Below are 138313 nucleotides of genomic sequence, written 5' to 3'. Positions count from 1 at the left end.
TTCCTACTTGGGTATACCTTCAACAACCTTCAGTGATCAAGACGTTGACTTCACTAGGCAATTCATAAGAGCCTTAACAAAAACCTTGCAAACTTCTTGGAATTATCACTGTCCCTATCACCCTCAGTCATCAGGCAAGGTTGACAGATCTAATGGAAAAACTGGACTCAAGCAGAACAAGGATTAATTACATAGGATTGAATGAACTGATGAACATAATTACAATTTTTATGACTTTTTGCCTCAAGTATTACTGTTTTTTAAATCTTTTGTTTTCTAGATACAAGGAATTTTTTTAAGACTTACAGCAACTTAGTAAATTATACATTTGTAAGCAGAATTGAAACATTTATCTTTTTCTCCATACCTGATCACTTCAGAATTCAGAAACTCTCAGTAAGTATTATTTTCTTGGCAATACAGTTATTGCATAAGTTCAGTAAGAATCTGTTCTCCTTATAAAGGGGGACAATTGGAAACATTTAGTTATATTACCAAGGCTTTGACTGGAATGTCATATATGAAACTCAGACATGTAGACTCAGGTATGACCAGACAGTTTGAAGGAACTAAGGTTGACTTTATGGAGCCAATAAAGCCCCTTGGAAAATCAGCCTGGTACCTTACTTACAGGATTCCTGGCAGCCTTACCAGGTGAGTAAGAAAGGTCACTTCCTGGCAGGTGCAGGAAACTCAGGATATTTTGGGGACCTCAAGAAGAGAGAAATTCACCCAAATCCATAGGTATTATAGGTGAGTCTGATGATAAGTCTTTGGTGTGGTTTCCAGGCCTTGAGAAGCATTTAAAGTTCAATCTGGAGATTCATTATGAAAAGTTCCAGCAGAGCAGATTTAAAAGAGCCTATATGGGGACTTTGCTGGTGGTGCAGTGGTTAAGAATCCGCCTGCCAATGCAGGGGACACGGGTTCGATCCCTGGTCCAGGAGGATCCCACATGCCACGGAGCAACTAAGCCCATGTGCCACAACTACTGAGCCTGCGCTCTAGAGCTGCGAGCCACAACTACTGAGCCCATGGGCCGTAACTACTGAAGCCTTCGCGCCTAGAGCCCATGCTCTGCAACAAGAGAAGCCACCGCAATGAGAAGCCTGCGCACTGCAATGAAGAGTAGCCCCTGCCGCCGCAGCTAGAGAAAGCCCATGCGCAGCAACGAAGACCCAATGCAGCCAAAAATTTTAAAAAAATTAAAAATAAAAAAGGAGCCTATATGGCCAACCGCTATTCTTGCTGGACGTATATACATAATCAGACCAAGTTTATCAAATCTAAACTTATTTTGCAAACAAATCAGTCTTAATTTGGCTATCTTTGATAGAAATGAGGGTGATTTTAGAGAGAAAAATTATGTTTCAATAGAAACTATAATACACACTTGCGGATATTAGATTCTAGTGCTATTAATATTCCTTGAGGTTTTGTTATTTCCTGAAAACTGGACTGGATCCTGAATTTTTCTAGTTTCCTCCAAAATCTGGCTGTAACTCTCTAACATTTCCAGTTTTCTCCCATCCTTTTGATTTGGAATCATCGAGAACTAAAACTGCCTTTTTTCTGAAATCCTGCAAACTGAAGCTAGATGGCTTGATATAAGCTTCAGAGAAATTACCACAAACAGCTTACATTTAAACAATCCTTGTGCCTGTTTCTGTATGAGCCTCTCAGAAAGTTCACCTGAACACCCAATGACATCATCAGAGACATTTCAAACTGCAAAAGATGCATGACACTGACATCTAGAAATCTTTTTGACTGACTGCCCTCTGGGCTCAGAAACTGGCTTATAATCTGCTCCAATCACTAACCATTGTTTTTTCTTTTGTTTCCATATAAATGCCTCTTATTAAAGGCCTGATTGTTTGTGCCATAGGACTAGCTTTGGGAGCCCATCTGCATCACTGCCTCCTGAAATGAGATATAACTGTTTAACTGAACTGACCTCAGAACTAAGAAAATTATTCAGTGCAATGGAGGACTTTACTAACACTTTCTCTCTCTCTGCAGTCAGCAGCTCAGCTTTAATATGTGAGTCTTCCAGGGACGTTTCAGAGGAGGGAACTGCTGTGGCCCAGGGTAGGCTCTCCCAAAATGTGCTTCAGTGGCATACTGACTTTTTGAATTAAAGTTACTTAATAAATCTCTCATGTGAAAGGTGCACTCCCTGTATCTGGACATAGAAGAACACCATTAATAAGCCAGATATAAATTATGGGGCCGAGAAGCTTGTATAAAAAACCTTGTTACTTCTTTAACTCACTACCCCAATCCCAAACTCTATTTAGATGCTTCACTCATTGGGCACCCAAAACCTAAGTTTTTTTGTCCTATCAATTCCTTACAAATTTGTTTCTTGTTTTTTGTTTTGTCTAAAGAGTATAAAAGCTGTCTGCTCTGGCCACTTCTTAGTTCCCATTTTTATGAGGCCTCCATGCTCATGAATTAAAATTTTTCTTTTTCTCCTGTTAATCTGTCTTGTGTCAATGTTATTATTAGGTCAGCCACAAGAACTCAAGAGGGGTAGAAGGGAAACTTCCCCCTCCCTGACAATAAAGACCTGAGATCCCTACAATTAAGGAGAAACGAGGAGGACATAATTATCTGCATAAGTTATATTTACAACTGTTTTCTTTTACATATAAATCTCTGAGTCATAAATGTGAAAGTCATGCTGGACCTCAAGTTTCTTCACATTTATTATTCAAAAACACTAACTTTGACTAGAAATGACAGGCCAGAGCAATTTTTGATCATTTTGAGGTGAAAACAAACAAACAAACAAATAAACCCCCTCCAAACATCCAGGATCTTTTTCTTTTCTCCCAGCACCAAACAGAAATTTATGGTAACTTAATTCACCATCTACAACTTGTTTGATAAGGTTTAAAATGCCAGGTTAAGACTGGCATTTTCCTGACTTCATCCAGGAAAAAAAGGACCAAGGTTACGGATCTCTCTTCTTAACAGTAAACTCATATTTTAAGTACAATCATGTCTCATGTTTCTAAAATAGTCTCCAGACACATGTTCCCTGAAAGTCTCTGAGTTGAGTAGGAGAGATTCTCTTCCACAATTGGCTGTGAACAAAATATGAAATGATTGAGTTACTTTGTCAACTAAAGGGAAAAGATTAAACTGATAAGGGTCATCAAAATGCTGAGACATTTTAAAGAATCCTGAGAATGCAGAGGTTGCCTTTCAATCTCTCCAACTTCTAATATTTTGCAATAAGGAAGTGTCTCCCATCTTACTCAATTTCCTACCTACCCTTAACTACAGGAAAGTATTTGAAGGCAGTGGGAATATCATCTTCCTGACCCAAATCGGCTGCATAGTGTAAAACAACAAAAATTCAACTGAGTAAATTCAAGAATCAAATTGGTTTTATTAAATGATTCATGAATCGGGCAGCACCCCATGTAGCAAATAGAAGGGAGATCCTCTAAGCTGTAAAAAAGGAAAGGTTTTTAAAGGTGGAAGGGCTGTGAGAAAAGGAAGTTATTAGCAAAGAATGCATTGTTTCGGGCAAGGTCACCCTTGTAAAGGGAACCAGAGGGCCTGTAGGGATTACCTCCCTCAGTACCGACCAGCTAATTCTAGGTTGACTGGTTAAAGGTTTCACTTCTGGGAAGGTGAGACTGCAATTAGGTTAGGTAATAAACTGGTTTGGTGACGGTGACGTGGGCTTAACACAAGTGACTCCATTTAGGGTATGTTGTTTCTTCTTAACAATAGAAATACCTTATCTTTTTTTTTTTTTTAACATCTTTACTGGAGTATAATTGCTTTACAATGGTGTGTTAGTTTCTGCTTTATAACAAACTGATGAGGATGAGTATAATTTTTGTGACTTTCTGTCTGAATTAAAAAAAAAAAATCCCACAAAGACTCAGAGAAAAAGAATATACAAATCAATTTTCATGTTTGGTAATTGCAATCATTGTTGCTTTTGTTGTGGTCATCCATGTACAATGCTTGGTGTCAGTCTATTTATCTCTTGTAAAAATAAAATACAGTGTGTGTGTGTGAAAAAAAACAAAACAAAACAAAACAAAACAAACTGAATACTTCATCTCTTAATAGTAGGCATTGTTATCCAAAGAGGCTTTATGCAAAAGTGTTTTTTTTTTTTTTCTCCCATACCATTACTAAACTGAAATTAAAATCTCTTTATTGGCTGGAAAAAAAAAACTTTAATTTTCTCATGAATTAAAACTTCAGCCTTATCTATTGTTGAGATAATATGTATTTAATTTGGGGTTTCGGCCTTAGTCCCTTTTCTTTTTTTTCTAGCTTTATTCAGATATAATTGACATATTTATTTAAGGTGAACAACATGATGATTTGCTATACATACATATTGACCAATGATTACCACAATATAGGATTTCTTTTCCATAAAGTTCCGTGAATGAACTTACTGATAAAGAGACTGATGACAATTGGAAAAATTACCAGGACATCATGAATGAAAATGTGAAGAATTCATAATTTCAGAGCAGACTTTGATAATTGGTACTGTCTCTTACTGAATGATTTATTTAAAAAAGTCATCTCAGGAGATTGGAATTAACAGATACACACTATATATAAAATAGATAACTAACAAAGACCTACTGTATAGCACAGGAAACTCTACTCAATATTCTGTAATAACCTATATGGGAAAAGAATCTGAAAAAGAATATATATATAACTGATTCACTTTGCTGTACACCTGAAACTAACACAACACTGCAAATCAGCTATATTCCAATAAAAATAAATAAATAAATAAATAAATAAATAAATAAATAAATAAATAATTCTGTTCACTCCCCCCACCTCTCCACCAAAGAGCCATCTAATTTCTTTTAGAATTGGTCAATTCTTCTCAAAGGGAAATATCACCTATCCCATTAGATTACGAAGTTTGGGGATATTTGAAAGGCTTATGTAAAGGGTAACAAGGTAGAGCAGATATAATTATGTTCAATATCAATCCCAAAAGGAAGGCAAAGTTTCACTTATGAGAAGGGAAAAATAGCCCCTGTCTTAGTATAATTTATATTAGGGTTAAACTTACTATCAAGTTAGATTCATTATGAAATTTAAAGCGAACATACATGCCCTGATTTCAGCTGGCAAAGTCCTGAGTTAGCTAAAAGTGTTGGTTCCCCCAACGGGAGAGAACTGTTCAACCGCATCTGTCAAAGCAGTGGGGGTGACTCAGAGACATAAGGTGAGCACACACTGTCCTCTGCTGGCACTTGCTCAAGCTTGCTCAGCTCCAAGTGGAGCTCAGCACTCAGCAAAGCAGGCACTCGATGGGGTGCACTCCTGATTGTCTACCACATTCCCATATCTTCAGTGAGCTTGCAGAATGGCTCTTGGAGGGACTTTTAAAAATTAATCATAGGGACTTCCCTGGTGGCGCAGTGGTTAATAATCCGCCTGCCAATGCAGGGGACACTGGTTAGAGCCCTGGTCCGGGGAGGTCCCACATGCCGCGGAGCAACTAAGCCCGTGCACCACAACTGCTGAGCCTGCGCTCTAGAGCCCACGAGCCACAGCTACCGAGCCCACGTGCCACAACTACTGAAGCCCGTGTGCCTAGAGTCCATGCTCTGCAACAAAAGAAGCCACCGCAATAAGAAAGCCCACGGGCAGCACTGAAGACCCAACGCAGCCAAACATAATAAATTAAAAAAAAAAATCATAAGTTTAAGAATTAAAAAAAAAAGCTTAATTTTACCTAAGTTTTCAAAGATGACTTTTTGTCACATTCTAGAAATAATGATTAGAAGTTTTTTAATTGGAAAATTCTCTTTAGAATACAAGAAAAGGGACTTCCCTGTTGGCACAGTGGTTAGGAATCCGCCTGCCAATGCAGGGGACGAGGGTTCGATCCTTGGTCCGGGAAGATCCTACATGTCGCAGAGCAACTAAGCCTGAGCGCCACAACTTCTGAGCCTGTGCTCTAGAGCCCGCAAGCTACTACTACTGAAGCCCGCATGCCTAGAGCCCGTGCTCTGCAACGAGAGAAGCCACCGTAATGGGAAGCCCGTGCACCACAAGGAAGAGTAGCCCCCGCTCGCCGCAACTAGGAAAAGCCTGTGCACAGCAACAAAGACCCAAAGCAGCCAAAAATAAATAAATACATACATAAATTAAAAAAAAAATACAAGAAGAATTACCATGTTCCCCAGAAGTCAAATACTTTAAATAAATGTTGATATCATTTTGATGTGAATTCTAATTTCTTGAATTCCCCAACCTCGCCACTATAGGGTCAATTTTATATCTTGGTCCAAATGACTGGAGAGCCCCGTGTTGTCACAAAATGGCAATGGCAGCACTTACATCAGGGATGTCCCCCAAGAGGCACCCAGCTCTTGTCTTACACCGTGGAGACACAGGAAGAAGAGTGCTGAGCTGCGTATCAGGATACTTACATCTAAAAATCTGTGTAACACTTAGGCTCTAATTTTTTTTAGAAGTGTGTAAAATGATGTGTGTGAGAGACAGAGAGAGAAAAGAGAAAGAGAGAAAACAGATTATAGATTAAAAGATTTGGGATATGCTAGAAGCCTATAAAATAATCAAGCTCATTATATAAATATAATTAGGATAAACACAGGTTTACTGATTAAACTGAGTAATAATTCTGAAAGGATACATTTTGCTAAATAAAAAAAAAAATGGACTACTTCACCAGCAGATAGTGAACCTTTAAAACCTGAAGTAGTAAATCACAAAATATAATTTAATTACTATTGAAATAATACAAGGGCTCTGTAACACGTTTTAATGGTAGGGCTGGGGGACATTTTATTGAACTTTAACCTACAGACAGAATACTGCACAAATCGTAATTGTGCAGCTCAAGGATTTTCTACAAACTGACCTTATACGTATAAACAGCAGCTGATCAGGACACAGAACATTGTCAATGCCCAGAAGCCTTTCTCATGCCCTTTTCTAAGCACTGCACCCCCTACACAAGGAAAACCACCATCCTGACTTCCAACAGCATGATTAGGTTTGTTCATTTGCATATTTTATGTAAATGAAGTCATCTAATATGTACTCTACTGCATCTGACTCAACACTATTTTTGAGATTTATCTTCCTAGTTGCTCTAGCTGTAGTTCATTCTTCTCACTGCTGTATACTCCACTGTGCAAACGTACCAGAATTTATCTATTTTCTGTTGATGAGCACTTGGGAAGTCTCAAGTTTGGTCTATCATAAACTGTGTTTCTTTGAACATTCTTGTGTATGTCTTCTGTTGAACATATGAACACGTTTCTCTTAGGTGTATACTCAAAATGGAACTGTTGGTATGTTTAAGCTCATTAGGCAATGCCAAATAGTTTCCCAAAGCAGTTGTGCCAGTTCGCACCCCTATAAGCAGTGTACGAGAGTTCCAGCCACTCCATATCCATGCCAGTACTTGGTATTTTCTTTTTTTGTTTTATTAGCCATTCTGGTGGGTGTAGCTGATTTGTATTTATTCTAGTTTGCTTTTCAAGGCCTTATCCTATATCTAATCTTATAATTTATCCCAGCACAAATTATGTTGCCCACATTCCTCAGATGTACCACACTCACTCTCACCTCCATCCCTCTACTTGTTATAGAAAACTGTTTAGGCCTGTCCAAGCCCCACTATTTTCCAAATCCTAATTTTTAGTGCACCTCTTCAATAAAGAACTCCTACAAGTTCAATGTAAGCTAGAAAGCTTACCTGTTTCGTACGTATATCAGATTGCGAGTTGTAGGTCCTGGGAGATAGAATAACATATTTATTTAGCTGTGATGTCATATTTCAGTTCAGTTGTGAATGTTTCTTAGCCACTGTGCTACTCTTTTGTCAGTCCTGACAAAACGAAATTTAGTCATTAATTTATTGAGCATATGCTATATGTGAGGCTAGAATATTCAAGGGTGAACAAGACTCATGGAAATTTCTTCTTGTAGGGGAAATCTCAAAACCCCCATAATAATTCTCAGAAGGTTTCATGAAATAAAGGTAATACACTAGAACCAAAAAATTAAAAATATTCAATACGTTAAGGTGCCATATTTTGGGGTAGTATGTCCTGAACCCCATCACAATGTTCTAGGCGCTGAGCTCCATTCTTCATGCTGTTTTCAGGTTAGAAATGTTTATCTAGCAGGGGAACTATTTTAATTAAATAATGACTAATGTAGAATTGTAACTATTTAAATGCTGCAAATAAATTTCACAGAGTCCAACGAGAGAGTATAATAAGGAAATCTGGTCTATAGGACCAGGAAAGGCCCATTTAATAATGAAAAAGATGTAGAATACAGAATAATTTTTTAAAAAGTTAAAGTAAATACATGCTATACTGAATGAGGCTATGAGTTTTCTAAGCAGGGTTTGAATTTGTAATTAGTATATAAAATGAATTAGTGATTTTCTTAAGCATCTTTCTTTTTATAAACAGCACAGAACTTAGGTTTTGCTCGTTTATAGTGGTTAAAATTTTCAAATGACTGGTTATAATATTCCAACAATTGGCAGTGACTTGGAAGTTTTCAATTTTTACCGAAATAGATGACATGGTCTTTGACAACTGCATGATAAATATTGGTGAGAGAAAATGTTTTACCTGTTTGTTGGGTTTTCATCAGGAACTGAAACATAGAACCATGTAGAACAGCCCATCTCAACCTGCTTCACTTAAGTAACCCAAATATCACTTACCCACTTTCCTTCTCTCTCAGTTGTTAAAGCTCATCATTACTTTCCTTCTTAAAAGACTTTGTGTACAAGAGAATATCTCTTGTATTACTTCCCAGACAACTATCATTAGGAGTAACCATTTACTGGAAGATGAATCAATACTAGCACAAGAGGTATACTAATTGTTAAAAGAAAGGGTAGAAAATTCAGCTAATTAAACCATTTGGTAAGCAAAGTCAGAAATGCTAAGAACTTATTTTTGTAATTTCTAAGCATAAATAACTCTGTGCACTACATTTACAAATAATTTTTTGTTCATTTTTTCCCTTTAACTGCATATTTTACTCTAGATAGAATGAGATTTAATGTAATATTCCAAAGAAATATATATATGTCGCTAAAAATTACTAAAGAAAGATAATTACACAATCCACAGGTCCTACTTTCAACTAAACAAAGATTCAGATATCTTTTAACTTTTAAACATCACATAATTAAATAGGACTAATCCAGCTCAAGATTCAACTTGGGAATTTAAGTTTGAATTTCCTGACTCTATTGATTACCTTTGAACTATTTGGTTATTGCCTTCAGGATTTTTAATTTCCCATTTGTAATCAAATTGTTCTGTAATCACCTCTGGCTCTTGACTGACTTTTCCCTTTTTTGAAGGTTCTTCTGAGAAGAGCAGTCATCTCTCTCCCTCTCCCCACCATATAATAATTTTTTTTATTGTTGAGAATTTTAAATTGAGATATAATTGACATATAACTTTATATTCGTTTCAGATGTACAACATAATGATTAGATATTTGTATATATTGTGAAATGACCACCACAACAAGACTAGGTAACATTCGTCACTATAGTTAACAAAATTTTTTTTCTTGTGATGAGAACTTTTAAGATCTATTCTCTTAGCAACTTTCAGGTATGTAGTACAGTATTCCTAACTATAGTTGCCATGCTATACATTATATGCCCATGACTTTGTTATTTTATAACCAGAAGTTTGTACCTTTTGACCGCTTTCACCCATTTTACTCACCCACACCCTCTTCTTACCATGGGAATTATCACAACCCAAAGAGGAGATGTGGAGTGAAATGAACTACCAAGGGTAAAACATCTATTCCAGGTATCTTTACTGGTATAGCCTGACTTTATTTAATGATAATGAAGATTGTATTATATATAGTACCATGGGATAATTTTCCTGTATCTATGGTATGAAAGTTTAGAGAAAAGTGTTAAACCCACAATTGTAACAAGCCTTGAAATATATATAGTTGGAACACCAAAAATCTTTTTGGTTCAACAACTTAGGATCAGAATACACAGGCTTTAATGATTTAAATAAATAGTTGAGATATTTACCTGACATAATTGTGACTACTTAAGCTGTTTTAGAATGTTTTTGGCTGAAGGTATTTTTTTTCCTATAGTAACAATGGGAATATTAAAAGATTATTAGAAAATGAAATTGCTTCACACAAATAACATTTCTAGTATAAAATCTGAGAATTACAGTATTGATGGAACTTAGTCAAAATCACTGAGAGTTCTTGCAAAAGCAAAGATATTGAACCAAATAATCTGGTTGCTTTGTCACTGGAACAATTATTTTCAAAGTTTAGTCCAAGGAGTTTTAGATTTTGTAGGTATTGAACTCAAAGCTGTGCAGTTTTTTATCTGCGAATACTGCTATGAGGCCATGCAATGCTTATAGTTCCTATGGTAAGAATAAGGTACTTTCAAGGAATAAAATAAAATAGGAGAGAGGAAAAAAGGGAAAGAAAGAAAGAGGAAAAGGGAGTAAGGGAAACAAAAAAAAAAGGATGGTGAGATAAAAGGAGAGTAGGGTTTTAAAAAAACTGTTCAGCCATTCCTAAATAGGACAACTTTTTTATTTCTAAAATATATATATATGACCATTTCAACAGGATTACGAAAGACAGAAAAGAGTCAAATACAAAAATAAAGCTGGAAGGAAAAAAAAAGAAGAGGGAAAAACTTGTTATCCAAGTTTTAAAACAGTAGGTTATACAAAATATACATATTTAAAAATATTTATTTATTTGGCTGTGTCAGATCTTAGTCGTGGCATGTGGGATCTTTGTTGCTGCATGCAGGATCTTTAGTTGCGGCATGTGGGATCTAGTTCCCTGACCAGGAACCGAACCCGGGCCCCCTGCATTGGGAGTGCAGAGTCTTAGCCACTGGACCACCAGGGAAGTCCCCATACAAAATATTCTTGAACTACCTGACTGGATAGGAAAGGAATTATGACAACCATCTGGTAAATGCATTTTCGAGTTAAATTTCAATAAAATGTAGCACCTAAGAACAATTTTTGTAATTTCAAAGATGATGTTAAATTGGGGAGCATTCTCTAATACAGCGGTCTCCAACCTTTTTGGCACCAGGGACCGGTTTTGTGGAAGACAATTTTTCCACGGACGGGGTTGTGGGGGGTGGTTTTGGGATGATTCAAGCACATTACATTTATTGTGCACTTTATTTCTATTACTATTACATTGTAATATATAATGAAATTATTATACAACTCACCATAGTGCAGAATCAGTGGGAGCCCTGAGCTTGTTCTGTTCTTGTTCACTTGCCACTTACTGATAGGGTTTTGATATGAGTCTGCAAGCAATTGATTTATTATGGTCTCTGTGCAGTCAAACCTCTCTGCTAATGATAATCTGTATTTGCAGCCGCTCCCCAGCGCTAGCATCACCGCCTCAGCTCCACCTCAGATCATCAGGCGTTAGATCCGCATAAGGAGCACGCAACCTAGATCCCTTGCATGTGCAGCTTACAGTAGGGTTTGTGCTCCTATGAGAATCTAATGCCGCAGCTGATCTGACAGGAGGCGGAGCTCAGGCAGTAATGCGAGTGATGGGGAGCGGCTATAAATACAGATGAATCTTCACTTGCTCACCTGCTGCTCACCTCCTGCTGTGCGGCCTGGTTCCTAACAGGCCATGGACTGGTACCGGTCCATGGCCTGCAGGTTGGGGACCCCTGCTCTAACACACAGCATGTGGCCTTTCCACCATCTTGCTTACTTCTGTAAAGAGAGTAGCTTGACTAATTGTCTTGAGTTTGATGCTGTGGCTCTCACAGGCCTGTCAGATGGTTTGATGAATTTGGAAGGTGTTTGACTCCCAGTGTTCAGTGTAAAGCTTGCTCCATTCCCAAGGACCTATGAAGCAAATCTTGCTGCAAATCTCATCAGAAAAATACTGCTGTGCAGGCTGTTTTACTTATTTTACAGTCTTATCTTCCTAGAGCAGAATTCCTGGCATACACTGCTATTATCTTTGCTTGGTCTCAGTGTTGTTTAAATTGGGGACAGGAAATTTGTTTCAGTTTTCAATTCTGTGTTGGGTTCATGGTTATTCATTTAATTAATCTTCTTTAAAGGTGCACATTATATATTTTTTATATGGACAACATATTTCAAAATAATTTTTCTCTAGGAAAGCACTTGTACTTGAACATTCCTTAAGACGTTTCTAGACTGAAAACTGATAAGCCATATCTTTAACAAGCCCAACAAACCATTACCCCTTTAATTATAAATGGTTTGCTCTTCCTTAGGTTGGGCATAAGGTAAAGTAGCCTCTGTGTTGAGAGCAGTTTTCCAACCAATGTGGGGCACCATGGTAAAAAGGTTCCAAGAGTGATGAGATAGTTTTCTTTAGCCCTACAGGCCAAACATCTCTGACTAGTTGTCAGCAGCCAGAAGCATCCTCCTTTCGTTTACCAAAATGCTGTTTAAATAGCTTTTTCTACATATTCCACAATATATAAATGATTGGGTATCACTGGTTTAGGGAACTGTGTTTTGTGGAAAATGGCATCTCTTAAACACTAGAATCACATGACATCTTTTAATCACTAGAATCCATTGACCCAATGGAACAATCACATCATGAGAAACACACAGAAATGACGATCCCCTTCATTCAAAGTAACATATTTGTTTACTTTCGAGTAAGCAGAGCTGAATTCCAGTAAGTTAAGTGAAGCTCTAATAGAAAGCTACTCTAGGTCTTAGAGTTAGTGCTTTGAAGTTGCTTTAAATAAAAAAGCTTATGTTTTCTAAAGACATTCAGAAACAAGGGAATTCTAAGTCTATTAAACAATTGCATTCTAGGTAATTATTCCAAACCATTTCATTTATTTTTCTGCTGAAATACATTTTTTCCCCTTTAACCAGTGATGAGAACCACCCAAACCGAAAACAACAAATATTTGCACAAAATTCCATCTTGCCTTATTAGTAGAGACTTCAATAATAGCTATTTTGCTTCTTTAAACTTTAATGTAAGTGTAAAATTATGAATTAAAAAATGTAAATATAAAATTATAAATTATAAAATTTGTTCTTATTTTAACCAAGCCATAAAATTTACAACCAATTTGAAAGATGTAAACCTTGAATTCTTTTTTCCTCAAGGTAAGGCTTTGGGAAGTCAAGAAGACAAAGAATTTGGAGAGACCACTGATCAAAATAAGTGAATAGGTTATTGTACATCTGTTCACAACATCTAGGAGACAATGAATTCACATTAAGAAAATTATATCTAAGAAATTATAGAATATTTTTTTGTAATTAGATGCTAGCCTCGGTTCCTGATGACCACAGAACCAGCATATCAGCCCTGGATTGCACACTTCTGGACTTCTGTCTCATAGAGACCACTGTCATGGGCTCTGTTATGTGCAGTCAAACTTAATCCTAATGTACTATGGGTTGCCTTCATGAATTCTTACTGCCCTGCAAGGTAGGTATTACCATCATTCTTGTTTTTACAGTTGAAAAAACAAAGACTCAGAGTGGCAAGTAATCAACTTTGGAAAGAGCAAAAAGTTATTGTAACAAAACTGGAATGAGATTGGGGCCAAATTATAGAGTATCTCAAACGTCCTCTGATCAGTGGTGGGATATAAGCAGTGTTCAAGAAAGGTTTTCCTCAGTTCTGAGGGATGGTGTAAGTTGTGATCAATTAAGCAATCGTTATGTTTGTTTAAGGACAAGAGAAGAATGCAAATATGAAGTGGGGAATAGACGAGAGCCCAGGCAGGTAAAAGTGAAGCCTGTGATTCATTGAGTGTGATGCGGGAGTCAAGATGAATCATCTTTGGAGCATTTCCTTATGTTATAAGAAAAGATGTCTAGCGCTCAGTTTTGTGCTTTCAAAATATATCAGTTACAATAAATATATTAACATTGAGTGTTTGCCTAATTAAGTGCCATATTTGTTAGTAAACTTCTATAGATATAACTTGCTTCCTTTGACCAAAATTCTCATGGACCAATACGTTCCCTACTGCCTTTGAATTTTCTCTGTCTCACTTTGATAAGACACTTATATTTGCAAATTTATCCAAGTTGTGTAACCTAACTCATGCATTTTGAGTCTGAATATTGAGCCAGTAATATACCAGTTATCCTATCAAGGCAGATTGCTGCAGATACATTTTGACCAGGGAGTCAAATGTATTATCTGACCAGGATAATAAGGGAGTATATCTAGACCCAAGCAGAACAGCATCTAAGGATTTCCATAATCATGTGGGCAACTAATAATAGCCACAGCTCGACCTGTGGATGGATGGTGGCAAGAAGCATGAAGGTGAGCACAGAAGACTTCAGTCTTGAGGATCTTTGAAAAAGGATTTGTGGTAGGAAGATCAGGGGTTGAGTTTCGGTCCAGTAATTTATCAGTTGTGTGACTTAGGGCAAGATGCTTTAGTAATGTTCTCATACATAAAATGGGTATAATACTTCCAATATAAAATTGCTCATTATATGGTAGAGGCTCATAAATGTTTGTTAAATCTGAGTTTTTTATTCTAACTGGCAAAACAAACATTAGGAAGAATTTCAGCAAACTAAAAAAATAAAAATTGAATGAATGCAGACACTCTATGTTCTTAGAAGATTAAATACTGTAAATGTCAATTCCTATCAAATTACCTTACAGTGTAAGTATAAGTTTAGTAAAAATGGTAAGAGAATACTCTGTGGACATGGAAAAGTACTTGAGAAGAACAAATAGGTAGGTATATAAAACAAGATTCTAAAAAAGGAGTAGGGGATTAGTGAGAGAAAGACGGTGAGGAAAAGCTCTAACAAATATTAAAACAAAAATTATAATAGTTAAATGAGTGAACAGGCACAGATAACTTCAATGGTATATCCCAGAAGTACACCCTATTATTACATAAAACTTCAATAATTTAAAAAAGGAATCACTACAAATCAAATTCAATTCATGAGTTTGGATATAACAATTTTGAAAAAAAAGCTAAGTAATGTCTCAACTCATACTGTATGCTGCTGTAAATAGATAAATATAAAACCAGACTATAACACAGAAACAAAAGTTTATTAAATTATTGGATCGATTAAAATTTCAATTAAATTTTGAAGAGATAGAAGAGTTCACAAAGATAAACACTAAAAAATTTGATTAAAGGAAAATGAAAAGATTTTGTAAGTTAAACAAAAAACCTCCAACCAATACCAGATATATTAAGAAATATAGGGCTTCCCTGGTGGCGCAGTGGTTAAGAATCTGCCTGCCAATGCAGGTGACACGGGTTCGAGCCTTGGTCCGGGAAGATCCCACATGCCGCGGAGCAACTGGGCCCGTGAGCCACAACTACTGAGCCTGCGTGTCTGGAGCCTGTGCTCCACAATGGGAGAGGCCGCGACAGTGAGAGGCCCGCGCACCGCGATGAAGAGTGGCCCCCGCTCGCCACAGCTGGAGAGTGCCCTTGCACAGAAACGAAGACCCAACACAGCCAAAAATAAATAAATAAATAAATTTATTAAAAAAAAAAAAAAAAAGAAATATATATTAGGAAAAAATTGTGCCAAAATGACAAAGTATCAGTATTACCTAATAATTCAAATCTCATACAAATATAAAAAACCCCAAAACTGAGCAACTTACTTGAGTTTATTATTTTGGCACATTGAGGATCTATATAAATAAGTTCGGCAAGTTTGACAAATTCACTCATACTCATGAAAGAAAGGTAAACAAAAAATTCACAGTAGCGTGAAAGATTTCAAGAAATACCTGGGGAGTGTATAGCTGCTAACAGGTCAATTTGTACATCAAAAGTTAACTTTGCTCCTAATTTCAACATAGCTAATTAAATAAGTTACCGAACAGCCTAAAATTCTTCTTCCTCTCTTTGTCCCCACACATCCTGCAAAAAGATAAAGCACCCAAAATAAGCAAGCCCTGAATAAATGGTAGTAGTCAGCATCAACAAATTAGTTAACTGGTAAATAATGGAATAAATGCAAAATATAGTCCTTTAGAAAAGATTTTTATTTTCTTGGCACACAGACATAAAAATGACATTTGCCTACTAGAGAGAGCAGTTGAAGACATATCAGAAATGCATTGCAATTCACATAGGTTACAATGCTCATAGATAGGATGACAGGTCTCATGTTTTCTCAATTATCTTTGAAATGTATTAAATTACCACAGCATACTGGTTAAACTGGCAAACCTCTCAAGTTAAAAAGTAAGAATGATTTGAATTAATTAAGAACCAAGGCACAGAACCATTCTCAATATGTAATATAATGGCACCTCGTCCAACATCACTCAGGAATGAAGTATTCTATTTCAATGTTTTTTAGTCAACATTTATCCCTCTAAAGTCTAAAACTATTATTTTAACAACCTTTGATGAAGTAATGTGTAACATGCCTCTTAAACTTTAAAATAGGCCATGCAGATTATAACAATGTTCTTTCATTAATATTCCTAGTAAGGAATATGAATCACTTAATTTTCTACTGCAACACCATATCCTAAAAATTTATTGAGGTGGGTATTTGCCCTACCATAGATAACCCAATATGGTTATGTATTTAAAATTGTCAACTTGTTATTATTTATTTATTAGAATTAATATATTCATTTACTTACTTATTTAATCACATTTAATCATCAGCCAGCCATTGTTTCTTGCTTTTATATTTAACATATTTAATGTTGGTTTTCGGTTACTTTTCTTACCACTTTTAATACAGGAGTTAAATTAGAACAGTAGAACTATGTGAATCTTTGATGACTAATGGTTCTGCCTCTCAAGAAAGGTCATTCTTTTTAACTGCACAGGTTAGAGAAGGTTATACATTGAGCAATAAAGAAGGAAGGGAAACTTGGAAATCAATGTGTTTATAGACAGTGGTCAGATTACTATCACAACGGTCGTTAATTCTGTAGGATTTAATCTGCTTTAGGTTGGGAAACCAGGAACAAAGCTAGTTAAAGCTAAAGGAGGGTCGAGAATGGGTATTTGGTATCTGAAGCATTTTTACATTTTTACTACCCAGAAGTTTTAGCTTACTTGTTTTTCTTCTTTATTTTTACTCCTTCTTCAGAGTTAAGGTGGTTGGATATGTGACTTCTGGCTGAGAAAAGTGTTATTGCACCATTATTTTAACTATAAATACACAATTGAATAATGAAATGGAGTTTTGCAACTATTTTCTTTCAACTGAAAGTATAATGATCTAATTTAAGAGCCTTCTGGAGACAAAAACAGACAGTAAAAAAAAAAAAAATTCATCTAGAAAATAAGTACTATTAAAAAATGTCAAATCATATAAATGTTTTTTTTTCTTTCTTTTTTTTTTTTTTTTTAAACATTTATTCATTTATTTATTTATGGCTGTGTTGGGTCTTCGTTTCTGCGTGAGGGCTTCCTCTAGTTGCGGCAAGTGGGGGCCACTCTTCATCGCGGTGCGCAGGCCTCTCACTATCGTGGCCTCTCCCGTTGCGGAGCACAGGCTCCAGACGCGCAGGCTCAGCAATTGTGGCTCACGGGCTTAGTCGCTCCGCGGCATGTGGGATCTTTCCAGACCAGGGCTCGAACCCGTGTCCCCTTCATTGGCAGGCAGATTCTCAACCACTGCGCCACCAGGGAAGCCCCATATAAATGTTAAAAGTCTTTTTCCTTTATGACTTTTCCAGATTTAAGGTATCTTAAAATAACATGAAAAACTTTTCAAATGATTATATTGAATTCAAGATAACTACTGAATTCATATCTCTATTTATATTATGTTAAGATTGTTCTCAATGCTAAACTTGTCAACACATTTTGGTTAATAGGAAACCAGTATAATACACTTTTACACCCAAACTAAAAATAGTTATTAGGTTTTAGAAAACTAATATAGTATTTTTTTTCTTTAAAGTTCTCATAAACATGGCCAACAATCTGCATTACGAAAAGGTAAACCATCTCATAGTAGGACACTGGCACTCAAGACTAATTTTATAAAACTGTTTTTAGAAAATAAATTCCTAATGCTTTGTGGTTTTTTCATATATCCTATGCATCATTAGCACAAGTAAATTATGTTAAATATACTGTTGAAATTCATTATATTAAAAACATGTTAGTATATCAGTGAAAAAAATAAAAGCACATTATAAACATCTGTGCTCCAGTTATGAACATATATTGCAGGTGGACACTTCTATGATTCAGCATTCATTTAGTATCTATTGAATGCAGTGTGGAAGGTGCTAGAAATACTATAGTAAAAGTATTAATTAACCACAGCCTATTTGGTATATATTGTTACTGAAGAAAATATATACCACCATTTAAAGATACTTTTCCATTTCTTTCATTATTACATTCTCATATTTCATTTTCACTTATGTACAAATAGAAGATTACATGATTTTTTCTTTTTCAAACTCTGGATTTCAAATTATTGATTTCTAGGCATTTGAAGAATACTTCCTGAATTCAAAAGACAAACATCCTGTTTAAAAAAAAAAAAAAAGAAAAAGAAAAAGAAAAAGAAAAACCAATGCTTTACAGTCTTACCTAATCAGGCATCAGTATTATATGAATGAGATTTTAAGAATGACTTCAGCATGTGCATATAAAGCATTTACATTACATTATGACCTTGCATTCAACAATACAATTGATTGCATACTTAATGCAATCATATGCATGAGTCAACTATAAGTCATAGAGTGTTTCAAGAATAGCGGCAATTGACCAGGCTTGTGTTTCACAGCTGAAAGGACAGTATTGGCCATTCTCGTTGGTCAGTTCTGGAAGTCCTTTCCAAGGGGATCTTAAAGAAAGAAAAGCCATTTTATGAGATATAATCAAACACATATCTTGTTGGATTAACAAAACAGGCAATACACCTGGTGATTTTGCCTTCTCTTTTAGAAAACAATCATATGTACTCATATACTACAAAATAAAACAGAATATCCTAAAGCTTATGTATAAAGAATTTAGATTGAAATTATTCTTTGATATTCAATCTTTTGGATTTAAGACTTTCAATTACAAAGGAATCCCTTTATGTATTAAAAACAGAGGAAACTACCATCCCAAGCAGTATATAAGTATAGATACGAACATCCTCTCAGGCCTAATTTTATTTTTTTTGGAGTAAGTTTATGAGACTCAAATTGTAATTATGTGACTGTATTATGTTTGATCTTGACAAAATTATAAAATGAATATGAAATGATGAAGAAACACTGGATTATGATTAGGAAAAGAATGCCAATGAAAAACAATCTAAATTTCTATACTAATTTCTCATTCTCCTGAATAAAAACACAGTATTTATTGTGTATTTATTATGTTCTAATACTAAGTGCTTTATATACATTATCTCATTTAATGCTCACAGCAACTCTATAAGGTAGGTATCATAACTATTCCTATTTATAGAGGAGGTAAGAGAAGTTTATGAAGGTTAATGACTCATTCCAGATCTCACTATCAAAACACAGCATTATTAGCATATCAAATTTATTCTTCATTTTGATGTAATCTCTTAAATATGAAATGAAAATTAAAGAAAATACAGAATTCTGTAATATTTCATTTTTTTGGTTCATTTTTTAATTTGTTTCATTATTATGCTTTGTAACTTATATATACTTTTCTGAAGATATGAAATATTTCAAAATAAAAATGAAAAAATGATTCCATTAGGTAAATATGGCAATATTTTGAATAATAATTAATAATAATATCAGCTAGGTACCATATTTCAAAAAACTGTCATAGAGAAATAGAAAACATAGAAAACATTCATTTTCAAGTGTTCAAACTACTTCAGAGTAAAATATCAGATTACTGAAGTTGGGTTCCTGAGTATCTATAATGGGCTAAATTGTGTCCCCCTCAAAATTCATATGTTGAGGTCTTAACCCTCAGTACCTCAGAATATGAACTTATTTGGATATAGGGTTGTTGCAGATGTAACTAGTTAAGGTGGATTAGGGTGGGCCCCTAATCCAATATGATTGGTGTCCTTACAAAATAAGGAAATTTGGACACAAATATGAACACAAGGAGAATGCCATGAGAAGACTGGAATTATGCTGTACAAGCCAAGGAAATACCAGAAGCTAGGAGAGAGGGCTGAAAGAGATCCTTCCCTAGTACCTTCAGAGAGAACATGGTCCTGCAAATGCCTTGATTTCAGATTTCTGGCTTCCAAAACCATAAGACAATACATTTCTGTTGTTTAAGCCACTCGGTTTGTGGTGCTTTATTACAGCAGTCCTAGCAAACTGATATAGCACCAAAATTAAGAAACAAAACAAACTTACAGAACCATTAAATGCTGCTCATAATTGGATATGAACACAAGAACGTGGAAGATACCCATACTGGTATAAAGAAGTCTCCTTTCCCTTGCTTTCTGAAAAATTCATTCCTCAAGTCATTAGGTGGGACCAAGAAGGTCAGTAACTACAGTTGAGGAGGGAAGGAGAGAAGTGTAGCAGGAGTAGCACTGAGTAGAATGTTAGAGTCTAGGGGGTATGAGGAAGGAGTTCAGAGCAAGGGTGGGGGTAGTCCAGAGCCCAAGTGGTGCAAGGAGAGTATCCATGCATAAGAGTGGCCTACATGGGGTTGTCAGGCCCAAGGAAGGTGAAGAGGGCATCTATGTCTTGTGGCACCCCAGCATGGGGTGTCAGAGCTAGAGCAGGGTGAGCTGGGTCCATGTGGTGGCGACAGCAGAGTATGGGGAGTAGGTTACTCACTGTTGGAAAAGGGAATTACAAATATGAAAAGGGAGAAAATTAAACATTAGAATTAAACAGGTGTGAACGCAGGTTTTCAGTATACTGTACAGAGATAACTACAGGGAAATATAAATATACGTGTATGTATATATATTGTATATATTTCCTAGCTCTGTCTACCTGGAAACAGAATAGCATGAACAGAATTTCCCTCCTGCCTGAAACAATCTAAGAACGGGAAAAAGTATATGAAGCAGTAGTTTTTAAGACACTGAATATTAAGCAACAAAGAAGAATGATTCCTAAGAAATAAGAAAAAAATTGAAGTGAGTCCTATGATTACTATGCATTCCTGTCTTGAGAGAGTTTCTAGGATTTGACAAAGGGAGGGGAACCCAGGTGGAGCCTGGCAGACTCTTTGAGCTGAAGAGATGGAATTGAGAGTCCAGAAAGACCAAGACAGCTAGAATTTTCAGGTCAGAGTACTAGAGACGAAATAATTGCACAAACAGAGAACTCTGGAGACATGTAAAGGGTCCCACTCAAGTATTCACAGCATAACCATCAGCAAATACACAAGAGAAAACTAACCAAGGATGCGGAAAGAACCACCCAAAAGTATTAGATGAAGTAGTACCTGCCATTCATAGAGGGTCAGGAACAGTGCTTATTCCCACCAGGTAGATTTGAAAACTTTGTAATTTTAGGGAAATGGGATAGAGAACTCAGATGAGTCTTGACTCATTAGTGTAGACTAATTAGTCCTGAACTAAATGCTGTTCTGGTTAGGTCCAAAAAAAGTTAAAATCAAGTCCTGAAAAGATCAGGCTGTTTCCAAATAATTTAACCGCATTCCAAACTAAAGTTCAAGAATATTTATGGAAATACAGAAAAAAATCCAACATCCAAGAAAGTAAAATTTACATCTAGCATCCAATAAAACACTAACAGGCAAAGAGTAGGATAATATTAACCATAATAAGAGAATATCACGAGTGAAACCAACCCAGAAATCAATTAGCAAACAAAGACATTAAAATAGTTACTGTAACTGTATTCCATATGTTCAAAATATTAGGCAGAGACATGGAAGATATACAAAAGACCCAAATCAAACTTCAAGAGATGAAAGCTGTAATGTATGAAATGAAAAATACACTGAATGAAATTAATGGCAAATTAGACATAAGGATGACAGCAGATTTCTTGTCAAAATAATGCAACAACTTTAAAGTACTAGAAGAAAAACTTGTCAACACTGAATCCTATACACAACAAAAACACCTTTCAAAAAATGAAGGCAAAGACTTTTTTGACATACAAGAGCTTAAAGAATTCATCATGAGCAGACCTGATATAATAGAGGAAGTCCTTAGGCAGAAAAAAATGATACCAGATGGAAATATGGATATTCACAAAGAGATGAAGAACACTGGCAACTATGTATTTATACAAGACTTTTTTCTGTATTATTTAAATATCCTCAAAAGATAACTGATTGAAACAAAAATAATAACAATGTAGTATGGGCATTATAATATATGTAAAAACAAAATAGATGACAATAATAGCATAAAGGTCTGAAGGGAAGAAATGGAACTATACTATTTTAAGGTTCTTACAGTACACTTGAAACTCTATATCTTCACTTGAAAGTAAACTATGATAAGTTAAAGATGTATACTATACACCTAAAGCAAACATTCAAAAAACTGAAATAAGAATAGCTAATCAGCCAACAAAAGAGATAAAATGGAAATAAAATAATCAGTCTAAAAGAAGCAGGAAAAAAGAAAAAGCTAACAAAGAACAGACAGGATAAACAGAAAGCAAATAGATTTATACTTAACCATATAAATAATCACATTAAATGTAAATGGTCTAATCATCCCAATTAAAAGGCAGAGATTATCAGGCTGCATGGACAAATAAGACCAATTATATGCTCTATGTACAAGAAACCTACTTTGAATATAAAGACACAAAAAGGTTAAAAGTAAAAAGATGGAAATATATATATCATTCTCACAACTAATCAAAAGAAATCTGGAGTTATAATAACTATAAATGGAGTATAACCTTTAAAAATTGTGAATCACTATATTGTACACCTGTAACTTATATAATATTGTACATCAACTATACTTCAATTAAAAAAAACTGATTCACACACACAAAAAGAAATCTGGAGTGCTTATATTAATATCAAACAAAGAAGATTTTGGAGCACAGACATATTGCCAGTGATAAAGAAAGTCATTTCATAATGATAAAAGGGTCAATTCATCAAGAGAACATAATAATTCCAAACACTTATGCATCTAATAATAAGGCTTCAAAATACCTGAAGCAGAAACCCATACAACTTCAAGGAGAAATAGACAAATCCATAATTGTAGCAGAAAATGCCAATACCCCTCTCTAGGTAACTCACAGAACAAGTAGACAGAAAATCTGTGAGTATTTTGTATAACACTATCAACCAACTTGACCCAGTCGACATTTTAAGAACACTCCACCCAACGACAGCAGGAGGCACATTTTTTCACTTGCAAAGGGTTTAGTGACCTAGTTAGAACATATTCTGCGTCATATAATAAGTATCAATAAGTTTAGAAAGATAAGTCATATTAGATATATTCTTTGACCACAACAGAGTTAATTTTGAAATCAGTGACAGAAACATCTCTGGACAATTCCCAAATATTTGAAAACTAAATAACGCCTTTCTAAATAACACACGAGTCAAAGAAGAAACCAAAGGGGAAAACAGAAAGTGTTTCAACTGAATTAAAAAAAAAAACACAACACATCAGAATTTTGGGGTATTGCTAATTTAGTACATAGTGGGAAATTTATAGCACTAAGTACCTATACTAGAAAAGCAGAAAGGTCTTTAAATCAATGACCTCAACTTACACCTTGAAAAAACAGAAAAAGACAAATTAACCTGAAGTAAGTAGAAGAGAATAATAAAAAGTAGAGTAGAAATCAATGAAATAAAAACTGAAAAACAATACAAAAAAACCCCTGATGAAATCAAAAGCTGGTTCTTTAAGAAGACCAATAAAATTGATAAGCCTCTAGCCAGGCAGATCAGGAAAAAAAAAGAGAAAATACAACTTATCAATATCAAGAATGAGAATATTGACATTACTACAGATTCTATAGACAATTTAAAAAGTAATACTGCACTTTAGATGAAACCATTTCTTGAATTGTGACAAGTATTTTTGATCTATCTTTTCATTTAGTCTTGACAGCAAGTAATGAGATATTATTCTCATTTTATAGATGAAGAAATTTATTTTAGAGCGGTTAAGTAACTTGCTCAAAGTCACATGCAAAAATAAGCAGCAAGGACAGAATTTGAAATCCAATCTGAATCCAAAGCTCATAGTTAAAGCATATTATGCTATCAAAAGTAGCTACAGGAAACAGTAAGAAATAAAAATGGAAAGGTAGTTTGAGAAAAAATTGTGGAAACTAAAGAATTTGGATTTCGTTCTGTAGCCAGTGGGGAGTTACTGAAGATTTTTAAACATAAGATTAAAATTGTGAGTTATATTTCCTCAAGATTGATATTGTTTGGGGTAATATGACAAAATGGAGAAAAGAGAGTGCAAGTATGGAGGCTATTGCCTAGTCCATAGAAAAGGTTATGAGTTACAAATCAGGCATTGGCAACAGAAAGGAACAGAGTGGGCTGTTAGAAGGAACAGAACTAGAATCAAGTCTCGACAACTATCTGGATGTTCTGGAGAGGTAATGAAGTAAAATTAAAAAGTACCTGGGGTGTTTGAGCTTGCAGAGCATGAATAATGGTAATACGGTAACAAAGATGGGAACTATAGGAAGAAAAAACGTGTGAGAGAAAATGAGTGATGGCAGAAGGCCATCCGAGGTAACAAGTTTATCAGGTAGCTAAAAAGTAGAAGTGGAGTTTATGAAAGTTCAAAATTACCTGTAGAGTGAAGATGTGAGATTAGGTGAAATGTAACAGAAGACAAGGTAGATAGAAAAGAAAGGAAGATCAAGGATAGATTTTTGGAGAATGAACATATTTAGGTGCCAGGAAGCAAAGCCAGAAAAACAGTAAATAGAGCCAATAGTGTAGTGGTTAAGAGCACAGCCTGTGAAACCAGCTTGCCTGGAGTTTAGTGAGAGCTCTACCAAATTACTTGCCATTTGACTTTGTATAAATTACTTAACTTTCTAAGCTTAATTTATAAAATGGAGATAGTAGCTCATATCTTGAGTTAGTATCTTGTCCGTGTTACATGTAGTAATATATTAATCCTCAAAACAATACCAGCACATCCATTTAAGACGAGGAAACTGAGGCTCAGAGAAGTTAAGTAACTTTCCCACAGCCACATAGCTAGTAAGTGGAGATGTGAATAACAATAATAGGATGATAACAATAGTAATAGCTATTTTATATAGTTTTTTGGATGAAATGAGTAATGTTATATGAATGCATTTAGAACAATATCTGAAGACAGTAAGTACTCAATAAATATTATTTGCTATTATTATAGTTGTCACTATTACTAGGTTAACAAGGGAAACCTAATGCTGTGGCTAGCATAACATTTTTCATGAAAAGAGGAAAGCAACAATGTCAAATACTATAGCCAGGTCCAAGAAGAGAACTGAAAGGAAGTCATGGGATCTGGGAACCAGAAAGGATCTTCTTGAGTGGCTTCACCAGACTGGTGAGGGCAAAACAAAAGCCAGATTGTACGTGGTGATGACTGACTGGGTGTCAGAAAAGAAAAAAAAAATGCGGTTAACTGTATAGAAAATGTACTGAAGAGAGAACAGAATGATAAAACAAGGCTTGAGGCAGGAACAGCATGAAGGGACTTTATTTTAGGATAGGCTGACAGATACCTTTGTAGCTTAGGAAGGAGGGATCAAGTGGAATACCAAGAAAGGATAACTATTTGACAAGGTCATGGAACAGGTAGGAGGGATGTGATTATAGGTAAAGTAGAAGAATCATCTCTGCAGTGCAAGATATTCTTACTCCTCGTGGAAAAAAAGGAAGAAAGAGAAAAGTAATGCAAATATTGAGAAATACTTTGGGCAGTAAAGGATAGAATATAAGAATGTTCACATCACACAGACTTCAGACTTAATCTCTAGATGAGGTAGAAGTGTGACAGGATTAGGGTTTCTGTGACTATACTTAAGCTAATGAAAATAAACTTTAAAAAAAAGAAAAATTTTGACAACATTCATGTTGCTAGATGGAAGTCCCTCATGTTCTTACAATAGAGGAGATAAAACTATGTTGTTTATGCATATTTATGCATAATTATTCTGAGCAATAAGATGTACATATATCTAGGTTTAATCTAGAACTTGTGAAATTAAGATACCTTTTGACTGAGTTATATCATCTTATAAAGACACATAACTCTGATACTATTTATCTGCTAATAATTAGGACAAAGGAGGTGACAAATGGGTTTGAAATAGTCAAAACACCAACACTGATATTTTAATTATAATGAAATCATTCCGGAAGATTATTTATTGATATATCTTTAAATCAGTTAACTCAAAAGGCCCAGCCTGACACTTTTAGTTTTTGTATTTATCTTGTGCTAACCTTATCCAAAAATATCAGCTAAATTTTAAAAACCAGACTATTCCACCACATGTATAAATCATGAAATATCAAGTCTTTAAATTAAATAACAACCTAAAATAATTAAAAGAAGGTAAAAATTACATAGAACTTGTGTTAAAGAGTAAAGCTTTCAAATTGCACATAGAATATACTGAAATGAATTCTAAGGAAATGCCATTTACTAGCTAATAAATTGACTAAACATTAATTTTGAAAATTACATGCCCTGACGACTTACCTCTCAAGATGAACATAATGTCGAGAAAGAACATTTTTAACCAAAAATATAGTCTTTGAAGTAATCTCGGGACCCATCAATTTGGAAAAATATAATTTCGCACGAAGAAAATACCCAACAGGCCACAGCCACTCCTGAAAAAGATAATTTAAAGTGAAGGAAAAAAAAGAGCTGTGAATATCAAAAATTCTTTGAAAAATAACTTTAATTGAAAACTCAAAGAAGAAAAATTAAATTCTTACAGGTCCTTGGTGATAATTGAAACCTTTAGCAAGATTGTAGTTGTCATTGTCTAAGGCATTGTCATAAGTTCCACAGTAAACCATATCACTGCAAAATAATTGAAATTTAGGTTAAAAAAAGATCAGGCATTACACAGAAAGCAATAGAAAAATTTCCTAATAGCAAAGGTAAGAACTAATCAAATTATTTTGTTTTCTAATCTCTAGACTAAAGCTCATCATCCATTTAACCTTAAATTAGTACATACTGAGTTCAGAATGTGTTAGGGAATGATTAAGAAACACTTACTGCCTCATACAAAAAATATAAAATATTCAGATACCTTGCCTTCAAGGAGGCACTAAATATTGGTTGAATTTAATTATTTCACTAGGCTTCTAATATACTTATAACAATTAGAATATACACAGAATAATTTGAATTAGTAAACATTAAAGATAAGGTTTTATTAATTATAATATATTGGAAAGGTTGTTTTTTAAACTTCTCCATAAAGTTATTTTAAAATTAAGTATAATTGGTACGTTATTAGATTATAAATAGCAACTAAATGCACACAATTTATACATACTTACAAATTAAACAAAGTTACAAACACTGCAACATTTAATACAAGACAGTTATCTACACTCTGTTTAGTTAAATTATTACTTTTTTTTTCTTTTAGTGAGATAGATAGAACTTGCAACATGAGTAAGCTTTTACTGTGGGTTTTAATTTTGACCAGTGGTTCTTAACACCTCTGAAAATATTGAGAATACTTTAGAATGCAGGTAAGTACACACATATAAAATTTTGCATCTCAAGACTGAAATGAGTACACAATAAGTCAGGAAAAATCTACAAAGGTAAGGGTACTACAAAAATGAGGATCTCTCATACATGAAAGAGAAAGCAAATTGATGATGGGTATCAAGCTTTAAAGCAAAAAAGTAGAAGAAAAACAGAAAGGTCATTAGAAACTCAAAAAAAATTGAAAAAGAGAAGAAATACAAAATGAGATAAACACATAATCATAAAAACAAAATTATTTATTGGTTTCAATAAAAATAGTGGTGTAATTACTTAGAGAGGATGGAAAGGGTTTGTGGCAAGGTAGGACAGAGTAAAATCCTCATCTGTCATCGCAAGCAGTAAGCAAATAATGTCTAATATTTAAAAGAATCAAGAAACAGCTGCAAACACATACCATTTAGAAATATGGAAGGAACTACTACGAGTAACAATTTAGAAAATCAAGGTTGTCTCTGAGGACACGATACATCTATATTTCCAATGTTCATAATAATCATGTATGACTTTTACAGTCAGAAAAAATAGGCATTAGAAAATATTCATGACATATTAGTTTATAAAATTAAAATTCTTTTATTGATTATTGAATATAGGATAAGCCAAAGGCATTTTGAACACTGATGTTTAATGAAGACACAAAACGTATTTTTAAAAATTCAGTTTGCAATTTTAGAGATTTTATTGATAAGCAAAAAAATTATGGCTTGATGCAATAAAATATCCACAACATTCTTAATACTTATACTCCAACTTACTCTGGATCCAAAGTTTTCATGTCAATATGAATATAATTGCATATTAAATATAATATGAACAACATTCTTAATACTTATAACTTACTCTGGATCCAAAGTTTTCATGCCAAGAGGACCAAGCAATTTTTTTTCTGCAATCTCCAAAGCTTTCCATGCTTTTTCTGTAGTAAAGAGCTCAGGGGCCTAATGAGTGTTAAAAACAAATATACAAACTTTTTAAGATCATAGAAGAATTAGTGTCCACCCACTTTGGAAAACAGACTATAAACTTGGAAAATAATGAAAACTTTAAAAATACAGTGCTGGTCAGAAATCAAATGCAGATGCCTAATCAGACCTAATCGTATCAGGCCGACTTGGAAGCGCTGATCTTGGCCTTAGAGTTTAGGAAAGCTGTTTGAGGTGATTGTTTCCTTGTGTCACTTAAGAAAGTATACTAGCTCCAGAATGAAGCTGTCACAGCTACAGTGAAGGCAGAACACATTTAAACCCATATAATTCATTCTTTAGAAGATTTACAATAGCTTCTTTTAAGTTCATCTGGAACCCATGTTTTGCTTTTAGGGTCATAATATAATACAGAAGGATTTGTACTCCAATAGCATGAGTAAATTTACTTGTGATGTAGAGAAGGAGAGAAAGCATTGGTGACTAAGAATCTGCATTAATTTTAAATGTTAAATGAAATCAAATGCACACTGAATCAAAGCTACCATTATGTACCTTAGTATTTTTTATTCTACTATAATTAATAATACTACATTTAATACTCTTTTTGACAAAGTGGCAACATCTAGGCGGGCATAGAAGAACACATACCTTCTCTATTTTACTGTATTTTTAGACTAGGTATAGAGAAAATAAGGAGAGTCTAGAATTCTTGGCTAGACAGAACTAATTAGTGCAATACAACAAAGAAAATGGAATGTGAATTGAAGCTACCCATATTAGTTCATTAGTCCAGATGTTTCCAACCAGTGTGCTGAGGCACTGGTCATGGCACAGGTGTGCTGAAATACAGATGCCCTCTGCTTCAAGACAGCTGGGTAGGGCCTGGGGCTAACTGAAGCAGCTGGATCTGGCAGCAACCTAATCCATTTAGGCCAGCGTGCTGTACAAATATCATCATTTTCTATGTGTGTTGAGAAGAACTTCATTAGTCATCATCCATTATTTTCTATTTTTCGACACCAAATGTTATAGATTAAGGGTGATATGCATAATGCTTTATTCATTAGAAAAGACCATATAAAACTAGCTGGTAAACAATGCACTTTTTAGCAATTCGATGAATTTGAAAACAAATGGGAATAAAGAACTAAATAAACCCTATCATAACATTTTTGAAATTTGAAAAGAACAGAACAAATCACTTACCACAACCATTGCTATGGTAAAATTAGGCCTGAGCTGGTAGTCACACCAAGGGCTTGAAGCTCCATAGCTATCTTTGTATATGCCACGTTTATGCACCAGATTAGAATGCTTTTCATTGACATCGGAAGGGTCTTCTGACACATAAAATAACTTTTCAAAGTTATCTTGTATTTTTCTGTTCCACTCATCATATGAGACTTTCACAACTTTTCCTGAAACATTACAAAAGACTTGGTAGTTTTAGGCATTCAAAGAAACTCATACATTTAGTTACAGCTAAAGAGTAATATTTAGTCAATAAATTATCCACTTTTTAAAACTGTCAGGGCCTTTTGAAGAACACTACCCAGAAATTAAAAATTATCTTTCACTGTATTACCAAAAAAGGATTAGACTCTAACAAATGATCCCAGATCATTTGTCTTTGTTTGGATCACTCTTACATTTGATAAAATTATCTTTATTGAGCACTTGAAAGGAGGCTAGTCCGAATTGAGAGGTGCCAGAAGTATATACTGTATTTTTATATATATATATATATATATATATATATATACATATATATATTTATATATATACTGCATTCCAAAGACATAGTACCCCCCAAAAGAATGTAAAATAGTTCATGAATAATTTCATATTGATTACATGTTGAAATAATATTTGGTATATATTGAGTTAATAAAAAATATAATCATAATTAATTTCACCTGTCTCTTTTAACTTTTTTAAAATGTAGGTACTAGAAAATTTTAAATATGTATGTGACTTAAATTATATTTCTATTGGACAGCACTGTTCTAGAAAAAGAGATGTAAAGATTTCATAATTGTTCACCAAAACTCGACTTGCTCACAGTCATACTGAGGAAAAAAAATAAGTATGATGCTCTTCATATCTCAGTTCAAAGTTGCTATAAAAATATGGTTAGTAATCAGGTTTGTTGCAGTTTTCATACTAGTAAATTAATGGTTTGTCTTTCCCCTTAATCTTAAGGGTTTTCTAATACTAGTTCATTGAGTCACATGATGATTACGTAGGTTAAGAATATAGACAGTACATTTGGAGTTTCTTTGTAAACAAAAGAAACAGCTTACCATGTCTTTTTACTGTAACTTCATGATAAGGAAAAATATTTTTTTGGGATAATTCCAGCAACCAACGAACAGCAGATTTACTCAGGCCCACAATTTCCACAGCAGACCCATCTCTAAAATTAAAAATAAATTTTACTCTGTGACAATGAGTAAATTAAGCACTATCTAAAGGGCATTTAGGGACTTCCCTGGTGGTGCGGTGGAAAGACTCCACGCCCAATGCAGGGGGCCGGGGTTCAATCCCTGGTCAGGGAACTAGATCCCACATGCATGCTGCAATGAATCAGAGTTTGCATACCACAGCTAAGGAGCCCGCGTTCTGCAACTAAGGAGCTGGCGAGCTGCAATTAAGACCTGGTGCAACCAAATAAATAAATAAATAAATAAATATTTTTTTTAAAAAAAGGCATTCAAAAAACAGCTTTGAAGAATTATATAACTAACACATTATAAAAATGACTATCTATAAAAAAATCCTCACTTTATAGGAATGTGTACTGCATATATAAGAAATTGTGATTCACTTTGCTATACAGCAGAAACTGACACAGCAGTATAAAGCAACTATACTCCAATAAAAAAAAAAGAAATCATTCCTCTTATTACTTTGCTATTGCTTACCATCTTAATGTATTTTTAAAAAATTCTATGAAGTAGAATAGAGATTATGGAGTAAAGGGAGATAGCTGCTGGAAAAAGGCAGAAGTAGGAGTCAGAGAATACTGAGATAGAGTTGCAGCGAAAAGATAGAAAATACAGGATATTGGATTGAAGAAAGCCAGGGAAGGTGAACATCATAATTTGAAAGCTCATTTTTAAGGAAAATGAAAGGGAAGTAGAAGATCTAATAATTCACCAAAATAAACAGGGTTTTAAAAGAATTTGTAGAACATGTAATGACAACTACTATTTAAGAATTTTTTTTTTGACAATTCTGATTGAAGATAAAATTTGGAATAAGAAAATAGTTTCTCAGACTTGATACTGTAGTAAGAACTTGAAATCATAAAAAGAAATGATGGGATAAAAGATTTAAAAATTAAGGGGAAAATGTTCAGAAAGCGAAAGGATTTCATAAAAGACAGGAAAACTGGTTGTTTTCTATATTTACAAAAGATAATAATAATGAAATACTTACAAAGAAAACACTTCATGTTATAAAGAAATGTCTTAACCATGGGGATAATAAGTCATACAACTTTCCTTTGAGGTGCCTGCAGGTAATCAACCCATGAGAACATCCAGAAGAGAACAGATAGCTTTACTTGATGACTTATATCAAGAGGATTGTGTATGTGTATATTAGGGGAGAGAAAGGAGTGCGTGGAAGGGGAAGTAGGGGGAAGGAAGGAAGATTTTGACTGATTTAACATGATTTCATGGTTAATAGAATAAAAGATTCCACAAGTATGTGGTTTTACAAATGATATAACTATATAAGCAGTAAAAATAAACACTACCTTGGAGTGGCTGGGATTCCTTTGTTTCTAGCTCTGTCACTTTCTCCCATTTTATCCATCCACGTACCACAATTTAAGCGATTTCCTCCATAAACAAATCCTGTTTCTTCATCAACCCCTGCAGTTATATTAAAACCTAAAAAAGAAAAATAAAACATTTATAAAAATATAATAAATTAGGACAACTACCCTAGAGAGCAATCTGGTAATACCTTAAAAGTTGAAGATGTGCATATTCTACCACATAATAATTTCATTTCTAGACATACACTCTAGAGAAATGCTTACCTATGTGAACATGGAGACACATACAAGAATATACATTGCAACGCTGCTTGTATTAGTAAGAAAATAAATAACTGCTGAGAAGAGGAACAGATAAACCCTAGTCTAGTCATATAATGGAAAACTCTTTATACCATTTAAGATTAATGAACTAGGATTTACATAAAGCAAAATGGATAAATCAGAATGACTGAGTAAATAAGTTGCAAAAGATATGCAAAATAAGATGCCTTTTCTGTAAAAGTTTACAATATAGATAATACTAATACATATAACCATGTATGTCTATATGGCTATATCTAATATGATAATATTTGTATAAAATTAGAAAACATGAAATACATAATATATATACATTATACAGTAAATACTATGATATACCGAATATATGCTACATAATATATATCATATGTAACTTACACATATTCAAACACATATAAACACACAAAATACAAAAACATACATGGAAATAGTAAATCCTGATTATAGGTTGGTTGTTAATTCTAGAGAGTGAGGGAAGAGAAAGAGATAGAGATGAAACTTTAGCTGTATCTGTGGTGTTTTATTTCTTTTCAAAACAAAAGAGAACGATCTGAAGAAAATCTGGCCAATTGTTAATATCTGTCTAATTTCAGTTCTAGGTTCAAAGTATAACTTACATCGTTATCTGTATGTTGAGATATTTCATAATTAAAATTAAAAATTTAAATAACTCAGAGATGATGAACACAGATGCAAAAATCCTCAACAAAGTATTAACAAACCAAATTCAACTTGAAAAAGCATACACCATGATCAAGTGGGATTCATCCCAGGGATGCAAGGATGGTTCAATATTCATAGATTAATCAATGTGGTATCTATACATCGCATTAACAAATTAAAGAATAAAAATCACATGATCGTCTCCACAGATGCAGAAAAAGCTTTTGACAGAATTCAACATCCATTTATGATTAAAAACTCTCAGCAAAGTGGGTATAGAGGGAATGTACCTCAACATGATAAAGGCCATATATGAAAAGCCCACAGCTAACATCATACTCAATGGTGAAAAGTTAGAAGCTTTCCTGCTAAATTCAGGAACAAGACAAGGATGCCCACTCTCACTGCTTTTATTCAGCATAGTATTGGAAGTATTGGAAGCCACAGCAATCAGACAAGAAAAAGAAATAAAAGGAATCTAAATTGGAAGGGAAGAAGTAAAACTGTCACTGTTTGCAGATGACATGATACTATATACAGAAAGTCCTAAAGACACCACCAAAAGATGACTAGAGTTCATCAGTGAATTTGGTAAAGTTGCAGGATACAAAATTCACATACAGAAATCTGTTGTGTTTCTATATACTAATAATGAACTATCTGAAACAGAAATTAAGAAAACAATCTCATTTACAATTGCATCAAAAAGACTAAAACACCTAGGAATACATCTAACCAAGGAGGTAAAAGACCTGTACGTGGAAAACTATAAGACATTGATAAAAGGAATCTAAGATGATACAAACTAATGGAAAATATACAGTGCTCATGGACTGGAAGAATTAAATTGTTAAAATGACCATACTATCAAGGCAAATTACAGATTCAATGCAATCCCTATCAAAATACCAATGACATTTTTCACAGAACTAGTTCTAAAATTTGCACGGAAACATAAAAGACCCCAAAGAGCCAAAACAACTTTGAGAAAGAAGAAAAAGATTCCCTTCAATGGGGGATCAAGATGCCAGAGTAAAAGGATGTAGAAATCACCCCTCTTCCCAAAACACATCAAAAATATATATACATTTGGAAAAATTCTCATGGAAAACTAACTGGAACCTGGAAGAACTCCTTCACAACCAAGGCTGCAAAAATGATTCCCATGTAATCAGGTAGGATGAAAAGAAAGTCATTGGGTTGGAACCTGTGCCCCTGGGAGGGGAATAAGGGAAAAGGGAGATCACATGGGCAGACACTCACCCTGGGAAGTGAGTGGGTAGAGCCACAGACTGGGTGTCCAAGTTCTAGGGTCCTATATGGAGAAGACAAGCTCCCTTGGCTGTTTGGAGAACTCCTGGGACAGATAGAAAGGCTTGAGAAGCCCAGATTCCACTTGTGAGGAGTATGTGGGCGCTGGCTTTCCATAAGACAGGGTGAAGAGAGAGGTCTATCCTAGTGGCTATTGCCTCCTTGTGCTCCCCAATCTGAGCTGAGTAAACAGCATGGCCCCACTCACTCCATGCCACAGCTTGGCACTGGATTTATGGCAGCCATGTCCTGGGAAAAGACTCTATGCAGGGACACAGAAGGCAGTCTGGGGCCCTGGATTGTGGTCCAGGTAGGGTGGCAGTGGCCATTGTTGGCACTTACTCAAACAGTGCCAGAGAAGCAGCCCAGATTTCTGACAGGAGTGAAGCTGCTTCAATTCCCACAACCACAATGCCATGAATCCCAGTGCCAGCTGAGTGAATGCTTCAGTCCTGCCTACTCCATGCCATAACCTTGCACTAGATCTGGGATGACTACAACAGGGGAAAAAATGTGACCTTGGATTGTGTCTGAGTGGATGCCTACACAGGCAGCACACTGGACCTCTGTAAGTGCATGAGCCCCACTTATTATAGCACCCCCCCAACCTCTGGGGCAAAGGCCCCAGTGTGGGGAGAAGGAAAAATACACACTTAAAGGGAACAGAGCCAACTCAAGCCTGACCTTCAGGACACCTGCTCCAGAAACTTGGGAGCAGACCCTGACCCTGAAAGGGCAGTGACTGCCACTGAGCAGAGAAGAAATCCCACCTCACACCGTGTGTAGGCTCTAGCTCCTACAAGACCAGCCACACCCCATATCAAGGTGATAGTGGCCAGTACACCCTGAGGAAAGATGTGGCTTGTGTCCACATAAAATCCAGCCCTCACACCAAAGATATTTGGCACATGTAGTCCACACAGGGATGCCCTCACATAAAAACACACTTTCAAGACCATGATAATAACTGTTTCACCTAAATTCACAGAGACAGAGAAAGTTAAGCAAAACGAAATGGTAAAGACCTCCCAACTGAAAGGGCAAGAGAAAGCCCCTGAAAAAATAAATAATGAAACAGAGATAATCAGTCTACCAGTGAGTTCAAAAAGTTAGTAATGAAAATGCTAACTGAATTAAGAAAGAGAATTGATCTAAGCATGGGATCATTTTAACAAGGAACTATAAGGAAGACCCAATAAAGAAGAGATAATTCAATTTCTGAGATAGAAAACACTTGAGAAGCAATGAATAACAGACTAAATGACACAGAAGAATGCATACATGATCTGGAAGATAGAATAATGGAAATCACCCAATTAGAACAGCAGACAAAAAGACAAATGAAAAAAAAAAGCAACTTATGAGACTATGGGCTAATATAAAATGTGTCAATATAGGGGTTCCAGAAGAAGAGAGAAGGGGATCAAAAATGTATTTGAAGAAATTATGGCTGAAAACTTGCAAACCCAAAGAAGGAAACAGATATCCAGGTACAGGAACACAGAGGGTCCCAAACAAGATGAACCCAAACAGGCTCACACTAAGACATATCATAATTAAAATGGCAAAAGTTAGAGATAAAGAGAATTCTAAGGCAGCAAGAGAAAAACAGAGAGTCATATACAAGGGAACTCCTATAAGATTATCAGCTGACTTCTCTGCAGAAACTTTGCAGGCCAGAAGGGAGTGGCATGATATATTTACAGTCCTGAAAGGGAAAAACCTACAACCTAGGTTACTTTGTCCAAAATTAATAAACCTTTAGTCAGGCTCATCAAGAAAAAATAGAGAGGATCCAAACAAACAAAATAAGAAACGAAAGAGGAGAAATAATAAATGATATCACAGAGATACAAAAATTCATAAGAGAATACTATGAATAGTTATATGCCAACAAATTGGATAGCCTAGAAGAAATGGACAAATTTCTAGAAATATACAGCCTGCCAAGACTGAGTCAAGAAGAAACAGACAATTTGAACAGGCTGATTGCTAGAAGTGAGATTGAATCTGTAATTTAAAAACTCCCAGCCAACAAAATTCCAAGAGTGGAAAGCTTTACAAGGGAATCCTACCAAACATATAAATAAGACCTTATACCTATCCTTCTGAATCTATTCCAAAAAATTGAAAGGAGGGAACACTCCCAAATTCATTCTACTAGGCCACCGTCACCCTGATACCAAAACCAGACAAAAACACTACAAAAAAGAAAATTACAGGCCACTATCTTTGATGAATATAGATGCAAAAATTCTCAACAAAATATTGGCCAACTGAATCCAATAATACATAAAAAGGATCATATACCATGATCAAGCTGGATTCATTCCAAGGTCACAAGGATAGTTCAACAGAGGCAAATCAATCAATGTGTTAAACCACGTTAACAAAAGGGAAGAAAAAAAATCACATGATCATCTAAATAGATGCAGAGGGCTTCCCCGGTGGCACAGTGGTTAGGAATCCGCCTGCCAATGCAGGGAACACGGGTTCGAGCCCTGATCCAGGAAGATCCCACATGCCGTGGAGCAACTAAGCCCGTGTGCCACAACTACTGAAGCCTCGTGCCTAGAGCCCATACTCCGCAACAAGAGAAGCCACCATGAGAAGCCTGCGCACTGCAATGAAGAGTAGCCCTGGCTCGCTGCAACTTGAGAGTGCCCTCGCGCAGCCACAAAGACCCAATTGAACCAAAAATAAAGAAATAAAAAGAAATAAATAGATGCAGAAAAAGCATTTGACCAAATTCAACATTCATTATGATAAAAACTCTCATCAAAATAGGTATAGAGGGAACATATCTCAACATAATAAAGGTCACTTACTACAAACTCACAGCCAACAAAATACTCAATGGTGAAAAGCTGAAAGCTTTCCCGCTAAATTCAGGAATAAAACAAGGATGCTCACTCTTGCCACTTCTATTTAACACTGTATTGGAAGCCCTAGCCACAGCAATCAGACAAGAAAAAGAAATAAAAGGTATCCAAATTGGGAGGGAAGAGGTAAAACTGTTTCTATTTGCAGATGCCATGATATTCTATATAGAGAACCCTAAAGTCTCCATCTCAAAACTATTAGAACTAATAAATGAATTCAGCAAGGTTGTAAGATACAAGATCAACAAATAGAAATCTGTTGCACTTCCATACACTAATAACGAAATATCAGAAAGAGAAAGTAAAAAAAACGAAACAAAACAAACAAAACAAAAACCTATGGATAAACTAAACCAAGGAAGTTAAAGACCTATACCCTGAAACCTATAAAACATTGATGATGGAAACTAAGGATGATTCCAAGAAATGGAAAGATATCCTGTGCTATTAGATTGCAAGAATTAATATTATTAAAATGGTCATACCACCCAAAGCAATCTACAGATTTAAATCCCTATCAAAATACCCATGACATTTTTTTCACAGAACTAGAACAAATAATCCTAAAATTTATACGGAACCACAAAAGACCCTGAATTGCCAAAATAATCCTGAGGAAAAAGAACAAAGCTGGAGGTATAACCCTCCCAGACCTCAGACTATACTACAAAGCTACAGTAATCATAACAGCATAGTATTGGCATAAAAACAGACACATAGATCAATGGAACAGAATAGAGAGCCCAGAAGTAAACCCATGTAGCTATGGTCAGTTAATCTATGACAAAGGAGGCAAGAATACACAAAGGAGGAAAGAAAGCCTCTTCAATAAGTCGTGCTGGGAAAACTGGACAGACACATGTAAAACCATGAGATAAGAACATTCCTTCATACCATGTACAAAAATGGACTCAAAATGATTTAAAGACCTAAATGTAAGACCTGAAGCCATAAAACTAAAAGAGAACATAGGCAGAACACTCTTTAACATAAATCACAGCAATATTTTCCTGGATCTGTTTCCTAAGGCAAAATAAATAAAAGCAAAAATAAACAAATGGGACCTAATTAAACTTAAAAGCTTTTTCACATCGAAGGAAACCATCAACAAAACAAAAAGACAACCTACAGAATGGGAGAAAATATTTGCAAATGATGCAAGCAATAAGGGGTTAATATCCAAAATATATGAACAGCTCATATAATTCAGTATATTAAAAAAACCCAAATAATACAATAAAAAATAGGCAGAAGACCTGAATAGACATTTTTCCAAAGAAAATATACAGATGGCTAATAGGCATATGAAAAGATGCTCAACACTGCTATTATTAGAGAAATGCAAATAAAACCACAATGGGGTATCACCTTATACCTGTCAGAATGGCTATCATCAAAAAGGCTACAAATAACAAATGTTGGAGAGGATGTGGATAAAAGGGTACCCTCGTACAATGTTGGTGGGAATGTAAGTTGGTGCAGTCACTGTGATATTTTTAATATCTAAGTTAGGTCACATCACTCCCGCTCAAAACTGTTCACTGGCTCACTTCAGTATGGAGTTTCCTTAAAAAACTAAAAATAGAACTACCATATGATCCAGTAATCCCACTCTTGGACATATATCCAGAAAAGATGAAAACTCTAATTCAAAAAGATACATGCACCACAATGTTCACAGCAGCACTATTTACAATAGCCAAGACATGGAAACAACCTAAATGTCCATCAACAGATGAATGAATAAAGAAGATGTGGTATATATATATATACAGTGACCTACTTTAACATGGATTTGTTTGAGTACTGGTGAGATTGAATGCTCCCCCTATGTTTATTAATGGATGGTTGATGTATGTCCTTGGGCAAGTTACTTTTACCTCCTGTTCCTATTTCCTCTATTATGAGCTAGGAATAGAGGTACTAGCTTCTGGAAAATGTTTGTCAAGTGATACACAAAGGAAAAGAGCTTTTCAGTTTATTTGATATTAAATACATGACACAAAGGCAAAGAGCTTTTTAATTTACTTGATATTAAATAATTGGATAGTCAATGTTTAGTAATTAAATCTCAGAGATTTAGCTACAAAGTCATAAGAACACACACAAAAAAGGTACACAAGTCAAAATGACTATGAATGAATAGGTTGTTTCAAATGCATAAAGTGGGTAGAAAATTTATTTTTGCACTTTCTGATGAGTTGGCAAAGTATTCCAGGCTATTGGCTCCCTCCCCACAATCAACCCTGGAGAAACTACAGAAGTATATGTGAGGTATTGATGTGAAGAAGTCACATAATGTTTGGGGGAAACTAATAAAAACACGTGAGGACTTCCCTGGTGGTGCTGTGGTTAAGAATCTGCCTTCTAGTGCAGGGGACACGGGTTTGAGCCCTGCTCCAGGAAGATCCCACATACCACAGAGCAATGAAGCCTGTGCACCACAACTACTGAGCCTGTGCTCTAGAGCCCGCGAGACACAAACTACTGAGCCCGCGTGCCACAACTACTGAAGCCCACGTGCCTAGAGCCTGTGCTCCGCAACAAGAAAAGCCACTGCAATGAGAAGCCCGTGCACCATGAAGAAGAGTAGCTCCCGTTCACCGCCACTAGAGAAAGCCCACGTGCAGCAATGAAGACCCAGCACAACCAAAAATAAATAAATAAAATAAATAAATTTATTAAAAAAAACAACCCCCCCCAAAAAACAAACAAAAAAAACAGAACAAACAAAAAACAGGTGAGACCTGACCAGCCACTTTGGACTTTTATTACACCTCGGTTCGTAAGGCTGCTGTGTTACAACTTAAGGAGATTGCTTCTTTTCAGTGCTTACAGAGTAGCTAATAATCAAGGGAATATGAGCTTATTGGGAAAAGATAAACATTAGATACCAGAGGAGTCTAACGACTATATAAAAGAGAGAAGCTGAGTAACATATTTCACATGAAGCAGAATTACTGGAACAGATGGACCAATAATATACAATAAGCAAAATAAATATCCTCAAAGACATAGGTAAGATATTATTAACATGAAGTGGGAACAAAAGACATTAAAAATGACTAAGTGGAGATGTTAGGTCTGAACTTTTTAATAGTTGAAATAAAGAAAACAATAAAGTGATAATAAGGGACTAAATAGTAGATAGACACAGCTAAGAATGAATTAGTGAGATGGAAAACAAGATTGAAAAATTCTCCAGAGGTAGCAGGAATGGTTAAAGGGAGAAAATAGAAAAAAAAAAGCTAGAAGCTATGGGGATAGAAATAAATCAAAAGATATCCTGACAAAAGTATCCCCAGAAAGTGGAAAGAGAAGGAAGAAAATATTTGAAGAAATAAAATGATAAATATCCTAGAATCAAGAAAGATCTCAGGTTAAAAGCACTCATAGAGTACCAAATGAAACAGATAAGGAAAGTTAGAGTAAAATCCTGAATTCAGACAAAGAGATGGTTCTAAAATCTTCAAGAAAGAAAGAGTAGGGCTTCCCTGGTGGCGCAGTGGTTGAGAATCTGCCTGCCAATGCAGGGGACATGGGTTCGAGCCCTGGTCTGGGAAGATCCCACATGCCCTGGAGCAACTAGGCCCGTGAGCCACAACTACTGAGCCTGCGCGTCTGGAGCCTGTGCTCCGCAACAAGAGAGGCCATGACAGTGAGAGGCCCGCGCACTGCGATGAAGAGTGGCCCCCACTTGCCGCAACTAGAGAAAGCCCTCGCACAGAAATGAAGACCCAACACAGCCAAAAATAAATAAATAAATAAAAATAAAATAAATTAAAAAAAAAAAGAAAGAGTAGATCACTTCTAATGGAACAAGGTATAGGTCCATATACCTTTCAATAGCAATATTGGAAACAAGAAGTCAACAGAATAATATTTTCTAAAGCATTGAAGAAAAAAAGCATTTATGTCTAATCTGTCATTTAAATATGAAAGCATAATAAAAATACTGTCAGCCATACAAGGCCTCAGAGGGCTTGACATGTAAGTCCCAACTTTAAAAACAGTCATATAGCAGCACTAAAGATACTCACATAGCAACAATAAAATGATTACAGCAAGGCACTGTAGTAGTAGGCACTGTTCTGAGAGGTTTTCAGACATTAACATAAATAAATAAGCTTATCTGATTAACTCAAATAAGGAAAGAAATAAATCTTAGAGGATACTAGTAAGAGAGATGGAATGAAAAGATGATCAAATTACACATAAAAGTTTATTGTTGCCTAAGAAAAAGCAATAACCAAAGAAAACAAAAAGAAGTACAGTCATAACAATTCAAACTGAAATTCCACCTAGATAATATCAAATAGGGATTCGGGGAGAGGGGCACACACTAAATTACTTACTCTGTTAGGGGTCAATATGGATTTTAATAAGTTAAAGAAATGAACATAGACATGGTAAATTAATACAGATATAGGTCTTGAAAACAAGAATCATAAGAACAAAAATAGAATGAATTAAAGTGGAACGAATTGTTTCTTTTAAAAAAAATTTGTAAAAGGCCAACTCACATAGTTAATAGAAGTTAATGTGAGAGATTATCTTTCAGACATGAAGGTGGGGTAGGATTTCTGAAATGAAATATGGTGAAGGACACCATAGATAAATTGGGAAAAGGTTTGTGCAATTCTAAAACTAACGATGGACAAATATCTAGAATAAACAAAAAACTCCTGATAATCAACATGAAAAATACAGGAATGCCAAAAGAAAGATGAGTAAAGGCATAGAACATGAACAAATAATTTATAGAAAAGGAAACTTTCCAAAGAGGCCAATAAACATATGAGCAAATACTCAAATTCAGTAACAGGAGAATTGCAAGTTAAAACAATTACATATGGCTTTACACCCATATTTGGCATTAGAGGATAATGCCAAATGTTGGTAGGCATATGGACACTTAAGAAGCTACTTTGATTGTTAATGGGAATAGAGACTGGTGCAGTAATTCTGGAAAGGAATGTGGTAGTGTTTAAACAAAGGGCATAAGAGTATAGTATATGTAGCTCTGATATACCAGTGTTACGTGAAATAAGCCAGACATAAAAGGACAAAAATTACATACTTCCATTTATATGAGGTACCTAGAATAGTCAAATTCATAGAGACAGAAAGTAGATTAGTAGCTACTAGGGGCTAGCAAGGGAGAGAATGAGGAATTATTGCTAACCGGGTATAGCTTCAGCTTGGGATGATGAAAAAGTTCTGGAGATGGATAGCGATGATAGTTGAAAAACAGTGCAAATGTACTTAAAGCCACTGCACTGTACACTTAAAAATGGCTAAAATGATATATTTTATGATAAAATGGTAAACGTGTATTTTACCACACACACTTAATGGTAGAAAACCAGCAATCCAATTAGAAAATGGATAAAAGACATGAACAGACATTTCATCAAAGAGGGGATATGGATGGTAAATAAGTACATGAACAGATGTTCAAAACCATTAATAGGGAAATGCAAATCAAAACCACAATGTGTAGTGGTCTACACAACTGTCAGAACAGCTGAAAATAGAAAGTGATAACAACAAATTCTGGCAAGGACGTGGAGAAACTGGATCTATCCAGCCTGCTGGTGGGAATGTGAAATGAAAATAGTTTGGCAATTTCTTATAAAACACAACATGTGCTGACCACATCACCCAATCACATTATTGGCATTTATCCCAGAGAAATGAAAACTTATGTTTACACAAAAACCTGTATATGAATGTTTATAGCAGCTCCATTTGTATTAGCCAAAAAAATTGGAAACAACCCCAACATCCTTCAAAAGATGAATGGTATATTCATAAAAGGGAATACTACTTAGCAATAAAAACTAATAAAATATTGATAAATGCAGCAACTTGGATAGTTCTCAAGGGGAATTATGTTTAGTGAAAGAACCAATCTCAAAAGGTTACATACTATATGATTCCATTTATCTACATTCTCAAAATGACAAAATACAGAGATGCAGAACAGATTGGCAGTTGCTAGAGAACAGGGATGGTTGGTGTGACTATAACGGGGTAGCACAAGGAAAACCTCTTTTGTGATGGAACAGCTCTGTATCTTGACTGTGGTAGTGGTTACATGAAGCTATACATGAGGTAAAACTGCACAGAACTACACACACACACATACACACACACACAGATGAGTTAATGTAAAACTGGTGAAAAAGGAATATGGTTTATAGCTTAGCTAACAGTATGACACTAATATCTATTTCCTGATCTTGATACTGTACTACAGTTATAGAAGATGTCCTCATTGGGGGAAGCTGGATGAAGGGTTCAGGGTACGCTTATGTATCATTTTTGTAACTTTCTATCAGTCCCCAATTCTTTCAAAATTAAAAAGTTAAAAAAAAGGTCTACATGCACTTAAAGCAATATATATTTTATAAGACAATACATGAATATACAACAAACCCATTGGAATGTCTCTAAGGGGAATGAGTAATAAAATGAAATAAATTATTGTTAGCCTTGCACTGGCTAATGATGATGACAGTGTGCCACAGAAATAGGAATGTGATGAATTTCAAAGAGGTTAAAAAACTATATTTTAACTCTGAATACAAATAAACCTCTTTATAAAAAGTATTTTATAAGAGCCTAGATTATGGGGCATACAAACTATGGATGAAATCCTAGCTCTGCCACTTAGCAGCTGTGTGACTCTGGGCAAACTACTCTGCTTCAGTCACCTTATCTATAAAAAAGGGAACAATGTAACTCATGCCCAATGTTCCCAGGAGTGTTAAATGGGAATAACGTAGGTAAAGTAGTTAGCACAATGCTTAGCACATAGTAAGCACTCAGTTATTAGCAATTATTGTTATGATTATAAATGCAAGCACCAAAATTACCTTTCAAACTGGCTGACAAAAGATATAACATTTTATCTTTCCTCTAGAAACTAAAACTAAACTGATGAGATCAGAAACTCTTAATCTTTTTCATTATTATATTCTGAAGTTTTATACACAAATAAAATACTTGTGAAATAAAGAACAATTACAAGGTTTAATTTGATCTCATCACTAAATCTTTACTATGTACCTAAAGTTATGTACCTTCATCCTTCATGTTCCGATCTATCTGTGGACCAGCATTCCTTTCTCGGAACTGTATGCCCTGCATGTGTCTTTGCATAGCTTCCTGTATTACTTCAAACAATGGTTGATCCTGTTTGAGACATAATGGATGCTACCTCTGTTAGAAATCACATTTTTCTTATCGTCTCCCAAATTCCACAACTGAAGTTTTGTGGAAACATATATTTTTCCCTTAAAAGGAGAAATGAGGATAAGGGGTGGGACTGGGGAAAGAAGCAGCTCCTATACATCATATAATAGATCAGACCTTTGGCATATGAACATTTAACATATTGTAGTTTTAACTATACATTCTGTGATATGAAATAATTTGTAATTTGCTGATACGTGAAAAATAATCTTGTGAGCTTGTGTAATCTGCATTAGAGTGAACAGTTCTGTTAATAAATGAATCTAGCTTATTATACAGAAATCTGAGTTTTAAATTGGCATTGCTGTTCTAAGTCATCCACATACATAGCAATGGAGATAAACTATATACTATAATGGTAATTTACTTTAGGTTAAAAAAATTTTTGGACAAATATTCTTTGAACACTTCATGATAGAAACATTGTAGTGACATAAATCTATGCTAGCCCTGAGGTAGCTTAGTAGTCCTCCATACCAAATAAACTATAACATAAATGCAGATCAGAAGTGGCAGAAGTACAATATCCCTGTAGATTCTTGACTGGGGGAAAAAAAAAACACACAAAAAATGTTTATTCATTCTGCACTGCTCATAAGATAAACTGAGCTCCCTGGATTGGTAGCCAAGGCTCTCGGCAACCTGGTCCACCCTATCCACAATCCCTTACTACCCTGCAGGTACGCTACACGAAAAGCCAAACTAGACTGAGCAGTATGTCCTAAACTGTGCGTCAATCCACCCCATGCTTTATTATTCATTTCATCTTTAATATCTTCTTACAACTTCCCTCATCTCTGATGAAATCCTACTCACCTTTCAAGGCTTAGTTTAGGTGAAATTTTAGTTACTTTCTGTAGTCCTCCCTGAGACCCACTTACTAGATCATCTCTCTTTTATGAGACTACATAGCACTTCCCTCTTTTTTCCAATGATTGTATTATATACACGTCACCTCTTCTACCATGTTGCAAGCTCTTTAGGCAAAGAGCAAGTCTTATCTCTGCAATCTCTCATAGTAGCAGCAGGTGCTAAATAAATACCAATATTTGAAGAATTTGTAAGATTCAGATTCTTAATTTTACATGTATTTTACATTAGAAGCTAACAGTCATTTTTCAGGAAAAACAATTATTTTAAGAAATGATCTTTACCAGTGTGCCAGCAGACAAAGGAGCAGAATCATCTGTAGGATACATTCTGGAAACTGGGCACCTGAGAATGTCTAGACCATTTGGGACCATTTTACAATAATCCTGAATACACTGCAGCCACCACCACACAGCATCCCGGCAGTTGTATCTGGCATAAGTTCCTTCACCCAGGAGATTAGGAATGAGACCATGTCTCAGGGTACCAGCAAATGCTAAAATAATATTCCTAAAACAACAGAATTAGGTGAATCATTTGACATGAAAACAATCACTTAAAAAATTGAAGACAAAAAAGTCAGTCTTGGTAATCATTATTTTTTATGTATTTTCTCTCTTGCCCTTCTTTCTTTGTATTTTCATGTAGAAAGAGGTCATAATATAAAATAAGCACTGAATAAAAAGTCAGGAACCTTGATCCTAGCCCTGTCTTTTTCTCTAACAATCTGTGTGACTAACCACCTCTGGGAGAATTTTTTTTCATCTGTGGAGTTTGGGATTGGACTGGGTGATTTTTAAGGTCCCTCATAGCTCTAGGTTTTACTTTTGAAATCCCTCGTATTTCAAAATCTGAGTAACTAAGAACATGAATCTTATTACTTTAAATAGCAGATACCAAGAATAAAACAACCATGTAAGAAAATAAATGGGTAAAAACTGACCTTGAAAAACATAATTTATTTTCAAAAACTTGTAGAGAATATTTTATCTTTCAAAGTGTTATTCTACTATCATACACCAAATGACAGCTTTGTAAGATGGCATGGCATTCTAAAAAGAGCATGAAACTGAGAAATAAGAAGACTGAGATTTAAATCCTAGTGTTGCCATCTGTATGACCTTGGAAAAGGCATTTAAAATCTCTAGGCCTCAACACTTTTTGGCTAAACCATTTAGAAATTTAATTAATTCTATATATCAGTTCAATGCCCATTTCTTTTTAAAAAAATTTTTAAAATTTTTGGCTGCGTTGTGTCTTCATTGCTGTGCACGGGCTTTCTCTAGTTGTGGCAAGTGGGGACTACTCTTTGTTGCGGTGTGCGGGCTTCCCACTGTGGTGGCTTCTCTTGTTGCAGGGCACGGGCTCTAGGCATGCGGCCTTCAGTAGTTGTGGCACGTGGGCTCAATAGTTGTGGTGCACAGGCTTAGTTGCTCCGTGGCACATGAGATCTTCCTGGACCAGGGATTGAACCCGTGTCCCCTGCATTGGCAGGCGGGTTCTTAACCACTGCGCTACCAGGGAAGTCCCATGCCCATCTCTTAAATTATAGTGTAAGAGGAACTTTTTATCTTCACAGTACAAAAGTGTTAGTATGGACCGTGACACTTCCAATTAATAAAAGGTCAGAGTATTAGCAATCTTAATTATCTAGAATATGTCATACATGAGAAAGTTGAATAAAAAGTCCTCTGTCCATGAACACCTCTGCAGAGGGTGGAAGTAGAACTATCTGTGGTAGAGACAGCCATGTGTCCAATAAAATGGCTTTCCTATACATCCCAGCCTACCTTACAGTTGGCTGTGGCCAGATGACTGCATTCTAAGGCAAAAGAATGTTAAGTGCATGGAACAAGTGTGTTTTCCTCAGGCTCTCTTTCCCTCTCTGCCAGCTGACTGGAGAGAACCTAGAGTCCCTGGAAGATGGTATATCCTGAAGATAAAGGAGCCTATATCCTTTCACCACTAAGTAGAAAGTTCCCTCCTGAACACTCATAAAGGATCAGAAGCAAATGAATTTTGTTTGTGAAAAGCCATTGAAATTTAAGAGTTTATAATTCATAGCAGCTAGCACTACCCTAACAAATGCATTATCTTCTGGGAACTCATCTAGATCAGGGGTAGGCAAACTTTTTTTCGGTAAAGTGTCAGACAGTAAATATTTTAGGCTTTGTTGGCCATATATGGTCTCATCATGTATTCTTTTTTTTTTTAATGATCCTTTAAAGAGGTAAAAACCATTCTTAGCTCATAGGTCATACAAAACAGGTGACAGGCCATAGTTAGCGGATGCTTGATCTAGATAGTCATATGTAAAACTAAGTAGCAGAAGTTTTTGACAGTACATAGAAGTGAACATTGGGAGCCCAGATAACAATGAAAGTAACAATAATTATTTTAAAAATGAACATTTATGGAGTGCTTAGCATGTGGCAGACATTGCTCTAGATACTTTAACTGTATTAGCTTATTTAATCCTCACAAAAACCCTATAAGGTAAGTACTATAACCATTCTACGGAGAGCACGAAGAGAACAAATAATTTGTCAGGTGGGCATTTGGAACCAGGATTAGAACCTGGTAGTCTGGCCCAAACCCAAGTTCTTAACCACTACACTGTGCTCCTGACGTTCCACTTCCTACTTCTTAATCACGGTCATTTAGGGGCATTTGGGGAAGAAGCACACAGCCGCCCAAATTTCTATAGCCCCATAATAGTATCTTAAGTCCATAATAAAAGGTCTTATTATATATTAGGTTAGTATAGGGAAGCATATAATACATTTTAGATGCTCACTTAGAAATTTCCAATTTTAAAAGGATCAAAAATAAAACTTGTCATTTGGAGAGGCAAACCTCCAGTTATTTCTCGGGTGACATCAAAACAAGGTATCATTTAAATGCTTTTTTTGCTACAAGTTTTAACTTGTAGAGCAGTGATATCAAACTTTAGTCTTAGGCCGCTGAAAATCACCTGGAGCCCCTGCAAAAACACAGATTGCCATCTGCCACCTCTGCCCTTTCCACCCCCAGGTTTGGATTCAGCAGATCCAGCATAGAGACCAAGAATTTGCATTTCTAACAAGCTGTCAGATGATGGTGACACTGCTGATTTGTGGAACACTATACAGCACTGATGTAGAGCCTTTCTTTTCTACCTCCGATAAATTCATACATAATATTGTGACATAAGAAAACACCATTTTAAGTCTAGAAAACATAAAACTGGAGGTTACGAGGTCTGACATTAAATAGAAAACCTGGTATTACAATTCTTTCTACCGAACTCCGTCAAAAAGCCAGCAATGCCTTCATTATGGAAGAACAAAAAATGGCAGACTTTCCAATTTTACCTAAAAGTTCATTTGAGTTCTTACACTTAACTTGGGCATAGAAATTTTACTCTTTAGTGAGTGATGTTAGTAATATGGTTATACATTTTTTAGTTTTACTTGAAATAAAGTAGCAAATGCTGAAGATAACCTGATCTGTAACATGAAGGGTTAGAATTTGGTAACTTTAAAGATTTTCACTTCTTTGAAATTCTATGATCCTATTAATTGAATACATAAAAAATAAAATAAAAAACACACTTAAGGAAAACATGCCTCCCAAATGTTGAGAATAGATGAATAAGAAGTCTGAAGAGCATGTGAAAAACATTCAAACATAAACCTGCATTGTAACTTTTTAGAGATTCCCTACCTGGCCTCCAAGTAGCGTCCAGTAATCAGCAGCAGACCTTTAAGGGCAATAAAAGTATCCCTTCCCCAGCAGCGGAAAATACCAGAAGAAAAGTGAGGTAAGCCTAACAGAAAACACAACAAAGTAATATATTAACCTTAATATACACAAACCTATGAACTCCATTACTACAGATGAGTTGCTCTAAACTTGGGGGTCAAGGATGAGCTAAAAAGAGTCTTCAAACCCTCTTAAGGTATCTGCAGAATGTATGGCTATACTTATGTCAACTTTTGTGTGATGAGGTTCCATAACCATATCTGATTCTTTTTTTTTTTTTTTTTTTTTTTTTTTAAAGTATTTATTTATTTATTTATGGCTGTGTTGGGTGGGTCTTCGTTTCTGTGCGAGGGCTTTCTCTAGTTGTGGCAAGTGGGGGCCACTCTTCATCGCAGTGCGCGGGCCTCTCACTATCGCGGCCTCTCCCGTTGTGGAGCACAGGCTCCAGACACGCAGGCTCAGTAATTGTGGCTCACGGGCCCAGTTGCTCCGCGGCATGTGGGATCTTCCCAGACCAGGGCTCGAACCCGTGTCCCCTGCATTGGCAGGCAGATTCTCAACCACTGCGCCACCAGGGAAGCCCCATATCTGATTCTTAAAGGAATCTGTCACCCAAAATAGATTAAGAATCAGTGCTAGAGAGTGATGCTTATCTGAACTGGTTCAAATGTGTGAGTCTTTAAACACAGATAAACTTTCTTTTAGTAAATTAAAGTTAAAGATTAAAATCAGAGGTCAAATATTTAACACATCAAGAAACTCTTAATATAATAGTAATGATATATTTTAAAAGGTTCTACGTGCAGTTCGAAGGCAACAAATTAATCTAAATATGAGATGATTACCTTGATACATAATTAAATGTTTATTAATCTATCAATATAGAGTTACTTTATTACCAAATTTCCCATTTACTTAAAATGACTTAGAAGTGTTATAGTTTGTTAGCCAGAAACAATTTTCACAGATGAAAACAAGGATTTCAGATGCCAAATAACTTGAACATTCTAGGTAACTGCAGCTTTTATGCATGAAGTAAAACAGAGTGACTGATGGATAAAATCTAAAATTTTACTTTTAAATTGAGTTTGGTTTCTTACAAAACATGAAAAGAATATAATTGTTATCTGCATTTGTACTAAAAACAATAATCAGTAGGAAAGTAAAGCAAAGGAAATTAGCATTTCACTCAAGAAAACTAACTATGCTAAAGTATAAATGTAACAAAAATTTTAGGAAGGGAAAACTGAGGTCAGAAATAAAATGTCAGAAAGCATTCATTCATAACTATTTTCTAAGCACTTAACACTATTTGACAATATCTTGTTTTCTGGTTTGTTCAATGAATGTCTCTCCCCAATAGAAAATAAGATCCATGATAACAGAAATCTCATTTGCATTGTTTACCAAAGTATATCACTGAAAATTGTAACTGGTACATATCACTATAAAAATTTACTGAATGAATGAAATAAAAGATTAATTATAAAAGGTAAATTGAGAGGTAAAAGAATTTGACTAAGATAAAAAAAATTGGCAATACTTCACAATTTAAGTTTCTGTTTACTGGGTATTCACCTTGTATGTTCTTCTGTTAAGAAAACATCAGAACTAAAGGTAACATCAGACGTTTCTTTCTATATTGTCTTTCAAATAGTGGTACAAAATTTCCCTGAACACTTTGTGTACTGTTTATACACGGTTCACATACACAGTTTATATACTGGGTTGGCCAAAAAGTTCGTTTGGTTTTTTCCGTAAGATGGCTCTAGTAGCGCTTAGTTGTCTTTAACTTCATTCAAAATAATTTTGCTATATTGTATTGTGACAGCTGTCATATCAGCGTGCATTAAAAAAAAAACTTATCAAAATTGGTGAATTTTTGTGTAGCCATTTTAATACTGAAGATAGAAGAAAAAAAGCAACATTTTCGGCATATTATGCTTTATTATTTCAAGAAAGGTAAAAATGCAACTGAAACGCACAAAAAGATTTGTGCAGTGTGTGGAAAGGTGCTGTGACTGATTGAACTTGTCAAAGGTGGTTTGCGAACTTTTGTTTTGGAGATTTCTCGCTGGACGATGCTCCATGATCAGGTAGACCAGTTGAAGTTGATAGTGATCAAATTGAGACATTAATTGAGAACAATCAACGTTATACCACATGGGAGATAGCCGACATACTCAAAATATCCAAATCAAGCATTGAAAATCATTTGCACCAGCTTGGTTATGTTAATCACTTTGATCTTGGGTTCCACATAAGTTAAGTGAGGAAAACCTTCTTGACCGTATTTCCGCGTGAGATTCTCTACTGCAACGTAACGAAAACATTCCATTTCTAAAACAAATTGTGACGGGCGATGAAAAGTGGATACTGTACAATAATGTGGAACAGAAGAGATCATGGGGCAAGCGAAATGAACCACCACCAACCACACCAAGACCAGTCTTCATCCAAAGAAGGTGATGTGTGTATATGGTGGGATTGGAAGGGAGTCCTCTATTATGAGCTCCTTCCGGAGAACTAAATGATTAATTCCAACAAGTACTGCTCCCAATTAGACCAACTGAAAGCAGCACTCGACGAAAAGCGTCTGGGATTAGTCGACAGAAAACTCATCATCTTCCATCAGGATAACGCAAGACCACATGTTTCTTTGATGACCAGTCAAAAACTGGTACAGCTGGGCTGGGAAGTTCTGATTCATCTGCTGTATTCACCAGACATTGAACCTTTGGATTTCCATTCATTTCGGTCTTTACAAAACTCTCTTAATGGAAAAAAAATTTCAATTCCCTGGAAGACTGTAAAAGGCACCTGGAACAGTTCTTTGCTCAAAAAGATAAAAAGTTTTGGGAAGGTAATGGAACAAAACGGTGCATATGATGTTCAATAAACTTCTTGGTGAAAATTTAAAACGTGTCTTTTATTTTTACTTTAAAAACCGAAGGAACCTCTTGGCCAACCCAATATATGGTTGATGATGTAATTCTGATGATGATGATGACAGCAGCTATCACATATATATATAGTACTCTGTGCGGCACAGACTTCCTGGTACTTTAATCCACTTAACACCTTGCATAAAATGTAAGTATAGATAGATCCAAGGATGAGTTTGAGTTGGTATGCCCCAAAATACAGGCAGTTAGTCTTTGTTAAAAAGTCAAAACTATAAAATCTCTAGCACTGATGTGTGGAAATGTTTGTATTAACTTTTTGACCTCTGAGAGTATATGACTTAAGATCACACATCTTCTGAATGATTTCTACCTTGTCAATTATTATAAAAGCTTATAATTATATATATATTTTGCACCACTGTCACCAAAGGAAGGTATTCCTGGCCTTTGTATTCATTTAAAAATGAAACCAAGAAATCTACCTGCAAATCTGAGTACAGTCCTATATATTGTTAGTATGGAGTATATAAAACTCTCCCTTAGGATGTTAGAAAGAAATCCCAGAACTTCTATTTATATTTATGAACTTATCTTTTTAGTTTCTCTTTTTGTTTTATACTGTACCTGATATGTAAACATACCAAGTATCATAACTTATATCAGTATATCATTTATGATATCAATATATCTGTATATTTATTTTGAGAGTGCTTAACAACAGCAGTGAATAATCAAAAATGTTGAGATCACTATTCTATGTAATAGGCTTCTAAACAATAGGCTTTAAAATCAAATTCTGCCTATCAACTTTTTTTCACAATGGCCCTGTTCAGTTTTATGACCATCTGCATGGATTCACAGGGGAAAGTACCAGAAGGAGATCAAATAGTTGAGTGAAAATCTAAAACACAATTACATAATTAAAACATTCAGAAGGTTCATATGATCATTCCAAATGAAAAGTTAACTTCTTTTTTAGTTGTTGGGTCCACTAGGTCTTTTTTCTTGGTCTGAGCAAATGCAAATTTAAGGGTAAACAGAGGAATTCACACAGACAATACTGTTACTTTCATCCTGCAATTAGTATATTTCAGTTTAGTTTGGAAAGTTCTAAACTTCAGTGGAATCAAATATTAAATACTTCTTAGAAATAGCTTGAAATGTATTGAAAAGAAACCAAAAGCCTATTTTGATTAGATTTCAACTTGTTACTTGATTCGGGTTTTAAATCTACTTTCAGGAAAAATACCAATAGAGCTGAAAGCATTTGATTGCAATTAGACACATAATAAAAATTATTTAACATTTGTTTCATGCTTTGTAACTTGTAGAGGACCTTTACAAGGTTGGGTTAATTTTAATATTGGGAAACAAGTATAGTGTAATGGAAAAAGGGTAGTAAAACAAATTTGATTAAAAAATGCAAAATGTCATAAGTTGGAAAAAATAAACATGAAGAAAAGGATTAACTGGCCACAACAAAAAAAATGCACATAAATAAATGTCTGGTGCACAGTGGTAATTAAATAGTTAGCACGGTTATTATTTTTACAAGTGAATACCTATGAAATTTTACTAAGCAGTAACATGAAATCTTGAATAACATCATGAGTTTTTTTAATAATAATTTCTTCATAATTTCCTCTCTAATCCTGACTTGCACATTGATTGAACCTTGTACATAATTTCTTACCTGCGGCTAGAGACACACAACACTGCTCCTTCTCTCTTGTGATTTCATTCAGCCTGCACGGTACATCCATAAGGGAAGGTGAAAGAAGTGGCAGAGAAGGGACTTGTCCTACTCCACACATTTGGACTGAACCCAGGGAAAGGTGTTTCACAAGGGTAGAACCGTTCTGAACAAAGCTGCAACAATGTTATAGAGTTCAAAATATTATGTGTAGAAATACAAAATTTTTTATTATTCATTTATTTATTCAAAAAATTTTATTAGGGTAAGAACACCTAAGTTGAGACCTACCTTCTTTAACAGATTTTTAAGAGTACAACACAATATTGTTATTTATAGCCACAATGTTGATCATCAGATCTCAAAGCTTACTCATCTTGCATACCTGAAATTTTATACCCATTGATTCAAAAATTTTTGGCAGTATTATTTTACTTGGTTTCTTCCCTTCAAAAAGTCTCTCTACACAAATGTGTAACAATGCTAATATCAGTTGAACAAAATTTTCAATTTGGATAAGGTTTCAGAACTGCATTCATTTCACCCAGTATTCTGTCTAGCTGGCTTTAAAAGGCCTGTTGTAAAACAAATGGTAGGGCTGAAGTTTTGTTCTTTCTGAAATCATGCCCAAATTGATTTGGCAGCTCTTCACTGGTACATTCCGACCTGTGGTTCCATTTTAGGGAAATTCACCAATAAAGGCAAATTTCATTTATAATAATAGCAGAATATTTTTTCTCTTAATTAATGAAAAATTAGAAAAAAGAATGGTGTGTGTAGATTTATGAAATTGTATCCATTAACTTAACAAGTCAAGGAATAAATAGAAACAGATAACATAAAACAATTAAAATTTCCCATCAACATGTTTTATAGTTTTTTTTGTTGTTGTTGTTAAAGATTTATTGATTGATTGATTACTATGTTTGGTCTTCATTTCTGTGCTAGGGCTTTCTCTAGTTGCGGCAAGCGGGGGCCACTCTTCATCGCGGTGTGCGGGCCTCTCACTATCGTGGCCTCTCTTGTTGCGGAGCACAGGCTCCAGACGCGCAGGCTCAGTAGTTGTGGCTCACGAGCCTAGTTGCTCCGCGGCATGTGGGATCTTCCCAGACCAGGGCTCGAACCCGTGTCCCCTGCATTAGCAGGCAGATTCTCAACCACTGCGCCACCAGGGAAGCCCATGTTTTATAGTTTTATAGAACAGATTTTAATAACTGTTTGTTTTTGTGTGTTCCAGATTAAAGGATGTTAATACATTTACTATCCACTTATCAACTTTTTCAGCTCTATGTGTGTATGACAATTCCTCATGTTTTGGTCTTTTAAGAGTGTTTAAACTGACTGTATGTGGCTTCTACACAAACATGCTTATTTACTCAAGCTTTGCTGGATATACCTTGACATCTGCTTCCATGCTATATCCAGGAGAGTGGTATATGCACCAATTAATATAGCATCAAAGTAACATGGGATAAGGTAACGTGGGATCTGCTTCAGGTAGAAGAACATAGCCTGCAACCATTTACCAACCTGTTATAAAAATAATTTTAAAAGTTAATTTGATGTGCTTATAGGCTAGGTGTATTTTAAAAGCTAAATCCAAACATGCAATTCTACTATCTAGCAATCTATTAACCAGATTTTCACTTATTAGAACTGAAAGACAATGAAGAAGGGAGGAAAATGTTTCAGTTTAGAAAATAATGTTTCTGGTTAGAAAATAATATAAATATTATATGTAGTATGTTAATATACTTCTTATTGTGCCCTTGTTTTTTTGGACTAGAATATAGCTTTACTTACTTCAGCAATGGTTCCTGACCGTGAAATAAGCCGGTTACTGACATAGTCAATCATCCAGTCTCCAGATCTCAAATTATCACAAAAGGGATGCCCCAAGTCATTCTTTGGTCTTATTTCTGCCAATATGGACATTAATCCTGAAAATTCAGAGAAATATCATGACAATTTAATCACTGGCAAAGGTAGTTTGTTCTCATAGCCTGGGCTGCTGCTAGTCTCTAGAGATTTGGGGTGAACACGTATACAGGTAGACAGAGGGCTGCACAGTCCTTAGTGGCACTTCCCATGGTTGGAGATAAGTGTGTCAACACTGACTTGAACCAAGATACAAAGGCATACTGAAGGAGACTGCTGTCACAGGAGCTATGCGGAGTTTTCCTAGATTCCTATTTTCTGGAGCTGGTCTTGCTCTTTTGAATTTTAATATTACAATAGTCAAACGCAATTGGCATAGCTTCCCTGCCCTAAGGATCTGGGGAAAGAAAACTGATAAGTCTACATCTTTTCACAGTTGAAAAGTGGTGGATTCCTTAATATTCAGGCAAGATTTAAGAAAATCATAGAACTGGTTTCAGAGACAGCAAGAGCACCTATGGTGGTAATAATAAAGTCTGTTTTGGAGAGGCTCTTTGAAATATAACAGGAGGTACTTGGAACTAAATGAAGTATCAAAATGAGGTATACAGGCACATCCTCAAGTACTACTCAGACAGAAATATCAGAATTCCTATGTATATATAGCACATTCTATTATTTCAATGACAGAGCAATAGTACAACTTTCATTATTTAATAAGGCAGTAATTTCCACCTTAAAAAATTATATTGGCTTCACTGACTTCATGTCAAATAAATTTATTTAGTTAGAATTTAATTAATTTTACTGTGTGTATAGCATGTTTTGAGAAATTAAAAAATAAATACATAAATTTAAGATATTCTTTCCTTCAGGAAGCTTATAATCTTCTTTAGGAAACAAAGCTTAAAACATAAAAAAATCTAAAAACAAGACAGTATAAAATAATGGCCTATATATACCCTAGCATTTTCAGGGAAGGTAAATATTGCTCACTAAGTGTTAGTTCCACTTACTGAATAATGGGATGACATGATGGAGCAGTGTTTTAGAAGAGAGGTCTGATGATAACCAGTGGGATGGTATGATTTGTGGAAGAGGTATCAAGAGGTTGGAAAACTGGTTAGTTGGTTTTGTAGACAGGACTTAGTCCTAGACAGGATGATAACCGTGGAAATAAAAAGGAAATGGTACACCAAAAGAGAATACAGAAGAAAATCCAGAAGTCATGATTATTGATTTGGGGTGAACACATGTACAATAATTTTGATTAATTATTGATCGAATGTTGAGGATAAAAGGGGCAGGTCCAAAAGTGGATTCCTGGATTCCAACATGACTGAATATGTATTGTTACAAGAAGTAGGGAAGGGGGATTTTGGTTAGAGGAGAGAAAGGTCAGTGAAATGGTTAAGTGTGATTTAATCTGAGGTTGCTATTAACAGCCTGCTGGAAATATCAGGTGGCTGCTGGAAATACTAAATTGCCAGAGGGTAAAGGGATTGGTATAGAGTAAAAAATAAATCAGGTAAGGGCAATTATATTTAGAAAGAATGAGAAAAATCATTTCATGAGAAGGTAAAGAGAATTAGTAAAAAACCAGACTTAACTTTAAGAAACATAAAGGCCAGAAAAGAAGTTCACACAAGTATGGTCTTTTCAGGCAAACAGAAGGAGTTTAACAGCTCAGAGTGAAAATGGTAGGTATCTGCTTAAGAGTGGTAAGATACACGTTTCTTTATTACTCACAGCACAAAACATTTTTTGTTGAAAATGAGAATATTTTAGAAAAAAACAAAATGTCATAAGCACAAAAAGTCTTACAAATTTTTGAGAGCTTCTTATGTGCTTGATTTTGTAGAAGGTATGAAAGCTAAAAACAAGAATCCCCCAAAAGGCAAACATTGTTCTTTCTCAAGGTACAGTCTACTTAGTGGAGTTTTAAAGCTAATTATCACTGAATACTTACTATGAACTAAGCATTGTCTAAGTACTTTACATGTATTAACTCATTTAATCCTAACAGTAACCCCTTGCAGTAGATTCTATTTTTATCTTCATTTTACAGATGAGAAAACTGAACCACAGAGAGTTTACCATACAGTTATACAGCTAGTCAGTGCAACCCACAAAGTGTTGTTCTAAAGCCTATTTCTTGACCACCATAATAAAGACTCATAAAAAAATATTACACTAATTATTAAAATAAGGCAGTAAATTCCAAGGGCTAATAAGAGACATAATAGATAAATGCAATGGGTGTCTGGAGGACAAAGAAATTACTGTGAAAGCAATATTTAAGGAAGGATTTGTGGAAGATGTAAGAATTGAATTGGCCCTTAAAGATGGGTTAGATGGACAGAGAAATAAGGAAGAGTTGAAAAGGAGGTTTGATAAGTGGGAAACTATATGACCCAGGAATACATGTGCGATAAACCAAATTTCCTAGATAAAAATCTAAGAAAATATTACCAACCAGATGAATTAAACTGATAGTTAAATATTTAGTTCCTGTATCCCACTTTACAACTACTCTACCTACATAATATTTAACTAAAAGTTCTCTTTGTAGGCTAAAACAAATATGCAACAAAAAAATATTTCCAATTAGACAAAAAAGGAAGATGAATATATTTACAACCTAGTCCCATTTGGAGCCCAAACGAATGATCTCATTTAATCCTCATAAAAGTCTATGAATTAGACAATATTATTCACATTTTATGGAGGCAGAAGTTGGGGCACAGAGAATTTAAGTTACTTGCCAGAGGTCAATGAGTAGGTGGCAGAGCCATAATTCGAACCCAAGCAGTTGAACTCTGAGCCCATACTCTTATTCCTATAAGGAAGACACCATATGACCCTTAAAAACAAAAACCAAAACAAAAAAACCCGAAAAGTTTCACTATCTTTATACTTGCTTACCTTGAAGACCTGCATATTTAAGAGATGACCAGTTTGGTATGTTATAACACCCCCCACCATCTTCTTGTTCTTCTGATTCACATCGGTAAAGTACCTGATTTAGCTCAGCCAAAGTTAATTTAGAGGCAATACTAAAAGTTGGAAAATAAAGAAAACTGGTTAAACATACTGAAATTTCACTTGCTCTCAATAAAAATAAAGAAAATCTGAATCATAACAAAAAATGTTTTAGCAATGTATGTTTTAGGAACTCAGCGTTATACTATACACTGTAAACAATATACATTTATAAATAATAATTAGAGGATAAACATGCTAAAAACTCAATTAGAAGTAACATTTCTCCCAAGCCAAGGAAATAATCAAGTGCTAAATTTTATTAATTAGAAATATACTGGAAAAATCTTTTGGTTGCTATATCCTTTACCTTATAAATTTGTTTTTAATCTTTTTAGTTCAGACTTAGTTTTTCCTCTCCTTTATATTCTCCTATGTGGGGGCAATAAGAACTTTTTATGCTAATTATCTTAAACTCAAAATAATTATCAAAGGACCAATAAAAGGATAATCAAAGGTCACAGTTAACCACCTAGGAAATCATGTGTTACTCTACTGCTACATTCCTCTCCTTTTCTCCTTTCCGCTCCTAAGGTTGCATTACCCTTCAGCTTGGTTGTTTAAGAAACCAGATTTTCTTAGATAAAGATGTTTCTTGCTAATGAGCAGAAGGAAGTGTTTAACTATCATCGCCTTGGCTTCCCTTTGTCCAGTTAGCAGTGAGATTGTGTAAATGACTACACCTGAATGCAACTGAAACCCTACTTTCTTTTCTTGCACTTCTAACTGCTCAGGTAATTTCATTTTATATAACTGAATACATATCCTCTTGAATGTACTCCCTTCTTTCTCTTTTAGTTCTGTCTCAGCTTAGAAAATTGTCAGCTGTGCTTTGTTCCCTCTGTCTTTGCTAGCCTCCCTCCTCCCAGCTGGGACTGACCCTTCCTCTGCAATTTGTGAGTCAAGAGTGAGTCAAATCTATCGGTAGCCTCAGTACCAACTCCATTCTAGTGCAATGTTTTTCAAGATGTAGCCAGTGAACTCCTTGCATAAGAATCACCTGGAAAGCATATTAAAGTGCAGATTTCTTGATCTTGTCCCAAAATAATCTGAGTAGCTCTGATGAGGAATGTGCATTTTATAAACATTCCGTAGAAACACAAAACTGCTTCATCACAGATTTTTTTTTAGAATGTAACTACTAAGTGTGGTTTGAATTAAGAGTTAATATCCTTATTAATAAAAGCTCTTAAAAAACAACAAAAACAATTGAACAGAACAGAAAAATGAGCTAATATGTAAAATGACATATCACCAAATAAATACAAATGGCTGATGAACAAAAAAATTAGCTTAATATTAAAATAAATTGAGATATCATTTTAAAGTATTTTATATTTACCAATTTGACTAATAATAGCTAACACTGACTGATCACTCACCCTGTGTCAAACACTATTCTGCGAGTCACTGTAATTATATCTCTTAGGTAACTTGCCCAAGGTCTTACTTCTTACAGCTAAGAGTCTGAAATTGGACTCAATTTCGCATCCTCTACGCTCTTAAACATTACATTAGAATAATATATACTCGGTATTAGTAAGGATGTGGGATATTAGACTCTTTTACATAGAGCTGAAAATATTAATTAATATAATCTTTCTGGAGTGGATTTGGCAGTATTAAAAGCCTCATATATACAGACAGTCTAACTCAGAAATTCCAACCCTGGAAATTATCCTAGTACTCATGATATCAAACATATATTGAGCATTCGTTATGTGCCATGAATTGTATTAAGTGCTTTATATGCATTATCCTATTTAATCCTTACAAAATCTAAGAGGTAGGAACTACTATAAGCCCCATTGTCCAGATGAGGAAACTGAGATGAAGAAAGTATAAATAATTTGTCCAAGATCATACTGACAGTGGTGAAGCTGGAGTTAAACCCAGCCTTAAATTTCAAAACCCATACTCTTTAGTACTATATGGCACCACCTAGCAAGGGCATGATTAGTAAAGGAATAACTAAGGATTTATGCAAAGATGAATGTACAAAGACATACATAATAGGGAATAATTGGGAGCAATTCAGCTGTCCAAAAAATGTAGACTGATGAAATAAATTATGGTATAGCTATATATTAGAATAATGCATTGACATTAAATAAATTAAGTGGTAAGAAGTATGATGTATGCAACTTAGTCTCAAATAGCTCAGAAAAACTGTGTATATGTGTATAGAGACGTGTATATATAGAGATAGACAAATATGTATAGCGTATATATGTATACATGTCTATCTATCTATCTATCTATCTATCTGGGAGTGTATGAGTAAGAGAGCATGCATGCATACACAGGCACAAGCAACAGGACAAAATGTTAACACTAAGTGATGAAAATACTCCTGGTCCTTAGACTATCCTTTAAGCAACAAGGATATACAGGACTCTTAAAACTACTTAAATCAGGCTTGTGGTAACTTATCAGTTATTAAAGTGCAAATCTCCATAAAATAAGGCATACTTACGAAGCAAAAGGAATTTTTAATATAGGATCTGTGTTGTCAACAGCAAGACTCCCAGATTTAAAATGAGGACTGAACTGTGTCAGATGATTTCGAAGAATTCCAACAGCAGCTTGTGCATGTGGATCAAGACTAACTCTGAAAACATTAATTAAAATATAGTTAATTTTTAGGAGTAATTTATTCAAAATTAACAGGATATGTAAAACACTTTAAATATAAGTAAAGTTAACAGTTTGAACTCTAAGTAACATACCTGAATATAATAACACTTCCAGGAGACAAATTTTCAAATTCTATTTCTTGAATAAATTCATTGGGTCCTTTTGTGGTAATTCCAGCTTGTTTAACAATTTTACTTTCATTAAGCTTGAAAAAAATAATATTAAACCTTTCAATAGATAATTCTAATGTCCTTAAAATGTTAAATACAGTAGTGGGAAGAGAGTCCCAAATACCTGAATATGTTCTCTAATTTCTACTGTGACATTTGGCAGTCCATTGATTGAATTAGCATCCTTCCTATAAGGTTCCGTATTTCTCTCAACAGTTCTAGCTTCAAGAACTACTTCTTCAATTTTGCCTAGGAATATATAAAAACTTTAACAAAATTTCATATTAAACCATCTGAAATTAAGAATTGGTAAAGGGGTTTTAAATCACTTAAAGTTGAATATGAAATATCAGTTAATTAAAAAAAAAAAACAGTCTGAAAGTAGATAATTCTACCCAAGTCACAACTTAATTAACAAAGCTTTATTTGAAAAGAGATCCCATCAAGGAATAATGGCTTAGCTCTGGGGAACAATGTATAACCTTCCTAATATTGAGTGGAGAGAAAGTAGATCACTTGAAAGGCTTACATTTAAAAAATGGAATATTTCAAAGATAGAAAAAATAGGGAAAAATTTAAAACACCCAGGTCTCTCTACCTCGCTTAAGAAAACATTCCAGATCCAACTGAAGTCCCTGTGTACCCTTTCTCCCCCTTCAGAGGTAACCACTACCTGAAGGCTGGGGTTCATTGATCCTGTGCATTTTTACTACATGTGTATGTTTCCCTAAGCAACATATACTATTCTCCATATGTCCAAGTTTATTTAAGTGGATTCAAGTTACATATACATTTCTGCAACTTCCTTTCTATTGAACAACACTGTATTTTTTTTTAGGTTTGTTCAGCTAATATAGATTAGCTCTACCTCATTTATTTCAAATGCCAGATAGTATTCCACTGTATGAATATACCAAAATGCATTCATTTTATTAACATTGTTATTGTTTTTCTCTACTATAAATAATGTTACAATAAATATTTCTGTGCATATTTCCTAATGGAAATGCAGAAGAGTTTCTCAGATATATACCTGGGAATAGAATTGCTGGACCAAAGGATATATAAAACTGCAACGTTATTATTTAAATAATTTGAACTTTAAGCCATTAATCTGACAATGAAAGACTTTTTGATCCAGAAATCTACTTCTGGAAATATATACTAAGAAAATTGTTCAAAAGAAAAAGAATTATTCCTAGTGTATATTCAAATCTTAAAGAACACTGCTAAACATACCCCAAAATATTAAAAATGGAATACTAACATAAAATATGAAATATTTAACATAATGAAAATCACAATTTTGTGGACTGATAAAATGGAAAATCTTTTAAGGATGATCACTGATCAAAAAAAAAAAAAACACCCCTGAGATACTACCATATACACTGAGTGCAGCCATGTAAAACTATATATGTACATTAGCAACAACCAAATAAGATTACTGAATATAAACTTGTGAATAGTCAAAAAAAGTAATAAACATTTAACTCTGAAACCATTCAAGTTGATAATTTCTAAAAATGGGAGTTATGAATACTTAGCAACTAGCAACCAATATAGAGTATGATGATTTTTATGAGAATCTTCATTCACTCAATTAATCAACAGACTTGGACAGCTGCTGTATGCACAGGAGCATGTTATGCCATAATATATTATATATAATAATAAGGAAGGAAATGAAATACACATGTCTAGAAAAAAATCAAGCAATACTAAGGATATATCTCAAGGATGTATTTTATAACTAAGTGTTAGAATGATATAGAGAGACTATAATTACTTTATGTTCAGAGGACAGAGAGTTCACTGAGTACTTAGAGAAAGCTTCTCAAAGGAGGTGAAACTTTAGTCCTTGAAAGATGTAAAGAATTCATAAATAAGTGGAAGTAAGACTACTTGGGGAACAGTGAAAATATCTATTTGGTTAAAACAGTGGAGTGACACAGGGCCAGGAAGGTAGGTGAGGATGGATTATAAAGAGCCTTAAATATTAAACTACTTTCCATTTTGGTTTATGTATGTAAATACATGTATACACATACATAAAAACACTTGGACACACATGAATATATGTACATACATATATACAAACACATGAACATACATATATATTTTCCTGGGTATAGAAGAAATACATGTTCATTTTATACAAATTGGGAGATAAGGGAATGTATTAGGATGAAAACAAAATCACTTCACAACTCAAAAAATGTTAACATTTGAGAGTATTTCCAGGTTTTGTTCCATGTAGCAAAAACATAAGCTATCAAAAATTTCTAATTCTTTTTCTCAACTACATCTACACTTGCACTGTGTTACAATATATACGATATGTAACAACAATTTAATAATATTTATTATTATTATTAACAATTTAACAATATAATCACAATGACACTTTTTAGATCACATTACCAGGGATGCACATTTGAGGCACTTCCTTGCTGTAAAATGAAGTCTTGGGATTCCTGAAAGCAGTTCTAGACACAGATACAACGGATTGATGGATACTAGGTGAGTGTCTTGTTACTGCCACTATGTCTTCGTCAACTTGATCCACATACACCTGAGAAAAAAAGAGAAAACACATTAGTGCTCAAATTGGGAAGACTCTAAAATTGAACCTTAAGAAAGAAACCTAGAAAATTTAGTTTCTTGCCTGAATAAAACCCCTGGCTCCAAGCTCTTGGTGAAGTTTATTGATGGCACACCTGGCCGCAATGATGCCACTTTGGAAATTAACTTCACCGATACTGGATGGTGATGCTTCAGGATTCCACTTAGCGTAAAACCGTTCTTCAGAAACTACTGAAATCTGAACAAAATTAAAACTTAGCCATGTGTACATTTTAATTACAATGAGAACTTTTGGCAAAAATGATCAAAGTTTTTGGCCTTGTGGATTTTAAAAAACAACACATAAACAAACCTGATGAGGCACTAATTCGTCATAGCCCTTAGTACTTCCACTAGCACAACATGCCATAGAAACAATCGTGGAACTTGGGAGAGCATCATATGCTGACCTATGCTAGAAAACAATAAAAAAACAAAAAAACCCAAAAGTTTATTTTCTTTCAAATGCAAAGTGCCATCCTATAGCATAATGAAGTAAAAGTGCATAAATACATTTGATAAGATACATTCATTTGCTTTAAAACAAATAACAAAACGCTCAAAAACCTTTGTATCACAATCACTAAGGCACTATTTTGAAGTTTTGTGGATATTACTACCACGAAATAGCAGGGAACTAAATATCAAAACATTTAGCAAAATCAGTAAATACAAGAAACACGTTAGATGCTTACCACAATAGGACACTCATTATCATGGGTAATATCCATAAACAGGGCATGTGCAATAGCTGGCATTAAAGGCCTCAAACAGGGTTGAACGAAGGATCCAACAGGTTCTCCTCCATATCGGTAAACTAATCTGCCCTCTTCGTGACTGTCACATGCACTCATTGCCTCTGCAAGGTATTACAGAATATTTTAACAATCTTCATTATCAATGTCCAAGAAGAGATTAGATTTCGTATCATGACTGACTTTCAAAAAAAGACCACATAAATATTATAAAAAATAAAACTGCTTTAAACATTTAAACAAATGTCCATTAGTTTAAATGACAAAAAAGTCTTCTCTGTAACTTAACCAGAGAAATGGTTCATGCAGGTAAAAGGGAACATATGTTGTTTATTAGGATGTTGGTTATATAAAATCCATGGAGAAGAATCTAAAGAGTAATATCATATAGGCAGGTAGGAGATGAAAAACAGATTTGTGTACTTTCAACAACCAAAAAAATGGTTTTGTTCATGAATCATCAGTTCATTCCACTGCTCTTTCAAGTTAAAGTGAGATATTTTACCCCAAAGTGGAAATTTTTACTGATGAAAACAGACTAAGTTATACTAGGCAATTTTGAGTAGAATATTTAAAAGAACAGTAACTATGTTGAACATTATTAAATGCTGTATATAAAGCTATTAAATGCCTTTTAATCTACTTAAACAAAAACTAAAGCTTTAGATGGGAAAAACACTTTCAATAAGCCTACCTCTTATTAAGGAACTAATGCCCAGTCTAGTAACAAAGATATTGTCCAGGTCTTCACTTCCTGTGAACAGTTCAGCTACTACATATAAATTGGGTTGCAATTTCCTAGCAGCATCCAACATGTACTGCAAAAAGCACAGTCACAAATGTAACAGAAAAAGAAAAGCAAGATGGTGCAGGGGAAGGAGAGGAGGCAAGATTAGGCATGGATTTGACAAAGGAAAATATCATGTAGCAAGACAAAATGGAAATCCAAGAAGAATTTCCAAATAAAGTCATTGTGCATATGTAAGAAAACATAAAACAGACCGATACATACAGGAAACAAGAGAATTTATAAAGACAGTATAACAGTTAAAAAGGAAGATTAGATTTTGCAGATACAGGGACACAAGGGGGAGGAAAAAAGGAAGAAGAAAAATGTTAGTGTCACATTAAAAAATGTAAACCATAGCACTGCAGTTCTGCTAAGATTTCCCCCCATTTTATGTTTGTTTTTAATACCTCTAATCAGACTATTAATTTCCAGGCACTTGACTAAGCTATTCATGATAAATTCCCTACTGCTGAATCATTTAGCTATTGCAAAGATTAGGTCTGACCAGACTGAAACCAGTTTTTCCTACAGATGATAATAAACTTTTTCTTTTGGCCATGCTTTGCAGCTTGCGGTATCTTAGTTCCCCGACCAGGGACAGAACTCGGGCCATTGAAGTGAAAGCACTGAGTCCTAACTACTGGACCACTAGGGAATTCCCCAAAACTCTTAATCAGATCAGTTCCAAAAAGTTTTTTTTAACATAACATTTCCACAAAGACTAATAAAATCTTGAAATTGTATCAGGTAAGATCCTAGAGGATTATGTAACTTAAAATTAAGCAAATTAAATTTTAATATTCTAAGTTTTTCCATAATGTTATAACAATCTTAAAAGTGTATTTTTTTTTTGATGTTGCTATAAAGGCACACACAAAAAAACCTCTGCCATTTTTTGAAGCTAAAAAATGTCTACTACCTTAACTAATTAATGTTCATTAAATTCTTCCAAATCAAATCAATTTTTCATCACAGGACTTGAAACATATACATTATAATACTGCTTTAAAAGTATAGAAATAGATGTTTTTCAGATAAGCACACATTTCCAAAGAACACTAACTTGTGACTAGAAAACTATCAAAGATCTTATAAACAGAATGAAAATTTGAAGTGTTTACAAAGCTGTAAATGTAAAAGATAATGCTATAAGTGTTGGCATTGCTTAAGTTACTGTAAAAAACCCAAAGAGGAATAGAAAACTTTTATGTTTACATTTACATTTTTATAACAATTAATAAAAATTGAATCAATGAGGCTAAAATAGTTTCAATATGCTGTAATGTTAGGGTTTAAATAATCACTGTAATGTGAAATAAGCTATGCAACTTCACAGTGGCTACTCATGTATTGAAAGCAACCTAAAAATAACAAGAATAAGACAAATTAATATTTATATATTAAAATATTAATAAGATTAATTCTGTTAAAATATTAACATTAAAATATGAATAATATTTTAATAATATATATACAGCAATATGGTTGTATGTGTATTATCAGAGACAATATAATGTACTTCCCTAACTTAAAATAAAAATATTAACTCAAACATTTTATAGCCCAGTACTCCATAACAGCTGCATCAAAAAATTGTCAGAATTATGCAAATTATGCAAGTGTTAAATACTACCACCAAATCAATGTTGGTATCCAACTAGCAAAAGGAAGCATATATTTGTATACTCTATTTAAGGAAAGCTAGGAAAGAATACTGAATTTCTTTTCTTAATGTAGATGAATTGTTTTTATGTACCTCGGCTACATGAAGAGGTGTTGAGTGACAGTTATCAAGACGGACTCCCTGGAAATAAGTCGCAGTTATTTCAGTGTATTTTTTCATGTGTGCCCAGAGATAAGGACAGTCCTCTGGTTTTTTCCCATAGCGTAATTTAACACTGTCTCCCCAGCAAATAAGTTCTCTCCTTAGATAAACATCTGAACCTGTTAAGAAAGGAGTTTGCTTTCAATGGTTTGAGAAACAAAATGAAAACATTTACTCCAAGGAAAAACTTGTTTTTAAAACACATTTACTATTTCTAACACAAACCATATATAGGTTAAAATTACATCTAAAATGGCATGGGGTAAAATTTTTTAAAGTTAATAGTAATTTGGATCTCATATCTATTTTGCTAAAATTGTACCTTATTGTCTCTTCTAAAAATGTGTGCTTAATGGCAAAAATTTAAGTTACCTCTTGAAAGAAAACAATAATAGTAGGCCTTTAAAGCTATAGTTCCACCAAAAACATTTAAAGCTCCATCTCCACCTTGCTACCAATTTTCGGCAATAGGTTACATTAAATCCATGGTGTAGAGCAGAATGTCCTTTTTCATGTAGAATGGTTAGAAAGGAGAGGGCAGAGATACTTAAATCCAAAGCTACACTCTTTTTTTTTTTTAAAATGAGATTTCTGAATTAAATTTAATGTCATTAAAACAGGCTTCTAATTCTAAAATGTTAAAAAATAAATATATTGATAGGTCCCTGCAAAATTCTTCCTGGCAATGAAACAGATGTAGAAAAATAAGATGCTAGTATTAAGTGAGAGGGAATCTAAAAACAATTGGTTTCTAGTTTAACTGCCATTCAAATACCTTAAATACTCCTCTGGCTAATGAGTGAAAATATCTCTTATAGTAAATAGTTGTAATAATAGAGGTTTCAAATGTCTTTTAAAAATGCAATAAATTGTTGCCCAAATAAACTTTTAGGCAGGACCACAATATAAAATAGATATATAAAAGCTATTCTGTTTGAGGAGATAAGGGCTAGAAAGGGAAAGGAGGGAAAAGAAGAAGGTGAATCCCATCCTATCAATCCCTTCTCTTCTCACTCAAACTGTATGCACCTCTGGCATCTGTAATGAAATAGTTTTAAAAACACTAGCATAGTGGGAGGAAAAAATCAATAAACAATTTATATTTTGAGCTTGCCACGAACTTCTATTTCCCTATGCATAGAGAAGTTAACAAAAATAATATACCTGGTTCAGCAAAGTTTCGAAGGGGATCATCTGCCATTACCCATCCATTATGTGCCATCAGAAAACAAGCTTTATTTGGGACATGAATCATAGATTCTTCTGTGGAGAGGGACGTTTCTTCAAAAGGGAAAGTAAAATATCTAGGGAGATACAATTAAGTATGAAATCCATACAGAGAAACTCTTTGGAGAGAATGTGAATTAGCACTATTAAACTTCTTCCCTAGTGAATAGAATAGAAAAGATTAGTTTGACACCATTTATGGGAAATAAACTGCAATATAGGTAAAAAAAATCATCAGTAGACATTTTGAGTAAATCTAGTAGGATTTGAGAAACTGAGTTAGTATTATAGAATATCTGATTAACATTCTAAATAATAACTTAAAAAATCTCATAAAATTACTACGAAAATCACTGAGGTACTAACATTATTTTGCAAAGGTTTTTACTACACTTCAGTTGCCTAATCTATGTTGTACATTACTTAAAGTATAAGGAGCTAAATGCTTGCTTAATTTGATTAACGTTGAATTTATTAGTAAGTATGCAGTCCTCCAGAAACATGAATGTAAATGATTATAAATTGGTTCATAATAATGATAGTTTCTCTAACTAAAGATTTGCCTAACAAAATTAATTAATATTAAGCTTAGGTACCAGATCAAAACTTCTATTTCAATTTAAGAAATGTACTGAGTCACACATTAAAGGAAACATTTAGGTTAATTTGAAGAGTTTAATACAATTTTCAATTTTTAACCTTTAATGAGAAGAAAACAAAAATGGAATACCTGGTAACCAAAGGATGTTCTCTAGTGACAGGTCCTAGTTTAGGACCATGGCCAGCCAGTCGTTCATAAAACACATTTCCCAAAATGCAATTAACCGCCTAGAAAACGTGAAATTATATTACATCAATGACAACCACAAAACACAGTATTAACACTCAAAGAAAAATAGCAGTTCAAAAGAAGTAGGTAAAACCTGTTCCTGATGATAGTTCACGAGTTGATGCTTCTCTGAATTTAATTCCTCAATTCTCTTCTGGAACCAACTGCAGCATTCGTTAATTGCGGCTGGCCCATTACTTGAAGCAGATAAAGCAATACAAACATTATTTAATGGTTTTACAAATTCTACATTTAAAAATTTTCTAATAATGGTCATAGAAACTTTAAATATATTCATCAGGATCTTAATTATGGCTGAAGAAGTTTTCCAATTGTATACATTTTTACGTTTATGTATAGGAACACGGACCGGCACACAGACAAGGGGGGAAATGTCATGCATTTGAAGTAGTAGAATTATGGTGAATTACTTTATTTTCTATTCAGGCTTTTAACAATAGCATGAAAATAATACTATCCATAAAGGTTTACAAGTAATATTACTCTTTAATATGTAGTAAAATATAAAACATACTCATGTGGTATGAAAGTTGCTAGTGCAACGTTCATATCTACAGTACAGCCAAGTCGTCTGTATTCAGGATCCTGAATAATCTTAAGGTGTTGTTTTGGATCAGGCTTTGTTGTTTTCCTATTTTCTGAAAGAAAGAAAATATTATATCTTAAACGCAGATATGCATAAGGAGATTATAACTGTTACTGATTTCAAATTTTTAGTGTATAGTTTTTTCTTGGAAAATAAAACATATGTTTATTTCATAAACATCCTTCCTACCTCCCTGTCCATCCTCCTGCACACCATCTAACACACACGCGCGCACACACACACACACACACACGGAAGAAAAGACAGAGAGAGAGAGAGAGAGAGACTGACTGATTGAGGAAAAAAAACCCAAAAACACTATAAAAGAAAAACACAGCAATTCCTACCAGTTCAACCTCAGTCCCATCTTTCTACCTCAGTTGGCATTCAGTTATTCTATACATTCTTTAGGGCATTAAGGATGTTGATGGTACAAGTTTTCTTCACAGGTGCTACCAAATACATTAACATTAGGACTTTTTTTTCCTCAAAGATTGCTTTCTATTCTAAAAAGTAAGTCATATTAACAACCTGACTTTCTCTGAAAGAAGCACACAGGTTTGTTTTTATACTGTTTTCCTTTTCATCAACAAGCATATTCTTATATAATAATAAAAAATGAAAAAAGTAATAAACATTTTGTGGGGGGAATTTTCACTCTTCTTCTGGAACTTGTTCTTAATAAATCAGGTATTGGTGCAGAATTGCTTCCACTGGGTTTGATTTTATATTAATTAATACCTGGCTTATTCTAAAGAGATTTTGCAATGGCTTATAAAGGCCCAAACAAACTAAGATAAAAACTAAATAGATTTTAATATGTAGTTTCTGAGGTTAATCTAGATGAATAACATACATGAAAAATGCCAAGAAGTGTTTAAAAAATAGAAAAAGCTACACAATCGGTGTACATTATAAAACAGTCTTTAGTACTGGTAGACTAAAAGACAGATCACCGGAATAGCACAGCTAACAGGTCCATGTATATTTAGTGTATGATTATACATTATGAAGTATTATGGTGGTACCCCAAATCAGTGTAAAAGGATGAATTATCAACTCAATATCATTTTTAAAAATAAGAATAAAGTTAAATATCTTCTTTATATAAATTCCAGGTGTACTAAATATTTAAAAGTAAAACATAAATAAGATTATCAGAAGAAAACATAGATTGCTGTTTGAAGGTCTAGGTACAATGTGAAATCAGAAGCCATAAAAGAAAAGATCAACAAATTTGGTTACATTGGGGAAAAAAACCACCATAAACAAGAGTTAAAAGATCAACAGCATACTAGGAGGATATATTTGAGGCCACTATAATAAGGAATCACAAAGAATAATAAGTCAATATGAAAAAGACAAACAACCCAGTAGAAAAATAGGGAAAGAACATTAACAGGGAATTAATGGAAGAACTATAAATGGCTAATTAACATGTGAAAAGATATTTCACTAATAAGCAAAGAAATGTAAATTAAAATAATGAATATTTTCCCTTATTGACAAAGATTATAAAGATTAATGGTATCTAATGTTGGTGATGGTATAATTAGTGATAATGTAAACTGGTACAACTTGTGTTGAAAAGCAATTTGACAATATCTATCATAAATTTATCATGAAATCTGTATACCCTTTGACCCATGAATTCTATGTCTAACAATTTGTCCTACAGATTTACTCACATAGCAAGTAAAGATGACATGTACAAGGATATATTTTCTATAGTACTGCTTATAAGAATATAAATTCCCCTAGGGCAAGGGCTCGCTACTATGTTCACCATTGAATCCCCACGTCTGGAAGAGTGCCTTTCACATAACAGCTGATTCAGTAAATACGTATTGAATGAATGAGAAATGAACTGCAAATAATCTATCTAAAAGGCTAAAGAAATTCAAGTACTCTAAAACAGTGTATTGCTATCTAGAGGTTAAAAGAAATAATTAGCTGTAATAAGATCATGCTGTCAACTAAAATAACAAGTTGTTAAACAGTCCATATGCTATAGTTTTATTTGTGTGTGTATAAAATAGATATAAATATAAAACTTATGAATATAATTTATATATATCTAATTAGATAAAATTTGAATTTCTTTCAAAAAGAGTCTGGGGCTTCCCTGGTGGCGCAGTGGTTGAGAATCTGCCTGCCAATGCAGGGGATGCGGGTTCGAGCCCTGGTCTGGGAAGATCCCACATGCCGCGGAGCAACTCGGCCCGTGAGCCACAATTACTGAGCCTGCGCGTCTGGAGCCTGTGCTTGGCAATGAGAGGCCCGCGCACCGCGATGAAGAGTGGCCCCCGCACCACTATGAAGAGTGGCCCCCGCTTGCCACAACTAGAGAAAGCCCTTGCACAGAAACGAAGACCCAACACAGCCATACATACATACATACATTAAAAAAAAAAAAAAAGAATGTAAGCAGACAAGAATAGCATTAAAAAAAAAAAAAAAAGAGTCTGAAAAGAAACACAAGAAATTATTAATTGATAGTTCCTTCTAATAAGTAGGTTTCGGGGGAGAGGAAGTCACACATTCCATTTATTATATTTTTGCACATTACTGCAAATAAATAATACAGCTTATAAACATCAGAGGGAAGATGGAGGCTCTTCAGTAAAATAAAACATGAAGGAAAGTTAATATAAAAAATTCATATATTAAGATGTTACACAATTGTGAAAGTTGAGAGAGTGAATCTGACCCTAAGCTTCCTGGGCCTCAGGTCATACTGACTTCTACTTTGAAGGCAGTATTTCTGGGCCCTACGCAAGCTCTAGTTTCTGGATGAGGAAGAGGATTTCTAGCCATCAAAGATCCTTGCTGTTAGGTTGTCCTATACTAATTGTAGATACATTCTTTATAATTTTTCTTATTTGCCTCCTAAAACCCCTAATTTCTCTTTCAGCATGTTTTTTTCTATCTTACTTTGTCAGGGACACAATGATTAACTTCTTAAGGTTAATTATGTCCTAAACTGAAGATCAGTTTCTTTATCTTTGCTACTGGCTAGTACCTGAGTCAGTCTCACTAGTGGCTAGGTAGCCTTAATGGTAGGCACCATCAGCTAGAAGCCCCTCTACCTCAGTTAAGATTCCTACGTTAGCCAATAGAAGACTTAACATCTCTCAGTTTCAAAGCCTGTTTTGAGTCTTTGGCAGCTGAAATACTCTGCTCTACTTACCTGCCATTCATGCATTTAACAAATACATATTGAGCTCTACGGTATTCTGAGCATTGTGCTAAGGAATCAATGTAAGAAACAGTCCCCGAGGGAAATAATTATGTATTATGACACGCCCTTTAGATATCTCTGCTAACTCTAAGATAGCTTCCAGAATCATAGTTTTAGAGCATCAAAAACAATACAAATATCATATAATAATAACAGATTTAATAATGTGTTAACCAAGAGAAGAGTTATCGCTTCAAGAGTAATATTAAATTTCTTAAAATCGATAGAAACATTCTAGTGTATATCCTGTACCTTGTGTAAGAAGTCCTCTAAATTGTTCAACTGCTTTGTCAACATCTACTTGGAAAAATTCCCAGAGATGGATCTTTGGGAAAATATCCTCCCAAATTATTTTTCGAATGCACTGAAAAATATCAATAGTTAAAATATACACATTTAAAATCTTTTTACTAAACATTATTTAGCATATTAAAAGACAGGTTCTAAATGATTTTCAACCACACATTTACTTTACATTTTAGAAATTCTGCTATTGTTTTAGTGTGGTATTCCTCTATACATACTGACATTCATTTGATGATCATTTTCAATCAAAGCAGCTACTCCTCTTTCTTTGTATTTCCCTTCTGCAACGTCACAGGATAAATGCCAAAGTGCTCTGTCTAAGACCCAGGCAGGTTTTAAGTGTGGGGAATTCACAAGGTTATATGCACTTTCTGGATGTTCCTGGAGCCAACTACTTTTAGCAGCTTAAAGAAAAAGGAAACATAAAGGAATATCATGTAATTAAACTGAAGTTAAGTTTAAAGGTAAAATAAAATATCAACATCTATCACTCATTTTCTTATATATTAGATATCAATATTTTATAATGATATTGTAGTATAAAAACAATTTTTTGGTTGTGGTATCCTATCATCTATTTCACCATACATTTTTCTTTTCTGTTGTAAGAGTTTTTAATTGATAGTAAATAGGATCAACACATTTATTAATGCCATTGTATAAATTGTTTACTGTTGCAGTGGGAGTTAAGAAGGGTCTTGTCCTTGGCCTCTTTTGATGGTCCTTGGGTGAACTATATTTTGGAATGCTCCTTCTAAGCCTAAAGGACATCTTTTCCGTTAAGGCAGAGTGGGCTTTTGCCCTGCTTCAAGTCCTCTGGCCTCATTAAAGCAGAAAGTACCTGTATCTTCAACTCTGGTTTAGGCTTTTCAGTGTCTGGCTGTTAGGTTCTAGGGCAGAAGAGCCCCCCAACATTTACTTTCCCCAGGAGCTTCTCCTTTTTACTTCTCGTCTCCTGAGTGACAGGGCCCTCCTTCGGCCCCACCTAAGCTCTAGGTTCTGTCTCTTACCTATCCTTAGAACGCAAAATGTCATTTATATCTTTTTTTCCTATATATCATGTATTCCTGTGGGTTTTTTTTTCTTTTGAGGGGGGGAGGGAGGTGAGATTCCTTCCTCTAGATCTTTAAATATGCTTGTATCTCCCCAAAGTTAAGATTACAAACACACACCTTATTTAAACGCAGTTATTTCTCTAAGTTCTGCAGGGTCTATTAGTATTGAGACCAAACGTCTTGAAAATCCAACCCGTATCTACCGCTTTCACTTTCTCCCCACACTCATTCTTTCTCCCGCTACAATCTGCTTCTACAGCCAGTGCTCCACCGAGATTACTCCAGCCTCCTAATCATGAAATTTAGTGTTACTTTCTCATTTTCATCACTTTCAATCTCTACATTTGTCATTACTGATTAGTCCTTCCTTGATTTACAAAAGACCTCTTCCTTGATTTACAAAAGGTGTCGTTATCTTGGTTGCTTTAAATTTTTGCTTCTCTCTTTTATGCCCTCTTTTTTCCTTCTCATCTCCCCTAAACCCTGGAGGGAGGTTTGCTACATTTTAGTCCTTCTCTTTCCTTCAACATGCCCTTACTCATCACACCCACTCTTCTCAGTACATCTCTCAAACTGGCCCAGACTCCAGCTGAGGCCCAGGCACATCTACCCAAGCATGTGATGATAGCACTGCCTGGGGACAGCATGTTAACTCAAAATCCATTCATAGGTCCACATATATCTACACTGAAAGCGTCATATATCCCAGGCACTGTTCTGAGAGTTAGATATTCTGTAGCAAATAAGGGAGCAAGGTTCAGGAGCTCATGGAGCCTTCATTCTAGAAAGGGTTTTTTTGTTTGTTTGTTTTTGTTTTTAATTTTGCTTAGACAATCCTGATGGAAGAAAACTCAGTTCTCTCATAGGCAACCTCTTTGTATAGCTAACCTTGAAAGGTTAATAAGATATATTGTTTCGATAAAACAGATAAAAGTGAGGCTGAGAAACTGCTAAAAGAAATATACTCAAAGAACAAGGGTGTAGCTTGTATCTTATTACCCATTTGTATCAGTAAATTCAGAATCAGAATCAGGAGTTTTGCAAGGTATTTCAAGTGTTTACAACATTGGAGATAATTTGTTTTAATTTATTAATAAACAAATAAAAGCTAGACACATTTTGCTTATCTTTAAAATGGACTAATGCCCTGTAAATTCATGCTCAGGAGTGGTTAATGTACATGAAAGTAGTAACAATTATTCAATACCTACCATATGCCAGGAACTGTTAAGTGCATTAATTTATTAACCCTCATGCCCTTCCAAATGATATAGGACATACTATTATGTTCCTTTGACAGATGAGGGACTGAGATAAGTACCTCAGCAAAAGTCACACAGCCAGGAAAAGAACTGGGCAAGTCTCTTCAGAATCTGCAGTCTAACCATTTTGCTCTATGGCTGAGATGAATGTGGTCATGCCTTGTTCACTCAGCTGAGAACCATTACAATCCTTACAGAGTTTTAAAATCATTATTATTTTTAGTTTCACTTATATGATAAATCATTTAGTAAGTCATTGATTTACTTAGTATTTATTTAATAGACAGAATACATAAGAAGCAGAGATGTTGTAATAAAAGTTAAATTGATAATTCTCCAAATTTGAATCAAGATAGTTTTCCCAAGATTTATCATCGTAGTCACTGAAATTCAAGATTATATAAGAGAAAAATGTCATGATATATATGTCAATGTCATCCATATATCCAATTTGGATTTTCGTTTATTAAGAGTAAATACTAAGGCAACCCCAACTTTTTACATGGTAAAATCCTGAAACTTTGTTTCTTATCTCAATTTTATGAAACAAAATCAAGTGTAAAATGAAAGAATTCTAAACATTAGGTAATAAAAGTATTTTTTCTAATTCTATATGAAAGAGGAGTTAAACTCCAAACTATGTCTTAATACATATCAAAATTAAAAATGAAAGATGGACTTCCAGAGTAGCACAGTAAAGAAAGACTCTGGAAATTGTCCTAAGGGCATCTGGCACATGGAGAAACATTTATTCAAGAAAATCTACTAATTCTTAGTAAGAATAGCAAGAGTCTGTGGCACTTGAACCACAACCTGCTCCCTTATCCCACCCGACCAACCACGTGTTACGGAAGCTCTACCCCATTGCTCTACTCCAGGCAGGTGTGGCCAAGATAGGAGATACCCTCTCCCCTTACCTCCCAGTCTGGGGTTAGTTTCATTCTGGGAGAGGCAGGCACACCGAGTGAACAACGAAGTACACTCCGACCCAGGGTGACTTCTAGGAAGCCAGCCTTAAAAATAAATCACATTCACCTCTGGAAGTCTGGAAGACCTTGTGTATGCCCAAGGCTGAGCCATCTCAGCAGCAGTCAGAGAGGGAACTCCTAAACTAACCAGTTCAGGTTTATCTTTTTCCATCCTTTTACTGTCAACCTACCTGTATCTTTGAATTTAAAGTGTGTGGCATGTAGACAGCATGTATTTGGATCTTGTTTTATTTATTTATTTTTTAATTGACTCTGATAATCTCTGCCTTTCAAGACATTACTTTCAAGATTCCCTAAATCTTTGGCTTTCAAAATGTTTACTGTGATGTGTCTGAGTGTAGCTCTCTTTTGTTTATGCTATCTGGAGGTCCCTGAGTTTTAGGATGTGTAAATTAATGTTGGAGGTTGGGAGGTTTTCAGCCATTATTTCTTCAAGTATTTTTTTCCATTCTTTCCTCTCCTTCTGGTGTTTCCATGTCCCACATTTCACTGAAAATCTGTTCATTTTTATCTTTTTTCCCTCTGTTCTTTAGATTGCATAGTCACTGCTCACTAACCCTTTCTTCTTTCAACTCAAACATACTGCTGAACAGCTCTAATGAAATTTCTCATTTTGGTTATTTACTTTTCAACTCCAGAATTCTCATTTGGCTCTTTTAAAACATTTCTATTTATGATATTCCCTCTTTGATGGGCTATCATCATCATATTTTCTTTTACTGCTTTAATTTGGTTTCCTTTAATTCTTTAAATACATTTATAATACTTGCTTTAAAGTCTATTTCAAATATGACATCTACGACTTCTCAAAGGTGATTTCTGTTGCCTGTTTTTTTCTTGCGTAAGGGCTACACTTTGCTGTTTCTTTACATGTCTCAATTTTTTGTTGAGTATTGGTGATTTAGATAATTATTGTAGCAAATCTGGATACTGATCCCATCCCCTCCAGGTCTTTTTGGTTGCTGGCTTGTGACTTGTCTGGACTATTTTAGGGAAGTCTATTTCCCCCACAGTGTGCAGACCCTGATGTTGCGACTCAGAGGGTGCAGCCTTGGCCACAGGTAGTCAGCCTGGGGTGACGGTGGTTTTTAGCAGGGCTCTCTTAAGTGTCTTTTTCCCTGAAATCTGTTAAGCTGTCTGCTTCTGTTGGTATCACACTCAGCTATTTCTCTCCTGAGCTGTTACTCAGGCTGACTGTGCTATTATTTTTGATAATATTCTGGAGCATAAATTGCACCACAATATGATCCAATTAAATTTGGGTCCCTTGGCATGGGTAGTCTTTGAGGCCTGTCTTTGAGGCTTGTTCTGACCCCAAGAAGGCTCTTGTTAGCTGTCTCTTTCCCTGGTTCTCTCTGTTAGACCAGTAGCTGGCCTATGGTTTAGCATGCTGCTCTCATGAAGATACCAGCCTCCTTTGGACTGTTTACCACCAAAGTCTCTGTTGTTTTCAACAGTGCTCACAGGCTTGAACTTTCCCATGCTATGTACCAAATGAAGTCAGTTCCATTCTTACTCTGTTCTCACTGCACATCTCTTCCCCTGGGCAGAACACCTGTGTCACTGCTCCACCAGTGGTGGCAGGGATAGGAGCCTCTGGTTTTCTTGGCTTTCCTCTCCAGGTGTGGAACCCCGACCCCACAAGCAAGCTGGGGCAAGGGTCCAGTATTCTTGACCTGCCATGCATGAAGTAGAACGTTCTCTCTCTGAGTGGGGGCTGGGTGGAGGAAGGGAGCCCCAGGCCTCTCATCTGCTCTTGCCTAGAATAGTTTCCCTAACATAGTGCTGAAAGGGGGGAATGAGAAACGCTGGAAGCCTGCCCCTTTCAACCACAGCCCTAGACTGGGAGCCAGGGAGAAAGGGAGCCTGGTGTCCTTGGCAGCACCTGCTAGGAACAGACCTATCACCACTCTGACTGGGGAAGGGTAGGGAGGGAGGGGCAGGTTGTGGTTCAGATGTCACAGACTCTCACTATTCTTTCTGAGGTTTAGTAGATATCCTTGAACAAATGTCTCTCCGTATGCTGAATGCCCTTAGGACAATTTTCGGAGACTTTAGTTTTTTAAAAATAATACTCATCAGTTATAGCTGTTTTAAAGGGTAGAGGGTCTGTGAAGCCCTTAACAGTGCCATTCTGGAAGCTGACTTTCCCTGGATAGTAACTTTTTAATGAAAACCTATTTCATAGAAAGGACATTATGATACGCAACACTTTCCATGCAAGGTGGAAGCAACTTTCACTTCTTTTATATTACATAGAATTTCTCAAATGCTTTAGAAAATACAGTCTCTGACAGAGTCTGTGACTGTACTCCAAACCTTATACTCCCTTTGTTCCTTTAGTAACAGAACTCTCAAGGTTCAGTGATAGACATGGCTGACAAACAAAATACTACACTGCAAGCTCCTTTATAGCTAGGTGTGACAAAAGACAAAATCCTATCTGGTGCAATGTGAGCAGAAGGGATATATACACCAGATCATGCCCTTAAAAGACATTACTTCCCTTTCCTCATTGCCACTGGGTAGAGGTGATATAAGGAAATGGAGGGGCCATATTTGATTGAGAGATGGAAGCAAAGTACTGGAGCCAGCAGAGCAGCATGAGAGAAAGAACTCAGTTCCCTATCGTGGGTTGGCTACCACACCAGTCTTGGAATGCCTACTTAATCTTTTATAAGAAATAAGTATAATTTAAATCTTAAGTCACTATATTTTTCTGTCTTTTTGTTACAGCTGCCTAAGCCATATCATAATTCGTACACTGCCATTATGTGGTTTGATAAATTTGATGTGAATAGTATTAAAGATGTCAAAGTAGTTGTCAATAACGTCAAATTTTCAAGCGAAGAATACTGAATTCTTAGACATTAGGCAGTTTTCACTGTGGACCCTGATGCTTAGTTTCCAGGCGCATGCAGAAACAACAAATTTTAGAATGTTCCTATTTCTTTGCCTAACTTTGATTGTTTACTATTATCATTAGAGATTATTATCTATATTGATGAACCAAATCTTTGAGCTTTTGAACATCTTCATAGTTCCTATGGTTACTTGGAAAACAATTTTATGACACACACACCAGAGATTGTTGTTGTTGTTGTTAAATGTTTTGTACCACCTGGAATTCCTGTTGTTTACATATGTAAATCAGTGGTTTCCTGACTTTTCTACATCGTGGCAAACAGAAAAGAGCATCTGCAAGGTACACTGGGTTAAACTGAAAGCTGATCAGGGCCAGAGGCTTCTCCAGACCCAGTTACTCTGATAGCTGATGGAAGCAGTCATTTCCTGAGGATCACCATCTGGAAACCTCTGATACATTTTTATAGAATTGTATACTGGTAAGAAATCCTGGGAGCCAAAACAGGTTAACTTTAATAATATCTTTTAACATGTAAAAGATAAAATTTTCAAATTTAAGTTCTAAGAATTTACCAATAATTTTCTCTTCAAATAACACCACTCAGTTTTTTCAAATATATGCTATAGTACCAGAGCTATGGCTATATAGGATTCATTAGTTGGTCTGTAAAGTATTAATACTGTAAATTGAAATATGTGGTCTTTTCTATGATCACACTCCTGTTTTTATAATCATCACATGTAAAATACTTACAAATTGATTATATCTTCAACTAACACTGTTTTCTTTGAAAGAAAAAAAGTGGTACTGTATAAAGTGATTTTAAAATTGAAGGACACCTAATCATCAGTTGTGTTTTCAAAATTTATGTTATATAAAACAGCAAGGAATGAAATAATTAGAATATAATATTCTCATTAAAATTAATAGAAGTAGTTAATGAAGCTCATACCAGTATGATTGTAGACAACATCAGTAATACAAAGAATATTCCATTCCTTTTTCAATTTTTCCACTAGCTGTCCAACATCAGTCCAGGTGTACTTTTTATTAGGTCTTGAAAAATCAGGATTTAATTCTAACTGATCAGCAAGGGAATAGGATGACCTAGATAGTCCAAGAGTCTGCAGTGGGGTAAAATGAATCATGTTGTAGCCTGCAACACAAGAAAATAAACAAAGACCACTATAAGAAAAAACATACCTAAAACTAAGCAAAACGTAAGATTAAACTTCCATAAGTAATTCTAAATGGCAAGGCAACCATGCTACCAGAGAAGGGGTTAAAGACTTGGGTTTAAATCCTAGCTGTACCACAAGTGACTTCAAGCAAGTCTACTTAAATCTTTCAGGATTATCAGTGTCCTCATATGCAAGATAGGGATAATGAGATGATGTATTTGAAAAAAATCACACACAATGCCTAGTTACCATTAGGGGTTCAATTTATATTTCTTGAATTGATATATTTATATGTAGAAAATATATCCTATGCAAGTTTATCAGTACATCTTTCTCCTAGTTTTAATGTTCCATAGTACTTGTATTCTGTTTTAGTTATGTCAGTGAACTTCTCATTTCTTTCTTCACTCTATGTTCAAGTCGAAAGTAGAAAATTAACATTACCCTTTACTTAAGAGTAAAATACACCTTAAGTTTCATTTGACTCTTGGTATGTATGGCAGCACATGACTTGCACATGGAAGACCATTAATCAAGGCTTGTTGAATTAAAATTATATATAATGATAATATATTTAATTTATTTATTTATTTTTGGCTGCGTTGGATCTTCATTGCTGTGCGAGGGCTTTCCCTAGTTGCGGCGAGCGGGGGCTACTCTTCATTGCAGTGCGAGGGCTTCTCATTGAGGTGGCTTCTCTTGTTGAGGAGCACAGGCTCTAGGAGCACAGGCTTCAGTAGTTGTGGCATGTGGGCTCAGTAGTTGTGGCTCATGGGCTCTAGGGCGCAGGCTCAGTAGTTGTGGCGCATGGGCTTAGTTGTTGCACAGCATGTGGCATCTTCCCGGACCAGGGCTCAAACCCGTGTCCCCTGCATTGGCAGGCAGATTCTTAACCACTGCGCCACCAGGGAAGTGAATGATAATATATTTTCCAACACATTCTGGTAGCTTACTAATTTTTATATGTCAAAGTAAAGTCTTAGAAACAATAATAATCTTATTTTATCATAGAGTTCCTTAGTTTATGCAGTTGAACCATAAAATTTGCCATTTTTGTAGGCCAAAAATGGTCAAGTAGCAACAATTTCATACAGTTCTATTTATGTTACTAAATGTACTAAGGAATGAAATTAAAAAAATTAAAGCCTTTGAAATCTGTATCACAGAAGATAATTACATTTATTTTAAAGAAGAAGAAAAGAAAGAAAGCTGACATTACCTGATTCTTTTGCAACCCTAAGTCTGCTTTCCCATTCATCAAAGGGTCCCATACACTTGGCTAAAAATGTCTGGAGAGTAACACAGTCCAAGGGTAACACATGATTATCAGCACCAACACGTAAAATAGGGTCCACAACTATGTAACCTCCACCACTTTTCTCATTTCTAAGGAAAAAACAAAACAAAAACTTCTCAATTAATGATAGGAAAAATAATTCTCATCTAATAGTCTGACTCTCTAATTGGAAAGTAAATTGTCCCATATAAAAATATATTTCTAAGCACATAAAATCATTTAAAAAGTTGCAATAAAACAATAGAAAAGCCATGTTTTATCCTTTTCCAATCTTTACATAATGACATAATACAATATATACATATATATCTAATAATATTGCTTTAAGGAAAAATAAGTGTACTAAGATCAGTAATAACAAGGGCACTTAAGTAAATAGCATCCTATAATCAGGTTGCATGAAAAGACTACAGTATTTATGCCATTACTTTATAATAGTAATAGTTTGAATATGTAATGAGGCTTACAATTACTTCCTAGAAACTGAAGGATCATATTCTATTTGCATCTCAGGAAAGCCCTGTAAAAATTGCACTGCCATGGTTCATATGGTAACTTTTTACAAGTTAGATAACTTCAAGTTATAGAATAAATTAACTTCTTTTTTTCACATACAGAACACCTGACTTACCCTTGAAGGAAGTAATACTGAAATGATCCAGCTTGTTGAAGATTAAGTTTACAGTATTTATCAGAATCATCTTCTCTTTCTGTTGGATTTTCCCATTCCAGGGAACGGAATTTTTCTCGATTAAATGCTTCTCCAGGAAATGGGTAATTTGTATACACAGTAACTTCTTTTCCCTGTAAAGTTGGGCCTAATCGGAACTGTAGTTCAAACCCTAAACAAAAAGCACATTTTAATAAACTCATTGCAGGACTTAAGTTACCACATTAAAAAGATGTTTTATTTAAAGTATTATACAACAATGATTTCTCAACTATGTTTAAAAGAACTCCAAATATTTAATGCTGTTCTGGAACCACTTTGCATCTCAGTTTAGCTTAATTTTGTATTTTAACATACAGTATACACCATAGAACTGTCTGCTCTGTACTGTCCCTCTCTTCTTCTCCTGGAAACTGATTCCTAGTCGCATGGCTACTTTGGGATATGCAAGTTCTTACATGATCCCATTCCCCAAGATTACCTCCCGTCCACTTCCTGAACTGCTCAGAGGTGGGCATCTAACTAGAGACTTTCGCTGGTATTTTTCAAACTGCAGCAGAGAAAGTGAGTTTCTCTGTGGTATCAGAGTCTGTGATAGTACGTAAAAGTTGGGAGGTATCATGGGACACTATCTTACCAGATAGAGCAAGCCAGTCTTCCCTGACAGAAGTCAACCTCTAGAGAGGCAGAATTCAGATTTCTAGCAGGAGTTCTAGAGGCATTTGAGCCCCTGATACCAGTTGTCCCTGATGTCTGCTCAACTCCAGAGATGTGGTAATAGAGGGTTAACAAGTGGCTGTGTGGAGCTGAGTGGGACGGGGGTAGGAGTGGTGAGGAACCCTGATTTGCAGTGTTTGCTGACTTCTGGAGGAAACAAGTCTCACCACAGTCCATCTCAAGCTACCAAGATGGCATCACTGAACGTGGAACTGGGAAGAGATATGCATGATCAGCTCTTGTGAGACAACGCCAGCAACTCCAGCATGCTACTGCCTCTAAACCTACTCTTCATGGTTTAGTTACTTAAGCCTTTCTTGGAATTCTGAAAGCCAAAACATTCTCACTTTTGCCTTAGTTAGGCTATTTCCTTTAAAATATATCTGAGATTTCTGTACTGTATTACAAGTATTTTGCCCTAAGAGGAAAAAAAGTTAACACATTACAGGTATAACTTTACTATGAAAGAAAAATTTGTATTGGTTCAAGGCCGACTTTAAACCTTGACTATAATTGTTAGGATGTACAAATTCTGACTATAGTAAAGTCTATTAGAAATTCAGGCATATATATTTTAAACATGGGTGTAACATTTTAATTAATGATGGGCAATAATAACTGATGAAGGCAGGGAAATTTAGTTCTGCTGGTTAAAATCTTTAAGCGTAAGGAACTTTTTGAGAAGAAAGAAGTATAGTAATATTTATACTTTTGATACTTAATTTATTAAACATCCAACAAAGTAATAAAAAATGATGTACTGAGCGCATATGATGTAATAAGGAACAAAAAAGACAATGATCCCTGCCCTTGTGAAGCTTGAGTTCTAATGGGGGAAGGCAGCCATTAAACAATGGACATAACAAATAAATAAGAAAAAGTAGTATGTCAGAAAGGGATAAATGCTAAGGGACAAAAATCAGAGCAGTGTAAGAAAAAGGAGGGAAAGGAGTGATGGTGAGGAGACGGTAGCAACTTTAAATAGGATGGTTATTGAGAAGCTGAAGGGCGTGAGAGAAGTGAGAGAGTTAGCCTCATGGCTCACCATGGCCATGGAGAGAAAGTGCTGACCAAGTACAGGAAACAGAGAGCACAAAGGACCTAGGATGGAAGCATGCCTGGTGGTTCCAGAAATAACAAGAAGGTCAGCATGGCTAGATTGGAATAAGCTGTGGGAGGAATAGTAGGATACAAGGAAAGAAAGGTAACAGGGGAGCCAGATCATGCAGAGTCTTAAAGGTCATTGTAAGTATTTTGGCTTCTTCACTGACTGAAATGAGCCAGTGAACATTTTTAAGCAGGAGTGACATGACCTATCTTGTGTGTTAAAAATATCCTTCTGAAGATGTCTGCTTCTGGTCATAATGGAGTAACTGGTACTGGACTTGCCCTCTGATGAAAAACTAAAAGAACTACATGAGACAACTGTTCTCAAAAACAGGTAGAGAGGACTGTGATGCCTGAGAGAAGGATGATTTCTATGAACCTTCTAGTTATCAGACTAGGGGACCTTTTTGGACTGTGACACTGGGAGCGGGAATAGTAATCTCACTGAGTTGAGGAGACAGAGATTAGAGTTTCGGAGGGTGAAGAGACTGCAATTTTCAGGGCAGAGTATGACAAGAAGGGAGCTATGCAGAGACAGAGCTCCAGGAATTTACCTAGAGTCATCTTGAGTCTGCCTGAATACTAAACTGTACACGAGTAGGGTTTGACTACATAAGGCTGGGAAAAGAACAACCAGTGGGAGCTGTAAATTGAACAATTCTCAGAGCTCACTCAGGCCTGGGATACATTACAATTTTTAAGCAGCCAGAGTTAAGAGACCTTGTTGAACACCTGTTGTATTCAAGAGAGTCATGTCTTAAGTAATAGGGTTAAAGTAGCCCTAGAGTAAAAATTACTATAAACCTATCCTATCAAAGCTTAAAAACAAGCCTCAAAAGGATTAAGCTGATCCACAGATAATGTAAATGACTTCTAAAATAAAATTTATCACTCCTTTAAAGCAAGACAACAAAATCCAGAGATAAAAACAGAACATTCACAATGTCCAGCACCCAAGAAAAAACTGCTAAACAGAAAGAGGAGGTGAGGGAGTTGACCACACAGATATCTGGAATAGGGCATTCCACACAGAGGAAACAGAGACCTAAAGGACTGAGACTTCTGCTTCTGGCAAAGATGGAAAAACAGGGATTGGATTTACCCCCCCTCCCTGAAACTTAAAAGAAAGAAACCACCACCAACAACAAAAAAACCAGACAAAATATATGAAATGATGATTTTTCAAGACCCTGACATCAGGCAACAAAAGTCAGTGATCCCTGAGAGACAAAAAGTAAACAAGAAGAGCCCTACAATTGTCCCTGCCTACTTACTACCTTGAAAGAGTTTCCAGGTTGGGGCACAGGGAGAAGGAACCCAGGCAGACCTCAACTGACTTCCTGTGTTGAGGAGACGGAACTAAGAATCTGTGGAGACGAAGGCAGCTAGAGTTTTCAGATGAGAATTGTGGATGAAGAGGAGAAAGCTGCACAGAGAACTCCAGAGATCTGCAAAAGGTCTCCCTTGAGTATTCAGAAGAGTACTGATCAGTGCATGTCTCTGAGAAAAATACCTGAGACCAGGAACAGTGCTTGTTCTCACCAGCTAGACTGGGAGAACTCATAATTCATGAGGCACTGGGTAGAAAGTTCAGAAGGATCTTGCTTCAGTAGTGGGGAATAATGAGGCTTAGAAAGGGCATAGTTCTAGATTGGCTTAACAAATCATAAAAGTAAAACTCAAAAGACTATAATATTTCCAAGTAACTTCATTCCAGAACAAAGACCAAGAACATTTATAAGAATCCAAAAATACCCAGCACCCAACAAGGTAAAATTAATAATGTCTAGCATCCAAACAAAGATTATGAGACATATGAAGAAGGAGGAAAACAAAACCCATAACAAGGAGAATAATCAATCAATGAAAATGGACCCAGGAGTGACACAGATGTTCAACTAGTAGACAAGGAAGGATTTCAGTTATCATAACTGCATTCCATATGTTCAAAAAGTTAGGTCAAGACATGGAAAATATTAAAACAAAAGAAAAAGATCCAAATCAAACTTTTAGAGATTAAAACTACAATGTCTGAGATGACAAACACAGAGAATGGATTTAATGGATGGTGAGACATGGCAGAAAAAAAGATAAGTGAATTTCAAGACACAGGAATAGAAACTATGCAAAAAGAAACAAAGAGAGAAAAAAGAATCTAAAAATTTGAAAGAGCATCAGACAATTCAAGTGGCTTAACATAAAGAGTCCTCAAAGGAGAGAAGAAGGGAGACATAATTTGAAGAAATAATGGGTAAAAAATTCTCAAATTTGGTGAAAACAACAAACTTACAGATCCAAGAAGTTCAACAAATCCCCCACACAAGAAATATGAAGAAAATTACACCAAAGAACATCAAAATCAAACTGCTCAAAACCAGTGAAAATGAGAATATCTTATAAGCAGCCACAGGGGAAAAAAGACACAAGTATGTACAGAGGAACAAGGATAAGGATGACAGCAGATTTCTCATGGGAAACAATGCAAGCAAGAAGACAGTGGAGCAACATCTTTTTTTTTAACATCTTTTTTTTTTTTTTTTAAATTTATTTATTTATTTATTTATGGCTGTGTTGGGTCCCTGTTTCTGTGCGAGGGCTTTCTCCAGCCGCGGCAAGCGGGGGCCACTCCTCATCGCGGTGCGCAGGCCTCTCACTATCGCGGCCCCTCCCGCCGCGGAGCACAGGCTCCAGACGCGCAGACTCAGCAACCGTGGCCCACGGGCCCAGCTGCTCCGCGGCACGCGGGATCCTCCCAGACCAGGGCTCGAACCCGTGTGCCCTGCATTGGCAGGCAGATTCTCAACCACTGCGCCACCAGGGAAGCCCTTAACATCTTTATTGGAATATAATTGCTTTACAATGGTGTTAGTTTCTGCTTTATAGCAAAGTGAATCAGTTATACATATACATATATCCCCATATCTCTTCCCTCTTGCATCTCCCTCCCTCCCACCCTCCTTATCCCACCCCTCTAGGTGGTCACAAAGCACCGAGCTGATCTCCCTGTGCTATGTGGCTGCTTCCCACTAGCTATCTATTTTACATTTGGTAGTGTATATATGTCCATGCCACTCTCTCACTTTGTCCCAGCTTACCCTTCCCCCTCCCCATATCCACAAGTCCATTCTCTAGTAGGTCTGCGTCTTTATTCCCGTCTTGCCCCTAGGTACTTCATGACCACTTTTTTTTTTTTTAGATTCCATATATGTGTGTTAGCATATGGTATTTGTTTTTCTCTTTCTGACTCACTTCACTCTGTATGACAGACTCTAGGTCCATCCACCTCACTAAAAATAACTCAATTTCATTTCTTTTTATGGCTGAGTAATATTCCATTGTATATATGTGCCACATCTTCTTTATCCATTCATCTGTTGATGGACACTTCGGTTGTGGAGCAACATCTTTAAAAGTACTGAAATATTAAAACTGTCAGCCTAGAATTCTATACCTGGTGAAAATATCTTTCAAAAACAAAGGTGATAAGAGCCAGGTTTTTCACTGTCAGAGAAAGATGTTACAAATAAGCAAGGGAGACAGCTACAATGAACCCTGCTGCGGTGATATGAATCAGAAATATGAGTATGAACTGCTATTTATTTATATATAAAGAATGTCAGTTTGGTTCAAGGCAAATCTTGAAATAGAGAACATGTAGATATATTTCAGTCATGTCTAAAACTGCTCTTTGATAGAAGTAAATCTCTCACAGTGATGTTTGACAGGTGGTAAATTCTACACCACAATATTAAACATTGGGTAAGATAACAAAAGAAAAGATATCAGTATAAGAAAAGATATCAGTATAAGAAGAAAAGATATCAGTATAAGACATTAAGAGAATGCTGGACTCTTCCAATTTACGCTAATCCAATTAAATACTTCTGTATTTGCCTAGAGAAATATGAATGCTGTTTTATATACTGTAATATGTATAATATGAGGGAATGGAAGTTCTAGGCATTCCTGGAAAAAATTATAACTTAGTGATAAGTTCTGCTAACCATATTCCTGGATTGGACCAAAATATGGATATAAATTTATTCACAGTAAATGGATTTAGCAAGTAAGAAACAAATTATTCAAATGTAGTTATTAAGTAACTTTGCAAAAATTGAGGGACTCATTTTTACTTCTTACTTTTACTATACAGTGAAACTAATAATTTCTTTTCCAAGTAGCTACATGCACAAATTTTTCTATAAAGCAATTTGGCATAAACATACTAAGAATATTAATAAAGTTTAGATTTTTGGCTCAATAATTTCATAAAGACATTTATTTTCTGAGGAATTAACCGGTGATATAAACATAGATAATATATAAGGATGTTCATCACAGTTTCATTTATTATAATTAAATAAACTCACAACAAACTAAATATCTAATGATTGGGAATGATTAAATTATGGTACAAATTATGGTATCCTGTAAGCAGGAATATTATAAAGCCACTATAAATCATATTATCAAGGGATATTTAATAACATGATTACTTTTACTGTTTTCTTATATTTTATACATCTATATAGATCCTTTCAAATCCTTTCTGGAAAAAAGTATGACTGAAATGTGGCAGTAAGCAGAGAGGTGGAATTCACACACCATGACACTGTAAGCCGGTATCAAAATTGTTTAGATAGTATAAACCCAATTTTGTTTTGAAACAAAAAGCATAAATAAAAGACTTTTTATACCTTTTTATAATTTATAAAAAGGTATAAAATTGGGAAACATTTTTATATTAGAGCTATAATTATGAGAGATAGATTGAGAATTGCCCAAAGAATTAAAATGTGAAGTTTTAATACTTAAGTGACTGTGAGAACCATAAATATTTATATTTGCAAGAATGATTAAATTTATTACAGAAGTAATGGTGTCATTTTGAACAGTACAAATATCAGAGATTAGCCATCTGAGCACAGCTAAACAACCTGTCCCTTGTTCAGCTTATACAAATATTGTTTTTATAATTACACAAGGATTCAGAGAACTTGTAGAACAAAGGTTGAAACTCATCCAAAACCTCTAAAACAGTATTTGGATCAGTGGTCTACCTTCAGAAAAAAAATGACAAGTAGTCTCCAAATATGAATATTTATTTATATAATATACGTGTATGATAATTTAATAGATCATGTAATTTATAAAACACAAAAATAAGATGTAAATAAAATAAACAATATTTTAAATAATTTTATTTATTAATTAATGGAACAAATCTTTTGGCTCTCACTAAAAATTAATATTGGTAATATCTGTCATGAAAGTAATGTGATTAAATAAATTTCATTAATTTTAAAAGTCTTGGTTTAATATTGTCTGATAAAGTAATTTAAAGATTCCAAGTCCTATTTATTTTGATACTTGATTTAATGGCCTCAGATTTGAAAAAAAATACGACACAAAGATACCCAAATCCCAATGGATAAAGTTCTTGGTAGCTATGTTTACTAGTCCATGACCTTAACTTTTCAATTCCACTCATCAATTATGTAAATATTTTTGTTGAAATGTGCTAGTAAATATAAATATTTTCCTTGACATGCATCAATTGCTTTTACAAGTTAAAGAGAAGATGTCCCATTTTATATATTAAAGAGATGATCTGAAAACCAGCTGAAATTCTTTATTTGGTAGATTTCAAACAGATTAGAAAACTTTGTTATCAACTTTTAAAAGTGAGCAGATATTCATTTATATGGGTAAAATCATATGATGAAAGTGTTACTAAAAATACATATTCAAAATGCTCTCCCTGTAGCAAGGGTTGGCAAACTATACCCTCTTTCTGTAAATAAAGTTTTATTGGAACAGTCACACCATTTATTTATGTATTGCCTATGGCTGCTTTCATAGTACAATGGCAGAGCTGAGTAGCTGCAACAGAAAGCATACGGCCTGCAAAGCTGAAAATACTTGCTATCTGAACCTTTACAGGAAAAAAATGTGCTGAACTCTGCTCTACAGCATCAATTTCCATCAAAAGCAGTTTACTTTCACACTCATGTTTACCTCAGAGTTAGATTGTGTTTATTTTTTCTGATAATATTTTCTAAGTATACTATAGAAAAAGCTGTGTGTCATTTCTGAAAAGGATAAAACTCAAACAGCAAATTTCAAACACTTTCTAACTCATCTTTAAGTCTGACAAACTCTTGAGGTAAAAGAGGCATGTACGGTTACACGACCTCTCATTACAAAGTATTGTAAAGATACTACTATTTAAGATAATATAGCTTGTATATCTACTTAACCTGGTTTAGGTAAAAGTGTAATTCATGGCAACATAATGCAAGCAAACCAGTGGCAGTATGACTGTCAACCTCTTCTAGACATATAACCTCCACTGTTTCCTCAGAATATATCTTTTTTGTTATTAACGCATCTGACGTACAAACTGAGAGCATCAATATCAATTCATATATTAGCAAAATTTAATTACTTTAATTAAAAAAAAATTTTTTTTTGGTAGTGTTGCGCAGCTTGTGGGCTGTTAGCTCCCCGACCAGGGATCGAACCCAGACCCTTGGCAGTGAGAACACAGAGTCCTAACCACTGGACCACCAGGGAATTCCCCTTAGTTGACTTTAAAAATCAAAAATAGATAGGTAGATACGTAGACGGAAAGAAAGAGAGAAAAGAAAGAGAAATAAATCTTATTCTTTCTATATCCCAATAGACAGGTCAGTACATACCCTCAAGGGTATATATATATATATATATAGCCACTCTGTAGACCTCTAATCCATATCCCTGACACTAAAATTTTTATATACAGTAAATGAAACATCAGAATACCTAGAGTATGTCAGCTTCCATAATTAATTGCTCGGTTTGCTAAAATTAGCTTAGCACAGCAGCACATGGTGTGATTATCTTATTCCTCATACACCAGGAATACTTTACTCAGATTAGTCATTTCCCTCTTGCAGGCAATTAAACTGGCAAGACGAGTGATTAAACTATTACTGTAAACTAAGTTTTTCTACCTCATTCCCTCCACTCAATCTATATAAACCTGACTCCTAATCAAGGAATCTTTATAAATATTTTCTTTTAAAAAATAGAAATTGTAATTTGGCCAACCTATATAAAAAATGGAAGAATTCCAGGTTTAGGGAATAATGATTTTATTCATTATTTGCCACTAAATGAGATAGGAAATACAGGGACAGGCTATCATTTGGCTAGAAAAGATAATTATGCGGTCTTGTACTTGTTAAATTAGAAGAGTCTATAGAGATATTAGCCTTGAAAATGCACAGGAATCATTTCTTAGGGAAAAGTGAAAAGGAAAGCAAAATGAAGAAGGGCTTGGTGAAAGAACCAAAAATTGCCAGAGCTTTTCTTTACACCTAATTGGTCACCAAGTCTTATGAATTTTAAAATGTCTCATACTCTGTCCCTTTTTTTTCAACCCTGATGTAGTTAAACCAGACATGTTTTTAAAATAGCCTTCTCCATGATTTCTTGTCTCCAATGTCCCTTCTCTTCATCTTTCACAGTACAATTATCTTCTAAAATAATACAATGACATCATTACTGCACAAAAAAAATTCAACATGTTCCCATTTATACCATTTGGATGAATTTACTGGCTTTAACCAGAGTTACAGAGTCACCATATTCTTATTTTATAAACCCTTCAGAGTTCCCTCTTCAAATAGCTTGGCTAGCTTTAACTGGCACTTTAGTAATCAACCAGCAAGGATTTATTAGCTGTTGTACACTGCACTAGGTTTGTAATACTTTCTATCTCCACAGATCTTAAACTCCAGTTGGACACTATAAGCTTTTAGACACTGCTACATCCTTAAGCACTTAACTGTTCTATGCCCACTGAGTAATCAGAAATCAAGGAAAGGAGATAATAACAAATTAAGGAAAAGCTGCATGGAGTAGGTGGAATTTCAGCTGAAGGCTGAGAGGGAGGCAACACATAAAATGATAGTAAAGGGATTTAACAGATATAGAGGAATCTGACAGGAGTGGAGGTGTAAGAACAGGCATGAGAAAAGCCACTGGGGAGGGAATTAACAAGGGAACTGGAAAGATATAGGACACTAATAATGAGGAACAATGAGATAAAATCTTGGCTAAGGAAGGCAGATTATAGACATTATAGAATGTCCTGGAAGCCAGGCAGAGGTGTTTAAATTTGACCTTATAAACACCAATTAATAAAAAGAGAAGAGATGGAATAAGAAGGTTATTTTAGCATCCATATTCAGGCATATGGAAGAGACAGGCAGGCAAGAGGAGACATCTGGAAAGAAATTATAGGGCTTAAAAAGAGACTTCAGTTAAAGAGAAAAAATCATCAAAGAATAGTACAAAGTTTCTAGCCTTGGAAACTATGAAAATGGGAAAGCAAACAGGGAAGCTGAGAAGTAAAGAACATTTGAGAATTGTGAGGAGATGGTTTTGGACATGTTAAATTTAAGCAAATCTGACTGGAGCTATCCTAAGGCTCTTCCATAGCATGATACTAGGATGAAGCCAAGAATCGATGGTGAGAATAGACAGGTATAGCGATCTAGCAATGCCTTATATCTATTTAGGGCTTTAAAGCCATTTATTATTCATTTTGAGCCTCAAAACTCAGGAAAGTAGAAAAGCGGAAATTAATACCTTCATATCACAAATAAATTAATGTTTAGAATTAATGTGACTTGCCCAAAGTCAAACAATTTGTTAGCAGCAGAGCCAGGAAAATTCTAGTTCCCTACTCTTGCCATTACACTCACTTGCTTCCAAGAAGCAAGCAAAGCTCAAGGCCTTTCTTCCAAAAGGAGTCATCAGTATGGAGGCAACAGCTGAGGCCATGAGAATGTATACTTCTTTGAGGGCAGGAGAACAGAAAAAGAAAGGATTCCTTGCAGATATACACAATTAAAATGTGGAAGAAGAGAGCTCAGCAAAAGACACCACCAAGTTGACAGGAATACTTAAGAGTGTAGGAAAAAAAATTAAAACCAGAAAACTGCAGAGTCAGGAAAGCCAAAAATGGACTAAGTACTCAGTGATCTTAAATGCTGAAGTTGGAAGAAGGTAAAGATTTGGCATGGAGGAAACACATTTGATGGATGAAATTTTTAAAAAAAATTTAGCTCTTGAGAAATACAGGGGAAAAAAAATTTCTTCAAAATGTTTACTACTATCAACATTCATTTGGTACAATAATAAAGGGGATTGTATTTTATTTTTCATACATTAAACTTCTATTGACTACTTCACAAGTTACATTAACATAAATGAGTGTGAAATGTTTTTTTTTCAATGCTGAAAAATATAAAGTCTAAGAAAATAAAGCATCTATTTGATAAGTCTTATAGAAATATAATTTGATCTTTTAAATCACAGCTCAAATATATTTCAACACAACCTGATCAGTTATTTCACTTTTTCAGCAAAAAAATATTTTCAGCTTTTTTACCTTCTCCATAGTTGAGAGGCTTTTGACAAACATAAATAATAGTTTACTTTTTGCTGTGATCTATTTTACTAATTCAAATGTCTGGTAAAGGAAAAGAGCGAGAGCTATAAAAAAGCAAAACTACAGATATACCCAAAGGAAAATTACTTATGAAGCATTTCCCAAGTTTTAATAGTAAATGCTAACGGAAATAATACAGTCAATCTTCCGATTATAAATGCAACTTCTGTCTTAAGTGGAAGTTAGAATGCAAAGTAAAGTGAACAATTTTATCCTCATTCTAACATGACAGATATAAATAAAACATTTTCAACTAAAATCCACTTTCATTAGTGGTATTTTTTAGAACACAGCAACGTCTTTGCACAAATCAGGTTTAGAAAGGTCCTTGGAAATGATGTCTAAAAGTTAAAAGAAATTTTAATATGACCATGAATTAAAAATGTAAAAGACACAGAGCTAATCAAATGATTTACTACTGACCTTGTTCAAGTCTGAAGAGGGTCCTTTCCAGCTTTTCCATTTCGTTCAGAAGTAAAATCCTAATCTGTTTACTGTGTCCCATTTTGGCTTCTAGAGGATTTGAAATCTTTCAGAAGAATGAAAAGAACTCCGAAATCGAACGCGGTATCCCTACGAAACAAAAAAGGAATTAAGATAAAGAAAATAACTGTATCTTAGATTCTCTAAGGCTGACAGCCACACTTACATGTTCAAAATCTGTTTTAACCCGAGCAAAGAGAAAGAATGAATCTTATAAGATCAGAAAAAGCAAATTGATAGTTGTTTCCTCCCTTCGAGCACAAGACCAAAGCAAAAATTACAGTTAAAAAAAATGAAGTATTTTTACACAATCAATACGTTTTGGAAAGCCTGGAGCTGGGTGGGTTGGGGGATGGAGTAAAATTCCCAGTCCCAAGCCAACCGGCTTCGAAGACTTCATATGGCCCTTCTGCTTACAAGAGATTAGCCTGCTCAAAGATAACAGGTGGGAGATCTCCCCGTTCCCAAATTCGGGTCGGAAGCCACCAATGGGGAGATGAGAACAGAGGGAAGCAGTTGTTGTCCCTAGAATAGCTGCTGTGGACACAGAACGTACAGACAGAGCTATAGATAGAAGGAACGCATTTCCCCGGGACGCCGGCGGCATTCCTAGCACTTACACCGAACAAGTTATACGTGCGGCTTCTGGGACACTGCAGGACCTGCGACTCTGGTGTTAAAACAGTCGGGGGAGGAGACGCAAAGGAAAGTTAAAGGGAAAAGGCAGGCTGCCCAGGCGCAGAAAGAAGCCGCCGACGAGGAGGGCCGGGCGCCGTGAAGGGCAAAGGGAGGGGCGGCGGCAGCCGAGGCAGGGCCGAGGCCGCTGTGTGAGTGGCAGAAAGCGTCTCCGTGACTCCGCCTCGCGCCGGTGCCCGAGGAGACCCTCGACCCCACGGGGCCTCGAGGGCACACAGCCGAGGTGAGAGCTGACAAGTCCCCTCGCCCACTTCCGGGAATCTCCGCACCTGCTCGCCCCAACCGCTAGTCTCGCGAGAGTCCGGTCGCGGGCTGCCCGGGTGTAGGAGGTGGCTGAGGACCAGGCGGCGGGCTGCCTTTTTTCTCGCCCGGAGGAAGGTGAGACGGCTGGGGCGTGCCTCTCCTTTCACAGTCTGCGAGCTCATGGTTGAACGTTAAAATGCTGCGGTAGGGGGCTGCGAGCTAGGTTGAGCTGCACCACAGGGTCGTTTTGTGGGCCCGCTGAATGGCGGGAGGCAAGCCACCTGGCTTCCTGTGCCATTTCTACCACATTATGTTTTGTGTCTTCGTTTTGACTTTGTTACGTGGCCTAAGTTTTCTTGGCCTAAATTCCCTGAGCCTTGATTTCCCCATGTCTAAAATGAGGGGCCTGGCTACAGTCTCAGACAATCCATCCTTCGCGTGTCCACATTTCTAGTCCTATCACAGAGCGGGCCCGTTTTCCTGAATACAGATATGGAAGGACTAGGTGGGTGAAGTGTGGCCCGTCTGCGAACGACCAAGGGGCAAATACACGTGTGTTTACAACGTCTGGTTGCACCTAATGTACACCGCGTAGACTTGAAGATCGTCTGAGACTACGAATCTATATTGGCTATAGCTGCACATATTTTAGGCCAGACATTCAAGACATGGTGCAGATGCCTAAGGAGATTTTATGCCTGAGGGAAAAGGAAAGCCCATCTTTCAGGGCCTTTGGAGGGCACCTAGGGATCATGAGAAAATGGACAGAAGGTCTGTAGTGTGGAGAAGAATCTTGCTTTCTTTACTGTGGAATTACTGTAGGTCCAAGAAGAATAATGGGTTAAAAACTAAAGATACTGAAATGTTTGCTTGTTTGTATTTTTCTGAGAATAGCTAGTTGCAAATGGTCCAAAACTGAGTTTGGAAACCCACAGCTCGTTTATTCATTCAAATGACATTTATTGAGCACCTACAATTTGCCAGGCACATAGGTGCTGGGAATGCAGCAATGAAACAAAGTCACTGCCCTCATGGAACTCCTACATGTGATTGGTAGCAGATAGATAAATTAAATAAGTAAATTACATACAATAATTAAAGGTCATAAGACATAAAGCTAAGAAGGGGAGAGTATGGAAGAATCAGGAGAGGGTGGTTTGCAGTTTTAAGTACAATAATCAGTAAAGGACTTGCTGGTAAATTGACATTTGATCCAAAACAGAAAGAAGGTAGAGGATATCCAGGGCAGAGGGTTATACACAGAGGTACAGGAAGTGCAAGGGCTGGGAGGTAGGAGCATACTTGGTGAATTCAAAGAGGTCACTGTAGCTGAGTGGAGAGAGGTAAAAACTTAGGACAGATAGATGGGGTGGGGTGGGTGGCCTAAAAGGCTTTGTAGGCCATTGCAAGGACTTGCGCTTTTGCTCTGGGAAAAAGAGCCATTGGAGGATTTTGAACAGAGCAGTGACGTAATCCGACTGACCTTTTAAAAGGGTCACTCGGCAACTTCATAGGGAATAGCTAAATAAACCGTAGGGTGTGGTTAGGAAGGAAGTAAGGAGACCTGTTAGGAAGCTATTTCAATTTTCCAAGCAAGAGATAGTGGGGTGTGTGTGTGCAGTAGCGGTGAAGGTGGAGAGAAGTTGCTGAATTACGAATCTATTTTAATGCTGAAGCCTACACCACCTGCTGGTGGAGAGAAAGGAGTCAAGGATGATTCAAAGTATTTAGCCTGAGCAACCAGGACATTATTTCTGTCCAACAGAAATATAATATGCCACATAGGTTATTAAAATTCTTCTAGTAGCCACATCAAAAAAAAGAAAAAGTAAAAAGAAACAGGTGAAATTACTTTTAATAATATATTGTATTTAACTCTAAAACATGATTTCAACATGCAATCAGTATAAAAGGTTATTAATGAGGTATTTTAGATTCCTTTTTTGTACTGTCTTCTAAATCTAGTGTATATTTTACACTTCCAGCATGTCTCAATTCTGATAGCGACATTTCAAGTGCTTGATAGCTTCATGTGGCATGTGGACAGTGCAGAAGAAGCTGTCATTTAGTGAGAGAGGAAGCAAAGGGGAGGAACAGGATTGGAGGGTGAAATGCAGTTTTGTTGTAGACTGTCAATAAACAAGTGAAGATGACTGTCCACTTGCTTGAGATGACCATCAAACATCCAAGTGGAGATCCTGAGTTACCATGTGTAGCCCTGGTCTCCAAAGTAGTGTTTTTCAAATTGTGAGTCGTAACCCATTAAGGGTTGTAAAATTGATTTATTTGTTGCAACCAACAATTTTAAAAATGAAATAAGAAAGCTCTGAATGCACTGCATCTAATAAAAGTATTATTTCACAAAACTTCTGTTTCTATTACTTATGTTTTGATATGCTGGGTCATGTATTCCTCCTGGGGGTCGGGGTTAAAAACGAGTTTGAGAGCCACTGCTGTAGAATGTATGCTGTGTAAAGTCGTAATAATTCATGATTATGAAATGGTGCCTGGGTTTGAATCCCAGCTCTGCCTCTAACTAGCTGTGAAGCTTTGGAAGATACTCAACTTCTTTGTGCTTTGGTTTTTCCAACTGTGAAGTAGGGATCAAAATAGTACCTACTATTAATTAAACAAGGACCTAAGAACTGTGCCTAATACATACTAAGTACTGTGTAAGTACAAATATCAGCGCTGACCGTGTTGTGAAACACAGTCCACATTTATGTTTGTCTTCTGAAGACAAATATGTGCAGCTATAGCTCTCCTTTCCCTACCTACTTCGGATTTCAGGTTTTCCTATTACTGTCTCATCACACAGCCCACCTGGTGATCACTGTTCACCAGGGCTCCAAAATTATCCTTGCCTGCTGTCCTTCCTCCAGCAAAACACTCACTTCAGTGCCCAGCATTTCAGCCAGGTATAAGAAGTAAAACAGATTGATGAAGTGAATTCCTTTAGTAGTGAATTCTTCTTAAACAAACACTTAAATTTAAAAAGAAGATTTGTTAATCCAAATGGCCTTAATTTGGGAAATTTCATGTTGTGAAAGAAAGTGAAGAATGTTAAATAATGAAAACATTATGATTTAATGTGATGTGTCTCTAAGATTAAATTTATAAGCAACATATTATCCTTCTTAAAAAGAAAAGACACTGGCATGCTATTTGTGAAGTTCTTGGAATGCCAGTGAATTTGCAGTCTAGGGTGATAGTAGTGCCATGTGCCGCCTTCATTTTGGTGAACATTTGTCATGTGCCTGTCCTGTACATGACAGCGATCTATATATACACAATAATCTCATGCTGGAGTTGTTAGGAGAAGATTCTCCTTGAGGAACAACTGATGGATGATCCCAGCTATTTGGTCTAGTGTTTTCTAAAATATTGATATTAATGCAGCTGGGGAGTGGGAGAAGGGCTGTGGTCAGAAGGGGCTTTCTTCAGGTTTGTGTATGTATGTGTATGTTTTCTGAAAGGAAAGGAATTATTTGGGGGTATTATTTATGGTTAGGTCCCAATTCTGTGATCTTCTGGGTCTGAAGTAGAGGGGCTGCCTTATTTGGTTTTTATATTCAACAGTATTTTCTGTGTATTTTGTTTTGTAGCAATAGTATACTGATATTATTAATCGTTTTATCTTGTAAAATTTGGAGCTGTGTTTCCAAAATCCCTTCTAAGGTGAGTAATTTATTCTGCTTGTTTTGAAATATCCAGATATAGCCAGTGAGGAGAAGAAGGGAAGATAGGAAACGAAATAGAATTGAAGTCAGAGAGGTGTGGAAAAACAGTGATTTTTCAAAAAGGAGATAGTACAACATCTCCTTTGGAGATAAACAAACCTCGGATTAGTTTCAATCTCTCTGAATTACAGTTGATTCATCCATAAAATGGAGAGAACAACACCTCACTTGTGGGGTCAATGTGAAGAGGAGATGAAATAATGAAAGCATTTAAAGTGTCATTTGGGGACTTCCCTGGTGGTGCAGTGGTTAAGAATCCGCCTGCTAATGCAGGGGACACGAGTTCGAGCCCTGGTTCAGGAAGATCCCACATGCCCTGGAGCAACTAAGCCCCTACGCCACAACTACTGAGCCTGTGCTCTAGAGCCCGCGAGCCACAACTACTGAGCCCGCATGCCGCAACTACTGAAGCCTGTGTGCCTAGAGCCCGTACTCCACAACAAGTGAAGCCACCGCAGTGAGAAGCCCGCTCACCATAACGAAGGTAGTCCCAGCTCGCCGCAACTAGAGAAAGCCCACACGCAGCAACGAAGACCCAACGCAGCCAGAAATAAATAAATAAAATAAAATAAAGTGTCATTTAGCATTTAGCAAAAATTAGGCTTTTAATAAGGATAGCCTTAAAAAAGAAGGGGTGATGGGGACTTCCCTGGTGGTCCAGTGGATGAGACTCCATGCTCCCAATGCAGGGGGCCTGAGTTTGATCCCTGGTGGGGGAACTAGATCCCACACGCATGCCACAACTAAGAGTCCGCATGCCGCAAGTAAAGGTCCCTCATGCCGCAACAAAGACCCGGCGCAGCTTAAATAAATAAAATAAATAAATAAATATTTTTAAAAAAAGAAAGAAGAGGTGATGACTAGTTGTCTTTGCTGGGTCAAAGATGGCCATCAGACAAAGTAGATGAAGAGGAGGATTCCAGGGCATGGCAGAGACAAAAGACATCACTGAAAGGTCTCTTACTCCATGAAGTATAAAGGCGAATTCAAAGAGCAAAGTCAGAGCCCAAGTTTTCAGCCTAAATTGTACAAAACTGAGGAAGGGTGGAGACTAAGAATGAAGTAAGTGTTAGTTGGTATATAGTAAATATTTGTTTGAAAATTTATTGAGATGTACATATATAGAGGTAAATATAGTTGTATTTCTATTGAAACAAAAGATCTTGGGCTCTTAGAGCTAACGTAGGAAAAGTCATTAAAGAATTCCTAAGCATTGATATAACAAATTAGCCAAAAGCAGTGCATGGAATGCTTGGAAACCATGATAGGAGGAACTTCAAGAGGGCATTTTTAGTGGTGATCTTTTCTTTATTCTTAGATCTTTAAAAAGTTCTTTGGTCTCCAATTTAATGCTAAATCGTTTTCCCTTGCAAGTAAATTTAACTTTCTGTTAAAATAGTGGCTGCAGAGTTTCCATATAGGAGGGTTTAGAGTAGGCAGTCTGGTTGAGGAGAAAGGACAAGGAAGAGGACCTTGAAGCTAATTTTCTATGTTTGTCAGGGTGACTACAGCTGCATGTGAGAGAAAAAAACAAAACAACAGTGGTTTAAACTAGAGATGAGTTTATTTTTCTCTCACTAAAAGTCCATAGGTGAGGTGAGCAATTCAAAGATGGCATGGCAGCTCTATAACATCATCAGGAAGCCAGACTCTCTCTAGTTCACAGCTTCCTTCCTCTTATTATGTGGAACTCATCATAGTACAATAAGGCTGCCAGAGCTCCAGCTATCATATCCACATTCAGGGAACAGAATGGAGGAAGAGGAAAAGGGTGATTTTCCTACCTTTAAGAATTCCTGGAAATACCACACATTTCCACTTGTGTCTCACTAGCCAATACTTAGTCACAAGGTACATGCAAATGCAACCTTTATGTAGTCAGCAGTGAGACTAGCCAAAACCCGGGTTCTGTTATTACGGAAAGAAAGAATAGATTTTGGCAGATAACCAATAGTCTCTGACACAGTTTGCATGGTACTTTATTTTTTACTTTAATTATTAGAAAGCAGTACAGTTTGGAGCAGGGGGATGGAAGGCTCAGGAGGAATGTCTCCAAGGGAAAAAAAAAAAAAACAAAAACTGATTATGTAACATGCTTGACTGCACTGAGAGATGTTTCACAAACACCTCACAGTTTTCTGTCAGAAAGCTTAAGGGTGAATCAATCAATGATTCACTTGCCAAAAAAACAAACAAACAAAACAAATGGGAGACTGCGGCTTTATATCTGTCAGCCAAATGAGCTTGCTAAAACTAAACTTCAGAACTGGCCAACTTTCCCCTCACGTCACAAAGGACTGGGGTAATCATGCTCACTGCATGTTTATTCCCAAAGGGAAGAAGGGCAGAGGTGAGCCAAGCTCACGCAGTTATTCTTCCCAAATTCATCAACCGGATAAGTCACTCTGCCTCCCCAGGAATGGAGTGAGTTAAAGAGCAAAGAGAAGCCAGGAGTTTGTTCAGGGAAGCTTTTTCTTTAAAGAAAACAGAATTAGGGAAAGGCATTCTTCTTCAGGCATTATGCAAGTCATTTAACCTCTTTTGTGCCCAATTCCTAAACTGTAATCTTTCTTCCAAGGATATGCAAAAATAAAATATGTAAGATGTTTTGAAAATGAATATATGCCCTATAAATAGCTAATAACAAGTAATATTTAATGAGCATCTAGGAGGTACCAGGCACTGTTCTAAGCCCATTACATGTACTAATTTAATTCCCAAAACAACACTGTCGTTACCCCCAATTTAGAGATAAGGAAACTGAGTCCCCAAGTTTAAGTAACTTGCTTAAGGTCAGATAGTGGAAGAATGTGATTTCAATTGCATTCTCAGTGATTCTGTTCAGTAAACTCTAAATCTGAGGGCACTAACATTATCCCCATGGCCTGGTAATCAGTAAAGTTTTTATAAATTAAAGTTGGATGTTGCTTACTTTATCTATGGCTGTGTCAACAGTGAGTTTGTTTTCTTGCTTCTTTGGATTTTCTAGCTAATTTAAGACAGAGTCATCTTAGGACAGTTCCTTCAGTTACCCTGCCTTCCCCTCCCTCCCATGGGTCTGGAGTAGATGCTCCCCATCTATGATCCTTTGTTGTATGATATGTTGTGTTATGTTGTATGATAACTGCCTTTACCTTTTTCTCCCTTTCCCACTGGGGTCCCTTAGACAGGGGCTGTGTTTTCTGCCTCTGGATGGCAGGTTGTAAAGTTATTTACACTTTTTAGATACAATAAGAAAACCATACTTTATTCTTTAAAAAAATTTTTAATACATTTTATATTTTAGAATAGTTTAGAGTTAAGAAAATAGTTGCAAAGAAAGTACAGAGTTCCTGACTACCTCACACCCAGTTTCTATGTTTCAATATGTTCCCCTATTGTTAACATAGTAAGATGCATTTGTTACAATTAGTGAACCAATATTGATACATTATTATTAACTACAGTCCATATTTTATTCATTTCTTTTTTGTGATGGGAACAATTAAGATCTAGTCTCTCAGCAACTTTGAAGTTTATAACACAGTATTGTTGTCTATAACCCCTGTGCTGTGCATTAGATCTCCAGGATTTATCTACTGGTTGCAAGTTTGTACCCTTAAACAGTATTTCTCCAATTCCCCCTTCCCCCAGGCCCTGGTAACCACCATTCTACTCTCTGTTTTTACAAGTTCAGCTTTTTTAGATTCTACATATAAGTGATATCATACAGTAGTTGTCTTTCTCTCAGCATAATGCCCTCAAAGTCCATCGACATTGTTGCAAATGGCAGGATTTCCTTCTTTCTCATGGCTGAAGAATATTCCATTGTATATATATATATATATATACCATATCTTCTTTATCCCTTCATCCATTGATGGACACTTAGGTTGTTTCCATATATACTTTATTATTACAAACTGCTCTGATCTCTTTAACATTCCCCAGCTGCTAGGTAGGCATGGAAAACAAAAAAAATTTTAGTCTAGTCTGTTTTAAAACTAATTCTGATCCAGTTATTTAAGTAACCTCTTTAACTCTGTCTCTTTGAAATCATTGTTTTATGGTTTCAACCCCCCTTCCTCTGCATACTTCTAAGATGGTGTCTGGCACACAGAGCAGGGTCTCACATGAACTTGTTGCATTGGGGGAGTTGAACTCTATGACCCTGAACTGGTCATTGTGCAGGGACTGGCATCACCTGAAGTATGTCTGTCTCATCTTATTCTTGGTTACCCTGTGGGCAAAAGCTACTGATGTATGTAGCTAATAATTTCTTGGTCATTCTTTCTTGGCTTGGTCAGAGCCTAGAGGCCCTTCCTGCTATCTCAGCCTTCCTTGAAATCTTACTTTCACTACAGACTCCTTTGAATATATGAGATACTCTCGGCCTGGTCCAAGGTCCAAAGCATCCATCCATAAGTCTTTGTTGGAGTGATTACACCTCTGCTGGGAACATGGGCGTACCAATATCTCTTCAAGGTCCTGCTTTCAATTCTTTTGGGTATGTACTAAGAGGTGGAATTGCTGGATCATATGGTAAGTCTATTTTTTATTTTTTGAGTAACCATCATACTGTTTTCCCCAGCAGCCTTACCATTTTACATTCCCATGAACAGTGCATAAGTGTTCCAGTTTGTTTGCATCCATGTCAACACTTGTTATTTTCTGTCTTTTTTTTTTTTTTGGTTTGTCTTGGGGTTTTTTTTTTTGATAGCAGTGATCCTGTTGGGTTTGAGGTGGTACATCATCATGATTTTGATTTGTACTTCCCTAATGAGTAGTGATGTTGAGCATATTTGCCTGTGCTTATTGACCATTTGTATATCTTCTTTGAAGAACTGTCTATTCAAGTCCTTTGCCAATTTTTGAATTGAATTGTTTGGTTTTTTGTTGTTGGGGTCTCTATGCATTCTGGATTGTAATCCCTTATCAGATATAGATATGCAAATATTTTCTCCCATTGCATGGGTTGCCTTTTTACTCTGTTGATTGTGTCCTTTGATGCACAGGAGTTTTAATTTTCATGAGGTCCAGTTTGTCTATTTTTTGCTTTTATTTTCTGTTCCTTTTGTGTCATATCCAAGAAATCACTGCCAAATCCAATATCATGAACTTTATGCCCTTGTTTTCTTCTAAGAGTTTTGTAGTTCTATAGTTTATAGTTATATAAACTATAGTTGTAGTTTATATATATATTTATATGTACATTTATAGTTATATAGTTTTACATTTAAGTCTTTGATCCAATTTGAATTAATGTTTGTATGTAGTATTAGTTAAGAGTCTAACTTCATTCTTTTGGATATGGGTGTATAGTTTTCCCAGCATCATTTGTTGGAAAGACTGTCCTTTCCCCACTGAATGGTCTTGTCACCCTTGTCAAAAAACATTTGACCATATATATGAAGGTCTGTTTCTGGGCTCCCTATTCCATTCCATTGGTGTATATGTCTGTCTTTATTCCATTACCATACTATTTTGATTACTGTAGCTTTGTAGTAGGTTTTGAAGTCAGGAAGTGTGAATCCTCCAATTTTGTTCTTTTTCAAATTGTTTTGGCTATTTGGGGTTCCTTGACATTCCATATGAATTTTATGATAGATTTTTGTATTTCTGCAAAAAAAAAAAAGTCATTGGGTTTTGATAAAGATTGCATTATATCTGTGTATCACTTTGGGTGGTACTGACATTTAACAATATTAAGCCTTCCAATCCATGAACATAGGTTATTTTTCTGTTTATTTATGTCTTTAATTTCTTTTAGCAATATTTTGTAGTTTTCATCACACAATTCTGTTATCTCCTTGGTTAAGTTAATTCCTAATTATTTATTCTTTTTGATAGTATTGCAAATGGAGTTGTTTTTGTAATTTTCTTTTCAGATGTTCATTGTTAGTGTATAGAAATGCAACTTATTTTTTTGTGTTGACTTTTATCCTGCTACTTTGCTGAATTTGTTTATTAGTTGTAATTGCTTTTTTGTGTGTGTACATGGAATCTTTAGGGTTTTCTACTATAAGATCATAACATCTTTGAACAGAGATAATTTTACTTCTTCCTTTTCTATTTGGATACTGTTTACTTATTTGTTTGTTTAACCTAACTAATTGCTTTGGCTAGGACTAGTACTATGTTGAATAAAAGTGATGAAAGTGGGCATCTTTGCCTTGCTCTTGATTTTAGAGGAAGAGCTTTCAGTCTTTCACCACTGAGTATGATTTTGCTGTGGTTTTTTTATACATGGCTTTTATTTGTTGAGGCAGTTTTCTTCTATTTCTAGTTTGTTGAATTTTTAAATGAAAGGATGTTGAATTTTGTCAAATGCTTTTTTCCTGCACCAATTGAGGTGATCCTTTATTTCTTTTTAAGAATATGCATTTCCTTTTCCCTTTTGAAATGTCATAGGAAAGCCCACGGGGCTTGAATTTGCTGTATCTCATGACACTATAATAAGCCCATGGGTAGCGTGGTGCTAACAATGCTGCATTTACTGTCTTTTCAAAAGTAGTATTCTTATTATTAATTAATTCTTCTTATTATTAATTTTGGTTAAGTTTAAATTTTTTATCAGTTATGAATTAGAGTCGATTGGACAGCTGATTTCATGGTGGAAAGCCACAGCCCAGCTCAAATGGTGGAAAACAAACTTCTCAAAACAAAGCTTTCAAAATGGAAGAATGCATAAAATATCCTGACAATAACAGTCTTAGGTCTGTCTCACCCAGAGAGTGAGTTCTTGAGGGGAGAAAATATCTTTCCCCCTTATCCCCAGTTACCTGGAACTGGAGATTGTTGTATAGTAAACACTTAATAAAACATCTTGGAGGGTATCAGAGAACAACGGTGTTCCCCTTGCCCTTTCTTCCCTCTCCTTTTCCCAAGAGAGATTGCATCAGACTCAGTAACTTTCATAGTGTTAATTTATTGTGAAGTATAAATATGAAAGTATCCAAGTTCTGCAAATAGTGCAAAAGTGAGCAATTGTGCATTTTAATTTGACTTAGTATTGTTGAATTGAAATATTTAGATTTTGGTATTAAAAGAGGATTGTACTTTTTTTTTTTAACCATGTCACTATTGATTATTTTCTTATTCCAAAGCTGTATAGGCTCATACATTATTTAATTCTCAAAAGTTAAGTTGATAGGCTGTCTGAGGGTAGATGTACAAACTGTAATATAAAGCCAGAATTGGAAAATAGAGGTACTTTGACTAACTTTTCAAAGTAGGCTTTATGTTATAAAAAGCATCACGTAGTACACTGTGTAAAAATAAAATTAGATGAAGTATAATCTATGAGTGATACCTGCTTTATAGACTCTCAATTTGATGACCAACATAACCTAATTTAGCAGAACACTTGACTGAAGTATTTCACTGATGATCAAGTAAATTCTGATGAAAGGTCAATGGTATAACTACAAAGGCCAATCTATTTTAATTGCCTAAGGTTTAAAAAAAGCCCTCTTCTCAATTTACAGTGACTGTGGGAGTCATTTTCCTGCTTACACAGTGATAAAAGGCTTGTATATCATGAATGTAGCATAGTGGATAATCAGCAAAACTTTAAGACTAAATTAATCAGCACTTTGGAAAGTTTATTCCATGAACATAGGTAACATGTCCTGTCAAGGCAAGTGATTGCTTCTTTGATTATAGAAAAATACTAATAAGTTTTCACTTTTTTTTTTTAATGTTTTACTGGAAAGAATTTAGTTAGAGATTCAAACATAGTAAAATTTACTTTTTAAAAATAATTGAGAATCACTATGTTGTGCACCAAGAACTAATATAGCGTTGTAAGTCAATTATACTTTGAAAACAAACAAAAAAACAAACAAGCAAACTCAGGAAAAGAGACTGGATTTGTGGTTACCAGAGGCAGTGGGGGGCAGGGGAGGGTGTTGGGGGAAGGATGAAAGTTGTTAAGAGAGTAAAGCCTAAGAGATCTCATCACAGGGAAAAAAATTTTTTTTCTTTTGCGTCTATATAGAATGATGGATGTTTACTAAACTTATTGTGGTAATCATTTCATGATGCACGCAAGTCAAATCATTATGTTGTACAACTTAAACTTATACAGTGCTTTATGTTAATTATATCTCATTGAAACTGGAAGGAAAAATGGATAGCAAAGTATACCTGCTTTAGGTCTGAAAATAAATAAATACATAGAGTAATTTATATTTTAAAATAAATAAATGAAATAAAACTCTTCTTTTAAAAAGAAAAAAGTGAGGCTTAAATTTGATAATAATGGTATTTTTGAAGTACAAATATATGAAATATATACTAAGTTCAGAACAGATTCAATATTTAGCCTTCGAACTGATAAATCATATCATATTCATTTAATATATTCTCTAGGTCCCATCTTGACTTTTCTTTCTCTCCTCAAGGCTTATTGATTTTTTTTTTTATATTTTAAAATAACAATTTTAAAAGTAATGAAAATTTAAGGTGCTTTCTGATTCCTTCATGTTATATCTTAATAGTAACATTAAAATCAAGATGTCAAACAACATTCTTGTGTTAATTCTGGACTGTTAGGAGTCAAGGTGGCATAAAAGGAAGGACACTAGAGTGCACATCAGATAAGATGATTAAAAACTTTGCTGAGTCACTAACTAGTTGTTTGGACAAGTCACTCTTAGAGCCTTAATTTTTGTGTCAATACAATGATCTCTAATCTAGAGTGCATAAATAGGGGACATGTGCATTAAGAATAGAATCCACAATGAGGAACTATCCATACTTCAGAAATCAGAGGAATTTCTCTAGACATAGTTGGATGATACTGCATTTCAGGAAGACTGGGAGGGATCTTGGACAACCTAACTCATGAGATAGCTGTTTTCTGAGCAGTAAATTGAGGAAGCCCAAGCATGCCTCACTGACATGCCCTCACTCAACAAAGTAAGGAGGTGTGGGATGGTGATGGGGAGGAGAGTCTCTGGGGATGTTGAGACTTCCAACATGTCTCTCTCCCACATAGAATTTACAGGCATCCTGGGGGATCTAGGTGGGACCCATGAATATAGGAGAGAGTTCTGATCCTTGGACCATTTTTGGCATTGCACTTTCTGCTACATAATACTCCTGTTAGGAGCTCGTCATCCACTGTGGATCAGGCAGGGTTACAGGTAAGCTTAAGAATGGTCTTCACAGCTGTCCTCTTCCCTAATTGGAGGCTCAGTCCCAGGGACTCTCACTACCACTGTAAGCTTTAACACTTAGTGTCTAGCCTCCCAGGTATCTTGTATCCATCTCTTCATTTGAGATACTATGAGCTTGGACCAAAATGGAATTTCTCCGCAACACTGAGAAATATTTAGTGAAATAATGTGATTTTTTTGTATGACTACTTTGGAATCAATTTATACTTTATATATATATTTTCCAAATTTTCTATATTGGAAAATGAATATTAAACTATAGGAATAATTCATATAGTCAAATATTCATATGGTCAAATTTACCATGAGCTGCATCATCTCTGGGTTGACAAAGTTCTTTGATACTTTATTTAGTGTAATATTTGTTGGGAACCTACTCAGTGCAAGACAATCTAATTGCCTTTTGATATCTTATAATTATCTAATTGGTTTATAGTATCAAAAATAGAAAAAATAGAAATTATGGAAGTACAGAATTTGCTTTCCTACAAAGAATAAGTGAACCACAGAATACTGTGACATCTACAAGTTCAGTAGTTATGTTTTATTAGTCAGTACCTAGAGGAGTACTTAAACCCATGTAAGTTGGTTGCATTTTATTTGGCAGCATAACGACAGATCAAGTTGTCCCTTTAGTCCTTTGGGTTCAAGAGGCAGAATGTGATTTTTAAAAAATATTTAATTAATTAATTTATTTGGCTGCACCGGGTCTTAGTTGCGGCATGTGGGATCTAGTTCCCTGACCAGGGATTGAACCTGGGCCCCCTGCATTGGGAGTGTGGAGTCTTAGCCACTGGACCACCAGGGAAATCCCAGCAGAATGTGATGTTAACTGTCACTTATTAATCCAGGCTTGGAAAAATTGCTTTTAAAAGTCATTTATTCATCTGCTAAATTAAACTTGCAACATCAGTGATAATATTTGATACTTATACAGTACTTTATAGATTTTCAAAGTATTGCAACATTCATGATTTCATTTAATCTTCACAACAATTTTGCAAAGAAGACAAGATAGTAACTAACTCCATGTTATAGATAAGAAAAATGGTGTCTTGAAATGTGAAGTGACTTGTGTAATATAGTCTGGCTAGTCAGTGGTAGAAGGGAACTAATTTCTAAGTTTTTTGATTTCTAGGTGCGATTATAAGGTATTATGGACTACATACAGACAGAGGGAACATATTAGAGCACACTGCTACGTTTTTTGTAGAATAAAACAGTACAATTTCAGAGATGGCATGGATCCTGTCCAGGCTGGCATAAATAGGCAAGGATTCAGTCTGACTGGGTAAGCTCTGGTAAAAATAGCCTTAATTATAATACTTTTAGTCAAATGTCAGGATCTTTGTTCTTGGGGGTAGGGTTGGACCACAGACAGATCTACAGTGAAGAAGTGGGGAAGGGTCACAAGGACTTAAGCATAATATCAGGGCCCCCAGAAGCCATATTGTCTAGGATTTTTTGCCAGGTTCCAGTCTTAGCTGCAGAATTAGAACACAAGTCAGGACTGGCATAGCTGCTCAGATCTAAAAGATTGGGGAAACATAGTGAGAATTGGGCATGATGTTTGGGGAGGAGACTGCTGCTACTTAATAGGCTGGGGAATGTCACCCCAGAAGTGAAACAGAAGGAAAATAGGCTAATTGTAGATGCTTTGACATATTCCAGGTATTCTCATTAGCAGGGATCAATCTGCTGGTCAGATGTCTTTAGTCCTCTCTGCTGGACAGAGCTCAAGTGGGCAGGGGCAAGAAACAGTGCTCTTTGGCACCTGAACACATGGTTCAATTTATAAAGCATGTGCTTTACCTGACAGTTAAGTGAGATGCTCTGCTCACCTAAGTCCACAGATTTACACCTGTGAAGTTTCCATTTAAAATGGGTGCTACTGTCTTTTTTTTTTTTTTAACATCTTTATTTAAGTATAATTGCCTTACAATGGTGTGTTAGCTTCTGCTTTATAACAAAGTGAATCAGTTATACATATACAATATGTTCCCATATCTCTTCCCTCTTGCATCTCCCTCCCTCCCACCCTCCCCATCCCACCCCTCTAGGTGGTCACAAAGCACCGAGCTGATCTTGTGCTATGCGGCTGCTTCCCACTAGCTATCTATTTTACATTTGGTAGTGTATATATGTCCATGACACTCTCTCACCCTGTCACATCTCACCCCACCCCCTCCCCATATCCTCAAGTCCATTCTCTAGTAGGTCTGTGTCTTTATTCCCGTCTTGCCACTAGGTTCTTCATGGCTTTTTTTTTCCCCTTAGATTCCGTATATATGTGTTAGCATACTGTATTTGTTTTTCTCTTTCTGACTTACTTCACTCTGTATGACAGACTCTAACTCCATCCACCTCATTACAAATACCTCCATTTCATTTCTTTTTATGGCTGAGTAATATTCCATTGTATATATGTGCCACATCTTCTTTATCCATTCATCTGTCGATGGACATTTAGGTTGCTTCCATGTCCTGGCTATTGTAAATAGAGCTGCAATGAACATTTTGGTACATGACTCTTTTTGAACTATGGTTTTCTCAGGGTATATGCCCAGTAGTGGGATTGCTGGATCGTATGGTAGTTCTATTTGTAGTTTTTTAAGGAACCTCCATACTGTTCTCCATAGTGGCTGTATCAATTTACATTCCCACCAACAGTGCAAGAGAGTTCCCTTTCCTCCACACCCTCTCCAGCATTTATTGTTTCTAGATTTTTTGATGATGGCCATTCTGACCGGTGTGAGATGATATCTCATTGTAGTTTTGATTTGCATTTCTCTAATGATTAATGATGTTGAGCATTCTTTCATGTGTCTGTAGGCCATCTTTATATCTTCTTTGGAGAAATGTCTATTTAGGTCTTCTGCCCATAAAATGGGTGCTACTGTCTTTTATAATAAGTCCCATGTGTATTTTCATGGAATGTTGACAGGTGAGCATATATTGCTTTATCAGTGCTTCTGGGATTATCTGAAAAATAGCACAGGTATTCTCATGACAGGTTTATGTTAATAAGTTTGGTTAGCATAGGACTTCCCTGGTAGCATAGTGGTTGAGAATCCGCCTGCCAGTGCAGGGGACACGGGTTCAATCCCTGGTCCGGAAAGATCCCACATGCCGCGGAGCAACTAAGCCTGTGTGCCACAACTACTGAGCCTGCACTCTAGAGCCTGAGAGCCCACAACTACTGAAGCCTGCGCGCATAGACCCCGTGCTCTGCAATAAAAGAAGCCACCGCAATGAGAAGCCTGCGCACCCCAACGAAGAGTAGCTCCCGCTCACCGCAACTAGAGAAAGCCCGCGCGCAGCAGCGAAGACCCAACACAACCAAAAAATAAATAAATTTTAAAAAAAAGTTTGGTTAGCATAAAGCAAAAATTAATTCAATGACTCACATGTAAAGTTAATAAACTCTTCTTTCTCCATGTCACTAATTTCCTAGTCTTGTGAAGGTCTGTACATTTCTATGGCTGAACAAATATGTGGAAAGTTTCTATTTGGGTTCCCAGGATGCTACATTAAGTCGGGTGTCATCAGTGTGACGCTTTGCTATTCAAAGTGTGATCCAAGGACAAGAAGCATTGGTGTCTCTTGGGAGCTTGTTAGAAAAGCAGACTGTCAGGCCTAATGCTAGGCCTACTAAATCAGAGTGCATTTTATCAAGATCTCCAGGTGATTTGTAAGCACATTCAAGTTTAAGAAGCACTAGTTATACCTTTGTGTCTCAAGGTCATGCCTTCCTAAACCTCTATTTTTAGGTACACTCTACTTCCTACTCTTCTGGAATCTGTAGGCTATCAGTTAGCCAATTCATTTGGATGTTTTTAAAATTCTAAACCTGTGACATTGTGTGCCTTATGCTGTCTCTTCCTTGTTTTGTCAGATAACGGACTTTTTCTTTTGCATTCCCCATATTTTTCACCTCTTTTCACTTGATGGTTTTTGTTTTTGGAGACAAACCATCACTTCTAGCTTCCAGGGGACATATTCTCTCTCTGATCAACTTGAAGACTTTCTCCCACGGCATCTCTCTCAATAACATTGAGGTAATGAGGTTCTGTTTACTGCCGAATTCAATCATAAATGTGAGTTGCCACTAATATCAATATTGCATATTTTAAAGCAGCTTTAGAGTAAAATAAAATAAAACCACAAAAAGGACTACTTGGTAGCTTTCTCTGCTGTGTTCAACTTTTTGTTTTGTTTAACTTTTCATATTACAGAAATCTTGGACCTCAGAAATTTCATGTGTCTTGGCAGTAGCTATACTTTCTGTGTCTTAGTGATAAACATTCTGTTATTTTATTCTAGAACTCTAAACCAATTAAAGAAAATCTTTATTGGACATTTTCTGTTCTCTGTTTTCTTAGCTTTGTTTTGTTTTTTTTCCCCATCTTTGTTATAAAAGGAAAAACTCCTCATGGAATATGTTGTCATTATGAAATTTAGGTATTTATATGTATATTATTTTTGTGTATGTATCAGAAATCACATTTGGAAATATTCTCTGTAAGTTACACTTAAACATTTTTAGTTTATAAGTGCCAACAACATTATGGTTTGTTTCATAAAACCTCTCTTCACTTTGCAACCATATCCTCTGTTTCTTCCTTTTCTTTAAAAACCACACAGGATGTCGAAGAAATAAAGTGAGAGAAGTCTGCTGAAATATATTTACAACAAGCTATTGCAAATGTCATTTGTTGAATAAGCTATAAAATTTCATGGCACAAAGGGCAGGCTTGTCTGAAAGTAACCCGGAGAGCTCACTCTTGGTTACCGAAGCACTGGGCTATCTGGAACCAGGAATCACCCTTCAACCAGTGCGAGAAGCCACACTTGAACTCAGCTTCCTATTAGACTGGTGGTGTTATTTTACCCTCTTGCAGGAACTACAGCTTTCTATGGTCTCCGCTGTCCTCAGGTGCTGGGCAGCTAGCTTTCACAGTTACTCCCTTTAAATATATTGCATGCAATCCAGACTGCCTAACATTTATGTTGTGTGCTTATCTCTTCTGATTAAGGTTGCTCTCATGCTTGCCCTGTAAGAAAGGAGAGCAACAGTGAGGTGGGGGATCTGCCCTAGAACACTGGACCAAGTGTCCATCAGATGGCCAGGGGCCCTGTGTACTTCCTCATGGGAAAAATGGGAAAATCAAAGGACCTGTGACTTTTCTTGTTGCTGACTCCTTGAGTTTCCTCAATAAAGCATATTCTTTAATATGATATTGTAAAATTCACCCAGAGCTCTGGTGAACCTCAGGGGACCCATCTTGCACAGCACATTTATTGATGATAATCAAGGCTTTGTTCTGCATACCCTGCTTTGGGAGAGTTCATATCTCAGTTTGTATATTTGTAGCATAGATTGAAGTCACTGCCATATTCCCATTTTGCCTTGGATAAAATGTCATCCTATTGAAGACTGTTAACTCATGCATTTTCTTCTCATCCATATGTCTCCCTTATTCACATCTCTCTTTGTCCAGCAAGATTCCATGATGTACTGTTCAATAATACTGTTGCTAATAGCTTAAACTTCCTTCCCCTTCTGTCTTCTTTGTGGCATCTGCCAAGGGCTGCAACCGTAGATAAACCAACTGTCTGCTTTCTCTGCATCTGTGCCTGAGCAGCCAAGCACTGCTGGAGAGAGTTACACAATAGAGCCTATTGATATTACAAAAAATTAATTAAAACAACTTCAAACTGTACAGCAATCCTGTAATGATTCTCAGTCAAGCTCTCTCCCACTTTCCATAATGATTATTTCAGGCTTCTTCAAACCTTCTTCCTCTCATCACCCATGATTCTCAGAATATGATATTGATTTTTATTTTATAGAGAAAATAGAAGCCCTTAAATGAGAACTGCATCACCTGTCCTATTATCTGTCCATACTATTCTAGTTTCCTTCTGTTACAGTATGGGTGTAATTAGTTTTGCTAAGGCTAAACCCTCCTCTGGTACTTTTATTTTACTCCCTCCCATCTTCTAAGGTACCTGAAATTATGGATTATCTTTTGTCTGAATATTCAAACTCTCTTCAATTGAAGCTTTTAAAAACAGGGTCAAGTATCTCCCAATTAAGAGAAACAGAGGAAAGGAAAGAGAGAGAGAGAAATTTTCTCTAGATTTCTTCATTCCCTTCTAGTTACTGCCCTATTTCCTCTGTTCAAATTTTTGAAAAACGGTTTCTATGTACTGTTTCTATTTCTTTCCGCCTAGCCACTTCTAAGCCTTTTCCAATCTAACATCTGCCTACATTGCTCCATCTCAGGATTTCTTAACCTTGGCACTATTGGCATTTTAGGCCAATGTTTTATATTTGCGACACTGTCCTGCACATTTTAGGATGTTTAGCATCATCCCTGGTCTTTATTCACTAGATACCTGTAGCAGCTCTCTCCCTGCAGCTGTGACAACCAAAAATGTTTTCAGACATTACCAAATGACTCCTGCAAGGCAAAATTGCCTCTGGTTGAGAATTGTTGCCCTATTCCCATGGCTCCTGTTAGGTTACCAATGACTTTCACGATGCTAAATCTCGTTTCTTATCTGACTTGGTAGCTCAGTAGTATCTGACATTGTTAACCTCTCTTGCCTTGTAACATTTTTCTCTTGCCTCTATTGACAACACTCTTTTGATTTTCCTTTTACCTCTCAGATTGTTCTTTTTTCTTCCTTCCTCCCTGTTTTCCTTCCTTCTTTCCTTCCTTTCTCTCTTTCATTCTTTCCTTCTCTCTCCCTCTCTCCTCTCCCCCAAACCCTTTCTTTTTCTCTTTCTTTAAATCTTTTTAGACTCATCCTCTGCCAATTGACAATTAAATTTTGGCACTGTCTTCTACTCTGCTCTTTTTCTGGGGACTCTCATCCCCATGCAGAACTTTAATATTCACCTTTATACTTGTGCGTCAAGCTTTGATGAACTAGCTTCAGTATGGTGAACAGGTCAACCCTCCCACCAGCAGCAACAACAAAAAGCTGGATACAATAGTTTATCCATAGCTTGTGAGTCTTTATCTCTATGTGACAGCCTTCTCTTTTAGAGGAAACAAAAAATCTGCTTCTAGCTTTACCTTTTGAAGTAGAAAATTAGCTCTTAATCAGAATAACATAGATAAAGATGAGTGAAATTCTTTACATTGGCCTAGATGGGCCTAAATGATCTGCCTCCACCCTTACCTCTCATAGCTCTCTACCCTCCCCAATCTCATCCTCCATCATCATCCCTCCTGTGTTCCTGCTTGAGGCAACTAGCTGTGGTTCAATCCTTTGTTCATGCTCTACCACAGGGCTATTTTATTTGTTGCTCTCTCTGCCAGGAAGACTCCTCTCACCCATCTCTGCTACTTAACCTATTCTTCCAATCTCAACTCAAGCAGACTTCCTCAGGGAGCCTCCCTTGTTCTTCCTGACCAGCTCCCACTCCCCATTATGGAGCCCTTTAATGGCATCTCTTTCTTACTGCCTAGTACAGTAGCAATTTTGCATTTACTTGTGTGATTAGTGAGGTGAGTACAGTTGAGCAAGGGTTTTCAAACCAAGACTGCTTGGCTTGGAATCTTGGGTCTTAAATTCTTGGTGCCTCAGTTTCCTTATTTTTGACATGGGGATACTAATAGAACCTATTTTAAGGGTTGTTGTGAGTCTTAAATGATTTAGTGTATATACAATGCTTAGAACAGGGCCTGGAACATAGTAAGCACTATGTAAATATTGGTTGTAATTTTAAAAATTTAATTATCATCTGTCTCTTCCACTTTTTTTTTTCCCCATTTTGTGAAAGTTTATTTGCAGGATAAATTCCTAAAAGTCAAATTACTCATAGAATTAGACACACACATATTATCACAGTTGTCACATCTACCAAAAAGTTATTCCAGTTTCTAATCCCATTAATGGTTATGTAGAAATATCAATGCTCTTATAATTTTATTTATTTTTGAGGAATTTAAGAAAGATTAGCATAACCTTTTTTTAAAAAACATCTTTCTTGGAGTATAATTGCTTTACAATGGTGTGTTAGTTTCTGCTTTATAACAAAGTGAATCAACTATACATATACATATATCCCCATATCTCCTCCCTCTTGTGTCTCCCTCCCACCCTCCCTATCCCACCCCTCTAAGTGGTCACAAATCTTCTACTTTTTTGCTCATTTTTTTTTCTTGGTGCCAACACAGTTCATGACACATTGCAGGCATGCAGTAACTGTCAGAGTAATGTATAAATTAAAGAGTTTGGGAAAAAGAAATGCCATACAAATACAAAGCACATTTGTATAGATGAAAAAGTAGAGATTCTGCATTGTGTTTTTAAAAATAATTCTACTATAGTCATTCACTGTTTTTACTTGCACAACCTATGCTAGAAGGGAAATAGGTGCTTTTTTAATTCTAGGAGAATTCAAACAATATTTTATTCTGGATGAATTCATTCTAACACAATCAGCGAAATCAGAGCCTTTGAGTTAAAAATATTACTCAAATATTTTATATTTGAAGAATATATTCAAATTCAAATTCCTATATTAAATACATAAGAAGTAGGCATAATTTTTCGTAACAAACCTTGAAAACAAACATCTTAGTCTCGGAGGTTAAGGATTATGTAACAAAGAATCATTTTAGTTTTTAAAATATTGCATAAGATCTTGTAAACAAACTTTTAAGGACTCAAGTTTTTGATGACAAGATACCAAATAAATATAAATCTGACAAGTAAACCTGGTTCTGCAAGCATGCATATGAGATTATTTATTTGGTATGGAGGTTGCTGGGTTCTTTGAATCATTATTAATTATTAGACATTAATAACTGAGAAAAACCATGCCACATGAGCAATGATAATTCAATGGAAAAAAATCTAAACCCAAGAAGAGATATTGATAAAGTAGTATGTTGTCATTTGTGTTAGTCAGCTCAGGCTGTCATGACAAAATACCACAGACTGGGTGGCTTAAACAACAGAAATGTATTTCTCACAGTTCTGGAGGCTGGGAAGTCTAAGATCAAGGTGCCGACTGATTTTATTCCTGGTGAGAGCTCTTTCCTTTGTTTGCAGACAGCTATCTTCTCACTGTGTCTTCACATGGTGGAGAGAGAGAGCTCTGGGGTTTCTTCCTCATAAAGGTACCAGCCCTGTAAGATTAGGGCCCTACCCTTATGATCTCATTTAACCTTTATCACTTCCTCACAGGTTCTGTCTCTAAGTAGTCACATTGGCGTTTGGGCTTCAACATTTGAATTTCTGAGAAAACACAAACATTCAGTCCATAACATCATTCAAAAGAAGGAGAGAATATTTTTATTGGGGTGAATATGCCAAAAACTTTGAGAAGAGGCTTTTAAGATTGACTTTAAAGGGTTTGAACTTGCAGAGTGTGAAGGGAAATTATACCATGATCTCAATATTATATGTGGAAAGCAGAAGGGATGTAGGATCTGTGTAAGGCTAGTGAGGATTTCAGTTTGATTGGTTTCCTAGTATGTGAGGAGAAAATGAGTGCATTTCAGGTCATTGAGAAATTTGAATGATGGGTTATGAAGTTTGTACTTTATTCCGTGAGCAATAGGAACCCACTGTTTTAAAAAGGAGTAATATGATCAGAGCTGTTCTCGAAGAATATTAATCTGACAGAAACTTCAAGGGGCTGAAATTGGCAGTTTAGTACTGGTCTGGTTAGGAGGCTATATTAATAGTCAGGAAAGAGGTAATCAGAGCCTGAGCTATAATAGTGGTAGCAGGTATTCACCCATGGGTCAAACATTGACCTTTCTCAATAGGCCAGCATTCTAATGGAAAAACATGCAAATAAACCAGTAATTAATATAATGGGATAAATGCTAGAATAAGATTCAATTCACCAGAAACGTATAACAATATTAAACTTGTGTATACCTAATAAAACATACTCAATATTTACAAAGCAAAAGTGGATAGAACTACAGGGAGAAACTGATAAATCTACAATTACAATAGACTATTTCAACATATATCACAAAATTAATGGTAGATTAAGCAGATAAAATATTAGAAAAGATACAGAAGGTTTGAATAATGGGAGTAACAGTATCGATGTTGGCTCAAATCAGAGAACAGTATAGCCTTGGAGAATAATCTATCCAGCAACCAGAGAATATATATTAATGCTGTTTCTCCTTTTCCCTTGCCCAAATTCTCTTTTACAGTTACCATTTCCCAACTTTTCAAAAGAAATACCTCTTATCCACACAAATCTTCCATGATGCATCACCCTGGGGTGCAAAATCTTCAGAGAAACAATCAACATATTGGTATTGGAGAAGCCTCTTATAATCATAAACCTTTCATAGACCATTGTCTTTTCCTGCCTAATATGAATGTCTAGTAAGTGTGAGGCACGGCATTAGTAAAGGGGTAGTTTGACCCTTTGGGGGTTGTTCCAGATTCAATAGCGTGGGACAGTTGGTGCAATTACAATTGTTGTTTTTGTTGTTTGACTAACTTGCCTCTTTCATATTCTAACTATTATCAAATAATGAGTTACTCTTGAGGGAGTCATATCAGAGCAGCACTCTCGCGCGGTAGGTGAGAAAGGGGGTCAAGGAGACCTGGCAGAGCTGTCCCCAGGGCTGTGGCCCCCATGCCAGAGCTTTAGCCTGGCCAGTCAAAGGGCCGGAGTCTCTAAGGGCAAGAAGCACCTCCTGAGAAAGAAACTGGGAGGAAATGGTGGATGTGGCTTAACCAGTAACTTCCACTAACAATGAAGCAGAAAGTAGCTTTTCTAAACTATCAATAATAAAATGTACCAACTATGTTGAAGAAAAATCTCGATTATCTTTTTCCCATAGAAAATGGTATAAAAAGACATTGTCATTTGAAGAGATGATTAAAAGTATTGAGCCAGAAAGTGTAGAAAAATTGTTATAGAGATATTAATTAATATTGTTATTGATATTGTTATACTTTTCTAGGTTATATGATGTTTGTGGAATTTATCATCCTTTTAAAGTGTATAATTTGTCATGATTTTATTCTCATGTTACATAAATATTTACTTTTCCACCTAATTTTTAAAATTTATAATGTTGTCTTCTTTTTTAAAAGAGGTCTGCACCTCATATTATATAGGCTTCAGGCTAACAAAACCTGAATCCATCCCTGGACCTGATACTTTTTCTATTTCTCTTCCTCTTTGTCTTTCTGTTTTTCTCATCATTCCTTTCCATGCTCTTAAAAAAGTAGGACCTATACTAATATATAAGGACTGTAGAACAAAATATTTTAAAAAAATCACCTATGATATAGTACCCTAAACTTCAGAAAACCAGCTTTATTAAATCAAGTTCTCCTTCTCTGATGTCAATATATTGTTCTAATTATCAGATGCAAAATATATGCTTAATATATTTAAAATTTTACTAACAAAACTTTCATTCTCATCTACTTATGTATAAAAATAAGATTTTTTAGTGCTATAAATATAAGTGAAAAACAGGAATAGCTAAATCCTGACTCATTCTAGTAATAAGGTAATATTAACCCAAGGATAAATAAACTTTTAAACATATTAAAAAATATTAGATGGTCAACTTAAAAAATTCGTGAAGGATACATTGTTTTTCAAATTTCTTTTACATGCATACAAGCAAAAACATTTGGAGACAAATGATCTAGACAAATAAATATGGAAGGCTATATAAATCAATAATGCAACTCCTTTCAGGGAGCTGCCGTCTATTTTTAACTGCCCTGTTGGCACATTTCAGCAGACAGCTGCATCAAATGGATGGAGGCTGCCTGAGGGTGTGAAGAACATTGCATTGGCTCACTTAATTTCAGTTGTGAAATCTTCTTTACAAACCCTAATATTTAAAAAAAGTAATTGAGGCTAACGGTTTTATAATTTGGGGTGGAAATAGCTCCCATTAGTGATATAGAACAGAACATGGGGGCTCTACAGGCCTATATTGGCAGCAGTTCTGGTCCGTTTCCCTCAAGGCCCTCCTTTTATTTGTCCAGAAATCCTTGTGTACTTATTTTCAGTACTTAGGAGCAAGTGAGAGTGAGGTTGGGATTGATCCAGACCACCTTGATGCTGTCTTGTTGACGTCTGCCCTGGAGGTACCTGTCTTCAGTTCAGAAGTTTTCCCTGCATAACTGGGGCTAAATCCCTTGCTTTAGGGCTGCCTAGGAGCTGGAGCACCAGCAGGAGCTGATTTATGAGGAGAGGCAATCTCACTTCCCTCATGCTATTCTTATAGAAAAGGAGTCTATTCAAACTGACCATGACTCCAGAATCATTGTTCTTTTCATTTCTTCCCCCAACCATTTTCCCAAGGGTTGAATCTATCAGATCTATCCAAGAGAGCATTAAGACAGTTAATTGAAAAGATCGTTAAGCCTGCAAGAAGCAGGAGAGGGGCATTTATTTCTCAGTTGGATGCTTGCTGAGTCACAGAACATGTAGGTCTCCCCTGGAGCTGTCATGGAAGTATGGTGATGAAATTATTAGGAGAACTTGGCTTGTACCCTTTGGAATTTGGGGCAAACATGAATATAGAGACTGGTGCCTATTTCTAGTCTAGAGATTTCTGAGGGAGTCTCTCTGGATTAGCCCAGACTTGTGGGGCTTGAGGAGACTGTGGCAGAATATACATAAAGAAAGAAGGAGAGAATCCCTTATCACATCCGTTTGAAGAGGACCCGGAAGTTCTTGAGTCTTCTCAGAAAGAAGCATTAGACAAAAAGGAAAACCTGGGTTGCCATATAGGAAGATAAATTTGCTCTTCTGTACCTCACTGGCTTATAATTACCTAGAATTTCCTGGCATCTACTGCCACCGTGTGGGTATTTACATTTATTGAATTCAAATGAGTATTTTCCCTTAAAGGCTTGTCCTAAGCCAAAATACAAAGAATTTTAAGTGTGTTTTAGTGCTCTTCAACCTCAGATTGTCTCCTAAGTCCCCTCTAGGTTCCCTGTGCTTTCAGACTCACAATGAGGTTCCATCATTAAATACTCTTCTCTTTTGTAGCACTGTGTTAAAGCAGTACTAAAGTCATGCTGCTGATACCTCAATGACTTTGAGCTTTTGATAAATCAGTTTGAGGCAGAGAAACTCTAAAATGGTCCCCAATTATCTGTTTCCTGGTATTGATGCCCTGTGTAACCATTTTACCTTTACTGTGGGTGGGATCTGTGTCTAGCTTCTAGCCAACAGACTATGGCAGAGGTGATGGGGTGTCACTTCCATACTTACATTACATAGCACTTAAACTTCCATGTTGCTAGGAGACTCCCCTGACTGCCTTCTGGGCTTGCATGCATGAAGCAAGCATCCACGTATGGGAGGCCCAGTGAAAAGGACCTGAGGGCAGCTACTGGCTGTCAGCAGGCAAGAAACGGAGGTCCCCAGCCTAACAGGACATAGATCATTGAATCCTGCTAACAAGCGTGTGAAATTGGGAGCAGATCCCTCTCCAGTTGAGCTTTCAGATGAGATGCCAGAAACCTTGATTGCAGCATCATGAGAGACCCTGAAACAGAGGACCTGGTTAAACTATGCCCAGATTCTGTGAGATGATACATGTGTGTTGTTTTTAGCCACTAAATGTGTGCTAATTTGTTATCTGACAATAGATAATGAGTACACAGTTCTTTGATTTTGCTTACATTACTCCCCCCCTTCACAGGACTGAAATATAAGTCCTTGGAGATTGTTCTTGACAGTAAATATAATTGACAATCACCACTCTGTGCTCAGAATTGTCCTTCTCCTCCCACCAAAGTTCTGTTACCGAATCAGCTTGTTTTGCCTGATTCCTTTGGGAAAAGTTCTCTCTCAGGTGATACCTCAGCTCCTCACACAAAGAGAGCTCTGTGGGTTCTGCCTATGTCATTCCCCAAACAAGCTTGGACAGGCTTAAATCCAGCAGTGGCACAACTTGGCCTAAAGCTGAGAGCTCACAGCTTGTCAGATAATTTGTCAACTTCAAGATGCATTCCACTATTGTGGCTATAGTTATTAGATTGATATTAAACTTTATTCTTAATTTAAAAAATGTTTCATACCCCATGAAACACTTGACTATGGGTAGGAAACTGGTGCTAAAAGGCAAGGGTAGGGACAGGGAATGACTCCCTGTCATTATAGACCATTAACTTGATCCCAAAATACAACCACGAGTTTTTTTATGACTACACTAAATTTCATATATGTTATTGTAGAGCCAATTATGCTATGTCAAAGGCATGCCTCTGATAAACCAATCTGATAAATATAAAAGAAGTTAACCTGTAGTAATCAATTATTTATTAATCTAAGCTGCCCCTAGTGATTAGCATTTGGTCTCATAAAACATCTTTTAGTTTATCCATCCTAAATTTTTCTAGAGGCTTGTCATCTAGCTCTGCAGTTTCTAGAATTTAATTTATATCTCTTTTTGAAAACCAGTATTTATTTAGCTCTGGTATAGAGGCTTACATAAACTTAAACTCAAAAAGTATTATATTATCTTTTCAGCATAATTGAAACAAACTTGGCTGTGGGGCACTGCAAAGAGTTTTCAATGGTGAGTGTAAAGAGTGTGTCTAAGTAGCAGATTATGCCAGAGAGGTAAGCAGAAATCATATTCTAGAGGGCTTTGAGTGTTATGCTATAGAGCTTGGACTTGATAGTGAAAACAGACGATTTTCAATATGGAAAATATTTTAAACAGGAAAAGATTTTAATCAAGGAAATGATATAATGATTTATACTTTAGAAAAATACATACAAACCAGTGTAGTGGATGGATTTAGAGGGGTACAAGACTGGAGGCAGGGGGACCAGCTAGGAGGCAAGAAGCAATGAGGGCTTGAATTAAGATAGAGGGGGTAGAAAAACATGGAAACATATGAACAATATTTTGAAGGTAGGATAGTATTGATTTGATGATCAATAAAATGTAGAGGATAAGTGAAAGGAGACCATGATGAGCACCAGGTTTCTAGCTTGGAGAATGGGTATTTGGAAAAATAGATTTGTTAGGGGAACCACTGACTGAAACTGCCCACCCTGGCCAGGCACAATAGTAACCACTTGCATGAGTTATCTTACAACAGGAGGTCCTGGTAAGGAATGTGGAACTAACAAGCTATCACCAACCAGAAGAATTCGGGAAGGGTCAAAAGGAGAGAAGAGACACCAGTCTGTATGTCCTACCAACCTCCCAGAATCCTTCTCACTGGCATCCATCTTGGCTGAGCGATGTACACACCACTGGGAAGGACCCTGAGTTAGAATGATTGGCCAGAGACAACCTGGAAACTAACCCCATCACCATAAAACCCAAGTGCGAGCCACGTGGCAGAGCATTTCTCCTGAGCTCCCTTACACTCCTGCTCTCTGCCCGGGCGCCCCCTTCCCAATAAATTCTCTTGCCAGCATGTGTATCTCCTCAGACAATACATATCTGGGGTTAGACAAGAGCCCATTCTTGGGCCCTGGAACAGATTTGTTTCCTGCAACAGATTTGTGTGTGGAAGTCTGAGGAAGCTTAATGTTTAAGTCCTAAACTTTAAGAGTATAGATAGAAGTCCATGTAGGAGGCTGAGTTCAGGATGCCAGGGCCATCAGAGGAAAACTAGGAGAAGGTGGAGTCACAGTAGCTAAGAAAATACCTAGAGAACTGGAGTGAACCATATTCAACGCCACATGGAAATCACGTAAGATGAAAGTTATCTTTTGAGGTGGAGAAGGCTGTGAATACAGCATGTCTGAAGGTGGGAGATAGTAAGAGTTCAATTTTGGACATGCTGAGGTTGAGATGTCTATTAGAGATCACAGAACATATGAACTGAGAGTTCAGTAGAGAGGTTAGAGCTAAAGATGTAACTTTAAGAATTGTGGACATAGAGATGTGTTTATAGTCATGAGATGGAATAGAATCTCCAATGGAAAGACTGTAAGGTGAGGAGATGCCCAAGAACTGAAACCTAAGGTATCCCAACATTAAGAGGTCATGGGCACACAGCAGATGAGGAGCAAGGCAAAAACCCACCAGACCTAACAAATGAAGAGGAAATAGACAGTCTACCTGAAAAAGAATTCAGAATAATGATAGTAAAGATGATCCAAAATCTTGGAAATAGAATGGAGAAAATAAAAGAAACGTTTAACAAGGACCAAGAAGAACTAAAGAGCAAACAAACAGTGATGAACAACACAATAAATGAAATTAAAAATTCTCTAGAAGGGATCAATAGCAGAATAACTGAGGCAGAAGAACGGATAAGTGACCTGGAAGATAAAATAGTGGAAATAACTACTGCAGAGCAGAATAAAGAAAAAAGAATGAAAAGAACTGAGGACAGTCTCAGAGACCTCTGGGACAATATTAAACGCAGCAACATTCGAATTATAGGGGTCCCAGAAGAAGAAGAGAAAAAGAAAGGGACTGAGAAAATATTTGAAGAGATTATAGTTGAAAACTTCCCTAATATGGGAAAGGAAATAGTTAATCAAGTCCTGGAAGCACAGAGAGTCCCATACAGGATAAATCCAAGGAGAAACACAGCAAGACACATATTAATCAAACTATCAAAAATTAAATATAAAGAAAACATACTAAAAGCAGCAAGGGAAAAACAACAAATAACACACAAGGGAATCCCCATAAGGTTAACAGCTGATCTTTCAGCAGAAACTCTGCAAGCCAGAAGGGAGTGGCAGGACATATTTCAAGTGATGAAGGAGAAAAACCTACAACGAAGATTACTCTACCCAGCAAGGATCTCATTCAGATGTGATGGAGAAATTAAAACCTTTACAGACAAGCAAAAGCTGAGAGAGTTCAGCACCACCAAACCAGCTTTACAACAAATTCTAAAGGAACTTCTCTAGGCAAGAAACCCAAGAGAAGGAAAACACCTACAATAACAAACCCAAAACATTTAAGAAAATGGGAATAGGAACATACATACCGATAATTACATTAAATGTGAATGGATTAAATGCTCCAACCAAAAGGCACAGACTGGCTGAATGGATACAAAAACAAGACCCATATATATGCTGTCTACAAGACCCCCACTTCAGACCTAGAGACACATACAGACTGAAAGTGGGAGGATGGAAAAAGATATCCCATGCAAATGGAAATCAAAAGAAAGCTGGAGTAGCAATTCTCATATCAGACAAAATAGACTTTAAAATAAAGACTATTACAAGAGACAAAGAAGGACACTACATAATGATCAAGGGATTGATCCAAGAAGAAGATATAACAATTGTAAATATTTATGCACCCAACATAGGAGCACCTCAATACATAAGGCAAATACTAACAGCCATAAAAGGGGAAATCGACAGTAACACAATCAGAGTAGGGGACTTTAACACCCCACTTTCACCAATGGACAGATCATCCAAAATGAAAATAAATAAGGAAACACAAGCTTTAAATAATACATTAAACAAGATGGACTTAATTGATATTTATAGGACATTCCACCCCAAAACAACAGAATACACATTTTTCTCAAGTGCTCATGGAACATTCTCCAGGATAGATCATATCTTGGGTCATAAATCAAGCCTTGGTAAATTTAAGCAAATTGAAATCGTATCAAGTATCTTTTCCGACCACAATGCTATGAGACTAGATATCAATTACAGGAAAAGATCTGTAAAAAATACAAACACATGGAGGCTAAACAATACACTACTTAATAACGAAGTGATCACTGAAGAAATCAAAGGGGAAATCAAAAAATACCTAGAAACAAATGACAATGGAGACACGATGACTGAAAACCTATGGGATGCAGCAAAAGCAGTTCTAAGAGGGAAGTTTATAACAATACAATCCTACCTTAAGAAACAGGAAACATCTCAAATAAACAACCTAACCGTGCACCTAAAGCAATTAGAGAAAGAAGAACAAAAAAACCCCAAAGTTAGCAGAAGGCAAGAAGTCATAAAGATCAGATCAGAAATAAATGAAAAAGAAAGGAAGGAAACGATAGCAAAGATCAATAAAACTAAAAGCTGGTTCTTTGAGAAGATAAACAAAATTGATAAACCATTAGCCAGACTCATCAAGAAAAAAAAGGGAGAAGACTCAGATCAATAGAATTAGAAATGAAAAAGGAGAAGTAACAACTGACACTGCAGAAATACAAACGATCATGAGAGATTACTACAAGCAACTCTATGCCAATAAATGGACAACCTGGAAGAAATGGACAAATTCTTAGAAATGCACAACCTGCCGAGACTGAACCAGGAAGAAATAGAAAATATGAACAGACCAATCACAAGCACTGAAATTGAAACTGTGATTAAAAACCTTCCAACAAACAAAAGCCCAGGACCAGATGGCTTCACAGGCAAATTCTATCAAACATTTAGAGAAGAGCTAACACCTATCCTTCTCAAAGTCTTCCAAAATATAGCAGGGGGAGGAACACTCCCAAACTCATTCTATGAGGCCACCATCAGCCTGATACCAAAACCAGACCAAGATGTCACAAAGAAAGAAAACTACAGGCCTATATCACTGATAAACATAGATGCAAAAATCCTCAACAAAATACTGGTAAACAGAATCCAACAGCAGATTAAAAGGATCATACACCATGATCAAGTGGGGTTTATCCCAGGAATGCAAGGATTCTTCAATATACGCAAATCAATCAATGTGATACACCATATTAACAAATTGAAGGAGAAAAACCATATGATCATCTCAATCGATGCAGAGGAAGCTTTCAACAAAATTCAACACCCATTTATGATAAAAACCCTGCAGAAAGTAGGCATAGAGGGAACTTACCTCAACATAATAAAGGCCATATATGACAAACCCACAGCCAACATCGTCCTTAATGGTGAAAACCTGAAACCATTTCCACTAAGCTCAGGAGCAAGACAAGGTTGCCCGCTCTCACCACTATTCTTCAACATAGTTTTGGAAGTTTTAGCCACAGCAATCAGAGAAGAAAAAGAAATAAAAGGAATCCAAATTGGAAAAGAAGAAGTAAAGCTGTCACTGTTTGCAACTGACATGATACTACACATAGAGAATCCTAAAGATGCTACCAGAAAACTACTAGAGCTAATCAATGAATTTGGTAAAGTAGCAGGATACAAAATGAAGGCACAGACATCTCTTGCATTCCTAAACACTAATGATGAAAAATCTGAAAGTGAAATTAAGAAAACACTCCCATTTACCATTGCAACAAAAAGAATAAAATATCTAGGAATAAACCTACCTAAGGAGACTAAAGACCTGTATGCAGAAAATTATAAGACACTGATGAAAGAAATTAAAGATGATACAAATAGATGGAGAGATATACCATGTTCTTGGATTGGAAGAATCAACATTGTGAAAATGACTCTACTACCCAAAGCAATCTACAGATTCAATGCAATCCTTCTCAAACTACCACTGGCATTTTTCACAGAACTAGAACAAAAAATTTCACAATTTGTATGGAAACACAAAAGACCCCGAACAGGCAAAGCAATCTTGAGAAAGAAAAATGGAGCTGGAGGAATCAGGCTCCCTGACTTCAGACTATACTACAAAGCTACAGTAATCAAGACAGTATGGTACTGGCACAAAAACAGAAATATAGATCAATGGAACAGGATAGAAAGCCCAGAGATAAACCCACGCACATATGGTCACCTTATCTTTGATAAAGGAGGCAAGCATATACAGTGGAGAAAAGACAGCCTCTTCAATAAGTGGTGCTGGGAAAACTGGACAGCTACATGTAAAGGAATGAAATTAGAATGCTCCCTAACACCATACACAAAAATGAAGTCAAAATGGATTAAAGACCTAAGTGTAAGGCCAGACACTATCAAACTCTTAGAGGAAAGCATAGGCAGAACACTCTATGACATAAATCACAGCAAGATCCTTTTTGACCCACCTCCTAGAGAAATGGAAATAAAAACAAAAATAAACAAATGGGACCTAATGAAAGTTAAAAGCTTTTGCACAGCAAAGGAAACCATAAACAAGATGAAAAGAGAACCCTCAGAATGGGAGAAAATATTTGCAAATGAAGCAACTGACAAAGGATCAATCTCCAAAATTTACCAGCAGCTCGTGCAGCTCAATATCAGAAAAACAAACAACCCAATCCAAAAATGGGCAGAAGAACTAAATAGACATTTCTCCAAAGAAGATATACAGATTGCCAACAAACACATGAAAGAATGCTCAACATCATTAATCATTAGAGAAATGCAAATCAAAACTACAATGAGATATCATCTCACACCGGTCAGAATGGCCATCATCAAAAATTCTACAAACAGTAAGTGCTGGAGAGGGTGTGGAGAAAAGGGAACCCTCTTGCACTGTTGGTGGGAATGTAAATTGATACAGGCACTATGGAGAACAGTATGGAGGTTCCTTAAAAAACTAAAAATAGAACTGCCATACAGCCCAGCAATCCCACTACTGGGCATATACCCTGAGAAAACCATAATTCAAAAAGAGTCATGTACCACAATGTTCATTGCAGCTCTATTTACAATAACCAGGACATGGAAGCAACCTAAGTGTCCATCAACAGACGAATCGATAAAGAAGATGTGGCACATATATACAATGGAATATTACTCAGCCATAAAAAGAAATGAAATTGAGTTATTTTTAGTGAGATGGATGGACCTAGAGTCTGTCATACAGAGTGAAGTAAGTCAGAAAGAGAAAAACAAATACCGTATGCTAACACATATATATGGAATTAAAAAAAAAAAAAAGGTCATGAAGAACCTAGGGGCAAGACGGGAATAAAGACACAGACCTACTAGAGAATTTACTTGAGGATACAGGGAGGGGGAAGGGTAAGCTGGGACAAAGTGAGAGAGTGGCATGGACATATATACACTACCAAATGTAAAATAGATAGCTAGTGGGAAGCAGCCGCATAGCACAGGGATATCAGCTCAGTGCTTTGTGACCACCTAGATGGGTGGGATAGGGAGGGTGGGAGGGAGGGAGATGCAAGAAGGAAGAGATATGAGGATATATGTATATGTATAACTGATTCACTTTGTTATAATGCAGAAACTAACACACCATTGTAAAGCAATTATACTCCAATAAAGATGTTAAAAAAAAGAAAAAAAAGACATCATGGAAAAATGGAGAAACCAGCAAAGGAGGCTTAGAAAGATGAACCAGTGTGGTAAAGAAAATCACAGAGAGCGTGCTGTCCTGGGAGTCAAATGGAATATATCAAGGAAGAGGGGTGGTCACCATGTCAAATCCTTCTAATATGTCAAACTAGATGAGGAAGATGCACTTAGCAGAGCAGAGGACACTGTGACCTTGACAAAAGTAGTTTCCATGAAGTGCTGAGGACAGAAACCTGTTGGGGTGGGCTTAACTGAGAATGGGAAGAGAAGAGCTGGAGTCAGGGAGTGTGATGGTTATTGTTATGTGTTAACTTGACTGAACCACAGGGTGCCTAGATATTTGGTTAAACATTATTCTGTGTGTGTCTGTGAGGGTGTTTCTGGATGAGATTAACATTTGAATTGGTAGACTGAGAAAAGCAGATTGCCTTCTTCAAAGTGGTCCTCATCCAATGCATTGAAGGCCTGAATAGAATAAAAGGCTGAGTAAGAGAAGAGTCTCTCTTTGCCTGACTGTCTTTGGGCTAGAATGTCAGTGTTCTCCTGCCTTCAGACTTGAACTCAGACTGGAATGGTGTCATTGATTCTCTTAGTTCTCCAGCTTGCTGACTGCCCAACTTGGGACTTCTCAGCCTCCATAATTGTGTGACTCAATTCTTTATAATAAATCTCTTCATATACATAAAATTTTAAAAATATATAAAATTTTAAAATTAAATATAAAAATAAAGGAAATATAAAGAGTTTTATTATTAGGAATTGAGTCACAATATATATATAAATATATACAGCCTATTGATTCTGTTTCTCTGCAGAGACTGATACAGATTTTTGTACTGAGAAGCGAGGAGTTGCTGTAACAAACACTTAAACATGTGGAAGTGACTTTGGAATTGGGTAATGAGGAAAAGCTGGAAGAATTTTGAGGCTCATGCTAGAAATACAAATATTAAAGGTGATTCTGGTGAGGTCTCAGATAGAACTGAAGAACATATTACTGGAAACTGGAGGAAAGGTGATCCTTAGCATAAAGTGGTAAAGAACTTGATGAATTGTGTTCCCGTTTCAGTGCTCTGTGGAAGGTAGAACTTTAAAAAAATTTTTTGTTGATGTATAGTTGATTTACAATGTTGTGTTAATTTCTGCTGTACAGCAAAGTGATTTAGTTATACATATATATATTCTTTTTCATATTCTTTTCCATTATGGTTTATCACAGGATATTGAATATAGTTCCCTGTCTATACAGTAGGACCGTGTTGTTTATCCATTCTATATATCCTAGTTTGCATCTGCTAATCCTAAACTCCCAATCCTTCCCTCCCCCACTCCCCCTACCCCTTGGCAACCACAAGTCTATTCTCTATGTCTGTGAGTCTGTTTCTGTTTCGTAGATATATTCATTTGTGTTGTATTTTAGATTTGTGAAAGGTAGACCTTTTGAGCAATGAAATTGGACGTTTAACTGCTGACAAAAAATTAATCAGTTGATCTAAGAAGGAATTGGAAAATTTTATTCAAGCCAAATTTGAGGATTATAACCCAGGAAGACCATTTCAGGATGCTCTGAGAACCTTTCCACCCTTTAGAAGTCAAGACACAGTGTATATAAGTTTTTTGAGACAGAGGGCTGTACATTAAATGGCATATTATTGACAGCTTACATAATCCAGTTTTAAGTGCCATCGTGGTGAGTCATGTGACCCTTTACAAGATCAAGAAGGAATGTTATCTTTTAAGGAGTTGTCTTTTTTTTTTTTTTTTCTAAATATCTGTTTATTTATTTATTTGGTTGCACCAGGTCTTAGTTGCGGCAGGTGGGCTCCTTAGTTGCAGCTCCAGGGCTCCTTAGTTGCTGCCCATGGGCTTCTCAGTTGTGGCATGTGAACTCTTGTTGCAGCATGCATGTGGGATCTAGTTCCTTGACCAGGGACTGAACCCAGGACATCTGCATTGGAAGCATGGAGTCCTATCCACTGCGCCACCAGGGAAGTCCCAAGGAGTTGTCTTGATGCTAGGAGATTGTTGCTATTTATGGTTGAGCAGGTATTCCTGCTGATGGGGGAGGTTTGGTTAATGAATAATGAGGATACACAATGCACAGTGTGAGGAGAGGGGAGGCCAAAGGGCAGAGAAGAATTTTTATGTTTAAATTTTTCTTGTCTTGCCATAAATATGAATTTTATTTCACAAATTAAGGAGATTTCTAGGCAAAGTGTTGAAGGAATGCCTTGGTGTCTCCTGACAGCTTATAGTAAAATGTGGGGGAGAGATATGAATTGAAGAAGGGATTGTTAAGCAAAAAGGAATCAGAACTTAAAGATTTGGAAAATTCTTCGCCTATCCATATTGCAAAAAATGAGAAAGTGTGTTCTGAAGAGAATACCAAGGATGTGGCTGGACTATCATTTGATAAAGAGTTTATGGGATTATATAAATAGAAATACTACCAGTATGAGCTGAATGGGATGGAAATGGGATGAAATGAAGGAAGGCTTTTGGACTTCCTGGATTTGATGGGACAGGACAATAGAGCTGTTTGGCTGTGAATGCGTGCTGCTCTTCAAGAAGAGGGAAAAGTGACCCTGAAGGTCATTCAGAGATCACCAGGGCCTCCACCTCAGTCTCATAGGCCAGACAGCCTCCAACCTCCAAATAACACCCTGGGACTAGGAGTCCTCTCTGGAGCCATGGGGCTGGGACCACCTGCAGAGCCTTGTGGGCATGACAACCCCCATCCCCCGCCACTGCCAGCAAAGCCACAGAACAAAGTAAGACAGTGTCGAACCAAAGAGGATTATTCTAGAGCCTTAAGATCTGACGGAATTTACCTTGCTAGGTTTTGAACTTGCTTGGGACCCATCACCTTTCCCTTTTTATTATTTCCCCCTTTTGGAATGGGAATGTCTTTCCTATGCCTGGCCCAACGTTGTGTTTAGGAAGCACATACCTTGCTTCACAGCTGGAGAGGAATTATGCCTCAGGATGTATCATACCTGGAGACTCACACTTACCTGATTTAGACGTTATTTAGATGAGACTTTGGACTTAGACTTTAGAGCTTATGTGGGAATGAATTAAGACTTTGGGGCTGTTGGGATGGAATGAATGTATTTTGCATATGAGAAAGACATGGATTCGAGGGGATGAGGGGTAGAATGTTATGGATTTAATGTTTGTATCTCCCCAAATTCATATGTTGAAGCCCTAACTCTCAGTGTGATGGTATTTGGAGATGGGGGCTTTGCGAGGTAATTGGGATTAAATTAGATCATGAGATTGGGGCCCTTAGAATAGGCTTAGTGGTTTTATAAGAAGGGAAAGAAAGAGAGATTGCTCTCTCCATGTGCACACATGGAGGTAAGGCCAGGTGAGGACATAGAAAGAAGGCAGCAGTCTGCAAACCAGGAAGAAGGCTCTCACTGGGAACCAAATCAGCTGACACCTTGATCTTAGACTTCTCAGCTTCCAGAACTGTGAGAAATACAGTTCTGTTGTTTAAGCCACCCAGTTTGTGGTATTTCGCTATGGCACCCAGAGCAGACCAATACAGAGAGTATAGGCAACTCTTGCATTATGTTGTAATAGGGAGACAAAAAAAAAAAAAAAATTGGGATGGTTTTGGGCAGGGGGAATGGAGTCACGGAAATTTTTTGTTAAGCCGGGAGAAACAGCAACATGTCTGTGTGCCAGAAACAAGCTTGAAGAGAGTCAATCAAGCAACCCTCTCAGTGGGTGTACTAATCACTATTCTAGACACAGTGGAAAACAAGACTGACAATGTCTCTGTTTACATTTTAATTGACGCATGATGTGTGTGTGTGTGTGTGTGTAAAGAAGACAATGAACAAATAAACAAACAAACAAAAACTACCAAATGAATTCATATCTGAGTAATTCTCACAAATCAGGCCATTTGTTCCACACCTTTCGAGGCCTTGCCCTCCACCCCCAAGGGCATATTTCCACTAGTCTTTTTAAGGCACCTCTGAGTCTGGCATTTGACACCTGCTCTCTGATTTATAAACTTGGGAGAACCAAAACTTCAGGTAGAAGACATCAGTGGCTGGAAGTAATTTGGGCCCAGAAGCTGCACTTCATCATCTCTCTCTCTTGTTCATTTTATTCTCTCTGATCATGTTTGCTGTAATCTTTCCACTTTCAAGATTATTCTCTTTGATTGAGAAAAAAGTAAAATAGGCATTGATAGTTCTATTTTCCACTGCCATTTTTTAATTTACTATCTGGCTCTCTTAGTGAGATTCTATCTTCCTCAATCTTGTACTTTAAGTGTTCCTTAGCAGGTAAGCCCTTATTAATCTTCTTAGCATATTAAAATACTTCAGTTGACTCTGGGCTTTAGTCTCTCTGTAATAAGTCTTTGGCTTTGGTGCCATTTCTATATAGTCATTGGTTTCAAACTTGATATTGTTGGGGAGCTCCTTCAGTAGTCAAATTATGTTGTTTGAATACAGTATTGGCTAAGGGATAAGCACACTTGCTGTACCAGAAAGCACAAAATATGAGATAATTTTATTTTTCTTTTACACAATAGTAGACAGGCAAGCCAAGGCCTATTGTTGGTTTTATTTTTCAAGATCATCCAGTGGCTTGGTTTCTTCTGTCACCTCCCCTCCCATTCCACTGGAGAGAATTTAATTATGTAACCTAAATGCAGGGGAGGCTGGGAAGTGTATTTCCTTGATGAGTGGCCATATGCCCCGCTGAAAAGAGGAAGAGTATCTGTTACTAAAAGGAGAAGGGAAGAATAAACACTGAGGAAAGATTAGTGTTGTGTGCCACAAATGCTGCTTCTTCCTCTTCACTGAGATACATTTGATTATGTTTTCAGAGTTCAGCATTTGGGAGACTTTCAACTTCTATTTATGTGCCAGGCACTGTTATTGGAGCTGAGGTTAAGGGGGTGAACACAAAAATATAGCCTAAGAGAAGAAGATGTAGCTCCTGTACCACAGGGGCAGCTCTGAGTCCTGGTAGCCTCCTGCCCCCTCAACTCATCTCTCTGAGGGTCCTGCTCATGACTCTCCGCTCCTAGCATTGAATGGGTAGCCGCTCTGGGTCTGTGGTGGCAATGGCAGCAGCTCTTTAAGCCTGTCTGTCTCCAGGACTCTGCTGCCACTTGGGGCTTGTACAGAGCTTCTGCTTACATTCTTCAGCCTGGTCTAGTGGTTCCACTGGAAGTTTCTTTACATCTGCTTTGTGCCTTCAGTGATGTTCAAAGTTCACCTACAGTTACATATTTAGATCTATTGATTAACTTTTTGGTATTTGGGAGTCAGTAGGATGTCTGGGCTGATTCTCCAATAGGTCACCCACCCCAAAACAAAAACGATCTAACCGTAAGCCCTGTCCTCTTACAAAAGGCATGAGACAATAGAGACAATGAACATTGGCCTCTGCCTCCAGGTCCTGGTACAGAGCTCCTAATATCCTTGTAATTTTCTAAGCAGTCGTTTGTTCCAATATCTGGTGTTTGACCTGGGTTGTGGACACTGAGATCCCTTAGATTTTTGTGAATGTGTTTTGTTCTAATGAGCTGACATGTGATGGGCTCCTGGAGGGGGCCTGGTCACCAGAAAGACCAAGCTGTGATTAGAAGCTTGGAACTTTCAGCCCTCTACCCCCATTCTCTAGAGAGAGGACAGGAGCTGAAAATTGAGTTCATGGTTGATTTGCCTACATGATGGAGCCTTCACAAACATCCCCAAAAGTGCAGGGTTCAGGGAACTTCTGGGCTGGTGAACACGTGGTGGTCCTGGGAGAGTGGCTGGCCTGGAGAGGGCCTGGAAGCTCTGTGCCCCTTCCTACACACCTTGCCCTGTGCATTTCTTCCATCTGGCTCTTCCTGAGTTATGTCCTTTCATAATAAACTGGTAATCTTAGAAGTAGACTGTTTTCCTGAGTTCTGGGAACCATTCCGGTAAATTGATTGAACCCAAGGAGGGGGTTATGGGAACCTTCAGTTCAGTCAGTCAGAAACCTAGGTAACAACCTGGACTTGTGATTGGCATCTGACGTGGGAGGGTGGGGGGAAGTCTTGTAGAACTGAGCCCTTAACCTGTGGGATCTGATGCTATCTCCAGGTAGATAGTGTCAGAATTCAGTTAAATTGTAGGACACCTAGATGGTGTCTCAGAGAATTGCTTGGTGTGAGGAAAAATGCATACACATCTGGTGTGAGAAGTGAGTGTGGCAGTAGTATGAGAGTGAGAGACACACACCGGAGGAAGAGTGAGGTTGTTCCTGTTGAGGCCTCGTCAGACTTTCCACTGCCACATTCTTAAATTGAAATAAGCAGCTGAACCTCCTGTCATTTGCAGTAAGCCTACAATATAAAAAAGAGGAACTAAAATAATGAAAGAAAAAACCTGATTCTCGGGGAAATAGATAATTCAGAGAACAGAAGCTATTTGAAAACAAAATAAAGCCCTTCAATACTCAGAAAAATTTAGGAAACTACTGAATCCATTAAAAACAAAGGTAAGAACTTTAGGACATGGCAAAGAGCATACAAAGCATTTTTTTTAGAAAGGAAAAACAATTAAAATCTTCAAAAAAAAAAACTATACAAGAGACTCATAGTCTAAAATCCAATCGAAAATAGGAAATCTATAGACTTAAAGGAAAATGGAATGGATATGGATTCTAAGCAACAAATGGAATGAATAAGAAACTGGATGATATTAAAGATATTGGGTGGAATGCATTTACTTCTTTATCCTACAAGAAAAAAAAAAAAAGATTCTAAGAAACCCCAAGGCAAAACAAAGAAACATTAAACAGTATGGGTATGGGAAAGTCAATGTTCTAAATGTGAAGCAACACAAAGTATAGTCTGATTTCTAACAATGATTGGGAAGTAAGAAAAGAGAATCCGTTTTGTACATTGTCATATTGAGTGGCACTTGGATCAAGACTTGGAGACATAAATTAGGAAATCCATCTTGACTCTTCAGTGAACAAGACTAAAATAATCAATAATCATAATGTAGATATCTTTATAGTTTTCAATTTTGAAATCAATTTACAGGCAAAACAGGGAAGACCTAATTAGGGTTACAGAATAGACTGTAAATATGTTATTCACCTTGACCAAGTTATTGACAGAAGATGGGAGGGGATGAGGAAAGGAATATAAATAGAATGCTAGAGGTCCTATTATCCTCATCTACTATAGGAGAAATTCAATGGATAATGTCTATATTTGAGACAACTAGACAGAAGTTTGGGTATTATATTAAGTCACAAAAGTAGCCAGTTAGAGGAGCTAAAAATAGTGATAGGAACATATAGAGAGTAGAAGTGAACAGAGGAGAGTGGCAGGAAATTAATAAAGAATGTCTCAAGTTATTGTATCAAGAAATAGTAGGAAGAGTATATTATTAACAAAAATGGTAATAACCGAAAGAACCAAAGCAGACATACGTAAAGGATCTTGCCTCTAGGTTAGGGAACCGATGGAAGGGGACAGAGGAACACAGAATGATTGCTTTTCATTATATGGCTTCTGTACCACTTGGTTTTTAAAAACCTATTTGCATGTTTTATTTTGATAAAATTTTTAAGAACTAAATATGTATAAACAACTTGTTGCAATTAGAAGAATCCCTCTCTCTCTCTCTCTCTCTCTGTGTCTCTCAGAATAGGCTGCTTACAAAGATTACAATAGGGTTCTAGTAATTTGTGTTTTAAGGAATCCATCAGGTGATTCTGATGCATAGGAAAGCTTGAGAACCATGGGTCTAGAGAAATGACTGATATCATTCCAATGACAAAAACTCTAATACAGCAACTCTCGGGTATGTGAGAATAACCCTGTGCTTGTTTAAGTGCACAGTTCTGAGTGCCTTCCTTGGGGTGGAGTGGTGTAGGCAGATAACCTCTGAGTGAAAACTATACCCCTTGCTTCCGTCATTTCTGCAATACTGAATTAATATCCTTGAGTATTACCAAATGACGTCACAGAATACAATTTTATTTATTATTTAAATCCTCACATATCATTGGTTGGAATGAAAAAAAAGGAGCAGTCACTTTGGAAAACAATTTGGTAGCTTCTTATAAAGTGAAACATACACTTACCATATGATCTAGCAATCCCACATCTAGGTATTTACTCAAGAGGAATGAAAACATTTGTGCACACAAAAACCAGTATGTGAGTGCTTATAGTGACTTATACACTTATAAG

General features: G+C 36.0%; 1 protein-coding gene across 3 annotated transcripts; it reads right to left on the bottom strand.

Annotated features, from left to right (window-relative positions):
* Window positions 1-17701: 17701 nt before the first annotated feature.
* AGL (amylo-alpha-1, 6-glucosidase, 4-alpha-glucanotransferase) lies at window positions 17702-118059 on the bottom strand. Of its 3 annotated transcripts, none has more exons than XM_036839782.1 (34): window positions 117953-118059; window positions 95057-95206; window positions 83269-83479; window positions 82560-82726; window positions 81112-81315; window positions 74210-74391; window positions 73934-74045; window positions 70369-70492; window positions 69928-70030; window positions 69735-69832; window positions 68942-69081; window positions 67709-67896; window positions 65857-65980; window positions 65103-65266; window positions 64721-64822; window positions 64451-64606; window positions 64207-64357; window positions 61907-62031; window positions 61705-61817; window positions 61452-61586; window positions 58859-58989; window positions 55859-55995; window positions 55452-55585; window positions 54056-54231; window positions 49418-49520; window positions 45997-46222; window positions 44671-44782; window positions 32400-32535; window positions 30940-31052; window positions 29843-30054; window positions 28551-28648; window positions 26915-27002; window positions 26673-26806; window positions 17702-18869 (listed from the first exon to the last, which is right to left on the bottom strand). In XM_036839782.1, the coding sequence occupies exons 2-34, from the start codon at window positions 95136-95138 to the stop codon at window positions 18752-18754; spliced, it is 4599 nt and encodes a 1532-aa protein (XP_036695677.1). In that variant the 5' UTR covers window positions 95139-95206; window positions 117953-118059; the 3' UTR covers window positions 17702-18751. The 3 variants fall into 3 exon arrangements, with proteins under 3 accessions (XP_036695677.1, XP_036695591.1, XP_036695499.1); XM_036839696.1 differs by lacking the exon at window positions 117953-118059 and adding an exon at window positions 95737-96059; XM_036839604.1 differs by lacking the exon at window positions 117953-118059 and adding an exon at window positions 95283-95525.
* Between the last annotated feature and the right edge of the window lie 20254 nt (window positions 118060-138313).

The sequence above is a fragment of the Balaenoptera musculus genome, chromosome 1 (assembly GCF_009873245.2).
Source record: "Balaenoptera musculus isolate JJ_BM4_2016_0621 chromosome 1, mBalMus1.pri.v3, whole genome shotgun sequence".
In the NCBI taxonomy this organism is placed as follows: Eukaryota; Metazoa; Chordata; class Mammalia; order Artiodactyla; family Balaenopteridae; genus Balaenoptera; species Balaenoptera musculus.
The sequence above is the reverse complement of the archived record's forward strand: the minus strand, read 5'-3'. Positions and strand labels throughout refer to the sequence as shown.

What these genes read in the sequence shown, in the direction of transcription:
- AGL (XM_036839782.1), bottom strand. Translation starts at nt 95,138, where the DNA reads ATGGGACACAGTAAACAGATTAGGATTTTACTTCTGAACGAAATGGAA. An exon ending in CATTAGTTCCTTAATAAGAG is followed by an intron (nt 65,267 to 65,856) that starts GTAGGCTTATTG and finishes AATACCTTGCAG; the next exon opens with AGGCAATGAGTGCATGTGAC. An exon ending in GCATGGAAGCAGATGTCAAG is followed by an intron (nt 54,232 to 55,451) that starts GTATATCCAGCA and finishes ACATTGTTGCAG; the next exon opens with CTTTGTTCAGAACGGTTCTA.